The sequence below is a fragment of the Seriola dumerili genome, unplaced genomic scaffold, assembly GCF_002260705.1.
Source record: "Seriola dumerili isolate Sdu_G_001 unplaced genomic scaffold, Sdu_1.0 BDQW01000161.1, whole genome shotgun sequence".
NCBI classification, from domain to species: domain Eukaryota; kingdom Metazoa; phylum Chordata; class Actinopteri; order Carangiformes; family Carangidae; genus Seriola; species Seriola dumerili.
Genome location: NW_019174416.1, coordinates 3271410 through 3406035, shown reverse-complemented (window position 1 = coordinate 3406035; position 134626 = coordinate 3271410). Strand labels below are relative to the sequence as shown.

The 134626-nt window shown below is 40.6% G+C and overlaps 1 protein-coding gene across 2 annotated transcripts; it reads right to left on the bottom strand.

The window, feature by feature from the left end:
• Nucleotides 1-21955: 21955 nt before the first annotated feature.
• On the bottom strand, nt 21956-87972 carry LOC111226505 (glutamate receptor 1-like). 2 transcript variants are annotated; one of them, XM_022751692.1, is made up of 16 exons: nt 87885-87972; nt 87592-87726; nt 72014-72253; nt 67896-68080; nt 63903-63956; nt 60888-61046; nt 60192-60359; nt 59038-59142; nt 57865-57975; nt 53231-53437; nt 52155-52600; nt 35041-35239; nt 34571-34818; nt 30521-30635; nt 24290-24424; nt 21956-22294 (listed from the first exon to the last, which is right to left on the bottom strand). In XM_022751692.1, exons 1-16 carry the CDS (start codon nt 87970-87972, stop codon nt 22127-22129), a joined length of 2763 nt encoding a protein of 920 aa, XP_022607413.1. In that variant the 3' UTR covers nt 21956-22126. The 2 variants fall into 2 exon arrangements, with proteins under 2 accessions (XP_022607413.1, XP_022607412.1); XM_022751691.1 differs by having other exon boundaries at nt 22207-22294; nt 24135-24424.
• Nucleotides 87973-134626: the final 46654 nt, after the last annotated feature.

Sequence of the window (134626 nt, the reverse complement as noted above, 5' to 3'; positions counted from 1 at the left end):
CTGTTAAAAGGACCAAATTTCCTCATAGGGATAGAAATATTTAAAAAATTCTTTCCCTAAGAGGATATTTTGACAAGTTTTTGGGTTAGAATTTAGGTTTGGGGATTAAAATTGGAATTTATGTTAAGTGAGGGTCAAGGTGAGAAATACAACAGAGAGAATGGTGTCAATATAAGTCCTCAAAAGCATATTACAAATGAGTGTGAGCATGTGTGTGAATCTTTAATAATTATCCTCCATAATTATGAAACAACTCACTTGGGTCTCCACAAAAATAGAGCAGCCTGCTCTCTGTGCAATATAGAATAACAGCAAGGGAGTCACAGAGAACATGAGAGGATGAATGCAGCTCTGTTGTCATAGGAACAAAACCCAGCCTGGCAAACCTCAATGTCAAGAGCAATATTATCAATTAGGAAATTGTGAAACTTTGAAGTGAAAAGCATCTTGTTTACCTTATGCAGCCTGAAAGACAACACACAGGGAGCTAACTCCTGCTGATATAAGTGTGGTAAATTGAAACAGAGTGAAGGGGAGAGAAAGATAGTGGCAAAGAGCTCAAGTTGCCAAATGTGTGTGTGTGTGTGTGTGTGTGTGTGTGTGTGTGTGTGTGTGTGTGTGTGTGTGTGTGTGTGTGTGTGCGTGCGTGTTCTGCACTGCTCAATGCCCCTCTTCTGTGGAGGATTACAGTTTTCAGTGTGTGTGTGTGTGTGTGTGTGTGTGTCAGTAAGTGTGGTGTGTGTGTGTGTATGTGTGTGTGTGTTTGTGTGTGTTCTCCTTTGGGTCTGAGGCTGACAAACCTTGCTTGTTTCTGTCTTTGTATAATCCCCCTGAGTGTCAACACAATGATAAACCCATGAGTATACTCTTGTGTGTCAGTGCCTCTGAGAGCCAAGGTAAACATATTGGCCACCTGCCTCTGCAACCACCATGGGACACATCAGAAATACCTTGATATAAAGAAACACAAGAGATCAAAAAGAAAAAAAAAGACATAAAAGACAAAGACACCCAGCCCAGAAAGAGGCATTGTGTTGCAGGATTAAGCAACAAAATTCTTTCCTTTCTTCTCCCTAAAGCTCCCCCTCGAAGAAGACACTTGATGATTCAAGCCTTCAACTTAAGATTTGTGAGGCATACAAAAGAATTTGACCTTCCTTGTTCCATGATTGATAGTTTAACTTGTCACAAAAGATGGGTTAGCTCCTTTGCCCCTCTAGAAAATAAATATCGGAGGCAACCCTGGCACAGATTGAGTGGGTTAGAGAGGACAAATAATAAAACATGGGAGTCCTTTTATATTCTGGTGATTTCTTGTAGAAAAAAAACAAACAAAAACAAATGAAGCAGATCGGGATCACCTACTGGGAGATGAAAGACAGGAGAAACAGGAAGTGGAGGATTGGAGCGAGGGGCACTGCAGGAGACATGATGTCATGCAACTGGCTCACTGATTCGTAGAGTTACCGCCTACTGGGACACACACCTGGCTGTGAGGCTCCTTTCAGACGGTCCTCACAGTTGTATGAAGCAACTGTGTCCATGGTCTCCATGTCTTCCTTGTTTATATATTTACGTACCTGAAGGACAGAGAGATAGAGCCAAATTAGATAAAGGCAGGTCATGCCCAAATACAGTTTGTAACAGCAATGTGAGTGTGTGTGTATGCATGTGCATTCTTGATTCTCCATCTGTATGCTGTGTTGTGTGTGCAATAGTTTTTTGAAAGTGTGTTTTAATGTGTATCCAAGGCCAGCAGTATGCTCCAGGCTAAATTAAAGCCAGTGTGTTTGTGCAGACAAAATTTTGCAACCAAAAACAGTGCCATATTTGGCTTCACCCACAGCAAATTTAGCACTACCTTTTTCTTTTTTTACCACTTGTCAACCAGTTACTTGTCAACAGTGACATCTAACTGATGTATTTCACTTAAAAAAAAAAAAAAAGTATTTATCTCTTTCCATTGTTCCTTTAAACTCTCAAGTTTCACGATCTGCACATCAAACCTCACTGACCCACCAGTGAGTGAGTCGATACAAACTCATGCCCTGCAACCAAACAGTGTTCAAGCCCCCAGAAATGTATTTCAAATTCTAGTGGAGAACCTAAAGTTTCCAAAGATACCAAACATATCAGTCTGAATTCTGTGGAAATGTGTGCAAAATGATGCGCGAGACCGCTACAATATTTCCATTTGATGGAAATGTGCTGCAGCAACAAAACAAGCTTTTAGCTGTAAAACAATGAGTCTTTGGAAATTTCACTCAGTGTGAACATCATATACTTTCAATGGAAAGTTAGAACAAACTGTTTTTGTTTTTAAATTTTGAATATTTTTCCAACCTTGAAGCTACAGAATTATTATTCTGCTAGCTACAGCGTGTTAGCATCTTTCAGCTCATTGTTTTGGTTTTACAGCCCAAAGCCTTACTGTTCACCAAATAAACTTCAACCTTGTTTCCTGTGGTAGCAGACACCTGCTATTAGTAGAAAAATAGATTCAACCAAATGTAGCCTAGAGTATATTGCCCAGCACCATACAGCAGGCAAAGTCACTGCTAGCTGGTGAACATAGAGAAAGCAATTAGCAGCTAGCCAGATACCTTTTCTCAGAGTAAATGAGAGTAAATAAAAAGTAAAATAATGTAAGTAGGCTAGTAGTGAAGTCAGTAAGTAAAATAAAAAAGGAGAGTAAATAATGGACTTACATTCATCAGGTCACCAGAAAAAGCAAATTAATGCTACTATTGCTCTGTGTCTGCTAATTGTGTAAAATGGCAACTGTTCGCTAACACATTAGCCCTATCAACTTTAGAGGGTAATATCATCTGTCAGTGCTGTGTTTACAACTTGTTCTGCAGCCTCCAAGTGGCTAAAAAAATGTATTATTACTGCCTTCAGGGAAAAAAGGGGGAACCCCTATGACAAGGGTTTAATCCAACACAACTCATGTATCTTCACATGTGCTAGCTGTGTTATATTCAAAAGCATTTCAAATTCTTTAGTGGGACCAGCACCATGAGCGTTTGATTCCTGTGAAGTAAAGAAGCAGAGAACAAGTCAAACTAGACTCTCAAAGTTTAGCAGAAGGCAAAAGATAGATATCTGCTTTAGAAAAGGATGACATGATGCTAGGAGACATATAGCAGAGATAACTTTTGAATAATCACCATCTTAATAATGAAAAACAGTGTGACAGATCATATCTACAACAAGTTCCAAGACAGTAGAGAGGATAATAATCATGATAAAGATGATGAAAGAAGGAAATAAGTAGTTGAGGGAAAGTGAGATGATGCAGTGGAAGTGGAGGAGGAGGGATTCAGGAAGGAAAAGGAGCTGAGAGGAGTGATTCAGAGGACAGTTCCGTGTGACAAATAAGCACATTTCAATAAATACACTGATATCAGTCTATTTCATCCCTTCACCTGGTGGTCATAATTTTCCCAGCGGCAAGTCATCATGGCGTTCTCACAGGAGAGCACGCCTCCCCTTGGGTGAGTTTGGGATTTAAGTTTGTTGCAAAGCAAAGGTGTGACTGGAAGATAAGGAGACGATTGAATAGAAACAGCAGAAGCCAAAGCTGTGGAGATCATATTTACTGTGGAGCCCTCGGGTCTTATCATTACAGTAAGTCCTGTAACAAAGGAACAATATCCAGCAGCAGGGGAAAGTGAAAAGTTAGATGGGCTGTGGATGAAAGAAAGAAAGAAAGAAAGAAAGAAAGAAAGAAAGAAAGAAAGAAAGAAAGAAAGAAAGAAAGAAAGAAAGAAAGAAGAAAGAACGAAAGTTTTCCTGAAACATGAAATATGCACACCATGAGCGCAGTGACTAAGTAAAGCATCTCAGCATCCCTGAGCACAGGGACTTTCTCCGATTTTGATGCTTGGTTGTCATGGAGGCGAAGCAGTCGGCCTTGGTTACCGTTACATTGATAATCTGCTCAGTGGGCATTTCTTAATTAGATCACTGTTGGACACAGACATCCTGTGTATTCAGGGACAATATTTAAAGGTGTCTGTGTGTGTGTGTGTGTGTGTGTGTGTGTGTGTGTGCATGCATGCATCCATCCAAATAATAATGTCTGTCTCTACATCTGTATGCAGCTTATATCTTCCCTGAGCCTCCCTGAGGCTGCTGCACAAACACTTGACGTCAGCATCTGTAGAAACAAACAGTCCTCCCATGTCTTAAATAGGCACTTAGTGTGAGCAATGAGACTCATTTATTTCAACTTGTGCAGAATGTGGAAAATGTTCCAAGCAGGAGGCCAAAACCACTTGACTGAAGTTACGAGTTTATGCAAAGTTTTTAAGACTCAAAAGTCCACGTGGTCATCCCTGAAAGATGAGACACAATCCGTCCTAATACTGAGTGACAGTGGCATGGATCATTATGACGTACAACCACATCTGTTTCCATTTGAGCTGCATGGTCCAACTCAAAACACAGCAGGAGAACGGTTAGAGGGCTGGATATGCTTCATTAGATCCACACATCCCGACAGGTGACCGCAGTGTGCTCAGTGTGAATATTCATTGGAGGAAGTTTAGCTTTTAGTTTAGTGTTTGTTTGTAATATATATTAAGAGTTTTATCATGTGGCAGAGGGAACTCTGGGAGGCTATTTGAGGGAGTGCTTCAATAATACTCTCCAACTTCTAAAGAATATCTCTCTTTTATACTCCCCCATTAAGAGATGTGGAACCGCATGTGCACATTTATTTGTGAATATTCATATGCCACAGTGTGCTTTCTGTCTGTTTTGCCTAAGGGGAACACTTGAAGAGACATATGACAACAAGACGCAAAATCATTTTAAAGCTGGTGAAAAAAAAATTATACCATTATACATCATTGGTGTTCAAGAGTGGGAGCACACACTAACATGTGCGCACACACACAGACACACACACACACACACACATGTACTCTCTCACATACGCTCTCATACAAAAGCATGTGCTGGAGCTTTGTGAGTGCGGTGTGTCTCCTGTGGGGGATTTGCAGAACATAGCAGTGAACATAGCACAGGATTTCTGTCATCATTGAACACATGGGGAGAGGAGTCTGCCTAGACAGCAGCATTGACAGATTGCATGAATAATTTAGGAACAAAGTGAGAGGCCTCATAGACCTCTGAATCACTACCAATGACAGCTGCCTGCTCTGACTTTGGCTCCTCTCTCATCTTTTTTAATGCATATTATTTCCATAAATTCCTCTCCTTACATTTCTAAGCTGTGTCCAGGCGCAAAGGGCACAGTGCTGAATCTCTGACATGTGAACAGAGGCTATGACCTGAGGGATGAGGGAAGATGACTTTTGGAAAACAACAGAAGAGATGGCCTTGAGAGTTCCCTCATAGTTTTCTTGAAACCATGAAACCTAAAGTGCTTTACCTTCTTGGCTAAATTTATAGGAAGGAGGTGTGGAGGAGGCGGACTGGACATAAATATCAATTACAGTGTTACTGTAGATGATAAATGGGACATGACAAAATGATTTCTAAGGGATTCACACTTGGATCATAAGCATTCTATAAAAAGTGGCAGACAGTCTGTATTGATTAGCAATTTCCAGTCAGATATAATTGGGGATGGTGATTAGTGGAGAAAAGGGGGTCTGGAGGGGAGAAGGGAGGAGACAAAAATCAAATCTGGTGGAAAATGATTAAAATGTGGTTGCTGCATTGCAGATGTCCAGTATCAGTCAACAACAAGCTACAACATCAGTGGTGTGATTAAACTTTTAAAGAGGCAGATGTGCAAAATACAGATGTTGTAATTTACCATCTTGGTGCTCCACTCTCACAGTCATCAGTGAAGACAAAACAACAAAGCTCGTTACTGAAGCCAAATCATTATTTACATTTGCATAATCATCACTACCGAGGAACAATAGCTTTGATTGTCATTATTTGGCCAGTAGAAGAACATTACAAGGAGATGCAACTCTGAGCAAAACTTTCTACATACTTTGATATATCAAGACAAAGTTTTTGCATGTATATACCAAAGCTAGAATGATATCAGCTGATATTAGCATGTGGCACATCTACTTTCATTTATGAATTTGTCGGCCAATAAGTAACAAGAAATTGCAGCACATGTACATATACATATACAGTATGTGGACATGCATGTTATGTATACCCAAATGTTGAAGTAGACAGGCGACAAACTGGCCCACTTCACTGCACCATGTTTGAATTTAAGCCAAGCTGCAGGGGTTGATATATTCACTTGAGCTCATGATTAAAGAGGGTTTAAAGCCCTGTCTGGAGTGTGTGTTTGTGTGTGTCATAGCGAGGGAGGGTGGGATATGGTAGTCAAAAAGGATTGCAGGCTGTAGCATCAGCGCCTGCAGCCTTGCTCCAAAGTGTTTGGACTGATGTTAACTTTGGACAACTTGTCCCGAGAGCAGCGACTTCAGAAGTGTGATCCAAGTAATTTCTCCGAGGCAACCAAAAACAATCAAGGTAGATACAGCCTATATCCCACCAGGCACTCTATAATCCCCATAGCCTTTATTAAAGAGTGACCTTTTTCATCATGGATTAAAAAAAAAAAAAAAATCACCAAATCCAGTGATTTTTTAAATGGCCTCTTTGCAGAAGAAGTGATTAGAGGCAGCATTCCTGTTCCCCATGTCATGTACAGAGGGACTGGCAGACAGACCTACTGTAATCTGCATTTTTACCCCCCCCCCATCCTTTTTCAAAGAGGAAGTTGAAGGTTTATTAGAGTGGGTGGCCTGTGATTGTGTTTTAATGAGAGAATGACTGCGGAGGGGAGATAAGGCACCCAGTTCAGGCTGAGAGGTCCTTGGTGGGATTAGAATAATCATCAAAAAACGCCATGTCTTTAAAAAACACACAATGGAACAGGGTCGCTCCTGTCATCCTCCACTCTTCCATCCATTCATCCCTCCATTCTCTCCATCCCGCCACCCCAACGCCAGTCAGCCAATTGACATTCCAGGGTGATGGTCCGCTGCTTGCAGTGGAATGTGACATTTCCTCTCATCACTCTCTGTACCGAGCCAAATGTGCGGTTTTAGACAGGGACAGTGACAAAACGTGGAGAAAAAAAAGGGGGGAAGAAGATGTGATAGATGTGAGAGCGTGAGGGGGCACAGAAAGAGAGAGAGAGGGAGGGAGATGGAGCAAAATAAAGATGCATACAAGTACTAAATTAATGCAAGCTAATGATAATGAGGCATTCAGATATATGCAGCATCATTAGCCATCAAGATTTCAGTGTTTCTGTGTTCCTGTGTAAACTTCATTTACATGTTCCCTGTTTAATGTCAACAATCAACCGCTGGCTTTGAGTTGCATTATGGAAATCAGCAGCATGAGAAGGATAAATATAATAGTACTTTTCATTTAGGCTTCCTATAAATGTCATATGCTAATGCGACATTAAGACTTGTTATATACTTGCTTCTTAGTAGCACATATGCACAGACAACTGGCTGAGACACAACACTGTTGTTCACATCTTCATATTTTGTGTTCACCTTGAGCATTAAAAAGGGACAGAACAGCTTCCCATCTTGTACAAGGTAAATATAATTCACCATGGAAACACTTGTGTCAAACTTGCATTAAGTGTTTGTTTTTTTTTTGCCACTCGGGACAGTGGAAACAAGCTGTAAACACAACACGGAGATATTATCACCTTATCAAGTTGATATGGTGAAGTTGTTTGCACACAGTTGGTACAGGATAATCTCTCAGACCAAGTGATTAATGTAAGTCTCATATTCACAAATTTTAGCTCTGTTTTGTTCTCCACCAACTCCTGAGGGAAAGATAATGATATTTAATAATATAAAATCTATTTATCTGCTAAATGTTTACAAGCCGTTCGCTAACTTTGTTTCTATAACATGTGGTGGGTTTATCAGTGATTTATCACCAAAACAAGGTTGAGGAGAGTAAACCAAAGCAGTGAAGTGGCCGGCAGGCATGAGAGAGTGAGCTGAAAGGGACTAAAATGGTCTTTCGATGGGCACTGCAGAGTCTGGTGATAATTATCTGTAGTTCTGTCACTGAGCGCGTCTTCTTTCACATACATGCATTCAATCCCTTATTAATATAAAAAGTTTAACTATGGCAGCTTTAATGTCTAGATCACAGAAAAAAAAACTTCCCTACTGTGCTTAACTGCATCTTGTGGACTCTTGTTCATTTCTCAAGTTCATTTCTAACACAAATACATTGTTAAAAGCGAGTATAGTTTGAGCCTAATTCTATCTCAGACATTTAAATTAGATCTGAGCGGAGAATAAGATTAGAATAAAATAAATTCAAAGGCTGCATTGTTAAGCAGATTGGTGTGAAACTGTGATGTGTGCTGGGAAGATGATTTAACGTCTATTTCAATTTTTTTTAAATCATCTCTCAGCAGTGTTGTGGGCTTGGAGCTACAAGTACGTGGTGGAAGTAGACCTAATTTGTGCATTGAGACTTCTCTCATATGTGATTTACATACTTCAGGGGACCATAAATGATAAATGTTTCTTAGACAAAAGTTCAAATTTGGGGTGAAATAAAGGTGAAGACAAATAGAGGGAATGAAAAGGTGTTAGTTACTTTGGGTTGATGGTAAAAAACAATAGTACAAATGAAGTTGTATCTCTATGGAAACCCCACTGGAGACAAAAAAAGAGCTCCAGTTGGATCATACCTTGGTTAGCTATTGTTTGATTATTGATAAGGATGGCCTGATCACAAAGAGGAACTGAACCTGTGCTGGAGAGTCTCAAAAAACCCACCTCACCACTTTACCTGAAGAGCATGTGTGGGATGAAGTGTGTGAATATCATCATTACCTTGTGTGTGTGTGAGGGAGTGAAAGTTCAAGAGGTGTCTGAGAGCATCTGCTGTTGTCAGTAACACCTCCATCACCGTGCATGTGTTCTGTCCTTTTCCCAACCTGATCTCACTGTACACCCAATTATGGTGTGTCTTTAATATCATTTTCCTCTGTGAGTTTGGTGTTAGTCATTAAGATCTGAGCAGAAACCTGACGGCAATTTCAAGGTGGCTCTTATCAACGAGTTGTGATGTCACAGTCCAAAGGTATTTAACATTGATAGAAGCCACACAAACAGCCACAGTCACGCAGCCCGAAATGCAAAAGATGCCACAGAGGGCGCCGTGCAACTTTCATTCAAATGATCAAACAGAGAGAACCTGGGTGTGAAAAGGTCACAAAACCCTGCAGGGGACAGGGGATATGTGAACTCTGTTCAACTGGAACTCTCCCTTATTTACCACTCTTTAAATGCTGTTTAAATCAGGCCAGCTAATCTGAAAGGCTTTACCAGTGCTGATGGGTGTGCATAAACTTTGTGACAGAGAGAGAGAGAGAGAGAGAGAGGGGGCGAGAGGAGGGAGAGGGATAGAAAGAGAGAGGGAGAGTTCGTTTGCGGCCTCTCTCTACAGGGAGAGGGGGATTATGTTTCTCTGCTGTCATGTGTTCTGACATTCAGAATGTTATTAAACTTCAACAGGCTGAGCTCAGGGTTCACTGATTACTCTTACTGGGGCTGAATCCATTATTCAGGGTTTACTTCACACCATGTGTTTACCAAAGTCACAATCACACCTGCACGCTGCACCCACTGATGCATGTACACCTGCACATGTACTCCTAAATGCATACGGCACATGCATATATGCATTCTCCTTCCGGATGCACACACACACACACACACACACACACACACACACACACACACACACACTCACATCAGTGCATTAGACTAAATGCGCCATTACCGCAGTAATGCATTTGAGGTAATGTGACTGTCTTGGAAAATTTGATTTGTGTGCCTACTAAATATGCATTGGGCCAGCGGCAAGGATAAGGCTGAAATTTCAAGTTAAGGATGTTTCTACAGTGATGTGAGTGTCTTTCATGTGAACTCTGACACTGACAATGCGAACAGAAAAAACTGTGTTTAAACTGAACAGATTGCCCACTCACAGCTCCCAGCAACCACACCACTGTGCACTGACTGGTAGAATGAAAAATGTCTGCTAGTGTCAAAAACCTGTTCCTTTTCAACAAATGGCAGCGACAATGGAAGTGTTGCTTTGCAGTGAAGAGATTTTAAAAAGGGAATTTTTGGCCTATTGAGACAAATATTACATTTAAATAGAGGGTATTTCCTCTTCCTTGGATTTTGACCTTATCCACCAGAGAGATTGGCTGGGAGTCCACCTGGGTTGTGCAGGGAGGCTCCCGTACTTTGATCACTGTGGAAAGTAGCCCTGCTCCATAATCCCCTCATCTGTCATTCTGTCTCAGGCGATGTGTGCTGCCATACATCTCCCCCTCACTCGCTCCCCTGCTTTCCAGCTCTTTCTGTCGCCAGCACCGCGTTCACTACCTACATCCATCTTGCCCTCAAAGCCGCCTTCTGCCTGCGTCCACCCAGATGGACAGATGGGAAACAGAGGGAAGAGAAGCAGGGTTTAGGGCGAAAGCTTTCCCTTAACTTTGGGAGGGCTGGCAGCAGAGCAACTTTTCTGCCCCCCCCCCCCAACAATGAGGAGGCACATATCTCAAACAGGGACAGTTAATCTTGCGAGCATCGGACTAACAGGCTCTGTCTCGTGATTGACTGTCCCTTTCAGTCGGTCCCTGGGTGACCCTCAACGCCACAGAGATGTGGGAGGCCCAATAAAGCTCCAACTGGATAATAACTCACCATAACCTCATACGTTTTCATTTACAGAGCAATATAATCGCATTACCAGTTATAAATCAACAGCTAATGGGATAAGTGAAGCCTCAAACTGTGAGCCGTGATGTGTGTACTGACCACTGAGGTGCTGAAGCAATATTTAAGACACTCCTGCCTCAGGCCATGTGTAGTATCTGTGCCTGAGCGGCTGTACAGTGTGGTCAGAAGGCGACACTTTTTCACTTTGGTTTGTTTATTCTGTGCTGCAGCGCAATCACTTTGAAGTGAAACAATTGACTTTCAGCTTTAATTTGAACTGTTTGCATCCACATCAGATAATCACTGTGGCTCTTTTTTATTGTAGGGAATAGAAATTCATTTACAAATTAACACAGCTTAGAGCCACTATATGTAAGGTTGAAACATTTCAGGGCTTTGGTCAGGTCTTTAGCAAGAACCAAGACAGAGAATAAATGTATTTCTTTAAAAAAAAATCTGACATAAAAAAAGTGAAGATACTGTCATATTTTTATAAATGACTTGTTACTACTGATGCATTGACACTGTTGGCGAGTAGTGATCTGTAGTTTAATTACATTTAGCAGCAGCTTGCTGGTAGTTCAGCTTTGTTCTTAAGTGCATAGTGATTCAAGTAGTTAAATTACATTTTTATGGCCCAAACAATTTTGGGCCATAAAAATTAGGCATATCCTGGCATTGCATTTGTCAGGCAGTCCACACCACACACTTTACCTTTGTGTAGTATATGTGCAAAAGCCAAGAGCAGAGCTCTCATCTGACCTTGTAATCACTCTTTTTGGAACAAGAGTTTGGAGACATCACATAATTACCTGCATAGCCCCAACCAACTTACACCTAAAGGTATCATCAGTCAGGGAAATTGAAAACACATTTGTATCTTGCACACACACACACACACACACACCCTTAAAATCTCATGTCTTCACAATGTCTTCTGTCACTTTCTGCTTTTTCACAATTAATAATAATAATAATAATAATAATAAAAGAAGTCTGATGTGAGCTTAGCTACACCACTGTCTTTGCCCCTTAAAAACTTTACTCTGCTGTGTTTTCCTAAAACTGAAGATCTATGTGTAAATGAGGCAGCAAGTTCTTGACAGTCAGCACTTCAGCGCCTCAGTTGTTGTTTATTTCAAATCAATGCACTGCAGTACAGAGCCAAAACAATTTAAAACGTGTGTGTGTGTGTGTGTGTGTGTATAGTAAAAAGACATGCATATGTACAGTATATACTGGTATGTGTTCGAAAATCAAACAAGAACCATGAGACTGTCCTGAGGCGATGTCTGTGTATTGTCAGTGTACTGTTAGATGCTGTCTTCAGATCTCATCCTGCTGCAAGTGCCAGTCACTCAGACAGAGCAAAACGGCCCGAGGGCTGGATGGATGAGAGGCGAGAGGTGCTACATGCTATCGAACAGGGCTTCTGTCTTGCACCATCTCTGTGGGCGGAGTGTGTATGTGTGTGTATGTGTGCACTTTGGGCTTATGTGCACTAATGTCCATGTCTGTGTGTATGTCTTTGCTCATGTATATGAGCGGAACAAAACTCCCACTCAGAAATGTGTGCAGCCACAGCCTGCAGCTGCTTGTGGGTGTACGCAACACACACACACACACACACACACACACACACACACACACACACACACACACACACACGGAGGAACAAGGAGAGGACAAAGGGGGAGACAGGTGAATTTCAAGTGACTTAAAAAGATAACAGTCAACATTCATGAAGCTGTGTGTAACTCTGCCTTTTTGCCATAGACTGAGGCAGTTTACTCAAGCTGTTGGAATGAGGAGAGCGCATTTCCTCCCTGACGGCTGTGAGACTTTTACTCCATTCTTCCAACACAAGCTGGCAGCAGCGTCTTCACCACTATTGATTTCCTTTCCTCCTCTATTTGGAAATACATGGCTCACATGCCAGGAGGAGACACCGCAACAAAGTTAGACTACCTCTCTTCATAACAGTATTATTGAAATGCAAAGGAAGAGAAGGAGAGAGCTTGGGAACAGACCTGCTTTAGGAAAACAAAAAACGCCCACAGCAAAAATCAATAAGCACCACCATGACACACACAAACAAGTAAAACCACCCAAATTTATTACTTCATGACAATATTCTCACAATTACTAGCTCCTGAGCGCGCACACACACACACACACACACACACACACACACCATCTACTAAGAGTTCAAAGGTTCATGGAATAATGATTTAAATGTTGATGCCTTCACAGAAACGGGAGCTTCCAACAGCATCTGAAGTTTATTGGAGCATATCAAAACATCCTTCATGATGCACCTTAATGAACTACAGTCCCAAGTATCCACTCATGTGCCGACTGCAACCCAGAAGTAAATACTGACAAATGTTTTACAGCTGTTGTTTTATCATAAAGAGACACCACTTATTAATGTAAGTTACAAACTTTATGCCTAACTTTCATGTCAGGCTAACAACAGCAACCTAGTTTTACTTCTGAGGCCAAGGAGGATTTCATACTACATTATTTTGTGTGGTCACAGCTTATGTAAAAAATAAAGCCCTTCACAATAATACACCCACTGTGAAGCAGCATTCTTTATCAGATTTGGGCACATTTATATCAGGCTAAGCATAAACAGTCAACTCAAATGCACAACTCAAGACACAAGCTAGTAAGATCAAAACATTTCAGTTATTTAGTTCTGGGTTTTGCACACAGGTAATCAGTCCAAAAATCAGGCAGTGGTATCAAAAACACAAGGCTAAAGCGCAGTCCAAAAACAACAGAAAAACTAGTCACACACACCGGACAGCACGAGGAGGGGAGACTAGACACACACCAGTAAAAAGACATACTGGCACAGAAGGCAGGGAAAAGAGACTATATACTCTGGGGTGGGGGTGGGGGAGTAATTAGGCACAGGTGAAACACATCAGGGAGGAGCAGGTAATCACACAGGTGGGAAAAACATGAGCAGGATGTGAAGGATCTGAAACAAGATGAGATTTGAGGATTTCAAAAATAAAATGAGAAATAATGACTGAAACACTGGGAATAGATGAACATGACCTTAGACAGCAGAGTAGGATGTGACAGTTCACTCTCTTTTCCTTACCTTACCTGCAATACTCAGACTAACCAGCTGTGTACTGCAAAACAAGAACAATGTTGTTTTTTTTATTCCCAAGGGATCATCACCTGATAATGCTAACTTATGCTAACTTTTTGCCTGGGAAATGCAGCTTAACCTAATTTTTTGAACCTCCTATTACCATGTAGCCATAAAGCTCATATTAAAGACATCTTAGAGTTCTTGTTTTTAAATGACACAGAAACATTAAAAGGTCACCTGGAAAACAGCATTTTCAACCAGTTAACATTAGTTTAATTAACTAGTTAGCTACAGCTGATAAAATCTGCTCAGTGGCTAGAAACGAGAAACCTGCTTCAGTCAACCTGGGTCAATAATGTCAGAAATTACTAAGAAGTTTTACTGTTAAATCTTTCCCCCCTCACCAATATAAACCGTGTATGTGGTGAATGGAAAGCCCGACAGACAAATTGTTGCTAATTAAATGGGTGGGCTTGGTAAACAGTTAATTTAATAAAAAATAAAAAAATTAAAAAATAATGGCTTCCATTATACTCGTGTGAGTGATTCCACACCTGTTTGTTCAGGTGTCTTCAAAACTGAACTTGTTGCAAATAAACTGTCCCTAATGTGTGAATATGTTTATTTCTGTGAATATGTGTGTGTGTGTGTGTGTGTGTGTCCACTTGTGTAGGTATGATGCCACTGCTGCTCATCAACAGTTCTCTAATGTGACACACAGTGTGTGAGAAATCTGCACCTGGACACAATTAACCGCTATTCAATCTCAATGACTCCAGCCTGGAACATGGAACAAGGAACTCTCCCATGTACTTTTCTTTTCTTTCTCCTGTCTCTTTTGTTTTGGATGCTTTCTGTTTTCTCATCAAAATTTCTTCTTCACTCATACATAATATTCCTGCTGCCTTCACCACCATCAGTACACCTGCAGGTGTCTCAGAGAAACTTCATTATTTCCCTGTCGAAGACATCTTTTTTTATTGTGCTCCTAAAGACATTATAGTTTCAAAGGACATCATAATTTTAGGATGTGATTTACTGGTCCTCAAAGATCCAGGACAGGTGACGCATCCAGATTTAATTTTAGATAAGGACTAATTACCTGCACTCTTAAAACCTGGGGACATGATTTCATTCTCCTCAGATAAATTTCATCCAAGGTGTGAGCTCAGAGTCAGTGAGTGGTGACTCTGTTAGTCCAGCGGGCAGTCCAGAGCATTCAGTATCACACACCAGACTTACAGCGAGGACAGGAAGTTAGCACAGACCCGTATATCTGATGTTAAATAAATAAGTGATGCTGGAAAACACATTGAAGTTGTTTGACAAGTCTCTTCTAACACCTTGTATCAAATTCACAAATGAGAATCTTGTGATTTGCAGGGTGAGAAGAAGTGGTAAACAAAAATGCAAAAAATCCTGTGACTCTTGAAACACCTTGCTTGGAAAAGAGAAAGAGAAGAAGAGAAAGGAGAGATGTTAATTATACATTAGGCCTTTAGCTGTCAGAGTGAGAGAGAAAGTGGGGCCTCTCCAGCTGTTGATGTCACTAATCATGGGGTGTGACACAGCATGACACCCTGCTATCTCAGTGTAACACACAAGCACAATGTACACAATAAGCACCACAGCACACAATGACACATTCTATATTTGTATCTTCATCATAGCGATAATTCCTTCCTTGAGGCCGAACAATAACATAAGAGACGGCTGTTGCATGAAATGTTTGGGGGGGTAATGAAAGTTATTTTTCGTTTTCACCCCTTATGCACACAGATGGAATTTGCAATGAATTTAAATGATGCGGGCAAGAAAATGGATAGATAAAATACGAACAAATAAATGGATCATCAGGCAGAGTGTGTGCACATAGGTACACTGAGGATTTGTCTACCACCAGCAGCTTCACTGACACGTCACAGTCATTTCGTGTGTGGAGTAATAACATTTTGGTGGATCGATGTTAAAAAAAACGCCATGCTATGGATGTTTCATAATGAAAAAGGGTGAAGATTCGAGAGGAACAGCTTTGACGAAACTGAAAATGGTCGTCAATATAACTGTCTAAAATTGAAGGCTGTAGTCCTTTGGCTTCATCTGTGTTCTAAATGTGCACAAAGGTGAACTAGGGATTTCAGAGTTTGTAGTACAATTTAGAAAATTACTGAGCCAAAAAAAAAGAGCTAATTTCCTGTTGCTGCATCAATGAAGAAAAAGCCTGCGAACTAGTTCAGGCGGTCGGCTCAAGTCTGCCGCCACACCCGTATGGCAAATGCTTTTCACTGCCACATATTAGCATCCAAGAGGTCTCTCATATGAATCCACAGACAATAATCAAATAACTCTCCACTATGTATGGTGAGAGCTGTGGATTTTATGAAGGTTGTGGATGGTTTTACACTGAAACTACAGGAATGAACTATAGATTTAAGGTGCAAGCGCACACTATTACTGTGTTTAAGGCTGTTTAATGAATATTGCAAAGGCTCTATGTTTTGATCTGCATTTACAGTTTCAGTTCGAGAATAGGTGACAGTTGATAGAGGGGCAGACTGATGGAAAACACATTACATTGTTATGCTTCTAATTTTCCACAGAGAAAGATTAAACAGGTGTGGAGAATTCCTATGAGGCTGATCAGTAATACTGATTGAATCCTGTATTGACAGTTTGTGTGGCTCTGCCTGGCTACACTCCAGTCATCTCTAATATGAGTTGTTGCATTAATGTTGCACATCTGGCATATATCCAGGGGCTGGTATATTCTGAGGAAAGATTTTCATACATGCTAATGCTACGAATATAACAACAAGAATGAGTTTCATGCTAACGTTAGCTGTGTGATGGGGCTTCTGTGTTTTTAAGTTTAACTCACTGCAAGTTTGTGTTTTTGAGCAAATATTGATCACTTTTCTACCTGCTGAGCTAACTTTGTGTATAGCTTCATGTAGCATTATCGATGCTACTAGCTGACATTTCTCACTGGAAGTGTGGTTAAAAAATTGTAAGGGTGTGTCACAAATTCACCTCTAAACAGTGTTTTCACAGATCTATTTCACAAATTATTTATTTATTTAATAGGGACAATACTATTTAACATAGTTCCAATAGAAAGCATAAAACTAATGTGTTGTACTACTGTGTTTATAGCTAGTGCTAATTTTCAACTTTTGTCCATAGCTGTGCTTTACATGGTGTAATTAAAATAGTACGTTTGCATTATCATAAAACCATATGATTTCTACCCCAGTGAAGTGTGTGCATCCTCGAAACCAATCTTCGGATCAGTGTTGTGTTACAGCTCGTTGCACTGCCCCCAAGTGGCCAAAAAATAAATAATTGCAGGTTTAAGTTAAATGCCAAAAGGAACTGTATATCTTGGATGATGGTGGCATTGGAGGAATTATATTATGGTAAAAGTTGGACAACACTTGTAGAAGGAAAAAATGATGGCTGAATGAAATGGCAGAAGCGGACTGCAATGTAGAAACTGGGCTCAAAGGTCATTACTTAAAAAATGTAGAAAAAAAAAGAAAAAAAAAAGAATTTTTTGGAAAGAACTGAAGTCAAAGAGGAAGATTTGAGTAGTAAGAAGTATTAGGAACACTAAAGGGATAGCTCTATTACCAAAATGTGAATTTCTACAAATGTGTCAAAATGTGTCAAAACTGACAGCCTGTGGTGTCCTCTACCACAAACTGCAATGTTCCCAATTTGAGGACCTTGCATGTTGCATGTAATCACCATCTCTCTCTCTCTCTCTTCTCACACTTCCTGTTTACATTCTCCATCATAGAAAAATGCCAAAAACATTCACCTCTCTCTGTTCTGTACTTCTGTCTTACTGTCTATGCAGGTCCATTTACCTGCTTTTATACAAGCGAATAATTCATCCAGACATATGCAAATTAGTTTGAGTGACATGCATGTGAACATGCTGCATAATTAAATGTTGTCTGCACTCACTCAAGTTGACAAAAATTGGTTCTTTTTAATTGTTTTGCAGCTCGTGTAAGAATGGCTTTTTCTTCTTCTTCTTCTGTCACATAAAGACAGACTGCCTGAGATTATTTTTTGGATCACTGCTTTCCTTTCAGACCCAGGCAGAGCTTTATCCTTCTCTGCCTGTTATATCTAAAGTCATATCCCATTTGCCCAAGGCACAGAGGGAGATATACGACTCCCGTTGAAATAAAACTGAAACTGAACCAATATACATAGTTGATTCCTTTATTCGGTTACAAAAGCATGATGACTTCCTTCCAGGACACTTTGGTTAGAAAAAAAAGTTTATTTCTCCAAAAGTTTGATTCCTAATAGCTGTAGTCTTTTTTATTTTTTTAAACTGAGAACCCATTTATTGACCATTGTTTTCAATTTAAAACTCAGCAACACCCTTTTCAAAGTTTAAAAAAACAACAATAATGATGTTTCTGGTGAACAAACTGATTAGATTCCAATAGTAAAATACTGTGAAAAAGGAAAACGACAAAGAAATATTCAAATGGTGTTAAATTTCAAGCACTTAAAAAACACCAACAAATTAAAATGAAACTAACTAAAAACTGGCTTTAAACAACATTAGCGTCTACAGATTATTCAACATCAGTGTGTGTGTGTTTTTTTACACCCCTCCAAGTGTATAACACTTTCCTGGCACCCCAGCTGTCCTTTATAATACAAACATTGAGTGTCTTATTTTTTTTTTATTTTTTTTTTTACAAATCTTGTTATGGCATATAAAACATCTGTCTGAGGGTAAAGCCTCCACTGAAGAGTGCTGTGCTGTGTCCTAATTAATACAACATCAGCAAAAGAAGACGCAAAGATGAAGGAAGAAAGTAAAAGTACTCACGCAGTAGGTAACTAATCCAGGTACACTGAGGCATGATTTGTAGGAGAACAAACATTTTCACTGGGGGAAGAGAAAAAGCATTTTATATACATAAGAGGTGGAGATATGTATGATTTCAGTAAACTCTGACTGCCCATTTTTCTTGCCTGTATGAGGATGTACGGAAAGAGAGAGGTCATACATTAGATTTGGTACTCTTTTTTTTTTTAAAGCAGAAACTCATAGGAGAAGAAAAATAATAAGACGGCCAGTTGTGGAAGCAGAGGATGAGCGGTGCTGCCTTTGTACAGGCGCTTGGCCTCTGCTGTGAGATGAGAGGTCAGCTAGTGTGTGCGGTACATAATGTAAAGGTGACCTCTGGCATCAGACAGCAGTGAAAATCCCATTTCCAGCAACAACCTTCCAGTCACCTTGAAGTAAAATCACACTGTTAGGACTCGTAGATATCGACCATGTGCGATGATGATGATGTTCAGTGCATTTCAGGACATATTATTATGAATTGCTGTAATTTGACATTTTGATGTAGCCCCTTTTTGCTCAACCTGTGTCATACGGTAAAGGTTTCCCATATCTCAGTACAATCTCTGTGACAATCCAGGTACCTGAAATTGCTGCATTGTGGAATATTTGTGTGGGTGGAGAGAGAGCAGAAGATAGACAGGCAAGAGGGAAGAAGGGAGATTTTCATGTTTCTAAGAAGGCACATGATGTAACCTTTACACAGCTGTGATGCTATTGGTTTTGTCGCACTTTGATGGTTTTCACCTGTTGAGTTTACAGGAAAAGGCTGGCGATATTCTGTTTTTCTTATTGACAATAAATCCTATGAGAAGACCTATGAGACCAAAACCAACAATCAATTGATCTTACAGAACAAGTATTGCTGATGTAGTTGAAGCCTGTTAAACTGAATGTATTTATTTCTTTGCTTCTATTATTTATAACATTTCACTGAGCCGCAGTGTTTCACTGGCTGACATTTTCCTTCATTACTACGAAAATGAACGCTGTAGTTTGTTATTTCTTGAATAAACTCCACACCATCAGGCTGCACTATAGAGTGCAGCAAATACGTATTAATCTGCAGCTAAAAATAGTCCCTAATAAACTCACTGTTTACTCCTGTTTGAGAAACGTTTACTAAAAACTACAGTGCACAGCTGTTTGAGAAAAATACAGAGCTTATTAAAAAAAGAAAAAAAAAGAAACTTTATATTTGCTTCCTGTTTTTGAAATATGGCATGGAGAATATCTTCATATGGAATTAAGGGGCTTTGGATTGAGTATCACAAACAGGGTAAGGAAAACAGCCAACTGAAAAAAAACCCCCAGCTTTATCAGGATTGTGTGTGTGGGTGTGGTTTTGATCAGATTTGATTGACAGCGGGCCAACAACATCAGTAAACAACCCTGCAGCTGTCATCACATTTTGACTCTAATATTGCTAAATCCTAGCTGCTTCACAAAAATATGCGATATCACCTTTTCCAAACCGAGTCTCGCTCACGTCACTCGAGTGAAAAGAGCTCAGACAAGAGCAAAGATACGGAAATCTTTCATGTGAAACGACCAAAACTGTTAGAAGTTTAGGCAGAAAATCGTGAGTCCATGTTGGAACCCATTGCTAACTGTAAGAAGCTGATTCAGGGCCTTTGCAAGACGAACCAACACATTGTTGTCATGTGCTGTAATTGTTGACCATAAGAAAAAAATCTCGCCAGCCTTATTTGATATGATTGTAAACCATAGCATTAGCTTAAGTTTTGTTTTCTGCTGTTGGTCAGTAACTCATGGGAATATCCAACAGAATGAACCAAGAAATGCAAAGTACATCATCAAAAGTCCTTTTGTTTACATTATTGAAATGTTTTGGGATGAAATTTTCCTTTAAAGCCTCCGTGTCAATCCCAGGTTGTCTGCCCATTTTCATCTCTGCCCTCTACGGTCCAGGGCCTGCCACTCTGATTTCTGTTTACTTGACATGATCTAAGAGGGGGATCTCCACAGCAGGGCCGTCCAGTGATCACAGCAACCTTGACCTCCAATAAATAACAGATAATAGCGTCTGTGAAACTTCCATGTCTGTGCTAGCTAGCAACAGCGAGAGGAGGCCAACTTTCCTTTTATAGGCCACGCACAATCTGCAGGGGATATGCAACCCTCAATAAATTGAGAGTGAATAGCTGCGCTGTCCATTTCATTAAAACTGAATATGGCTGAAAATACATCACAGGAGTGAGTGAATTATGCAGCAACAGCTCTAACAATAGTTTGAGGAATATTTTCTCCAGATTATGTCTGAATTTGTCGATTTTTGTCCTTTAACATGCTGCAAATAGACTCCCTAGTATATCAATGGATATGCTATGAATGTCACAACAGTAGAATACAGTGTAAGGTCACTCAATACTGTACATAGCCACAGAGTTATGTGTCAGTGTGTTGTCTCACACAGGTCAAAGTAAGCATGTCTGACTCTGCGCTCTGTGATCATTAAATACTAAAACTCTCTACCTATATGCCGGCCAAACAAATGACCCAGCAGCAATAAGTGTATAATGTATCTGTGTTCATTTGTGAGAATGGTCATATGGCACAAAGACAAGGCATGATGTGTTAAATGAGGTGTAGCAGCAATGCATGTTTTGTTGTAGCCTGGTCAACCGCTGAGTTAAACAGCATTGACCTTCAGTCGAGGATAAGTCAAATCAAACTACTTCTGACAAAGCTCTTTATGCTATTACAACAGTGTAAACCATATACTATATCGTAAAAACTGGCTATGCTACACAGAGCATGTTGTCCTTCCAAAATGGCGTGTAAATGTGAGAGTGAAAGAGAGCGGGAATGTCCCAAAGCAATATCAAATCATCGTAGCAGTCACAAGTGTTTGTCCTCCTCTGCCACATCTGTGCAAAGACACGTTCCATCAGCCATCACAAAGCATCTAGGTAGTACAAGGTCAGCAGTGGAGGTGAAGATATTGCACACGCAGACTAACGTCAACAGCTCCATCGAAATGGCACAGCGCAGGCGTCACACTGAAGAAAAGAGAAAGAATTCTTTTTTTTTCTCCACATAAATGAACACTGTAAAAAATTCAAAAACACGCCCCCATTGACGGCTTCTTTATTGCAGCACATTTCCTTCCTTTTTTCCGGTATCTCTTTTTCAAACATCCACTTATTTAAAAAAAAATGTCGCGAGTCTCTGTTCGTAGTTTGTACGGAGCGGTTTGAGAGTGCATTTTGGCAGTAAGTAAAGTCTTAAAAGAGTTGGGCGCGTTGACAGCCAGGAGAACAGATGGGTCAAACTGGACAGCCATGATTTTTGAGGTCCTTAAGAGTCTTGTGCTCTGCTTTTGCCCCACCCTGCCTATTCCTCGCCACCAGCACAGTCATGTGATGATCACATGCCGGAGGCACCCAGTCCCATGCTGGCGGTGTGGCTCATACAGGGCAGCGTCTGAACGGTCTTGGGGAAGTCATGTGTGAGGATTCGTCCATTCTCTCCGCCGCTCCCGTTGCCACTCATCCTGGTCAGGGTGGAGCAGCGCATGGCGTCGTTGATGGATTGCTGTAGAAACAAAACAGATTACAGTTAGTCTGCGTACCAGATTTCTACGTATCTCACTCTATGTATATCCTAATGACAACAGAGAAAGCTTATGCAACACTTAGAGCTAGCAGCGCACAGAGGTACGCATTTTAAAAGGTCTATCAGCTATTGAAGGATCAAGATAAACCTGCAGAATGTTATGCAGTTTCTCTGGTGTTTGTTATATGAATATATGCACATAAGCAGCTGTTGATGTCACTATCTGAATGTGGTGCTGGCACAACAAGAAATTCAGAATGGGCTGTTAGGAGTCATAGGGTACTAGTTTTCGCCCTCTTTATCTGGGCCTAAGTGCTATTCGCGGGTGGTAAACCGTGGCGCTGGCCGATGTGCATCAGCGTCCTAATTTGCAACAGGAGGAGCAGAGCGAAGTGTAGGCAGTAAGAGAGGAGCTGAGGCTTCACTCATTGGTTTAATAGCTCCATTCTCCAGCCTGGCACAATAAAAGCCACTGGGCCCGAAAGCCGACCTAATGATGTGTGATGCATGTGTGCGTTTGTGTGTGTGTGTGTGAACACGTGCCTCTTTGGTGTCTGCCTGCCTCCCCTATTCTATAGCTGATTAAATTGGGCAAAGCGAGTGCAACCGGTGAGTGTTGCAAGGGGACTGGAGAATCACACCGCCCTCTAATTGGAACGGCGTTGTTGTTTCTTTCAAGCCAAACAGCATAAAGGCACCGCTGGACTAATAGGCTCCTCGCCAATCTCATCAGCATACTGATCAGGTGCCTCTTCGTAGGGCTGATTAAAACATAAGAGATTCTTGTCCAAGATCACTCCTTGTCTTGGCCCTGCCTTGTTTTCTTTTTCCTTCTTTTTTGCTGTTTACATGAAGAGTATATCAATACGCCACAAGGGGCTTTGATGTTGGAAGAATGAATCAAAGATTGTTTGTTGTAAATTGATCCACGAGGCAGATGACTAACAGCTACCTTATCGCAGCCTTTTGGAGGACAGACCTCACATCCCCAAACGAAGTCTAAATCAACAAGTCCTTATGCGTTGAGACCTCTGAACATACAACAGTTTGAGTTAGACCTGTCTGGGTTAAAGCAGTGATGGAAAACATGTGAGCCGCAGCAGGCCTGCCTTATGGTATACATATAAAGGATGTTCACCACAATGGGCCCTGCGTTTGCGAGACAGTCAGCAAAAAGAGAGGAAGGAGCAGGGAAGAGGTTTGCTCAGAGCGACAGAGGTAGATAGATGTACCACTGTGATTCAAATTGCCTTTATACCTGTGCTGCAAAGTGAAATTTCTTCACTTGTGGAGAGATTATTGTAATGAGTGCAGAAATAGGATTTAACCAGAGGCCTGTGATTAACATTTCTGTAAGCTGAAATAAAATGGTGAAACGTGTATTAGAAATTTTAAACTCTACTTTGTCCAACAGAAAAAGTGATATATGATGACATAATGCAGAGTAAAGAGTACTGTTCTCTTGTAGTGACGAACTAAAGGAAAATGTTATAAGCTAACAACCCTGCGACACTAACACAGGGAAACTGATTGAATTCAAAGAATATGTAGAAAGAGGCATAAGGGCAATTTAAAATCAAGTGATTCGACAACACTGCAGGAGATCAGTGACGTAAAGACTGAGCGAGGGAGCGGCAGAGGTAGAGAGAGGTACAGGAGAGCGTTTGCACTGCGGTGGAAGCCTTGAGAGGCCCTACTGTGATCACGGTTAGATGGGCGGAGGGGTGTGAGGAGGCGGATGTCATCGTCATCATCATCATCATCATCATCATCATCATCATCATCATTTTCATCATGGCTTGATCACAGCGTTTCCTACCCCGTGTCTGTGCTCTGCCCTTATATCTTAACAGTGTTGTTGGCGTACAGGCCGTAGCTCTGCAGCTCTGTGTAGGGGGCGCTAGCACCACTGTCTAAGGCTGAGCAGTGAAAGGCCTGAGCGGCTGAGGCGGCAGCGGCTCGCGCGGTGGACACCTTCATTCGGCGCGACTCGGTCCTGGACTTGTAGCAGAACTCCACCAGCGCCACCAGCATGGCCAGGCCCAGGCCACCGATCAGGATGTAGAAGACTCCTGCCACATTGCTGAGGCTCAGAGCGCTCGTCTTGTCCTGGAGGGAGGAGGGGGAGGAAGAGTGGGCAGAGCAAAGTGTTGAGGAGCAATACCAAAGACTGTGCACATACACACACATATGACACACACATACACAAGTGCAAGGACTCAAATTCACTATAGCAAAATAACAAATATACTCAAACAGACCCATACATACTTAGGAGCACACACACAGACACAGACACAGACACAGACACAGACACACACACACACACACACACACACACACACACACACACACACACACACACACACAGAGAATACAGGTGAGCCTGTACAACCATGACACAAGAGGACAAGACACACACATAACCACACAAAAACAAGACATTGACAATAAAAACATATTTCAGAGGCCTGTCTCACAGAGTAGCATTTAATATGTTAGCTGGATAACCTGGAAGAAGTTTTTGTTCCGGCAACTGTGAGGAGATCTTTGAGTAATAATCCAAGTATGGATAAAATTACTGTACTGATCATGTTAAAATAACTTTATATAAAATGGTAAAATGACTTTGTTTTATTACTACTATTAAGATAATTTATTACATCAGAAATAGATTAAAGATTTGTGATAAAGTCAGTGTTCCTCTTTGACTACAAAACAGGGCTTCCAGCAAAAACATTACAGTACTAGACAATGTTGGAAAAAGACAGTTTGACAATACATTTGGTCAGGGTTAGAGAATGCTGTCACCTGTCAGAGGGCTCAGTAAATTTATGATGACACTGCATGATACCCCCTGCCCACTCAACTTTTGGCACATTTTACAATAGGTATTGATAAAAAAAAAAAAAAAAATCATAAATAATTTGTAGTTGTTCCTTTGTGGCTATAAACCAGAGTTTCTCACAGAACAGCAAGTACAGTAGGTAGTCAGAAAAGCCTTGAATAAAGTCTACTGCTGCATATTAATTGCACTGAGGTCGAGTGTACACTGTTGGACTCATATTCCATCACTGCAGAGACAGAGAATGTGAGGCGACTTCATGATGACACTATCATATAAATAAGAAGTATTCTGACTGCGCCCTAATGACGAGAAGTAATCAGCCTTTTTAATTTAAAAAAGAAGAATGTCTGCACACTGAAAATTAGCTCCCAGTGATTTATTCAAGCCACATTTTGGTCACAGGCCTTTATCAAGTCATTTTTAATTTAACAAAGCATGCTGCCGCAGTGCTCCTCTCTACAGAAACAGAGGTTACATTAGTGAAACATTTTAATTTTCTGTTTGTTTCATATTTATTTGTGTCATTTTTTTTCTTCATAAGGGAAGAAGAGAAAGTTATTCATGTTTCTTTGAAGATCCCACATGTTGCAAGTGCACGGGTTCATAGCTTTGTTGAAACAAGCTTTCTAAAACCAGATTCACCAGTGTTAGATTAGATTAGTAAAGCTAGACACTAATTGAAGAGCCTCACTGTTTGAACTTGCTTCGTGAGACAGGCCCCAGATATTGAAAACAGATACTGATCTAACATTTTTGACTATACATTTCTAAAAATTTTACACAATGTCTCAGTCAAATTACTCAAACACACACAACTATTTTCTAGAAATAACATTTTGTGAGGGAACTGGTAGGTACAGGTAAAATGCATAAACACCCCACAACACATGCATTCATGCAGCAACAGCACAAACAAGTCATTTGACAAGTTTGACATTGCTTCATATTATAGGCCATTATTCTCTATTGCAATGGTACCTACTTACATTTATGCCTATTTATAGTCTATAATTAAATGGAATCATTAAGATTAAGACTTAAATCAGTCAACATAATTTAAGTCATGGAACAATGAGGACTAACGGGGAGGTTATTTCATGTAAATCCACTTGGGGAATACATTTGAGATCAATGCCACAGGGAAAGCTATGCTGTTACAGTTGTTATTATGCCTTGACATGCATTTGAGTTTACAATTAGCACAGGCTATTAGCCACCACAGATTTTCAGGCTTTTATTTCTCCATTAACTTAGATAAATAGATTTTAACTCCAAGGGCAAATTTGCATTTTAATACATTTGGTCTGTCTTTGGGCCGAACATCATTTAGATAAACCATGCCATATAAAGTAGTATTATGCGATGTAATTAAGGTTTTTATACTCAAGTGTGTCAATCTGTGTGCTATGGACGACTGAGAGTATGCCGATTTCAGAGACTAATTCTTTCTCTCAGGTTGAATTTATGTTTATCACCTGGAGCTGTGTTCACAAAGCTTCCTAATGTTGGTCCTAGCAGCCAAATCCTTGGATGGAGTGTATGTGAATGTGTGTGTATTCAAACTTTCTACTTAAAAAATACAAAAGCTACTAATGAAGTGTCTTCACACAGTGAATAAATGTTTAGAATAGAGAGTTAAGAGTTGTTCTAGAGAGTGTAGGTGTACTTTAAGCAGATGAGAAAATAGTTGCAAAATGAAAAGCATCACATATTGAAAGAATAGCTTGTTCAGTTTGTTGCAGAGAGTGTGATGAGAAGATTGATACCTTTCTCATCCCTGTATGGTAAATATGAAGCTAAAGCCTGCAGCCAGTTAGCTTAGGTTAGCATAAAACAGAAATATTAAAACATAAAATTACCAGGGTTTATGTGCCAGATTGTTTTATTAAATAAAACAAATTAAATGCAAATAAAACCTATGTGTTAGTGAGCTTTACAGCTGCTGCCAGGTGGATTTTAGCTAAGCTAGTCGTTCCCCTGTTTCCAGTCTTTATGCTAAGCTATTTTAAGCTAGCTGCAGCAACATGGTTAGTGCATAAATATGAGAGTGATTAAATCTTCTTATTTAACTCCCAGGAAGAAGGTGATCGAGCAACTTTTCCAAAATGTCAAATTATATCTTTCAAGTCATGTTCCCAAACACAATATTTACTACTCTACTACTCTACTCTATTCTACTACTAGAGATTGAAAATTTCACAGTAAACAACTCTTAAATATGAATTTATAACTTGTGACTTATGTCTGCAAACATTATTTGTTAATTGACCAATGACTAAATTAACAAATAATGGGAGTACCTTGCTTTGCTATGTTAAAATCTCTACATAATATAATATTATTTGTAAGATGTTCCACAGAGACAGAGCCCACCATAGCACATAGTTTGACACCCCTGCATTCAACTATGAAAATATGAGCAGGGGGAAGGAAGAGAAAAAGATCTTGTGCTGACAGATCAGAAGGTCGGTTACATCTCAACCACATTCAGAGGTAGCTGAGCTCAAGAGCAAAGCTTTTCTGACACGAAGAGCTGCTTCTTGAGACAGTGGATAACATAAACCACAAATGCATGCAAGCACAGTGGCAGACTTGGTGTGACTTGGGGGTCGATCTAGCAGATTGACAGGGTTTGCATCCGTACATGCACACTCTCCAGTGTGAAATGGGGCAGAATTATCATAAAGGTTATGGCAAAGGCTATGGCTAAACTTATTTGAAGGGTTCAGTAAAGTCCAATGGCCTAATGTCATCATCTGTCTCCCTCATGTCCTGTTTCTTTTTCTTATTTTTTTTTCCTCCTTGGGAAGGAGATCTATTCTAGCAAATTACTTTCAGAGTGATTTTTATTTAATCTAGTACAAACTCAAGGTTATCATAGGACTTGATCTGTGTGTATGCGTCTGTGTGTGTTTGGGGGGTTGGACAATCTATTTTAAGAGGATTTATTCCACCTATATGGTAACTGTAGTCCCTATGTGTATAACAGTATAAATAACAATCCTAACTAATCCACCACACAATATTTATTTACACGCTGGTAATGAACATTAAATCTCTGACAACACAAGCTCATCAGTGGGAAGAAACAGACACCGGAGTACCACCAGAATACTGGCCCAAATATAAGACGATGTTTTCCTTTGAAAGATACATTTTTAAAAGTGGGGGTCCTTTCACATAAGAGGACCAGACATTTTACATATTCACAACAGCGGATGTCTTTGATTAATGAGGGCTCGTGTGCTACAGAATTGCTACTCTACGACAGACCTGTGCTAAGCTAGCTTGTTTTAGTGTTGCTGAGCATGCTATGGTCTAATACCTGCTAGCACTGATCAACCCCAAAAATTTCCAGTAAGCTATGTCACATTTGAAAGGACAAAAGAAAACCAATTTGTCCTGTTGCCAATTAAAGTTGAATTCATAGGCAGTAAAAGACATTGATGTTCAGTTCAATACAGTTAGGGCTTTCCCTCATATAGTCTTACTTGGTTTGGTATGACCCATTGCTTTTGGTGGCTAATGTTAGCACAAATTAGTTATACTGTAGTGTAACTGATATCGCTGAGTCAGTGTGCTGACTTCACTACTGTTAAATTGTGCTATAGCATTAACTATGGTCCTTTCAATGACACTGGCTGCTCTTCAGCAAGTTATGTAGACTAAATTACATGTAAATCTTACAGCATAAATGGATTGCGTTCACTCGAGTGTTTTCATTTTTGAACATGGCTAGACTAGAAAGAGAGCTGAAAATTTAGAAAACACAAACAATTTCCTACATTTGTGGAAAAATGTGCTTACTGGTGCTACCACAAGGAGTGTGCACCAATCATTCACCAATCATCATCAGCAGTAGGGGTAGCCAAGTTTCAACAGCAGCAGCATTACACATTGTTGTAGTGATAGTAGCAGTATAGCTGTAATATTAGCATTACTGACAGAGGCAGTAGTAGAAGTAGCAGTAATAGCAGTAGTAGTGACAGTAGCAGGAGGGGGTTGATTTGATTCCATTTTATTATTGGAATTCAAAATGTTTCTTGATGAAGCGAAAGTGTCCAATCAAATTATTTGTTTTGCTAGACTGATGCACTGATTTTTCATATTTTTTTCATAATCTTGTATCCCAAACTGTAATTTCTTTACTCATGCATAACTTACTATAAACAAATGTAACTTTTTAAGTTGATTACTTTGTTTTTAGTCATTTACTGCACCTTTATTTAAATGTAACAATACATGTTAAACACAGTGTATCTACCTACTCTGTTGCATGTAGTGTTTCTCATCTTAGTATTTATCCAAAAACGTGTTCTAAATGCAGGGTCGTCTTATGTTCGGGCCAATACGGTAGTACCACCAGAGCCACATGGGAAGTATTGCTCAGTGTAATAGAGGCTGAGGGCTGGACGTGGGGCTGGTCTAGGATCAGGGCAGGGTTGTGCTGGGAGGTGCTGTGAGGTGACAGGTTTGGGTTGGAGACTAACCTTTCTTCCGGAGTCCTTGCTGCCACACTCCCCTTTATCGTACCACCATTTGTTTTTCAGTTTGTCTAAGACGGCTTGCTCATTGAGTTTCAACACCGCTAGGTTTACTGGGATTCTTCCAACCATAAGGAAATAACATAAATAACATATTATACCATGTTATTTTATGTTATTAATTCAGAAACACACAGCAGCAAATACATACACACGTTAATGCTTGAGCTGGCTTATCGGTCAAAAAAAACTTATCACTTATCACACACACCACACACACACCCACACACATATATAAAGCATAAAAATCATTAGACACATCAGAGTCAAAGTGATATGCATTAATACTCCATCTAGCTTGGCTTGCTCCCTAAGGCAGTAGATGTGTATTACTATATCACTTTGGGTAACCGGCACACTGCTTACCCTCATTTATGCAACCTGAATGTCTCAATTGTATCTTTAGTTAAAAGCAAGGATGTAAATGGCCACATTTGAAAACTAAACAGGAATATAATCCATATCTAAATGGATGCATGTGGTTTTAATGTATCATTGAGCATGAGCGACCCAGCTGGTTTAATTACAGGACATTGATCTGTTTTAAATTATTGTCGCTCATTTTGTTTAAGCAAGGCTGATGATACAAAATCCCCCCCCCCCCTCTGTGGTTTTCAGATTCAGCCACTGGTGGCAACATAATCCCCCCCCCCCTTGGCACTTTCCCTTTGCTCTTCCCCACACCACAGAGAGATAAAGTGTTGCCTGAGTAGAAGTGCAGTGTGAGCCTGCCGGTTACCCACTTCCCCACAACCCTCCCTCCACTCTCAGTGGTGGTGGGTTACCCGCAGGGTTTTTCAAACTGGCTCTGACCTTGGAGTCCCCGCCCCCGCTGCCGCACTCTCCCTTGTCGTACCACCACTTGTTTTTCAATTTGTCCAAGAGGCCCTGCTCGTTCAGTTTTAACACTGCCAGGTTTACTGGGTTTCTTGAAAATAATATAAAATGATAACCATTAGGAGACACTCTATGGGACAGATATAAGAAGATTGGTCGCATGGTGGTGGTGATTATGACAACATTGACTTTCTATTTGAGACTCTCCTGCTGATAACTACTGATATGAAGCAGGAGTTCTGGCTTTGGATGCACATGTTCAATATATGTTAGTTGGGGCTAAAATGCTGAGCACCCATACAGTAGTAAAGTCAGGTTTTACCAAGCAGGGGCCTCAGAGAGAGGCAGAGCAGACACTATAAATGGAGATGACTTGGATACAGAGGACTGTCTACAGATGGTAATTTCCTTTCAGTGGCACCAGCATACAGATTGCTATGGTAACTAACCTATCAATATTCAACCCATAACGGCATCCTGGTGGATAGAGGCCCATGTTGATTCATTTATAACTATCAGCAGAGATACAGACTGAGGCTTTGAATGTTTTAACAGTCAGGTTCACTTTCATGGAAAGTTTATGTCTTTAACAGGCTGAAAGGAAACTGTGTGACCAACTATAGAGAGTCCTGAGACCATACGAACCGTCTCGTCCAAAGCATCTCCTCAAAGGTTGCTCTCTCTCTCTGGTGAGTGTGTGTGTGTATTTCCTATAGCTGACTGGCCGTGAACAAAGACTCTCTCCATCCACAAATCACAGAAAGGCAAAATCTGACATCATAATTTGCATAAAAGAATCAGTGTAACAAGACTTTGTCAGACTGTCTTTTCTCTCGAATCAGTGTCTGTTCTTCTCTGCAGCAGCAACAATTTAGCTTGGTAACATTCTGCCTTTCTCACCAGTGGACGCAGAAGAGTCTTTATCCCCAACCTTGAGTTCACAACACAGCTGTAGGGAACACAGAGCTGGTAAAACCTCTGAATTCTTTCTCAGCCCAGTGGACTCAGACAGAAAGAAAGAAGTCAAAGTGTGTGGACATGAATGGTCTAGAGACCTGCAGGTCATTATGTTAGTTTGATCAGTTGGTTCGAGGCGAGCAGATGTCAGGGAGGCTACTGTATGTTAGGCAGGATGGGGTAAACAGTCAGGCAGACATGGGGGTGGCTGGACATCGTGCATGTAAGAAATGGAGCAGGAAGCACAGAATATATACAGAACATTAAACAGAGGGATCGGGAAGTTTTCTTTGATGACCGCCCTGTAAAACAAAGAGTTATGTCATTTGAGTAGCTTTGTTTTCAAAGAGCTACTTTCAATTAGGGGCTGCAGTGCAACAAAAATAATACAACATATATATTTTTATATATTCAATGACAAGTTCAGTGTTGTGAGATCTGTTTTGGCCATAAGTGACAATCCACATTATACATGTGCGATTTCTATTCTGCTTCATTCCTTTGCTTTACTGCTGCTAGTCTCAGTGGTGAAGGAAGTATTCAGATCTTTAAGTAAAAGTACTAATACCACTCTGTAAAAATGAAAAATACATTACAAATTAAGGTCATGCACTGAAAATGTTACTTAAGTATGTAAGTATTATCAGGAAAAAGTACTTAAGTACTCACGCAGAAAAATGTCCCATGTGACTGTTATATTATTTCATCATTAGACTATCGCTACTGTTACATTAATGTCTAGGCAGCATTTTACTGTTGTAGTTGGTTGAGATGTATTTATTAAGGGCTGTAAATAATCATTTTCCTTATGGAATAATCTGATGATTACCTGCTCAATTAATCAATTCAACTGACTGTTTTGTCAGTAAAAGTTCAGAAAATAATTGTGTTTTGCCCAAACCTCACAATTATTAAAAATAATAAAAATGACTAAAATAAGTTATAGGAAAAGCAGCAAATATTTGAGTAGGTGGAACCATGAAATGTTTGGCATTTTGGCAAAGATTATCAAAATAGGTTAAGTTTTCTGTCAATCAGCTAATCGATTAATCAACTGATCATTTCAGCTCTACTTATGTAAATTGTTAGGTATGTACTTTAATTTATCACAAAGCATCATATTTTATAAATTCTTCATATGTTTTGTATGAAAAAATCTTAATCTAAAAAGTAACTACTAACTACAGCTGTCAGATAATTGTACTGGAGTAAAAGTACACAAATTTTATACTTCAGTACAGAAACTGAGTAAATGTACTTAGTTACTTTCCAAGACTGTTACTGTCCACTTGTGAGGCACAATAAATGCATTTTAATGTGAAGGCAGTGAAACGGAAAGTGTTGTAATCACGGCTAGCTAATTTAACCAAAAACTGACACGATGTTTTTCTTTAACTACAGTTAATCTACATAAGAATTATCCCAATGAGTTCCACGCAGTGTGAACTGGTATCTGATCGGTATGAGCAGATACTCTGAGATTATGTATCTGACTAGGTATCTTGAGAGAGAAAGTCAGATCGGTGCATCCCTAATGTTCAGCAAATTGAAAATTCAGCAATACAAAGGCATGTATCAACAATGCATTACAGTTATAATTGAACTGAACTCTTTGAATTGACAGGACATTCACATATGTCTGATTCTAGGTAAGCAGCCCAATCAGGCCACTTCTCCCTGACCCATAAAAAAACATTTGAATTATTCTCATTTCCATTTCTTTAACACAAAACGTCCAATCATGAACATTTGTTATCTGTTAGTGAAACTCAGTATCAGACATCTGTGAATGGACAGAGTGGCAACCTGCGAATAACACACATCGTTGGCTAATAATTAACACAAAGAGAGGGAGATAATGGGGGCCATCCTCGGCTGTTCAACACTGCATCGCATTGCTACACTGTACGTTTAGACCAAGCTGACGACATGATTTGGGAGCAGATTCAATTCACCACTTGTCTTACTACTAATACAGCACTTACTGGCAGTATGAAATCCAATTTGTCTGGATTTTATAAGGAGCCACTGACTAAGGCTTGTCAGCGTGTTCTGACCTTTGGCTGTCAACCAAGGTGGAAGCCGAATGAATCCTCAGAGAGTTTGAATGAAATCTCCCCATATGGCTCCTTTCATTAAAATGAATGGGGCCTATTAGAGACAGATTAAAAGCTTCAGATGCCACCAGCTCCTGTTCTCTCTCTGTAGTAGCAGGAGAAATATGAATGGGAAGTTGGTTAATATGTTAATGTAATGTGAAATGACAGCTGCTGCTCTTGGACATCGATGGCATAAGTACATCAAGTATGAATTATCATTCATTGCATCAATTATCACATTGAATATGGCAAATATAAATTCAACTCTGCTGACTTTACATTCAAGGTGCGAGCCCTGGTGTAAGTGGCAAAGTAGCCATATGGGATGTGCTCCTTGTATTTGGGATCCTGCTTCAAGAGCCCTGCTGGTTTGTGAGAGGTGCAGTTACATCTTGTATGTGTGTGTGTTCCAGGGGATGCTCAAGTTTCAAAGCAGACCGCATGAAACCAGCCATCGCAAATACTCATGAAGAAGAATGTAATTAAAGGGCAGCAGGAAAACAAGTGTGGGGACATATTCCATAGTCGTACTTTACACTTCTGCCAGTGCTCACAAGTCAGCTACGAATAGGCTGGCTGCATACATACATATGCAGACACAAACAAAGATGGGCTTCAGTCATGAATATGGGCATGATGGAGTTGTAAATGTCTGTGTGACGTGCACAAACTACAAACAAAATAAAAAAAGTTTGATGAAGTATTTTAAAAGCATCAGCATGCCTTCTACATCTGATCAGAATGAATTCAAAGTATGAAAAACAAAATCCTAAAACTGATATGTTATATTATTATGATAAAAAAAAGATGTACAAATAAATCAAAATGCATGAAACCAATAAATCCAAGCTCATGTATGTGTTCATACATGAGGAAATTCTGCAAATGAAGAGGTGACATATGATGCTCATGCATGAGCTCCAATAAAAGCTCTGGAAGGCTTTTATCCAGTGCAGTGGCAGAGGTTTACCTGAGAGGGGAGCCCTTGGGTGTGGCGATGCCATAACCTTTAGAGTCCAGGTTCCCTCCCACCTTCATGGTGTCGCAGGGTTTCCTCTGCTCTATGTACTCGTTCATAGTGGACTCCAGCAGGTAGGCATACTTGCCCTTGGACTTCCTGACTCTCATTACACCCTCGTCCGTGGTCTTGACAAACACAGATGGGTCAGCCGCCTTCATGTAGGACCACATCTTCTCGAACACAGCGATCTTAGACCTCTGACAACCAGGAATGGAAATGAGAGAGATGGGAGGAAAGAGAAAGAGACAGTCAGTGTGAATACTATATTATCTCTCTTTAAACTGTAAACCTACTGCTCCTGCTTCGCATTTAAAGCGTTCAACTGGCAAAACACAGGCTGGCTTTTAATATGAAGCAGTCACTGGAAACGTATTTTGTATTTGTCACAGAGGTTAGCGTTTGAATAAATGTTTCCTCACCCTGAAGAACTCTTTGGTGGAACCGGCATCCAGCGTTCCATAGGCGATTTCAGTCTGCTTGGCCAAATCCTCAGCACTCTCTATAGGAGACACCATCCTCTCCACTGTCAGGAAGGCAGCCAAGTTGGCAGTATAGGAGGAGATGATGATAAGGGTGAAGAACCACCACACGCCTCCAACAATACGGCCAGACAGAGAGCTAAAAACGGGAGGACAGGATGTTTGGTTGGATCAAAAATAAATACATAAAAGATACACATAACTGTATTACAAGATCATGTACACTCCAATTCATAAAATGTTTTCCCATGTTATTTTTTTCATGATATCAAACAGAATAAATAATATATATTAATGCAATGACTTGGAAAATAAATAGCAACCGTCTTTTTCTTCCTGGCCAAATTTTGCGCACAATCAAGAAAATCAATCAAAAACCTTGTGATGTTCCCACCATCCAAATGACCTACATTGCATCACGCTCCCTCTGCACTCACACACTCTTCATTCCACCAGGCTTGGAGAGCTTAGTCCAATGTGCTAAGGAAAGATAACCAGTTCCACAAAGGCCCACTCAGCTTCCTGCCTGCCAAATTAATCTCACTTTAAGAAAGTTGCCAATATGTTTCATGCAACCACGCGCATTAATTGTTGGGGATTAATAAGCAGAGGAGAACACTTAGACACTGCTCTAATTGCACTTTCAAAAAAAGAAAAAAAGAAAAAAAACAGGATGATTTTTGAGCAAAATCCCCTGAGTCAAATCCCTGTCTTTCCCCTGTGCATGTCTCCTCACCTCGAGAGAAGCCAGCTAGAACAGCAACAGCAGAAATCATGTTGCGTTACATATCAGGTCCCCGACAAGCGCGGAGGCACAGAGTGGCGGGGCTTACGCAATGAAAATGACACAAATCTGAAACAAAAAAGGCTTTCATGATTCACCTTTGTGCCGTCAAGCCAAATGGAGCATGAACATGAAGGCGAGATTAAGTATGGGGAAAAAAAAAAAGAAAAAAAAAAAAGAGAAGCTAAAACATAATCATTTAAGATGCTTTTCAGATGACGGGTGGATGATGAAAGAGCAGCCAGGGAGCGAGTGCAAAGCAAACACAGAATGGATGCAGAGCCTTTGAAAATCAGGCGGGAGAATGCAGAGCTGTCTGCAGTGTGTGTGTGTGTGTGTGTGTGTGTGTGGGTGTGTGTGTGTGTGTGTGGGTGTGTGTGTGTGTGTGTGGGTGTGTGTGTGTGTGTGTGGGTGTGTGTGTGTGTGTGTGGGTGTGTGTGTGTGTGTGTGTGTGTGTGTGTGTATTTTGACATGTTCACTGATCACTGCTAAAACGGCTGTGCGTAAGGTTAAGCTTTGACTGTGAAGTGAGAAGAGCAACATGTTTTTTCCAAATACCTCAGTGAATATTTATTACTGCAGCAAAACTGTTCATGAACAAGACACTAGATTCTCCTGCGTCAGAAGTGAAAATTAGAGCTACAGTTACAGAGCCAAAAAAAATCACTTTATATACAACATCTCAGTCCTTGGACCCTCATCAGGTAAACAGTACTGGTATTATATATATTTATGTAAACATAGACCAAAAAAAAAACAATAACGGGGCACCAGCAGCATCTCCCAGGATCCATACATGATAAGGTCTATTATTGTTTTCCCTCTACTTCCCTCTTTAGATTGTGGACAAAAATAGTATGTTACGAAGTATGAAATATCAAAAGATAAAGTACATATAAATAGTACATACCATCTGATAGGATCAAGATACACAAGGAGGACTATACACATATACATATACACAGATCAGCCACAACATTAACAACAGGTAACTGGTTTTAATGTTGTGGCTGTTCATTGTGATTTAATACTTATTTTTTTATTGTCAATTATTTCCCATGGCTTCATGGCTTTTAAGGTAAAAAAAAAAAAAAACACACCACATAACAACATAAAAACCAGTCACTTTCTTTTGCTTCTGTCCGACACTGATCTATTCACATGTACTGACTCAGCGACACAGTTGTTAACTGACTGAACATGGCCGACCGTTTGTGTGGATACATGTCTCCAAAGTCACCGAAATGTTTGTGAAATGCAATATTTGCGGGACAACAAAGGCGGAGCAACAACTCACTTTCTAAATATTTAACTGTTGTCCTTCATGCAATAATAAAAACATTGTGGCACTTTTGATATCTTGAGAAGGATGAGTGCGCTGCCACAGCCTAACCCCCCAGTTTTGCCTTCTGGTAAAGTTAAGTACTGCGTGCATACAAAAAAACCTAGCAATTTATTTATCTGATATTTGCTGCCTGGTAAAGCAGAATTAATATCATTTCTACTGAGTGGTTTTTACTTTAGCATCTACAGCCTCTGTAGCTGCAGAAAAAGGAGCGAGGGCAGGGTTAATGAATGTCACAGAGCAGTGACTGAATATGTGGCGAAAGCCCTGCACACTTTCAGCACAGCAGAATCTCTTAGACAGTGAAGTGAAAACAGTACATGTTTTCAAAATGGTACCACCCCCCACCAAATACAACTAAAGATTTGATGAGTGGATTTGGATTCAGATTAGAGAAAAATCGAACCTATTGAACCCCATTATCACAAGAGAATATTTTCAAGAACATTTTGTCGGGCCTATTACCCCCCCCCAAAAAAAAGAAGCAAAGTTTTATTATATTATGAAAATAGTTACCATTAGTATATGTTATAGAGACAGGTTAATACTGTGGAAATAGGAATATTCAAAGCACATAATCAAGATTAGAGCTAAAATTAAGCTAAAAATTATTTTCACTGTATTCACTGATTAACTGATTAATAGTTTTGTCGAGGATATTTCATAAATAAATAAAGATTTCTAATTTCTCTGAGTTCCCGTGACATACTTAAATGAATTTTTTTGCCAACCAAAGCCAGTTTACTGTCATATATACAGTATATAGAACTATATATGACAAAGAACAGGAGCAAGTTCTCACGTTTCAGCTGCTACAACCAGTGAATTTTGGCATTTTTGCTAAAAAAAATGGCTGAAGTCATTATTCGATTATTAAAATAGTGGCCAATTAACTCTCTGTCAAGACGAAGATTCAACTTATCAAACAGACAAGGGTGGGCCCTCACCTACAACAACATAAGAAAAAACTATTATTCATCCTGGCTGACAGATCAGATATCAGCCCAGGATGCTTCTTGTCTCCAGGAGCAGATCGAATATGAATTTTACATAGAGGTTTGAGGACAGAAACACTGTAGATGAAGTGAGTGTAAATGTGCAGATTTCTTTAGTTCTTTCACAATAACGATTACAATACTGCGCGCATTACATTGCTGTTTGAATTTTGTCTAATTACTTCTCAGTTCTGTGAAAAAGAGAACAATGTGATAAACAAAGACCCACCCTAAGACTGGGGGAAAATAGGGAAAGTGTGGTCTGTTAGGCTGAAACAGCGATATGAGAGAGAGAGAAATGGCAGAGATGAAAAGTAAACTGGATAGTACCACCAGAGGCTGACAAACTTCTTAGCTTTGACTGCTGCTGGCCTCCAGAGATGGCAGTAAACAGCTGTCTAATCCTTCTCCTTCAGTCACCCTTTTTTTTTTCTTCTTCTTCTTTCCTCCTCTCTCGCCTCTCTTCCTCTCCTTTCTTTTTCCTTTCCCCTCCATCCACCCTGCGTCTCCGCTGTGCTCTCAGCCTGTCTGTTCATGTGCTTGAGGGCTGACAGGGGTTTGTTTTTTCAGCCAAGACAACAATGGCCTACACCTTGGCGCTGACATCGATGCATTCAAGTATGCACGCGCGCACACTAGCACGCACACATAGATACAAACTTGCATACACTTTTTTCCTAAGGACAATGCAAGTGTGTGTGTGTGTGTGTATGTGTGTGTGTATGTGAACAACCGGGTCACCATTTGCTGTGTGACTGGGATGAGGAGAAATAAAGGGGCTCTGTGTGTGTGTGTGTGTGTGTGTGTGTGGGTGGGTGGGTGTGTGTTCGTTCTTCGGCAGCAGTCTTCCTCCCCAGTTGAGGAGAGCAACTGGCAAACACAGACCTGTTTGTCTCTGTTTGTTTCCTTTTGAACTCGCTTCCTTTGAGCCTCCTTTCCGCTCCTCATACATTATTGCACAGCAGCCAACCTTGGTGCTTTGGTAAAACATTAACTAAGCTGTCTTATTATGGTAAGGGAAATCGTCCAAGTAGCACTGTAATTTCATAGTCATGTTAAGGCAATGATTAATCAATTATTCACTCTGCCTCTTTTATTGCATTACTATGAAAAGGAACGGTAATGGAGGCAGCGCAAGCGCCAGCTCAACAGCCGTGGTGCGTACAGCAATACAGTAGAACCGCATGTGCATATCATTAGTGCTGAAATCATTTTTGATTATTGGACTATTGAAATCATTTAAGAAGCAGCTATACCGAAGAATTACCTGTTGAAGCCGCTAAATCTCAGAGATCTGTCTCTTTTTCTCTTGTCAGAGTAAAATCTGAATCAGAATGAAATAAAAAGACATCACACGCTGAAGCAACATGTGATGAGAATAAACAAAGTACCAAATTTGAACCCTTTCAAATCCCCTATTTTATTCATTTAGGTTTAGTTGTTAATTTTAGGTAACGCAGCAATTAAACCTTAGCGTAACGTTAGCAATTAAAAACCCTGCACATTGTCTAACTTACAGTAAACCATTTATTTGAAATGTTTCAGTGCTAGACCTTCATCAAGCAAATGGTTATTAAGAATAAGGAGCGATCTTACATGGGAGTGGCTGTAAGCTGGCACCCAATCGCATCACCTAATGTGCAATAGAAAGTGACAATTAACAAACATGAATTCACAATATAACAGTTTCCACTATCATACAAAGGGGTAGAGGATTAGAGACTCCATAAAGTGACAGAATTTTTCACATCGAATAGGTAAATGATTATAAAGTGAATGCCAGGCAGATAAACAACATACAAAGATCCACTCCCAAATGTTACATGTTACATATGTAGAGTAACCTGTAGAGATTAATACACCTTTCGAAAAACAGCATTAATAACTATACATTTAGTGAACATAACAAATAATTAGATAAAATCTCTTTAAATGGGCAAAAATACCATGACTGTATCATAACTGCAAGTTAGAAGAAACTAAATACTTAAGATGTGGAATTGAAAGAGTCACAACTTAATGTTTTGAAAAGACCAAGATGGTCAAAATACTCAAGAAAACTTGAAAGACTCTTAACATCTCTGAGGAGCCCAGTATACGCTGTCCAAACTGCTTGTCAAATGGTCTGACAGTTTAGGAAATCCCCTCTCCCCACAACTTTCCAACATCAGATTAGGGAGGTCTGTGTCAGACCAGTTTCTGTAATTTTCCAAAGTCCACTTCACGGCATGATTGTCCAGTTGTGTCGAGGTGAGAGAGGACGCTTGGTTTGAACTCAAAACTTAAGCTCACTATGAATATGTCCTGGAGAGGAAACGTTCACCATTTTGCAACAACATCACCCCCCCCCCCCCCCCAATGCAACAAGTTCGTGGATTTCCACGGTGGCTGAACAGCACGTCATACGATATAGTTTCGATATACGAGTATAATCCGTCCTTAAAAGCTTCAACCTTACTGCATCACCTAAAGCTGATAAGGCGAGAGCGTTAGTAAACAGTTGCTTAGTTACACATCCAGCACACCAAGCAACAGAGCCACCAGTATATGTCCAGTGTTCACTCTCCTTTAAGCTCTGCTCTCCACTAATCCCTAAGGGAAATATCTGCCTCTCTAGCTGCTAGAAGCTCCACTATGTCTCTAAACTTTTATCTGTACCTTTTCTTGGTGCTGCGCAGATGCGCAGAGGCCAGAGGCCAACCTGTGTAGCATGAGCAACATGTCTCGCTATGTGGGGTGTTATCCTGTAGTGAGTCATCAAAACGAGAGCGATGAAAGAAAACAGCTGCTGTTGCATCTGGAAACGGGGTTGGCGGAAGCAGCGAGACTGAACCAAAACATTGAGCTGAAAGACACTGAAACACGCCATAGAGCTGAGTGAAACTGAAACGGCTCAGACAGGTGATTATTGTGGGCTCAGCATGATGAGTAAGTGCTTTAACATACTCACAGTCATTTGAAAAGCTATTTATACAAATATATTGATTAAACAGCTTTAATGAATACAGGTATTTTCCAATCTTCGAATGCAAATCCACCCTTAGCATAGAACGCGTAAGTATGTTCCACTGTATATGTACAACATATACAACCACTGTCAGTAGACATAACAGAGACCAATATTTTTCCAGGTGTGCGTGTTTTGTTATGATGGAGAGCAAAATGAATTGGATCGTCTGTCTGTCAGATCCAGATCTTTATCCTTTGTTATATGATCTCCACCCACAGTTCCGAGAGATTCTGCTGTAGCACTAAACTCTCATTAGAATTCCCCTGGCTGGCCTCCTCTATTCGATATGGTAATTAGCAATGACTAATGACTTTAGCAAGTGTAAAAAATGAGCCAGTAATGGCCACATTACAATGGATTAGGAATTACAGAGGTTTAAATGAGAAAGAAAATGGTCTCTAATTATGGTGTGATTCTAAGACAAATCAGGGATGGAAAAGGAGTTTTCTGCTACACTGCTTTTTTTTTCTTTTTTCTTCAAAATCAGCGAGACAGCTGTATGTTCTTAATGATTTGGCACAACCACTCAAGATATATCTGGTAAGACGAGATTTATTCTGTGCCAATCAATTGAGAAGACAAAATGAGGGTGACAAGAGGCTGGAAAAGTGGAGCCTGCAAGCAAAAAGCATGAAGCACAGAAGCAGGAAATGCTCCAGAGACAGCAGAGGTATATACACACATACACATATACGTCAGTGATATAACACAGTCTTAAGTGTGAGTGAGTGTGTGCTGACTAATTGGCAACTGCTGTGGTGAATTGCAGGAAATATCCTTAGCAACCACAGCTCACTAGAGGTGACAATTATGACAGAGTTATGGGGAGGGGGGGGGGGCATCACAGCAGGGCATTATTTATATCAACACCACATCAGGCAGCATCCACTTATCATCACAAGACCACAGAGCAGAGAATGTGACACAAAGAACTCTGTAGGTTCAGACAAACAAATACAAGTCTAAGTGAATAAATGGATCTTGTCTCCCATCCTGTATTTCTCCAAAATAAAAGTCTTTTTCTCAATTGTGATGACAACCAAGTGAAGCACTACTCCATTAGTTACCTCTGGAAGATTGTACAGCTCTATAGTCACCTGTCTAAGTTGTGTGTGTACAAAGTGTCTGTATTTGCTGACTTATATCACACTTTTGTTAATTAGTGTTGCTTTAGCTGCTTGTAAATGTTTTGAATTGATAAAAGTTTTATTAAGCCCCTCGATTCCCTATAGCCTCCTCAGTGAAAAACAGCCTGTTAAACACATGCATAATAATGTGGGCACGTCAGGGTAATTAGCCAGAATAAAGTATTTATAAATGTGATTACCTTTTTATATAATTCAGTCTCCATATAGGTCACTGTGGTTCCTGAAAGCACATGCAAAAGGGCAATTTTGGTCCTCCTCTGCGGCTCCAAAACTGAGCTAAGCTTAGAGCAGACACGCCAAATTGGTTGGATATGCAACACACGATGCTTTTAGTGCACGCCAGGCCACAGAAAACAACAGACACTTTTTGAAAATGCACTTATCTTACGCTGACAGTGTGTTTTGTAGCTTTCTACCACTTCATTGTCTCGACATTGCTAAATGAGGCTCCGGGGGATGAGAATGTGTTGTGGCCAGTTTTGTTGCAAAGTGGAAGGTTTACTTCTGATTTGATTTGCTTGTGCTTTTGTTTTGATGCTCTCATGATTGTTAGATTGCATGTTTTTCGAGCACTTTCATCTTCAAGGCCAAACTGCTATGTAAGCTTTAAGCAAGGTGCAGAAAATTATTTATTAAAGCGCCACTCCCTCACCCCCCTCTCTCCATCTAAAGGTCAATATTACCATGCCATTGAGTTGAAAAGAGAATATTATGATAATGTTGTTACCAGCCTGCAGCAACCACACCAAAAGCTGGTAATTACACTCATTCAAGTACGCTATGGAAAATCTGACAAAAGCATTACGATTCAAAATGCTATGTGATTGTTTACTGCATGTTCGTTTCATTAAGAAGCAGCTGGGTTAAGTGGCTGATTTGCAACATATACTGGAGTGGTGGGAGCATGAGCACAAAACAATGAAGCGCAAAGCTATTCAGGAATCGATATGTTTGAGATACGACTGTAATCTTCCTATCTGTGGCTGTACACGTGTTCTGCGAATGATATCATGGATGCTGTCTTAGCCTCACGTAACCTGAGATAAGTCAGTGCTGGCGAGCTGTGAGAGTGCTCGCTTCGCGCCCACACACATTTCGCGCAGCCTCTTAGTCACTCCGGCAAGAAAACAGGAATCCAAACATCACAACTGTTCACTGAAAATCAATACCATCAGAACACAGATAAAATGACTTACAGTGCATTCAATCTGGCTGCATAATAAGACAGAGATGACATTCATGTGCAGTCTCAAGTGCAGTTTCACATACCAGAGACACTTCATGTGAAGCCGCACTGCTCTGAAAGAAAAATCTATGTCTCTTTATGGTTGCCATGGCAGCACGGTCTGCACTCCAAACAGTACAGCTGAGCTGAGAGAGACTTTAGTCATCTCACTCCTCCTCCTCTCCCTCTCTCTCTGTGTTTCTCTCTATAAGGGCGACCACCCCTATAGTAGGATAGGATTGCCATTACAGAGGGAAAGCTCTCATTAGGTGTCCTTTCAACTTATGGGCTCGCAGACACAAGCCGGATATCTTTCCAGTCAAACTATTGGCAGTGTTTCCTCCGGTCCAGGTCGATTTCCCATGTGGCCTCGGACCTGGTGTATAATTCATGGTTGCATGAAAGACATTCATATACTGTCACAGCTTGATTACAGCAAAAGCCCCTCTTCTCTGCTGGAATCATATGTGCGCCTCTGTGTGACTGTGTTTTAGATGCAGATTTGACAGAGAATACGCCTCTGAGGGGATGGTGTCTTTGTCTGTGTACAACGTGTAATATCCCAGTGAAATCCTGAGGGTGTGTGTGTGTGTGTGTGTGTGTGTGTGTGTGTGTGTGGGTGTGTGTGTGTGTGTTTATGTGCGCTTGTGGATCTCTGTTTCTGTTAGTGAATGTGCATGCATGTATGATCAAAAGTTGCCTTCATGCAATTTCCAGATAAATAAAACATAAATGATGCCGTGAACTAAACTGAACCGTCTCTTTATGAATAAATCATTCTTTGCTACCAAGTCTTCCCCAACTGCTTTAACAGTAACTTACTAACTCCACAATTACTCAACTTAGTGGTGTGTAGCACGATCTAATTTCTTGTTGTTAAGATAAAAACAAGAATAAGGCAGTGTTATACCTAATTGATCCCTGTGCAGTGTTACTAATTCCTTGATCACAAGGATCCACTTAGTTCGTCCCTGCGGGCTTGATTAGCAACCAAACAGCCACTTGCATCTGATCATACAACATACCAACAACATTACATTCACGACTTCCTCAACCATATAATACAGTGTTTGGCTGCGTGGATGCGAGCATTTTCCAGAAATATGCAAAGTACAGATGGATGAAAATAATGCATTCATATTGATGAATTCATTATAGAATTAAATTAAATTAAATATAGACATAAAACGGCGAAAAAAAACACTTTATGATGCCCCTTGACACCATATGGGATGTGGACAATTCTGTGAGGGATGTTCTCTATCATCCTGTGTCCAGTCCTTAAGTGCTCTTGCGTTTGCTTGGCCCTTTGGTGACAAAGAAACAAACTGTTGATTCACTTTTCAAAAGAAGAGTTCATTCAGACCTTTCTGTACCACTACAGCCCCAATTTTCTAATGAGCACAGTTCAGACGAGGAATCATCAGGTGATCTGGTGTTGAAAACGGCAAAAACCTCCTCTTAGTGACAGGAAAGGCTCAGGCAGTCTATGCAAAGGAAGGAATGCCATGTACTGTATGTACTGCCCTCGGTCTGGCCCAGCATTTGCGGAGAAAACTATAATAAGTTTGACGAATCAAATGCTCGTAAAGCACAACAACAGCACGAAGCGACAACCGCAGGGACAGATGCACTGATGGAATTGTGGCGCCACATACCTTATGTTTCCATCTGATTTGGTGCACTATTTAACTTGCTTCTTGTGGCAAACATTGATACATGCAACTCACAAAGCATGTAATTAATTATATAATTTTTTTTAATTGCTTGACAGCCCTAATTAAAACAGCACTGACAGTAGCAGTGCCAAGTTAAGTTTTACAAGACAACATGCAGGATTTTGCACATTTTAGTCTACATGACTACATGTCATGTAAATTTGATGATAATCAGTCCACAGTTTAGACATGACAGCATGAAGCCAGCGGTTTCCACTCCCTCTAAGTATGCCTTGAACATTAAGATGAAAAGAGCTAAAAACTTCACTGAGATAAACTCTTTCCCACAGTGAACATTTTTTTTTATCTTTATTTGTCTAAATTCCATTATCAGCCAGCACTAATAGAGTTGCAAGTGGGGACCATTTTGAAAGCTCTCCGTGGTGGGGTGTTCAAGGACACTCTGACATTAAAAATATTTCACAGTTAGTTTTTAAATCAGCCTCCGTGCTGAATAGCATTACAAAAAGCCAATATTGTAACTTTGACAAAGAGGATGAAATATAAACCTTTGGAAAATATTCAGCAATAATATAGTATGTAAAATCTATGCAATATAGTTAATGGCCAAAAACACGATAAACCACCTTCATACTGTATCTTTGTTATTCACACTTATTACTGTTGCTATGCCTGGGTTGAAGTCTTAAAAGAAAGGAACTGGCTGTTCAATTTCTTGAGTAGATGTATGTATATTGAGGCTGCAGTGTTTCTGCCCCCTCCTATTTAGTGTTTCAGAGAGGAAAACAAGCATTACTGTATGACAAAAAAACTCAGTTTGAGAAATACTGAACCTATAATACACCACATACACAATCCATTATTGAATGATTCTGACCGCCAGACTGAGAAATTGCTGCTGTGGCAGGCGGGGTGTGAGTGACAGAGCTGATTTATTTCAGTCTACAATCATGTAACAGTAGCAACACAGGCACTGAGGAGAGGAGACAACTCCACGGGGCCGTGCAGTTCAGACACACACAGTCACACCTTGGTACACACACAGACATCAGACACAGACATAAACATCTCCAAACACATTCACTGGAGGAACATCATGAACCGACGCCCTTTTACTCAAGTTTTCTTCCTGCCAAGAGCTCCCACCTGGCAAGCTTCATACGGAAAATGAGAGCCAAGTCAAACTCCACAAGGTCATGTTTGATACAGGACCTGCCGAATGTACATGCTGCTGCTTTTTCTACACTTTTATTCCTGCTCTTAGCTTCAGCTCACAGATAGCTGTTAAATGTACTCCTCTTTGCTATATTTTGTTGGTGCTAAAACAATATATAAATTCAGTTCCTCTGTTGCGATGTTCAGAAGTAATGAGCTGAGAAACATTCAAATCCAGACTAACACCATGTTTTGTCCTGCAGCTGCTTCACAGTGACGGTCCATCAGCATTGGTCCCATTAGATTTTGGAATATAAAACAGAATAACCAAGCCCAAGGTGTAACAATCTGTTAGGATGCTATCAGCAATTTTGATTCTAACTAAAGCACATATTGTTATTACCGTTACTACTTGTAAGTCTCCTGTGTGTCAGGGGGAACATGATCATTTCTTAACCAAAAACAACCACTGGACAAGAGATCTATTAAGGTTGGAGAGCAGAGCAGATGAGAGGAGAAGACTGAAAAGAAGTGAACAGAGAGGAAGTAAATGGGTGGATGGATGGATGGATGGATAGACTGGTGGTGGTGGAGGGGGTTACTCTCAGAGTCCACCTGTCTGCAGAGATAAACACAGGGAGGGCGCAACAGCACGGACTAGGGCTTATGGGAGGGCCTGACTGACAGTGCTGACATTTAGAAAGAGCACAGTAAACAAGGTCTCACAGAGAATAAATAGCAGGGGGAGAGGACACACACAGACACACACACACACACAAAAATACGTACTGTACACATTAATGCATCACATCAATGTATGAATGCATGCCTACAAGCATGTATACACACACACTACACAAGCTCAAGCACTCACACACACAGAGCTGATGCAGACACCTTGACGCAGAGATACCTTTAGACTGGTCCAATCAGATACTGTTATGCAGCAGACAAAGCGAATGGCAGTAAATGCTTGCTTTTAATAGAACCCCCCCCCACACACACACACACACACCCACACACCCACACACACACACACACACACACACACACACACACACACAAATGAAATGATACACGCAGACAGGGAAATTAAACACGCCTACTGATTAATCCAGGACAGAGTGGATCGTCAGTGTTGTTCCTTGGCCTTTTGTCTCTTATTAAATGAAGAAGCGTAAAGCGTAAAAGTAATTGGAGCTGCCTACCTCAGGGCTGAATGCACCTCTAGAACATTCTGTTTTCACCTATTAGTGATAAAGGCACAATGATGAGTGCTTTATAAGAACCTGCTCAGAAACACCAGCAACACCATAAATAAAATGTCTTTTACATTCTAAATGTAAGATTCTGCAACAATAAGACAATAATAAACTACCAGTCGTTCAGCGAAAGGAGCCACAACCTGTTCAATATTACATTCAAAAATAAGAAAATATGAAATAAGTCTAGAAACTATATAAATAAACCAATACTTTGTGAAATAATTTTCAGAAATTATTAAAATGATAGCAGCGTTCTTATTTTCATAATAATTATTGGAGTTCAATTTTATTCCGTTATAGATTTATAGTTATAGTTTATTTTATAAAGACCTTTTTCAAAACTTTTACATTTTAATTTAAGTTGTTATCACCCATCAATAGTTGCTACCAAATATAGCCTGTTAGCTCCTGTTAGCTAGAGCTGCCACAATGTCAAACTAATTCTACTGAGAAGGGAGCTACTGCTGTAAATAAACATACTGCAAACACTGTAACTAACCTATGCTATTGGGCTGCCCATCCTACCTACTTAGTTTGCCAACTAACTAGGTGTCATATGGGCTTGAATCAGTAGTATCAAAATGAAGGACAGATACTCTTCCATAGAAAAGTGTCATTTATCCAAATACTGAATTTATATACAATTTTGAGGCACTTGTAGTTTATTTGAGTATTCACTTATATTCAACTTGAACTACTACATTATTACATTTTAGAGGGAAACATTTACCTTACTCCACTACTTTTATCTGAAAGCTAGTTAACTATTAGACTAAGATTTTATACACAATCAGCTGACAATAAATTACAGTTCACATGTCAATTCATCAATAATTCCAACACAATAACAATGTATCACTTTTACTTTTGATACATTTTTTGCTAAATATATCTTTACTTTTAGGTAGGTAAAATTTTAGATGCAGGATTTGTACTTTAATGGTGTATCTTTATGTTTTTATGAGTGGTATTGCTACTTTTACTGCTTCCACCTCTGTAAACTATGTGATGTTGTGCTGATTTTCTCAGACTCTATTGTTACTGTACAAATACCTAAAATCATCTGTTTGAAAACCTTGAGACATACTTTCAGTCAAATTAAATTGCAGTATGCAGAAGACAAGAAGAAAGCAGAAAAGACCTCAAGTTGCTACAGGAAAACATCTAAATGGGAAGGCATCTTAATTTAATCACGTCCAACTACCTATAATTATATGATAGATCTTGTATGATTCATCTATACAACCAAATTCTAATTACATACCTGGAAATAGGTTGGAAAAAACAAAGTACATAAATACAGGATGTAAATGAGTTTAGACCAAACAAATCTAAAGTAATGAGCAAACACAGCAAACCTGTATGCATACAAGAACAAAAAGCATGGCTGGATAAAAAAACTCTCAAGTCCCAACAGCCCAATGAAAAGGCACACTGTGTTATTGTGAAACCATGACAAAAAATATGTGAGGTTACAAGCGCTACTGCTTTCATCTGACAAACCACGAACAATAATATCACGTCTTTTTAAATCTAGCAGAGAGAAACTGATGCCGCTTTAGGAGATCAACATGCACCTCATTGTGTGAATATGCGCTGTGCTAACTAGAGCAACTAGGTCACCCAAATTTTCAAGGGGAAGATGTTTGCCTCAGGGCAGAACTCAGTGGGGTGAAACATTCACTGTGTTGGTTTTCAAGACACCAAGCAGACTCCACCATGCTGATCGCTACACCTTGGACTGCTGGATTTTATTTTGTTTTTGTGTGTGTGTGTTTTTTTGTTTTTTTTTAAGGCTGCAATACTGACTCCCAAACAGTATTTTATTAACAACACAAAAGCCACAATGAGAGTCACCTTGAAAGGACACTGTAAGTAAAGGAAGATATCTCACTCAAGTCCCTGCAGGATATGAGCCCTTGAAGCTGCCACCCTCACTGATGACACTAAGGAAATCTTCTGTTCTACCTGAAACCTATTTAAATGAGAACATGTGCATGGACCAGTACATGTCTGGGTGCACTTCAGTGTGGGTTAAGTATCCCAAAATACTTTAAATGAAAACTGTTGCTGTTACCGGGCAGAAAAAACTCGACATACTTTCATCGTTACTACTGTGTGGCACATCTCTCATTATTAGTGGGTAAATGGAACTTCAGGCCGACAGCCTGGTTACAGTTATTCTACAAGCGATGATGAAATATGCCTTACAGCTGTCTAATTTTACAGTCAGTAGCAGCATCACCAGGATTGCTGCAAGAACAGAAGTGATCTGTTTTATCCCTTTAAACAGTCAGTGAAAGGTCTTGCATCAGGAGAGATTGTTTTCCCCGCAGGCAAAACAAATGCAGATACCGTACGAATATGTGCAAATCCATGTACGGTCAAGCACACACACAGTAACCTACACGCACATGCACACACACAAAACATGTGTGTGTGTGGATACAAAGGGGGAATGTACAATTTGCAGAAGCACGGTGACATTCTGCCTCTCTCCGTACGGCGTACAAGGAAATCAATAGTTATTGGAGATGCATTTTCTGCCTGTAAGAGAAAAACACTCGGACAATAGGCTTCATCCTGCACAAAGCGCAGTGGAGTCTCCAGGCAGAACATGGTAAATATCAAGTGAGGGCCTGTGGGAGTAGGGATCCAGTACCTACATCATGTACTGCTGAGCACCTATGTGCAGGATGCAGCCCTGTAGGTGCAGAGATTTGTGTAATGTAAGAGCAAAGTGGAAATACATTCCGTAAATGTCACAAGATGGAAGCCAAGATAAATAAAATTGAGTGCTGCACAGGGCTATGATTTCTTTAACCTTCAGATACTCAGTCAGGGAAGGTTGATTCAACACCACTGCTATTTCTTGGCAACTCCCTTCTAAAACAAATACTTACATTCAGACCTATGAGCCTTACAACACAACATGTCTCCTATTGTGGGTCACTGATCAGCTTGGATGATGCAGTGATGATGCACTTACTTCACAAGGATTCTTTCTATATACTAGTTATGGGATCTTTTGGAAAACAGTTCTCAGTGTGTTCCATCAAACCGCCAGAGCAGCCATACACTGTCTCTGGGAACAGACATGGCTACTGGATTCTTTTTCTCATATCCTTTTAGATTTATGGTGGAGAAAGGAATGATTATCTGAGGAATGATTATCTCTATAAACTTGTTTTTTTGTATTGTATTTTGCATTTTGGGAGAATCAATTTTCAAACCATAGTCAAACACTGATGAGTTAGATGAGAAAATCAATACCACTCTCATATCTAACTGTCCTGTCTAGCTAATGTTTAGCAGTTTTGTTTAATCTGTATGAAAACTGACATTTATCTTTACCTTTGGACCAAGCCAGGCTAGCTGTTTGTAGCCTTTATGCTACTCTGAGCAAACCACCTCCTTATTTACCATACAGACATGAAAGTGTCTCCCACAATTTCTTTCAAGTTGTTGAGTACACATCCGTATTTATGAACGGATGGTGACATTAAAAACTTTTCAGTTTCTAATCCAAACCGAAGCAACAACTTCAGCCTCTCCATCCTCACGGTATAGTAACTACAGTTTAGATAGATTATGCATACATGCACCAGCCCACTGCACGTATATACATAATGCATTTGTAGCTTAATGTTTAAAGAGACACAATGCTTTATCTCTACCCGTGACCTAACCTGTCTCTGCTGGTTCTTACCGTGATAATACTGACATTATCATCTCATCTCCTCCTCCAAGTCCCCCTGGAAAGCTCAGAAAGTCGACCTCAGTGTCTCTAATTTCAGACACTTAATGAGATTTTTAATTGGTGACCTTTTGAGAATGGTTTCATGCCACAGCTCATGAGAGCACTCGAGGGGAGCCAACACATACCACTCAATACTCACGCCAGGATCCTTCATAACAGCCTTTCAAGGGTCTGATATTTACCTTTACCCACGGATAGACGGATGGACGGATGGACGGATGGATGGACGGATGGATGGATAGATGGATAGATGGATAGATAGATAGATAGATAGATAGATAGATAGATAGATAGATAGATAGATAGATAGATTAACAGCAGTAACAACAGTACTAGTCCGAGAACTTCATGGCATCTTAATACCACCACAGGCAGTGTCTGGAGACAGGAGAATGAAAACACAACACTCTACAACATGACCACATCCTAAACTACCTCTGCTGCTCTTCATCAAACTTTCAGCATTGCTCTGTATGACAAGTGACTGGCAAAGAACCAAATCTCAACAAACAATGCTCAGCTGAGTTGAACAACAAAGCAACACAGCATGTTGAAGCGTTGGTGTGGCAGACATAAATACATTGTATGTAGGTGGCGCTGAGTGTCTCTTTGTGTACCAACAAACAAAAGAAGCGATTCAAAGGACCGTGGATGCAGTGCAGCAAAATTTGTGGCCTCAGTTTCTTACCGTGGTGAGATATCGCATCCCTGCTGCATGAAGGCGCCCAGTGAAAACCAAAGGGAGTTGAAGATGCCGAACTCATTGGTTTGCTCAGGACTCTGTGGGTTGGTGTTCTGCTGAGTTGGTGTCTGGCCCTGCTGCATTCCGTTAGAGGCTGCAGCCTGGGTGGGAGTCTGTGGCTCACCTCCCTCCTCGTAGTCCTCAGCGTGCCACTCGTACGGGCTGAACCGACTGACAAGGAAGAGGACGACGCTGACGCCAATGTAGGCAAACACTATGCACATCCAGATCTCGTAAGCCAGTGGGTCCAGGAATGAAAACACACCAGGTTTGGATTTGGTGGGTTTCTTAATCATGATGGAGATACCAAGGGACATGAAGGGCTTGGAGAAGTCGATGACTTCTTCACGGACCAGGGTGATGGTCAGAGGAGCCACAGCCACATCTGCTTTCTGATGGAAAAAACCAAAGACAGACAGGGCCATAAACAGAAATACACTGCACCATCAATCTGTCCGTCTTTTATGTTCTGCAGTTTGTTAATGGTAAAACAACAGGATTGTGCAAACCAGAGTTCTTTACCAAACACCTACATATGGCAAGACCAGCTGTAGTAATAAACTTTAAAAAATAAGGAATCTTTTTAGACCCGTTAGCTGCATTTCTCTGCGAAAGCTAACGTCGGTCAGCCTCAGCTATACTTTGTGTTTACTACTAATCAGCACATGTACACATGCTAACACATGAAACTAAGATGGTGACCATGGTAAACATGATACCTGCTAAACGTTATTGTATTAGCATTGACATATTCAGGTGAAAGCACCACTGTGCCTGATTACTGTGTTACAGAGCTGGAAGCTAGCACGCTGTTAAGTGATTGCAGCAACCTTTAAATTATTCTCATGTTGTAAGCTTTTGGTTGCAGAAAAAAAGGCTATCCTGGTGAAAATTGTTGTAGTTAGTCCTTTTCAAGTCTTTGTCTTTTTGATTTTACCACTGGGGTATTTTAAAACTCTAGACGTTATGTGTATTTTCCACCTTTAAATGCAGAATAATCCAACACAAATCTGTCCACTCACCCCATACACCAGTTCGCCCACCATGCCGTTCCACATCTTGGTTTCAGGATCCCTGGCTCCATACTTGCCATCTGAAACAATCTTCAGTTTGTACTGGTAGCCCACATGTTTGGCTATCTCTGCAGCCAACTCGACGATGTAGCCCTCGTACTTATCGTTTCCCACGAGCTGCTCATGGTTCTTCTTCAGCATCACATACGGAGACTCCTGTTAGATGTAGGGAACCCATGTGTAACAACAGAATTTTTTTTTTTTTTTTCTCCTCTCATCAATTTTACTTCAAGTGTCAAAAATCACATACAGGAAATGAGTGACGTGTTTTTGAAGTAATTAAGAATTTCACTGATGTGAAAACAAAATCTACGCTGATATGCATTTCTTGACACAAGCCGTTGTGACAGTAAGTAACATAACATTTACAGCATGACAATTTGTTAAGCTAATTGAGCCAAAGACAGCGTTATTGCTTGTGATAAAGCTTTAGTATGTAGTTAAGTTTAATAATACTATGTGTAAATTTTGGGAAGCAATATTATTGATACATTTGGTGCTACAGTGCAATTCATAACACACACATCCCACCCTTATTCAAAGCTAAGGCTCGGGAAAAAAAAAAATCTTACTAGGCCCAAAATATAATTGCTGCTGTGAAAGGTTTGGAAGAAAAGATAATTCTATGAAATTACAAGGTATTATTTTGGCTTTGTTCCTTGAAGGTATGGTGTGTAATTCAAATACAAAACGTGCCTAAGTATGATCATTACAACAGTGTTGTCGTGTTGAAAGGAGTGTTGATAACATGCAGCAGGCTGTGAGGAAGCGGAGGAATTGGACAGGGTTATTAAAGCTGAGAAGACATTGGATCTGAGAGGGAAAAGGAAGTGTATGTGTGTGTGTGTGTGTGTGTGTGTGTGTGTGTGTGTGTGTATGTTTGAGCCATGTAGACGGCGCAGCAGCCACTGCTGACCTCTGCTCCGGGGCCAGGCTGTTCTTCTTGTTATATCACACTGACATTTGTACATCTCACACTGATTGGATGTCCTGAAAAATTACAGCTGACATGACACCTGGTGCTTCACATTACTTTCAGAAAAATGTGTTTCATATAGAATACCAGTCAGTCTGTATTGTCCACCAGCACGAGCAGGGCCTCAATTCCCACAAGTTGTTATGTGTGTCTGCTTTTAGCTAAGGCTGTGCTGAGCTGAGCAAATCCTGCCACCATATTTCATCAGGGTCTAGAGACGGTGTGGAGTGGGGGTTTCCTTTGTTTGTAACAGTTATCTGGGTTCTCCTGCTCTTTATGGTTGAGGTGAACGTAATCATTGTTACACGTGGAAACCCGAGGCCCAATGGTAGAAAAACGGCACCCCAGGGAGAGAGTGGGGAGAAAGGTCTGGCATGCAGTCCTTCTACATGCTGTGCACTTGCACTCAAAGTCACAGACAAAAACAGACACACACACAGACACACAGACACACACACACACACACAGACACATAGACACGTGAACACAGATACACGTGCGTGCACACAGAGATATGGCACGGCATACACACAGTCCTCCCGGACTCAGTCTCATCGACCTCGAACTGTTCCACTGAGATCCGCTGTCACTCAACCGTGTTAAATATAATACAGACACACACACATACACTCAAGAACATATTTCAAATACACATTATGTGTACAAATGTAAACACACACACTGCAAGTATACAGAATCAAAGAAAAGTGTAATAATCAAAGCATGTTTGATTATTTTTATCAGGGGTAAAAAAAAATTTAAGTTAGTGAAGTTAAACAGACCTTGATGGAGCTTTGAAAATCACACAATTTGCTCTTGAATGCTAAAATTTCTTGCCTATCAAAATAACTGCACTTATTTTAATAGTTGCACACAGTGAGTGCCATTAATAACCAACTTCTAAAACTAACCCTTAAAATTCCAGTCATGGCCTGGTTTTAGTGTAAAGCCATGATCCTGGAGACAACAAGCTCAGGTGCTCCATTAAACATGTCCTGCTTCACTCCTCCAGATATCCTGTTAGCCCAGGCTTGGTCTGTGTGCACAGGCTGGGAAAGCAGGGATTGCAGGGAAAGCGTGAAGTGATACCTTCACGTTGGCAAAACAACATTCTCCCTGAAGCGACGGATCAGTCGGCACAAAAGTTATAAGTTGCAAAAACTCTCCTGCTACCCTACAGCCCAATAAGTGTTCACACCTTATCTCTTCTCTTAGGTTCTGAGACAGAAAACCAATTTATCTTCTTAGAAAAGGGGACACTGATAGGAGATTATGTCAGAGAGAGTTATTTTAGGTCCGTACTCCTGGGAGACTGCAACCTTCGGGTTTAAATGAGGATTTTCATATGTTTTTTAATTAGATGCCAATAGACTACACATTTTACATAGTATACCTAATGCTCTACATCAGTGGCTGCCAACCTTTTTTGCCATTTCTCAAGTACCATTTTACTGACACCTCCTGTCATATTTTAAATATTAGTTAACACCATTCATATATAAAAGTGGATATTGTTAAAATAATAATAATAATAAAATAATTTCATACAATTGAACTGTCAATGTTAGGTTGATTTGATTGAGTCTACTTCTACCACTTGGAGTGGCAAATTTCAACAATTCATTCATTAATTTAATTCAGTGTTTCAATTTCTCTGCCATCTACACAACCTCATTTGCAACATGTAGTGTTAATTGGTTACAGCAGACCCAATGTGGATATACACTATATATTTAAATCAAATAATAATTTCTCTTAAAAGTAAATGGGCCACTCTACAGTCTTCCCTTTGGTGTAGTCACACAGGAAGTTTTTGCGTCAGGACTTATGCATGATGTCAGAATGGGAATAGTGAGAAAATGTTGGTATGGTCAGGGTGTAGCTAACCCTGTACAGTCACACAATGAATGTAAAAGTAGCCTAAATTAACTAGTTTTTTTCATGACATATTTCTAACCTTTGCAACAATGTTAAATCAGGTATAAACAAACTCTGTAAGATATGTAGCTCCTTCTTTAATTAGTTGAATTGATTATATTAGTGTTAATGCTGGAGTTTATTTAGAGCCATTGTGGCACAAATTTGTTGACACTTGACTAAATCCTTCCCCCATTTGGGAGATACAGCTGCAGTCAGAAATTCCCCATATCTTAATTAGGACTAGGAGGCTGATCAGGCTGAGCAGATATTCCAATTCAGCTGCTCATATATTTTATATGGTTTGAGTATAGCGTTATCAGATGATTCTCATCGGTAATGCCACTATATATTCTTCTGTTTTCTTGCTGCACTTACAAGGTCCCAGATTGAAAGCTTCTCTCTATAAAATAAAATAGCACAGATTGGAGTGTGCCGATGCCTCTCCCTGTTATTCTACATTGTCTCTCAGCTCCATCACCTTCACCAAGCCTGTATCTGGTGATGGGTGAATTTCTCTTAAGGAAAGCACATAGTTGAAATCCTTTACCCCCTTAACCTCTCACAGTGGAGATCAGCTGCACACACACTGCACTGCTAGACCTGACGTCTCCTGCAGAGTATCTTAAATCAGGTAGTGTGTGTGTGTTTTTCTTTTCACACATTTCATCCACTCATCGAAGAGCTACGCCTGTTCTCACTCCAACAAAATTTCATGGCGGCAGTAATGCCCACAGATAAAAGACATTCCCACTTGAAAAATACACCAGGAGAACAGAAAGAACCAGTGCTGGGCTCCAGGCGTCCACACGCATGGCGTATTCTCTGATATTAAATTTTCAACAAGCTGCAGACACTGAGAACATCCTGTACCTGCAGAGAAATGCAACCATCTTTATTACCCTCTACTGTACATCAGCCAGGTATTGCCAACTGTGTCCTTTCTTTTGTGAAAATGTCAGGATAAGCTGGCTGCCATGAGAAATGGTCAGACTGAATCTTTTCTTCTCTATTCTCAAACCCAACCTCCTTCACGGACCCTGCCAGCTCCATCTCAGTTATATAGGCCAGGACACTTAACACAGCCTGGCCAAGTCGTGTTGAACAGCCTGATGGTGACATCGGAGCCAAATAAAGATTATGGGAGGAGAGAGAAATGAGGGACACAATGACACTTCACACTGTCAGAAATAAGTGTTCTCCAGTGCTATTTAGGACTTTCTAACTACTTAAATGATGAGGAATGAACTCCTGGAGCCTTCCGCTCCACTCGGTTTTTCTTGACATGAAATGTCAAGTTGAGTTGTCCTTGTGTTGTCTTTTAAATGTAGATTGAATATGTAATGAATTAAGCCTGAAACTCATCAACATGCCAGTAGGACAGTGATCCTGAGACAAATTTCTACACCTGTATTGTGTTTGCCAAATAAAGAGATTCTGATTCAGATTCTGAGCAGGCACCTGTCAGACGGTGAAAAGTTAGCAGAACAGAGCAGAGAAAGGAAGGAGGGGAGCAAGATACAATCACAGATGTCTGCTGAATTCTTTCAGGGGCCTGAACCTTTAGGAACTCTATCATAAAAGAAAATGAAAAATGTTACCCTTACTTTCTCTGTCTGTGTGTCTCTCATTTCACCTGCCCGTTCTCCCCCAAGAATCCGTCAAACCGCTCTGTTTTACTCAGACTCACCAAGATAGTGGTGACTATGTACGTTCTGTTCTGCAGGCCGTAAGTCTCGTTGCTGCCTCTCATGAAGCTGGCGGTGGTCACATACTTCTCATCTTCGTTCCAGTAGCCGACCTAAGACAAGGAGAAATCCAGGGCATGTATTTATTAAAGTGCTAAAGATGAAATTTTAGATCGAGTGAAATCCTTTACTTTTGCTCCTACTCACATACTTGATAATAAAATCTATTTATCAAATTTCTTAGGACTACAAAATGTGCTTAAATTTAAGAGAGCTTGAGGTCTAAGATGGCCAAGAGTAGATGCTTGATGGCTGAAGTACAGAAACCCAGGGGAGTGTGCACCCTATCTACATCAATTGTACAAAATATCACTGGTCATATTTACTGTTATTGGGTATAGTTTAGAATAAGGTAATTTAACCATTTGATTTTACCATTTGACAGGAGCTTACATCACTTTTTTATTTATTGGCGCGCAAACAACAAACAAAGCTGACACTGACTGTCACTTTTCATGCATCTTCACTGTCTGCACTTGTCAATGTGACACTCAAATTTCTCTCATGTACCTTGTCTATAGCTTCTATCCTGCTCCGGTATGGTTTGCATTTCAGCTAGATTTCTCTTATTTCACCCCTGCTTATACAAATATATGGTGTATTATAAAAAATATTACATCGTTTCACATTTCACATTTTTATTGCCTTTAGATAATAAAAAAAAATTAAATCACTTTTTTTGCAATAAAACCATATCACTGAATTAATCATAAGGATATTTTTTTTAAAAGAATGAACAACAGTGCAGATGTAGCATAAGACCTTGTCTTTGCCATTCACATGAATAATCATGGATCACTTGAGAGCTGTTCTAAAAGGTTACCCTTACACTTCGCTGTAGGTAGCAGTAAATCGCTCGTTAAATGTGTCTTAATCTTCAGTCTTTTTTTTTTTTTTTTTTTACAGTCTTCATCTCTGTAGGGCATTCTTAACAGAAATTGTTAGATGTTTGATAGATACAGGCCTAGACCTTTCTTGGACTTATTGAATACTGGTGTAAGGAGCAAACAATAAATAATAATAATAATAATGAGCTTGCAGGCACAGTTTTTAAATAGGGTCCTTAAGCAAGAATAAATATTTGAAATTGGAGCCTCAGGCGACCTCAGTCTTACCTTCTTAGGTCCAGATGGGGCCAGTTCCATGACGCTCACGGTGTAGTTGGTTCTGCGGCCTTTCTCGTTGAACTGAATGTGACCAGTCAATCCATCTATACGGACCTGTAATGGAGTCACACATATTGAATAAGTAACTCACAGACTCAGACTCGCCCGGCAGATGGGTAAATAATGGCTGCCGTGAAGCATTTTCATACAAGCCATTTTCTTCACGTCTGCTCTGGCTTGAAGCATTGGCATGCCACGCTCACACGCAACGCATGTCGAGCGTAGTTTGCACATGTTTGTATATTATTCATTCGTGAAAATCCACGGTGCCTGGGTCCCTATGGAGGTGAGTGACAGACGGTGTGCGTGCATGTGTACAGTGCAGTGTGTTTGTCTTGGCTGTGTGATGGAGTTAATTGAGCGAACACGGCTTCAATCTCCAGTCTATCCGCAGGCAGATGGCTAGATTGACTCTGAGCAGGCCTCTGCACAGCCACTCTGCAGACAGAGCCTCAGGCCACACACACACACACACACACACACATACAGGCACACACACATACAGGCACACACACACAGACTCACTCCTCATTCACATGCAATTACATGTATGCCCTTGGAAACATTGGAAGCATTTATTATACACTATTCATTGTCTATGTAAATGGGGTCCCAGAGAAAATAAACATTTAACTTTTAATTGTCTTTTTAATTGAGAACTGTTTTTCTGCAAATAGTAAGAGTTTTTAATATAAAATAATTGTCCTTGTTACTCGATATACTTGGTTTTAGATGCATGAGTGTGTCTGTGTGTGCATGAGATCAAGAGGTCGCACAGCCAGTGCAGTATTTCCATTTCCACTGCCAAATATTTCATCTCTAAACTCAATTGCTGATGTCATATTCCATGATGATCACAGCCCAGTGTTATTTCCCGCAGGTTTTGTTTACTAGCCATGATGTCACATTTGATACCGGAGAGCTCTCCCACGACTTAATGTGAACTTTACACGACAGAATGAGACCTAATTTGTTCAGCCAGACCCAGCTCAGGAGCCGTTAGCCAATGTGCCACTCAAGAATTTGAGAAAGTGTGCGTACCAGTCCATGTATGAGCATGTGTGTGCGTGTATCAGTGTGTGTTTCTATGTATGTGCGCCAACCTGCTGCAAGGCTCTCTGGATATCTATGCCCTGTCCCCAGGGAGCTGGTGGGTTGGCAAGACACTCTCCGGCGTTGCCCCTGCGAGAAATGTCTATCCTCTGTCTCCTTAGATTCTGGAAGGCCGTGGACATGACTTTCACCCCGTCATATGTTAAAGCGCCTGTGTACTGCAAAGAGGGAGAAGACAATTCAAACAGAAGCGACACTAATAAGAACTCATACAGGTCTTGGCTGAAGAAAGGCAAGGCATTTTGAGTTAATTTTTTTGGCTCTATAAATACACAAATGTTTGGATTTGAAATCAATCTTCTATCTCAGCTGGTTGCACAGTTGTTATGGCTAAAAATCAATAATCATTTAATAGCAGAAGTCCCACATCTGATTCAACAAACTCAAAGGTAGATAGGATCAAGGGCTATCTGCCCACCAAATTTAATGAAAACCCTTTCATAACTTTTCCCAATATGCTGCCGACAATCACAAGCAAACCTACTGACAGGGGAAATAACAACCTGCTAGGTTGAGGTAACCCTAACCTCACACAGAAAATCAGTGATCACAACTACAAAGAACCGTGGCTGGATTTACTTTGACAACAGGACTTTCTGTATAAACTGCACAACTTCTTCTTTAAAGACAGAATAAGGAAAATAAAAGAAGAAAAAAAGAGATAGAAGAGAGTGAAGGGTAAATACTTTGAGTCCACTCTTGGGCACTTTGGAGTCCTTGTTGTCAAACTCCATCCACTGCTGGACGACGCGGCTGACGCCGGGCTCCGAGTTGTTGACGAGCTGGAAGCCGGTGATGTTCGCCCCACCTTTCCTCAAGTCTGTCAGGTCGATGTCCAGGAAACCCTGAGACAGGGAGAAGGATACGCAGGGAAAATCTGTAAGAATTCTGATTTTGTTCATCTGCACAGTCCACGATTATTGTGAGCAAAGCAGATTCCTGAACGAAAATCATCCAAAATGCCTGGCAGTGGACAATTAACCATGCTCGCCACAAAGAGTGGCCATGATCTCTGTCTTGAGGTCAGCTGGAGTGACAATCGCGCTTATTGGTTTGTGACCCCGTAAAGTAAATCAATGTCTACTTGCAAACCATGGTCACAGGTTATGCTTCAAAGTGGACCTCAACCATGAGCAGTTCAAAGAGAAAATCCAAAGTGAGAGTTTTTCTTTGGAGGTTCTTTCATTTGATGGATTTTCAAATGAAAAAGCCTTGAGGTGTCATGGTATCCAGCATTTCACCAAACAACAGCCAAAAATTGAAAAACAAATTAAATTTTTATGTGACAGAAATCTGTTTTGGTTTGTTTTTTATCCATCTAATCATCTTTTCGCCCCTCTGATTGTTCTTTGGACCCTTTAGGGGGTCCCAATCCCCAGACTGGGAACCACTGTGCTAGATGATTAACAGGATAAGAAAACAGAAATAAACACATTCCTGCTACACTGAGTAATATTTGTTTTTTGGACTTTTCTTTAATTGCTGCTTTTGTTTCGTCTTGGTAATTTTACCTCTAAAAACAGGCAACATATGAAACTGGTTGCAAGGCGATATTAAAATACACATTGCTTTGTTTCACAAGCCGAAAAGGCAGGAAACCGGTGGGTAATTTAGGAGACTGCATTGTAGTAACAGTTTTTAACTCTCCCATCAAAAGTGCAAGGGTTAATTGCATAATGAAAATGACAATTTTTTTCTTTTTCACTTAAGAGAGGTTACCCCATTGAGCAGACTGCATCCTTGTCTTTCCTGAGGGACATGAATAGTGAGAAAGGAAATAGAAAACCTCATTTCATGGCGGGAACAGTCCGCAGCTAATCTCTGATAGACTGAGTCCTCACAGGCTACTGTTAACAGGGGCAGGATCAAACCCTTATGGGCTACTGTGAACAATGCAAGGAATGCCGCAGGCGGAGTAGAATGGAGAGAGGAAGCGATTTACTGTAATGGTATCTCCTACTTGTATTTTTTCCCCTGACTATTATGTGGAGAAGACAAAAAGGCAGTTGAGGAGGAGAGGCCGTTTCAGTGTCTCTGTAGGCTGCCTGTTAGTTCGGGGAGAAGAAGAGGCAGACAAGTGGGAATGGGGTGGGAGTAGAGACGGGGCGGGAGAGGGGGCGAGAAGATTTGTCTGTGATTTGTCTAAGATTTAAGAGCAAAGTTTTGACTGATGAGAAGGAAAGGTGCCTCACTGGATTGTCTCCTGCTCGCCAGGCATCCGGCTGACAACACGCGCCTCTCTATCCTTTCTTCTTTCTTCCCTGCTATGATGTTATTTGTTTCATGCCATTTGATGTTCGGCTCTCTCCTGGCCGTATGTCTGTCTCAAACTCTCGCTTGTTTACTTTCTCTGATCTTCATATCCATACAGTAAGGACAGATGAAGGCTGGCTGTTAAGTAGCGCAACGTTTAAATTGTTTGATGCCCTTTATCTTTGGCGAAAGGTCGGACTGGAACAAAACGAAGTGTAGCTCAAGCTTCAGGAGACGAATGGAAGCAAGGGAAAAGGGGAGCAGCGTTCAATCCCCCTTCTCCTCTCACCAGCGTCTCCCTAATGTACCTGTGTGCGTTGCCAGGTGTCTATATTTCTCAGCTGAACAGACAGAGTTGTCTTTTTTTTCTGCTCCATGTGTGAGCTAATGCAGTGCAGTGAGCTGAAGAGGTTACTATAGAAACTAGCCTTTCTAACACTGGTCATGGAGGGGGTATCTCAGACAGATATTTTAACCACATTTAAGAATGTGTTCAAATTCTTTCTTCTTCTCTCTATTGCACTATGCTCTGTTTTTTTCAGATAGGCACACGCACGCACGCACACACACACACACACACACACACACACACACACACACACACACACACACACACACACACACACACACACACAGCTGCAAACGTAGACACAAGTAAATTAGTTAAATAATAAAAAGGTGCAAGGACATAGAAAAAGTAAAATTTTCTGCACACACACCTTTTAACGGGCCCATTATAAATGACGATGGCCACTTTGCGCATCAGCTGTTATTACCGTCCAAGTCTTATCATTTAAAATTAAATCTGGCAAACTGGCCAGACAAGAGAGATTGAGCCAATCTAAAAACCCCAGCAGTGAGAAATTGTTCAAGCCAGCAGCTGCATATTAATACTGTTATTACTACAGCTTCTGTTGATGTCAATTTTCTCTTCATTTGGCTGCGTTTAGTGTGTCTGCACAGTGCTGTAGGGGTCTACATACCATTTGCGCTGAGAAAATGGCAGCAGACAGAGAGAGCTAATGGATATAAGCTTGCATACATTGGCTCCATGACCTTTTTCTGTCACTGTGAGTCAGCATTGATTTCTGTCTCCGGCTGTCACAGGTTTCCCACTTGTGCCTCACTGTAAGTCTACTACTGTGCTGTTGTTCCGTCTACAGGTTTGACAGTGCGGGGAAAGAATATCTGATGTAGCTGGAGAGGAAAATGGGATGAAATAACTTGAGAGACACAAAACCAGATTGTTTAAGGCTAAATTCTTAGGCGCATACAAGTCTATTGAACTGGTTATAAAGTACTGGAAGTCTGGAATCCTGTTCAAAGCCACATTTAACAGCAATGCAAATACCGTCTGGGTATGAAAGTATGTAGAGATGCATGTGGAAAATCTCCAAAGAAATCTAGATGGATAAAAATCCAGTGCTGTGATTATGATAATTCCTTACCAGGTTAGCCAGGATGTAGTGATAGCTCTTTGCATTCTTGCCTTGTTCAACAATCTGAAAGACAAGGGTAGAGGAGAAATAAAGAATCAAATACCTGTGATGCAAAAACAGAAGGTCGGTTTGTGTGTGTTTTTGTGTGTGTGTGTGCAACTAAGACAGCACGGGGAGACTTTTGACAGCGTCTCAGCAGCGCGCCTGGTACAGTGTACGTACTTGACCTTGTGCAAGACAGAAAGGAAGGGAGGTTCATAGGAAATCAGAGCAAAGAGACTGAACATTGAAAGAACCACTTTATAAAAAGGTGGCTAACTTCGCAAATGTCAGCTTGAATCTTTGTGTAAAAAGGCAACATATTAACGGATTACCAACTCCACATAATAACAGTTATGAAAGTAGGTGAAAGAAAATGACAGTTCTGGAGTCCGTTAGGAACAACTATGACTAAAATGCCCTCCCCTCTCCTCTCCTCTCCTCTCCTCTCCTCTCCTCTCCTCTCCTCTGTGATGAAATGTATTAAAATGCTGTTTCTTACAACTTTGTTGCCTTTTGCCAGACACCCACTAACCACAACAAAATAAAACACAAACACATTATATCTACCACACACACTCCCACCATTAATACTATTCATATATTAAAATGGAAACAAAATTAATGAATTCACTTAACTATAAAAATTACAATGCATAACCACACGTAAAGGCAGTCACACCCTATAAAATCCCATGCTGAACATTAAAAAAGAAAGGACTATTCATTTTTATCACAAAATAAATAATTAAATGAAAACAGGAAATATTAATTGATTGACTGTACAGTTTTCTATCAGATTGAGAGGAATCTGATAGAACTGTCACAGGTTTAAAAAGTAGTAGAAAATGAATGAATAAATAAATTCATATTTAATGCAAGTAAACTGCCAAGTCAAACTGTCAAAATTGTAATTAGTCATCAGTTTGTAAATACTGTGCACACTACTATATTTGCTTCCCTCCCCCTCGTGCTCTTTCCTCTGTTTTCAGTATGGTTCCCCTGAGAGCTCTGATTTGATCTTTGATCTAATATTAAATAACTTACAATACTCTACTTCCCTGGAACTCCTTCATGGGCTAACAATACCATCAAATAATGCAGTCTTTCAGGGCTGAACTGTGCACAAGCCCCTCTCCTACGCCTGCTGTACACTCCATTTCTCTTCTGCCTACACTGCTGTCATTCTCTAACGGCCGGGCGACACAGGTCAGCCGAGCACCTAGGGTCAAGGCAGTTTGAACATCACAGTGAGAGTTGTGTAGTGTAGTGTAGTGCCAGAACCATTATTTTATTTTATTTTTTTTATGAATGAAACAGGCACTTCAAGGTGGTGATACACAAGTTGAATGTCTCAATCACCTGTGCCTAAATAAAGAGCCTGTTGTGCACGTCAGTGCGTATGTGTCATCACAACACACTGGGCAATCACATAACATAAGGCTGAGTGGGCAGCACTAATTTAAAACACACACCATCCAATTAATAGTCTTAGCACAGAGGAAAAAAAAATTGCACTGTCTCTGTTTAGGCACTATGCATGACCTCACACCTCTTCCTCTCTGTGAGCATTTTCCCCTATGCATACTTGGTCGAGTGTACTCATTTGTTTGTGTGTTACGTGTGTGTGTCTAATGATGCTGTAGGTCATGACAGAAGGTGGTATTTGTTATTAATGGTGACCCCAGCACAAGGCGGGCCCCGCAGCCGAGCCCCGGGCAAGGAAAATCTAGAGGGAAGGAGGAGACACACACACACACGAGCACTGACATCAATACAACCAACACCGGGGAAAAACACACATTTCTGCCACAGTGGACTGACTGTCAAATGGAAATGTTTTGGATGAGAGTAAATTTTTAATTATACATGCAGATTTGAGGAGTCATTCTGAGTTTAGGCCCAAGAGAACGGGTCAATTGTTTCTCTCTGTGTAGGAAACCAGACTCTGAGATTCCTGTACTGTCACAATATTTGTTCTCTGAGGACTCTTCATCAACATTCAGCCTACATGAGAAGCCAGCCTCAGGATACTGTCAGTGACATTATCTTAAGAGAATCTGTGTACTGTACGAGTAGAATGAGATGAACACAGTGAGTTTAAAGGGCAAAAGAGGCAGAGCTGTTGTGTGTGTTTGTGTATATGTACTGTATGTGTGCGCCATTGTTTTGGTGCACGGGCAGGGCAGCGTGGCGGCAGGGAGCAGATGTGGGTGATTGATGGTGGCCGTCTGAATGGAGAACTTCTCAGACTCAGCTCCTGTAAACTGGTGAGAACCCATGCAATAACCTTAACTGTAGACACTAGGCCATCAATAATGTTCACACAGAGTGTAGCCTACACATACAGATGGTGACTATCTGTGTGTGTGTGTGTGTGTGTTTGTGTGTGTGTGTGTGTGTGTGTGTGTGTGTGTGTACACTCTTTTTTTCTTATAAACAACAATGTATTGAAACAGAAAAAAAAAACTAAAAAAAAACTAAAAAAAAACGATTACAGCCTGCCTGAAAATCATAAATCAAGTGGCATCAACAAGCAAAACAATAGAAATAACAAATGTGTTATATTAATGTTATATTTATGTGTCAAAGCTTTACGTTATCACATGGCATATGTGTAGTTTATAACACCTTTCTCATAGCAGACATTTGACTTGTCATAGTATGAAAAGCACAGGTCCAACAAATGCCAGGTGAGCCAGCTAGCTGACCTTGCTGACCTAAGTGGCGAGCACGTTATTAAGATTACATGTGTGCTTTTTTGTTTTTGGTTATTTTTGAAGCAGTGGGTTCTTGATTTCAGACAGACAAAAGCAGGCTTCACATTTCTAGCCTGCTGAAAAGACAACTGTTCGTGGCAGAACCCTGTTAAAGGGATTTTATAGGTGCACTTGATAGTTATATGCAATATATCATGCTAAAAGACTGAGGCTAAAGCTAACAGGTACCAGGCAAAAAAGCTCAGCAGCAACCCTTTACCAGCTGATTATTCATGTAGAAGATGTGAATAACTACGTCAAGTATTGTTCTGTACTAGAGTGTAGAGTTAGTTAGTCCTAGTATTATAAGTATGAAAACGGTAAATGTAATCTTCATTTAACTACTTATTAGCCTACATACTCTTTTTATATTTTACTTTAATTTTAAGAAATATGTTTTATTTCCTAACTGGCATATAATGAGCATATAATATAGCGAGTAAGAGGTTAACTGCCACAGTTACTCAATGTAATGCTCCTTGGCCTTGGAAGTAATGCATGGTTACTACTGTTAGAAGTAAGCTAGTTAGTACATCTATTGAACGTTAGAGAGCTGTTTAATCCATTTCTGCCAATTTTTTTTGTGTTTTCGATTTTTGAAAGGCAACAAAAAATATCCAAACTATTTAAATGCTGAGTTGAACTCGTACTGCAGCTCCATGTATGCCTCTTCAACATGCAGTAAAATCCCAAGCTCGACAGATCTACCATGCCTAGTTACGGTTGCTAAGCTGTGATTGGACAATGTCTGCTCAGGGGAAGACGTCAGAATCCTTCTTCTTTGAATAGGACAGAGGTGAGTAAGTGATGATGCTATCACAGAAGAACTGTCGGCTCCAAATGCCAATGCTGTGTTATTTATTGCTCCTGTCCTTGATGCTCCAGAGACCAAACGCAACAGCAGACCGCCAACCAACCCCCACTGCCTCTCTCCTTTGTTCATTTGATTAAAACATGCACGGCCTTGATCTTAACTATGTGTTTTAAAAATGTGTTCAATATATTTTTTCTGTCTTTTAAAATTAATGTGCAGGCTAATGACTGAGTTTATAAGCTTGATATGTGTCCAAAAGGGAAAATCACTGATCATGTAAAAATTCCTACTTGTATTATCTGCAGCTTATACTGTATATACAGTATACTTTAAATTCCAATAAAATTACATAATCCCCTATCACTGCAAAAATAGAGAAAAGCTCTTTACCTTTTTGAGGATGCCAGTGAGCCTCTCAGTCTCACAGTCGATGATAATCTGGCCCTCCTTCCTCTTGTCCAAATCCTGGAACACTTTCAAGAAAGAGGCCTCTGTCATGGTCTCCACATTAACCGAGGTAACCAGCCAGTTCCTCTCTGCTGCTGTGTCCAGGACCTTCTGCAGCACTGACAGGCCTGGTGAGAGGAATGGGACAAAGTGAAACTCTCTGGGAAATGTTCAAGAACTAAAGTTCTTGTTCAACTGGAGAAGATAAACTGTGGGAGTTAAATGTGTGGGTCTTTACACCAAAAGTTCTGCAAACAAGATGAATGAACTGATGAATGATAGTTGGTGTTCATTTACTGAAAGTGATCCTGTATTTTATTAGGCAGCATGAGACATAAATTATGTGTAGGCAAATTTTATACTGCAAGTAGTTATATTATCAGCTGAAAGATAAATTAAAACAAATTGAGAACAAAACAGAAGCCGTGTGGAAAACCAAACTGCTCGTGATAAGCTTATCCATCAGAATCTCCCCTGTAGCTTCAGTGATAAAGTGTAACGAGGGACAGTCCATTAAGCACATTGACATGTACAGGTGTGCTTTTCCAGCTCGTACAGCGCCGGCCTAAATAATCACCACTTTCACACAAACAAATAATCAGCCCGTGCATCATCGCAGATGACACGCTCACAGCCAGCTTTACACCATCTAAGCCCCAATTACAGGTGGCGCTAGTCAATTACACTGTCACCGATACGCTGCTGAGACTCTTGAGCATCATGGAGAAAGAGGAAGAGCATCCAATGAGTTAGGGGCTCATGCTAAGACAGGAAATAAAAGGCGATTAGAGAACACATTGATCTTGAGCTCTGATTTACAATCTGACTCACTGTTGTACTCCTTTGCTGCTGGCAATAGACCAATCAGATTCCTCTCAAGCTGGCAGCCACTGTAGTTCCAGAGACTAAATAAAGTAATTTCACCCGCAGCAGACTGGCAGCCATTACCCAAATGAATTATAGCAATTACAAAATTTAGAAATGTAAACTAATACATGATGTAGTTGTATTTGTTTTTTTTCCCCCTACTAAGCTGGCAAACACTACTAAAGCCACCGTGGGCCTGTACATGATGTGTTTTGCCTATCCTCCATGCTTGTTTGTTCATGTTCATACAGGCATTTCATGCACATTGAGCAAATGTAAAAACAGCTTATTCAGTACAACAACAACATCAACAACAACAACAACACAGCTTGTCAAAAGAAGAATGAGAAATACAGTCACAGCCTCTGAAAGATTATTGCCCAACCTTAATAGAATGCACACCAGCTGCTCTCCAGGCAATTCATGCTGCCTATTTGACACAAGGTCATTAAGAAATGAAAAGATGGATGGTTTTTCACCTGCACATATGACCACAATACAGTACATGTAAATAAATTAGACAAGCAGGAAAATGCAGGGATGTTGAATGGAAATGATACCCAGCATTACTGGGGAGGTAGATAGAGACGTATGGCAACTTTTATGGTGTCTCTCTCTATTCACTGTTGTTCAAGAGAGAATAACTATTCCTTGGCACTGACAGGTTTAATAGTAGCTTTGAAACTGGTGATAGACATGGGAACACAGCAGGCCGTTAATCATGACCATGAATAAAGTCAGTGGGTCCTGAGGAGAATGGACAACTGTTCTTGAATGGAGTTGAGTCCTGGTGTCAGTGGAGAGTTTCAGCACCATGGACAGCACCACACTATATCATGCTTTGAAAAGGAGGCTGTGTCTAAAGCAGTTCACTTGTCTCTATCTTTTTATTCATTTGTTCCTCCCTTTGTAACTATCGTTCATCTCTCCTATCTTTATGTGTTAATTTGTTTTATGAATCTGGTTCTGCATTATGTACATTATGTTCCGGCACTTGAGCATACAGCTGGGCAGCAGTCAAGATGAGACAAAACTACTGCTTGAAACTCATTAGTGCTTAGTGTTGACAATGTTCTGTGCTGTAATGCATTACAAAGAGACCTGAAGTCAGCTTTCCTTCAGTGTTATCAAAGTGGCTGTACTATTTCCATAATTTTCCTCTGGTCCTCATTCCTCCTCTGCTTCACTCCCTTTTTTTTTGGCTCATTGTGTTTGCAATGAATATCCTCTTGCCTATTTAAATGTAGCTATGTGCCCTGATGCTCCCCTATAAATCAGAGCCAGGCTGACAGAGAGGCTCATAGGACTAGCCAAGGTAAAAATGGTCCTCCAAAAGCATCCTGAAAGAGTATAATATCATAATAGAATCTGGCTGTCATACGCACCCTTTTGGCCAGAGGCACTACATGGAGACCTGGGAACCAGGCAATTGTGAGAAGAGAAAATAACACTTTGGGAAACCATTTCCTGAATATTGTTTATGATTGGTTTAATGGGCTATCAAATTTGTTTTCCCGTTCTTGGCTTTTGATAATAAAAATGAGAGGCATTTTTATTAGCAGATGCTGACTGGTAAGACAGATGTTAATAGAAAAAGGGGAAGATGTTAAAGCTACAGAGTTGGCAGGAAAGTGATAATGCAAATAGTATATGTGTCTGTCCTTGTCCACATCTAATTATGGACTAAGAAACCTGGAAAACTAGAAATATAAATATGTATAGAAGAGAAATATATTAGACTAGAAACTAGAGAGCTTCATAGGCAATATCACCAAGAGGTGATATTGACATTGGAGGAAGCACACTCCATGCGCACACACACACACACACACACACACACACACACACACACACACACCAGACAAATTCCTCACAACTAAATATGATTTTTCTTAAGGGCTTAAAATAACCCCGTAGGAAGGGTGACTGCAGCATAGTATCCAGGCAACAGAGGACTACTGATATGGATTCCACTGGCTCCATCCCACCACTCAATCACACAGGGGTGACCCTGCACACACACACACACACACACACATACACACACACTACTAAACAGTTTGTGAGTGGCTAATGAATGGATCACAGAAGATAAAAAAAAAATCTGTGGGACATGTGTGGCGCTACGGCCGTCATACATCAATAGGACTAGAGACCACTGTGAAATCTCCCCTGTCAACGCTTCATAGTGCGCTGTGCAGAGTGACATGATGGCATCTGTCTTTTAAAGCTGGCTTAAGTTTGTTTATTTCTCTCACACGAGTCAAAAACATCAGCAGATAATAGTTGCAGTAAGCCCTGATGTTGTCACATGCAAATTTGCATCTGCAAAAAGCGCATACAAAAATAAAATGTGCATGCTTTGGGACACAAACACACAGACGCACACACACACACACACACACACACAGACACACACACACACACACACACACACACACACACACACACACACACACACACACACACACACACACACACACACACACACAAATACACAAATACACACATCATGGTCATGCTCCAAAAACCCACAACACCTGGGACAGATGGCATGGCATTATGGGAAGGGTACAGGTGATTGGCTCGAGAGGAGATGAAGAGGAGGAAGCAGGAGGTTGACAGGTGTGCTACTTTATTTCTGTCTGCCTCTGCAAGAGCACTATTAAGATGTTTAAATAGAATGCTACAGCAAGTTTTCCGTTTTTTGTTTCTTTCTTTTTTGCAACGTTGCACTGTAAAAGGGACTGTTGTGACATTGGTTATTGTGGCGGGCTGCTCAATGAAAAGCTTAATCTTTTGTTCCATTGTGAGATTTATCTGCTAGTCAGTGTAGGTCAATGTTTCTTTTCTGTGTTTGCTGTCTGTGCAGAGACGTCGGTCTAAAATAAATGTTCTGACGGCTGCTCATTTCTGCACAATGGCTACAATTGACCCCATTGCTGTCACCATGGCAATCTGAAGACGACTAATGGTAGTTGGTTTAATGACTGGTTCTGGATCTGAATGTCTTCATGTGCATGTAGTACAGCTGCACAGCTGACTTGTATTTAATAGACTGTGGTAAAACATAAAACGTTGATGCTAAAAGATAAATTTTACATTTAGTAAAAGTATAAAAATAAAAATGTTCCCTACCAAAATGACTTCAATCACACAGTTAAGATAAAGGCTAAATAAATTGTGTCTCCCACCTGAATCAGAACTGTACATGTAGACAAACTTGGTCCATCCGTAGTGGTCGATCACTCCCACCAGAGCGTCCTGCAGCTCAGGCCTCAGCTGGATGACAAACTGGTTTGCCGTCTCGATGGGGAAGGACGGCGTGACGAAGCAGACGTGCAGCGCTCCACAGAAGGACATGAGCATGTTGACTGTCTTCCTGTCATACAGACCGATGATGGCGTACACACCTTTGGAGAACTGGGAGCAAACTGTGAGTGAGAGATGAGAAAAGAGGGAGAGGGGGACAAGAGGAAAGTTAGTTTCTGGACTTTCTTAATTAGAGGATTATGGAATTTTTGTATTAAACTGAGAAATCCTGAAAGTGAAAGCCTGGGCAATTACAGTGAGCCAAAATTAAATGAATACAACCTCTTTCAATCAAGTAGGCACTTGCTAGTGTGGTGCACACCAAAATTTACGTTAGCATAACCCATAAAATGTAATATGAATTGTTGGATTTTCAACACTGGGGATTTTAAGCTTTATACCGCTGATTTAACTGCGTAAACCAATTAACATGTTGCACAATATACAATAAAAATTCAATCTGATTGTCTGTAATGTCTTGTTTTTTATTATGTGACGCATGCATTATATGTAGGTTTGTAATGATTGTAAATTACTAAATCATTTCCTATAAATTTCCACATGTAGGAGTCAAATGTGTATTGAATTAGAGCTATTCGGCAGGGTTAAGTATTTGAAGACATCACCTTCGGCTCTGGAAATGATAATGATCATTTTGATGAATGTTTTATGGACCAAACAATGAATCGATTCATTGAAAAAATAATCGTTAAATTAATTGGTAACAGAAATAGGTTGCTTGTCACCCTACAATGAATCACAATTTACTAAACTGAATTGAATTCAACAGAAATAAATAGAATCCAGACGTGTAGAAGTTTTTAAACAATTTTCATCTGAAAACAGCTTTAATAGCCTTGTCCATTCAACTACTCTGTGGCCTGTTTATGCAAAGCTGGCTTGCGGGTCCATCTGTGTACAACCAGCCTGTGTGTTTGCCTTCAGTGAGAGGTGGAGGAGAAAAAGGCAGATTAGGAGTAGAGAGGTTAATCAATGCATCCCCAGGGTTCCATTGACATTTCACTGGCAGTAGGAGGCGGCTCCCATCTCTCATTTGCTTTTCTCCCTCTGTCTGTCCATTTCTCTTTCTCTCATTGTCTGTCTGTCACTCTGGCTTCCTTCACACCCTCTAATATCTTAAAATAGCAAATTTTCATCGATGATATTCTTCTCTCTGGAAGGTACATCCTCTCCATGCCTTCAGCATGGCATGCTATCTTTGTACTCGCAGGTCTGGCCTGGGCTATTTTCTGCCGTGGTGATGGGTGGGCCTTACTTATCCCAGTATTTACCAAACAGATTGAAGTCGCTGCCTGTCCCTCGTGCGAGAGCCAGCTCGCTGCTTGGAGCTGAGGGAAAGACAGAGAGAGGATGGCCCATACCCAAAATGCCTAACCTGTCACAGACCTGCACCCTCCAGGCAGGCACGTGTGTGTGTGTCTTTGCGTATGTGTGACGGAGATAGAGGGAGAGTGAGAAAGGGACAGTGGTATCACATAAAAATACACACGCACATGCACACACACACACACACACACACACACACACACACACACACACACACACACACACACACACACACACACATGCAGCCTTTAGTGCTCCAAAAGCCTGGTGACTCACCCTACTTAAAACAAGCCCTGAAATAGACATTTTGCGCCTCGCCACACTGACTCAGTAAGAGAACTATCTTTCCTTCATGCTATGCACACGCTCTTGCTAGTAAATGGACACTCTCTCAGCTATTGCTTTCCAGCACACATTATATTTCCCCCTCACCATTTTCTAGGAACAATTTCAGTGGCGGTCCCCATGTTCTGCTTGGATAAAAGGTAATGAGAGCTTGTTTGACTTTTTGTGCAGTGTCCCATTACTCTGCCCTACAGCAGGTTACCACATTTCACTGAATATGAGTCATTTCTCATACCTGCAGTATGTCTGTCTAACAAAAAAAAAAAAAAAAAAACATGCAGCCATGTGGACCCCCTGCTCCTAGCTGGCAAGAGAAGCATGTGCTTGTCTAATTCGACATGAGCATGACACAGAACATTAGTGTAACTCAGCAGTCTCAGTTCAGATAGCAGAATAGAGGAGCGGCATATTGAGTGTGTTTGTGTGTGAGCGGCTTGTTAGCGCTGCTCCACATGTGTAACGACATTGGAGGCAGGGCTGAAACACCTAAAGTGATCTCGAAGACCCCAGCAACACCTGTCCACTCTGGCACTCCGTGTCTCCTCGCCACAGTTACAGCTGCCATGGTGGAAGGACTGAGGTTGCCTGGGAAACGGTCTGTTTCACTGGCAGGGATTACAGTAGCTCAGAGCTGCTAAAGGACTTTTGAAAGATGGAGTGGAATGGTGAGTGTTTGGACATTTTGTCATAATTAGGTTTCCCCTCAAGGAATTGGCAAATTTGCAAAATTGACTTGGCTTTGCAAAATCCTTCAATAATATCTGAAATAATGGAAAATTTGCAGCACACTTCCACGGTACCATATTTTTTATTCACACTCAAAACAAGCCATAACAATTTCCAAAAGTCAACATGTAGGAGAGCTCACTGGAACTGTGAGTTGAAATTTTCACCCAATCTAAACTTTTCCTATGAATGAACAGCAAGTTGAGTTGCATTTGGTGGCCAAAGAGTTTCGGCCAGCAGGAAAAGAGAGAAACAACTCAAATCCTAAAGGGACTGATACTAGCACAACAGGAGGAGCTGTCAGAAACAACTCACGCAGCTACTGTCTTCCCTGTTCTCTGTTTCCTGTGCCCTGCAGCTGTTCCTCTGCTTAGCATGAGCCAAATATCAAATGACAGACTTGTCTGTGCCGGCTGCACAAAGAGGGCGTGTTTGTGACAGTTGCTCCTGCATCTGAAGTTGTGGATGGGCTGCGAGGTGGTAGTAGGCAGCACTGCAACCTCCATACTAGTCATGAATGTTTAAAGCGCAGGACAAAAATCACAGAATGCTTCTGAAACATCACTGGTTTGTTCTTAAAAATACAATCAGAGTTAATCACTGCATTAATAATGAAGCTAGAAAATTCAATGCATTGTTTGATGTTCAGAATTAAAAGAAACAAAATCAGTTGATATTTTTCTTGTGGCTATCAACATGAGACTATTTGAAGGATCAATATTTGATTAAATGTCAATATTTGCCAAATATATTGGCAAATGGATGTATAAGAGAAAGGCGTCAAGGTGCCCTTGTGCTTGGTGCCTACCTCCCAGCTGCTCCACTGGAGCTGCTCACTAACCTGTGTATAGGACTGAGGTATTACAGAGCTGCTCCTTCGTGTGTATGTGTGATTCTTTTGTCAATAGCTCTGCATTGCCTGATATGTCAAAAAAAATCAATATGGCTGAATTGAATTGTACCAAGAGGAGTCGCAAAACAATTTTTCAGATGTATTTTTAGGGGACGCACAACCAGGTTTGCAAGAATCAATATAAGGAAGGTCTTGTCTTTTGAGTGTCTTGGCTCAGTAAACACATGTATTCCAGACCCATAGGTTTACTTTGACCACATGCAAACCACAAATTCTAATAAGGACATTATATACAATATGTACCTCCACAAACACACACAGGCACAGAAGGAACAGAGGGTTTCTACTATTTCTCTCCCCTGGGACTTGCATGCTATTATCCTGTGCAACATTAAGGTCAGCAGTACAGAGGGAATTTCACAGCAGCAGGGAGCTGGGTTCAGCTGGAGGGAGCGTACTGATTGGTGGGTTCTTGTTTAGCCATCTATAAAGGTTTTTTTTTTAACAGAGCCCCACTACTGTGGACTGACTGATGTCAAGTGACTCCACAAACTAGGACATCTCATTACGTTGCTCATTTAATCCACTGATCAACTACATACAATTCTCTATTCTGTGTATTTTTTTTAACCGTCAAACTCGAAAAGAATCTGTTTTCTGACAGTATGAAATCATGTTGTTTTCCTTCGGGCATCGGTGAACAAAGACTGTGTAATGGAAGAGTGAGCAGCTAAATCCAGCCTAGCTTTCCTCCACCTCAGCATAACCCTGCCAAATAAATTCCCAGAGTCACACACCACCTTCATACACTGAGCCTCAATCCCACAACTACAACAGGGTTTATGGTGCCCATCCAATGTCACCTCTACGACACAAGACCACAGCTTTCAGACTGAGGAGATCGATTCTGTTTTCTTTCTCAGTCGAGACTGGTTCAAAAACAATTCATTCATTTCTTTTTGATTATTCAATTAATCATTTAGTGAATGAAATAACAGAATTTATTGAAAATGCCTTTCACAATCTCGTACAGCCCAAGGCAACAAAAACAACATTTTTTTTTCCTACCAACGACCCAAAACCTGGAGACATTTAAATTATCATGACATAAAAGAGAGGAGAGCAGACGATCCTCACATTTGAAAAGCTAGAACCATTTTTAACCATGCAAGCAGCATGGCTCCAGGTCAGTCAGTCAGTCAGTCCACCACTTTGCTCCAGTCTGAAATATCTCACCAAGTATTGAAAGGTTTGCCATGGAATTTTATCCTGACCACACACCTGCACAGTTAATGACATTTTCCATTAAACAGCTGTACTTTGCATTCAGTGGTAATTACCAACTGCTGGCATGCTAGCATGCTCAAGGAAGATGACGAACACGGTAAATCTGTTTAGCATCAACATGTTAGCATTGCTCTTGTGAGTGTTAACATGCTGATGTTAGCATTTAGCTCAAAGTATTGTCAGTCAATGATCAAAATTGCTGCTGATTATTTGTATCTACTAATCAATTAATTCATCTCAAAAACTTTAATTAATTTCAACTCAGTTTTTGCTTCTCTTACATTGCTAATCACTGCAGTCACCAACTTTATAATGCTGTGTTTTCTCTTTTGTCACAAATCTTACAGCACAAGAGGATTTAAGCTAAAACCCACACATATGCTGCCAAACAATTCTGTATGGCTGATTAGGTGAACTACTGCAGGTATGAGCCTGGGGGTTGAGTCGCTGATCATGAACCAGAACATCCCTGGAACGTGTCTTGCCAGGAACCTTTGTTGCATGCCAGTCCCCATCTCTCTCTCTCTCCCCTTATTTCCTTTCATAAAAAAAAAAAAAAATCTAGAGCAGGTATGGCAGGCTGGCATACAAATCCTTGGTTAAGACTCAAACTCACAATGCTACTGTATCTCCTGATTCCATATTTAGTTGAAGGTTTCCTTTTGAAAGATGAGAGGGATGACAGGAGCAGGGAGGTTGCTGTCACATCAGGCAGTAATATACACCACCTTCACAAGGGTGAAGGGTCACTCAATCAACCACAGAGCACTTTGAGGGGAGATAAACACATCTGACACCAGACACTGGAAGACGCACACAATCATCCTCCACTCAGCCACCCATGGCTAATAACTGTCAGATGATGTGTGTAATAAAAACAGAGAGCATGTTGTGGTCCCTCAGGTCCCATCCATCTTACAGAGAGCTAATCAGCTATGTTAATGAGAGGACCAGCAAAAGAAGTCGACACCCGACTCACACACCCGCAGACATATATGCATTCAGGACCTGCTAAGGTTGCACAGCCGTGATGCACCCATCAAACACCCCCCCCCCAACACACCTCTCAATGAGAAAAAATGTCTCGCTGGTTTTGACAAGAGCGAGTCTCACGCACAGCTTGTGCTTGTGAAGAATCCCTCAGGTGATGGGTGGGGGGAGGCCTACTCTGTGAGCCCTCCAACACAGCATGACTCACACAGTGCAATCAATCTCCTTCTGTGCAGAGGACAGGGGCCCAAGGGACCGCAACACAGCACCGACATAGATCTGCATGAATGTCTCCAGACATGACTGAGTAGGAGGTTCTTTTGTTTTTTGGTTTTTTTTTTACTGTGAGAGCAGTTTTAATGGGATCTCCCACAAACGACTTCAGATCTGCTCTGGAGAAAATGATTCAACCAATGTATCAATGTAGTGCAATCAGGTTCTTTTCTCCAAGCATATTCTGTAAAAGATACAAAACAGGTCTTTAGGGGTATTTAGAAGCAGGCTGGGCTCCACCTCACTGCCTCCCCATCTCTCTAGGGTAGCCATATACCCCATGGAGGGTTGCACTCCGGAGAGGTGCGCTCTCTGTTCCCCGGTACAAACAGCAAGCTCAAGGAAGATTTAGTGCCTGCGCAAGAGCAATAAAACTGTGTTTATGTCACTGCTGCCACCGATGTGTGTGGCAAAATGAGAGACAACAGGGGAGGAAAAAACAGAGGAAAAGAAGTAATAGGTGAGGAAAAGATGGAAAGGAGATAAAACTGAGTGGCAGACAGGAAGACATTAAACTCTTAAGCTTCCACCACTGGCACCATCACTGATCAGCATACATGACCAGCCAAACAGTTATTAGATTAATGTCGGGGAGCGTTGGATACCCATGAGAGATTACATTAGCTGAAACTGGGGTAATGGAAGGTTAATAAGGATGAGCCAAAAAGCAAGCATGTCTTGAAAATGTAGTAGAGGGCAGACAGGAGGTGAAGCTGGTTGCTTGAGAGGAGAAGAAACAAAAGCATTAGTGTCTTTGAGAGCGGATGATAGGAAGACTGCTGCGAACAAAGAGAACAGATGCCAGCCGAGCAGTGGGAAACACAGGGACCACACGGTGGAATCTAGATTTCTCCTATTTCCTCTAAGTAATAAAACAATGGCAGCGCATCGCCTCATTAAATGGGTAATCGAGGGTGTGAGAGCACTCCCCTCAGCTCCAAACATCTCTTTCCTCTTGTGTCTCACTCTCTAACCCTCTCACGCTAGGCCATTGTCTCTCCTCCTCGCTGCTTCTCACCACGTTTCCAATCTGCTTTGCCGCGGAGCCCAACCGCCTGCTGAATAAATGCTTACCTGGGCAGCGGGTCAGAAACCCAGCCCAGAGCAACTCCTGTCAGGGGGTATGGAAGCTCCAATTATCTTCTTAACAATCATCCCTTCGCAATTATCTCCCCATCTGCGTATCAGTGTCGACAGGTGCAGAGGGACGGTCCCACTCACACACTTTCATTTCTCTGACAGAGGAAGTGATGGAGGTGGATAGGTGGTGCAAGAAGAGGCAAACGCGCAACCTGCATGCTGATTAATTGGGACCTGCTGTAGAAATTAACAATTGTCTTCAACAAATTTCAGCCGAGCCACTGGGAAATGAAGTGTTTATACTGGACCTGAGCAGAATTTATGAGAGCAGCCATGAATATTGCATTAACTTTCTGACAACAACTACATCTGATAATAACACTCATTGCTATTGCCAATTATCTTTTCATAACTTGATTATTAAGGAAAAAATGAAATCCCCCAGACCCCAGGGTGATGTCCTTAAACACCATGTTCTGTTAAATAAGAGTCCAATACTGAAAGTAACTCAATTTAAAATGATATGAAACTGAGAAAAGCAGAATATTTTCTCATTTAAGATGCTGGAACCAGCAAAAATGCATTCTTTCTAGATAAACAACCCCAGCACTGCAACTGACATCTATTCAAGAGCAGTAATACAGTTCTATGCACTCATTCTTAATACCTATGGATAAAGTCCAGTGAAGTTCATTTATATCACAGATTTATTCACATGCTGAAGTGAGGGGGCTGTAGTAAGAGTGATACCGTGTAGCCTATATAAAGAGTGGTTTCCGAAACCAAAAATACAGGAACGAAAGTGTAAAGGATTAAACTGTGTTTTTCTGCTGTAAATGTTAGAATGTGCAGCTAACTAGTTTACTACCTAGTAACGCTAATGTAGCCAAATAGCATCTCATTAAGTTAGAAAAAGCCCTGTTCAGGATTTAAGACTCTATGCTGAAATGCCGTTTAAGTATGACTAGCTGCGGGGGAAAAACCGGCCACACCAGCCTCCGACTTGTATTTCCAAGCCGGAGAGATCTGGAATTTAATATAGTGACGATATCTCCCACTTGAAAAGAACGGCAGATACAGTACGTCAACAAACTGTTGGCTGAATGGCTGCAAATGCACGACCACTAGCAGTGATACATAAAAATAATATCCAATATCAACACTAATAAAATCAATTCAGCTCAGCATTACAGGAGCTATACACAGGTTGTATCTGGTTCCACTTGGTAACAAACTACTGCAAATATGAAACACAAAAAAAAAAAAACAAAGCTAATTGAGGCTGTCTATATGATGTGACCGAAAGGTTAGCACTAGTGCTAACCACCTTAGGATAACGTGTATTTGTGTTTGCTTTCAGTTGTTGTGTTTTTTGTTTTTCCTCGTGTTGTTTGTTGTTTGCTCCTCTGACTTAAAGGAACTGTTGCAGGCCTGGTGTCATGACAAGGGAGTCATTTAGCAATGCGAGCGTCTGCACGGCTCTGTGGATGACAACCGCAGTCTTGCGCTGTCACTGTAAGAGCAGTTGCACTATGTCACACTGTTTAATATGCTTGTAGGATTTGTTCCTCATTAGAGTACACACAAGCTCCTGAGATGTACAGTGTGACAAAAGAGGGACTCCACTTCTGTCTTTGCTGTAAAAACATGACAGCTGCCATCATCCAGCGCTGGTCCCTCCACCCCGCAGCACAAATCCTGGTCCTCATCCCCAAACACATTGTTTTCTAATTGCCAGCCCCACACGTATCAGCTCAGACCGCCATGTCCCAGCTGCCATTACCTCCAGAGACGACAGATTTGTTTTAAATACTTGGTGAGCTCGTATGAATACAGAGGAGGATTCAGAGCAGGATTAGAAAGACAATGACAAGAACAAATAGAAACAGAGTGGACACAGCTATCAGTAATGTGTGTGTGTTTATGTGCTGAACTAGAAGTGTGTGTGTGATAAGGACTGGTTTCTTGTCTTTGCAGCCGATTTCTCAAACGTCAAAGCGCTTGATGGCTATTGGGCTTACTTCTATGTGGCCAGTGGCTCTTAGAAAATAGCCATATCAGAGGGAGATTAAATGACAGGTAACTTATTTTCTCCTTCCTAATCATGTTTCTCTTCCCTCTCTTCCGTCACCCTTGCTCCGTGCGCACGTTTCCTCTGCCTTTCATTTGCCACAAAAACACAAGCAAACACAACACAGAAACAATTTCTATCCCCCTTCTGCTCCACACTCTATCACTCTGCTGCTGGGGGAGCAGTTTTGGCTGATCTACATTGATTGCTATGGGCCATTCTCTATCCCTGGCGCTCCGGAGCAAAAAAAATCAGAGCCGTCTCATTCATCAAACCAGCACCTGCCAGACTGTAGCCCAAGAGAACTACCACCAGTTTCTTTTCTTTCTTTTTTTCTTCCCCATTCTCTTTGTTTCCTCCACGACAAATAACTGTCATGTCCCAAACAGTCAGGAGGGAGCGGTGATCTGCAATTCGTCCGCCTTTTTCAATAACACAATGAACACACAGTAATCCCTCCGACATGCATCCACTGTGGAAGTCAGTCACCACAGCTGTACCTCAATGACTGACACAGTAGCTACACAATAAAATACAACACCCCAGAGCATCACTGACACCAGCCACCGGGTCTGATGTTGCAGCTTAACCTCCACCCCTCCCCCTCCCTCCCTCCTTTTAACACTTACACCCCAGCTGAGACACTCATTTCTGGGGTGTTGTTTGCCCCTGAAGGGGCGAAAGAGTGGAGTAAACGGGGTGTATAGAAAAAAAAAAAAGACATAAATAAAGGTTTTCCAGGAGAAAGACATTTCTTTTTTAGTCTCTCCAGGCAGGTCCTGTGGAGAGCTGAGTACTTTTAAGCATTACAGTGCTTAACAGAGCCAGTTCAATCCTCTTTTTTTTCTGCAGGGTTATTATTACATATTTATGCTTATAACTCCATGGAGTGATAGCTTTGGATGTGCTGTACTGAATAAAACATTAAATGCATCTGCTCAAGCTCTGTCTCTTGTTAGCTATTGTGTGTGTGCAAGTGTGTGACCACAGAATTTTATGAAGCAGTTTCACATGCTTGCACACATTTCTATTTAGTAGTAAGATCATGATACTAGACTGATGAGGAAAAAAACAGGTTAACGTTGCAGTAGATGGACACAGAAAATATAACTGTTTTATTCATGCGTGTCAAATAATGGCTTCAGTTTATTACTGTTCGTGACTTGCTTTTATGGTTTTCGACATAGAAATGCTTTTGATAACGTTCTGCTCATCAAAGTAATTGCTGTGTTCTGAAAACATGGCAACACAGGGTTAGGGTAGTGTTCACACAAGACTAAAGTTCCGCCAGGTTTATATAAGATAGCAGATCCAAACCGCAGAAGGGATAGGAAAATATAGGAATAAAAAAATGTCCTACGCATAATGCATTTTTGTATATCAATACAGATAGTTTTCTAATCTTTAAGCTTTTTCACATATGAGCTTTACCTCCCTCAAAATACTTTAAAAGAAGAAGGAAAAAATAGCCCTCTCTGGCTGTACCTGGCTGTAACCCACAGTCGTATAGAAGCAGTGATGATGGATCACAAGTAGACATTGCTTGTTTTTGAGGGGTCACAAGCCAAACCATAACCTAAAATACCTTATTTTAAGGTAAAACTGAAAGTGAATACACGTGAGTGGTCCCTCATTGCAACAACACTAGGATAATGCAGAAGCTAGAAGTCAGCTTGGGTAATAATTTTACCATTTCCCCTCATTTTCTCCTTCAAACAGGTTTGGTTAACCTGGTGTTGTGTTTCCAATTATCAGCAACTAACTTGGTGAGAACAATGTTATCACCAAATAAAATAAATTCTAATAGCCTGGAATCATCTTTTTACGTTGAGTCAAACCACTCTCCCTTCTCAGTGACTGCCATGGAAGCCACTGCTAGTGAAGAGTTCGACAATGTATTTCACAAACTTTGAAAATGGAAAGAAGTCACAACAGCCACATACTGTATCTCTACTGCAAACACAACTTTCTTCTCTAATGAGGAGTCATTAATTCTAGTGGTTGCTGTCATTGTATACAACAGTAATATGTATACAATGACAAATTATCTCCCTGTGACATCACATCCTGTTGCAAAGAGCGAATTAGTTTTGTGCTCCCAGGAAAAATCTGATCCCAACCTTGCACTTCCACATGTATCAGTAACTTTATAAAAACATCCAATACTCATAAGTGTAGTGATAAATATAATGTTTTTTTCAACACTTTATCAATATCCCATTGGCATCACTGATATTATAGCTTGTATCCAACAATGCAGGATTTGATTTACCTTCAACGATCAACCACCCCCGGACTTGACCTCTACCTATACACTCTCTCTGCAACATAGACCTACATACATCCCATCATCCGACAGCAATTCATATCTGTCCTACAGGCCTGTCCGGAGGGAAGCTACCTCCACCCCCGCCACCTTCCTCTCATCTGTGCCGTATTGATCGGCTGGGCAGGACTCCACGTGGTGCTCAGTTCATTGATCATGGCTGCCTCGTAGATCGTCTTCCAGTCCTCTTTCAGTGACCCTCAGAGACCCGGGGAAATACTGCTGCCTACATCACACTGACAACACAAATCGTCTTTTCCATGAACACTAATTAGTCTTAATGAAAGGTTTATTATCGGGATGGCTGAACCATGACACAAAATCAAATGTGAGTTAGTGACGCGTGAAGCAAAATGTAAATCTGATTCTAAATTCCCTGGTCTGAAATGTTACATTTTGTTGCTAGGTGCACTATTCCGCACGGAATTTTTTTTTTCACCAAAAATAGCCAAAGCTTAGCCTAAATCTCATCACACATGTAGGATATCAAAGAGAAGAGTAGATAATATAGGCGTGAGCCTGCAGGGGATTTGACATGAAGCTAGCGATTCAGTGACGTCCTTATTATAAACCAAGTCAATAGCAGATTATGGTAATGTGATATCTAGCTGAGGAGAACAGTGACTAATATTCTCTATGTACACACAGCATCCCTGGTGGTTATTTTTAACCACTGGAAACATGTAAAATGAACCAGTCCAGCAAGCGCTTCCATTGGAGATGTGAAAACACAGGCTCATACAGCGGGGTCCAAAAGCCTGAGAATACATGGGAAAGTGGTCTCAGACTGTTGGATCCATAATAATAATTGCTGCAATAAAAATACAAACGCTCATCTACTTTATGACTTGGCTTGTGTATATTGAATCTAAGGAAGAAGACAGAGAAATGCAAATTAGCTCCAGTGCCCTGTGTCACATTATGTTGACAGTGTTGGCATCGTCATTACAACCAAGATGACTCCACAGACAGGAAATAAAATGCATCACTTCACCATTACCCATTTAATGTTTCTGTCCATTATGATTTCTTTCTCTCTCCTCTTTGTTTTCTCTTTCACCTTTGCCCTAGTCCCTCCCCCCGCCCTTATTCTCCTGCTCTTTAGGCAGGTGCCAGCGAGTGTGTGTGAGCATGACTACGTGTGTGTTTTTGTGTTGGGTGGGAGGGCTTGCTTCTGGAGGAAGTGGCTAGTCATAAGAGCCAGCTGATGAGTGTCACCCTCATCCGGAGGTCCATTCATCCCCCGTGCACAAGGGCCCATTCACCCGCTGCTTTTCACACTCGTGGACCCCAAGAGCCCCGGGCACGTTCCCACACTCGCGCGCACTTTCAGAGGTGAATTGCCACTCACTCAAGACATCTTACACAGATGCCAGAATATGCACCCAGATGCAGATACACACACACACACACACACACACACACACACACACACACACACACACACACACACACACACACACACACACACACACACACACACACACACACACACACACGCACTCTCCATAGAGGCTTGCTAAATAAAAAGCCAGGAATAGGCTGCGTTTCTCATCTGACTCATTATAAACAAGCCCTGGAGCCCTTCTTTTTTCCTCACAAACACATCGCTATAGCCTCCACATCCAAATACTCTTTTAGAACGAATGACACACAGCAGGAAGATGTGTCATTTTTCACTTTCGCCATCTCCCTCCACTGTGAATCTTTCTGACATGCTTGTACCACAGCCCACCATCACACATGTGGACTGCAGTGATATGAGTGACAGGAAGAAGAAAAGACATCCAATTTGATGGCATCATTCAGAAGACTGAGAGGGGGTGATATCCTGTAGTGATGACAGAGACTGGATCTAGTAAATCCTGAATAATGGCAGTGATACTTGACCAAATAATCAGTTTCAAGTGTTTACCTGAGCACTTTCAGATTGGGATAGTCAATGTTTGTGGATATTTAAAGAATCTCTTTTGTAAAAGATGTTCTTTTTCACATTTTCACTTAATATATCAATGGAGTTTGGAGCTGATAATATCAATCGAATCAATAAAAAAACAAAAAAACAGGAGAAAACAGTTAACAGAAGGTGCGCCATGCTGCATGTTAGACATTTGAGTCCAAATCGCCATATTGTTCTTTAACACCCTACTGTATATGCTGCTGTCTCTCCACTGGGTGCACGCTGTGACTAAGACATTAATGCCCCCCCCCCCCCCACCCCCCTCCTACTGCTATAGGTTCACATTTGGTCCACTAGCGACATCCCCTGAGACGTTCAGCAGCAGCCTGACCCTCATATTCACATCACATTCCCTTCTGAGCAGAGGACCATCTCATTAATGAGGGCATCTTGGGTGTGTTTACATTTCATTACACAGCTCGGTCTGAGTCCCTGGCCTAAATAGCTTAAAGGGGGGGTGGGGGGGTGGCTGAGGACTGTCCAGGTTTCTAAATATTTTCCACAGCTCTTATCATATTCTTAAAGTCATTTCCGCACAATAAGTCATGCCCACTGTGAACAGGATGAACTTCACAAAGTCTGGGTTTTATGGACAGGTATAGGAAGGTGATGCTAAATAATACAAAAAAATGCAGGGTTATCTACACTATACTCTGACAGAAGAGTGTAAATTTCCTTTTAGTGTAGCGTTCAACATTCGATGGCAACCAACGCTGTATGTCTATAAATCTACATTAGTGCTGTTGCACATAATGCTTTATTTCCAATTCAATTCAAAGCCCATAACTGAATCTCATAAGGATTGCTACAACTGCATTACATTAAGCCTCTGAGTCAGAATGTCATTATGCTCCTATTTTCCGTCCTTATAAAACTGCATTGTGCTTTTTCCACCTCTTTGTTTATTCTGTGAGCTACGATTGAAATCTGTGACTGCATGCAAGCCAGCAGAGATGGATCAAAGACCAGGGTTGAGTTCCAGACAGGTTTCAAAGTGGAAATGCAACAATTGATGACTAGTAGTAATCGAATCGCGATTGCTGAGGCAATGTAACGCACCTTCCAGAGAGACAGGAAGGCACGGTTGTCAGAGGGCATCTCCTGGAAGTCTACGACTTCACTAGTGAGTGTGAGTGAACCACAGGCAAACACAGAGGAGTCGAGGATGGAATGGGAAAAACACGGCTGAAGAGCCTCAAGGGCGACAAAATCTTGTCAGAATACAAAGGAGGGATAAGTGCAGGGTTAACAAAGAAGAAACAATTTAGACTGGCATTTCCTTTGTAAAGCTCAGACATGGAGTTCTTGTTTGGCTGGCATAATGGCACACATTATCACCCACAGGAGAATGGCGTCCCTGCTGCTCTGACCAGGGACTCAGAATAATGATTTTTCAAACTTCCTTATTGACCATAAATCTTGCATCCCACTGCCACCATGCCATCCTCCTCTGTTAGAATTATTCCTCACATGAATTAATTATAGATCATTTGAAACATGTCCAATAACTCCACATCTACAGAGATAGGGCCGGTAATCATGAAGTCCTGAAAGTTGAAATATATATTGTGCGTGCGTGCATGCATGTATGTGCGCGAGGTTTTTGTAGAGATTTTAAGGTGGGAGGGTTTAATAGTACGTGTTCTGCCAGAATAAGATAATCGGATTGTGATCCGTGGCTAATTAGAAATGCATTTAGAGTCGTTTTCCCTCTTTGTTCACATCGCCTGAGAGCTGTGATCTGCGCTCTGCTTCTTTTGTTTTATACCTCGATTTAAAGAAGGAAAGACGCACTAGGATCAGTGACAGCCGTTTTACAATTCATATAGCTGTAAAAAGCTGATGCTATATGACTATAGGATTTGCTGCTGCTGCTGCTGCTGCTGCTGCAGAGGTTGGTTTTAAATCACCGTGGATTGCCTGGAGCGCACAATCACGCTGCAATCATGCAGAGGGAGGCAGAGAAAAGAAGTCCATCGCGGTCCCACGCAACAGTTAATAAGATACTAACACATGCGAGTCTTTGCAGTAGGTCTGTGATATATGCGATTATAGCCTGTGCAGGTTTTATGCTACTCCCGGAGTTCCATGCGCTTTTGAACAAGTCGATCAACAGACTGAGAGGAAGGAAAACCGGCTGAACAGCCAGAAAACAGCCAAATAGCAGCGACTCTAATATGTTTCCAGTGAGATAATACTTACAGGCATATGTCATGGAGAAGCTATTCCCCATCTTGACCATATCCACCTGCGGCACCAGTTTAGGGATGTCCTGGTGGTGCGACAGGGCGAATCGAAAAACCTCATATTCGTGCGATTCGGTTGGGAACAATCCTCCTGTTGAGCAGCAAAGAATCAGGAGTTAATACTGGACAACAGTGGAGCCGAGGGCATATCATGAAAACACACACTAACACGTACACACACATAAAAAAAGAAACACACGAGGTAAACTTGAAATAGAGGTTTTAATTCTGCGTGTGCGTCATTCTCACCTATATTGATGTTACTTGGAAAACTTGAGCTTGAACCCAAGCACATCCCCAGTAAACTGGTGTAGAGGATGGTGAAGCTTCGCTGCATATTTCCTTTTGCATTGGCGAAGGGAAAAAGAGCCGAAATCCAAGCATAGGTTTGTCCGTGTGTGAAGTTAAATCCCACGCTTCTCCTCCTGTCGCCTCCCGTTAGAGCGGCTTTTACACCGACATCGATTCAACAGCGAGACAATTATAGCAATGGCGAGAGGAGGCACCTTTCTCTCTCCTCTTTTACCTCTCTCTGCTGATGCTCTCTTGTCCTTGGCTGCTGTTGTATGAGACGGAGAATGACTTCAGCATGAGCCGCGCTGCAAAAAATACGCCCGCGTCTTGAAAAGCTGTTGAGTCTCGGTGTCAATTTGAAAATCAATTTCCCATAAGGCGCCGAGATGATTTCACTTGATTGTTGCTTGCATGAAAATTTCGCCTATTTAAAGACATGTCAAGAAACAAGTGTCCCTGCAACAAGGCTGTAATAAAGCAAATGGCATATGAACGAATAACAAAAATCCCCTAAAAAAGTAAAGATTAATTATAATAATGAAACAAATCTATGTTGTCTCACCCTGCTGGGTGATACCTTCACTTCTGAAGAAGAAGGACATCTTCACGCTCGATACTTTGACTAAATGACTTACTGGATGCATATTTTTTGCAGTGTACAAACTCAGTGCGCACCCACAGGTCCTTCAGGAGTCGAAAGGGTTTGCCATTCATTTTCCAGTTTTATTTTGTAGTAAATCATTTTTTGTGATTCTATGCATTTTTGCCAAATGTGTTACCCTTATTCGCCCATATACAGCATTTGGAATGTCTTGAGAAAGTAAAGCAGCTCAGTTTACTCTCAATGAATAAACTCCAAATGCCACATCTTACCCAGAAGTCATTTCAAGGATACAGTTAAGGCACATGTGAATATGCAGTTTAGAAGATAAGATTTATATATATACAGTATCTCATATGTAAATTCCCACATTTCATCATATGATTTTGAAAGGCAGCCCAAATTTTCCTCATGTTTCCAAGGTCAAGAATGGACTTTGAACCTCAAATTTCAAGCCAATATGGATGAGAAGTACTTAAAGTGAACATGAACTGGCCAATCTCCATCTGCAGACCACGTGATATGACCAAAGGCTCCAGAGCAGCTACTAAATGGACCTTCAACTGCTATTATCTCCCACTGCAAAGAGAAACGATAATCCCTAAAGTCATTTTTCTTATAGTCTACTGATATAAAAACACAGCATCTCCACAACATTGTTCTCTGCTCCATTTTCAATAACAAAGGTTTAATTTGTCAATTCTAGGATATACTGTTTGTATTATTTACATCCAAATGGACACTAATGTTGTGTGTTTTGAACACATTGGTACAATACAGTTAACATGTCTACTTTCTCATAGTGAAAACTAAAGGAACATATGAGTTTTAAACCTTATCATCACAGTTGGATTGATATGTGATTGTACACTATTATTATGTCTATTTACTGTAGTTAAGAAAAAAAAAACTGACAAAACAGATGATGCTGTCTCCATCGTAAAGACCAATAATTCCATAATACCATATGATTTTCCTGTTTTTAAAATCTATTCTATTTTAAAAACTCATTGTTAAGAAAATGATTAGATGTCTTAAAACAAAATGAGTCAGTCTTGCCTTTGCCTGTAATACAGGATTATAAAATAAACACAATAAATGGATGGCTGGCTGGATAGAAAAATCTCCACCAGGGATTACTCTAGCTACCTGAGAAATCTGCTCTCAATCACTGGGAGCTGAAAGCACAAGGCCATTTGAATTGCAAGTAAAATTTTCAGTTTAAGGAGGTTGAGGATGGAAAAGGCACACTCTGGAAAATGGGCTTAATAATGCCAAGATTCGTTCTCTAAACTGGCTTGGTTTAATATGAAATGTGAAAATTCTGAATGTGAGAGAGGACTTTTGCTTTGCGTGCTCCCCCCTCCCTCTCACACAGCGCAGGACTGGCGAGCAGCTGATAAGGGGGGTTATGATTTAAACCATGTATTTACTGACAGCTACAGCCAATTATTTCCTGAAGAAAGAGGTGCATGCCCCCATGCTTTTGTACACACTGCAAAATTAACCAACACTGGCGATATTCACATGAGATTGATTGCAAACCACACCACGGTGTGATGCCCCCGTGCTTGTTTAGAAAATGAAGTGGTAAATCCTGCCTTTGACACAATTAGGATTAGGGATGAGCTCATTTATCAGACCAACGCAGGGTACTTTCTTTAGTTAAAAATCACTTTCCCCACTCATTGTATCCACAACACGATGGCTGGCACTAACACATTGCTCCAAGAAAATGAAATTTAGAAGATTAGAAGCTTATGTTGAATTTGACTTCCAATGTTTCCAATTGAGCAGAAACATTTCTGATAAAAAAAAAGTGTGGCCATAGCGCTTTACCCACTCGAGCAATAGAAATGCAGAAAGTAAAAGGTTATCTAATGTATGAATGATGGCTGTCCTATAAGTACTGGCAGAATGGTCAATTTTCCCCGCCTTTGTTCAAAATGATGAGGGGTTAGCTAAGACATAAATGGTTGGGCAGGCTTTCATTACAATACTTCAATTTTTTTTTTTTACATTTTATTCTCTGTGTGCAAGAACACATTTGACTTATGCATATTTTCCCAGCCCATTTCATGGTGTTTATTTCAGTGTTAGGGTGTGCTTTGTGTTGTGTGCCTGCAGTGCCCCATGTGTAATGTGCATCATGCAATCTTTTTTAAAATCCTGATTAATGCAAATAAATCTTGGAATAGCATAAGTAACAATGGAAAAATATTCTATGGTGCTAAGTAGAGGAATAACAATCACAGAGGCAACCGCTTGTTGTTCTAGGTTAAAAATATCATCACGATCAGACACACTCTATGTAACAGAAAGAAGGAAATACACCATCTTTTTGTTCCTAAAGATGTCTCCATCATAGATGATAATGTGAGTGCCTGTCTGGAGGTTTTTAATAGAAGTCTATGTGAAGAGTATAATGAGGCTAATCCGTCAAAATCTGCTCTCTCCACTCCAGTTTGAGTGTGGAGGGGGGAAAAAAAAAATCCCCAGCATGTTATTCCTATAATTGAGCCACCGCACTTGTGCTGTCAAGTACTTGTGTACGTCATACTGCTGGAGGCAAAACTATAAAAAGTATGTTGCGGTGACAAAGGAGCAAAATATGTCAAACAGGCTGAGGAGAAGATTTGGATTAGTAAAATAATGTCAACCTGACATAGCACTCCAGGGACAACATGCACTATTGACACTAAGAACAAAAACACAAGGGATGGTCTTAGATATCAATTTGCTGGAGCAGTACAACAGTTCAGTCTTATTTGATGGTTTGTATTGTCAACCTGAATTGATCAGTATTTTTGATCTTAACAGTGGATACAATCACAGTAGGTTGTGTAAATTATGAGATAATGCTGAAAAAAGAGATTTAATTTAGGATAACAAACAACCTCTAAAGCTCTACAGAACTTTTTTGCCTTTTTAGCACATTGATGTGATTTTTTCTTTATTGTTAAGTGTCACTACTTTCATCAATCCCCACCTATTTCCAACAAGCAAGCTCTGATGAACCAATCAAAGGCTACCCACCAGCACCAAACCAGAGACAAAACATTAGTGGCTAACTAGCTGGTGAACACTCAGGAATTTAGCAGCTAAAGAGCCAGATATTTTTCTCAAGAATTAGTAGAGACCAGAATGAGCGTAAAGGTCAGTAAGTAATGAAATTCCATTTGTCAGGTGACTACAAACATGATTCCGAATGAATGCCAATGTTATCCGATGCCTGCAGGGTGTAAAAGTAGGCATCTGTTTGCTTACATATTAGCCAAAACCTGTCTGTCAACTTATTTTATGCCCCCTGATGGTCATTTATATCCACAGTATTTACTTTTTTTTTTTTTTTTTATGTTTATCATTTAAAAACCCTTGTCTGTCCCAGAGTTTCCCTATTAAATATTTCTTAATTTTTCTTGGCCTGAAAATTGTCAAAAAAGTCTGAAAGTTATAAGCACATAATCTCAATATTGGTACTAGCCTTTTAAAAATCTACAGCGCTGATATTGAGTCACTAGCACGTTTTCGTGACATTGTGTGACTAGTGATAGTAGTTTACAATATATACTGTAAACTTCTCAATGGTGAAAGTATAGTATATTCTCTTTGATAAACACAATATGTTTTTTTTAAACTCTCATGGATTGGTCTGATCTCTGAGTTAAATTATGTAGGTAACAAAGATAAACTGAGAGCATCCCATATATTTATTTTAAAAATCATCATGACTTTCAGTCCATTTGGCTTTGAGAACTGTAAAAAAAAAAAAAAAAAGGCAGACTAGACCAACTGAGCGTGCTATTGTTTGACAAAAGAAGCACAGCAAACCACAATTCATAAAGCAATAGTGTGAAAATTGTCCCCATCCCTCTCAATGTGATCTAGTAGTTGCGTTGAAATGATCAATTTTCGTGTAACACTCAGAAATCAGAAATGGGTTCTGACGGTTTTGGCTTGTTACTCGCTTTATCTGCAGACTTGATTACAGCGTTTGTTGACGGACTGAGAGACACTGTGGAAGTACACAAGCAGCCTTGGACAAATGCCTGGCATTAGCACGGAATCGATAGGCAGCAGAGCGGCCTGGACTCAGTGTATGCCTGATTTCTGCTCTGTGCCTTAATTGGGATGAGTTATTGACATGTGGCTTAATTAGTCACCCCCATAATTGATTTAGCATGTCTGCCCAGAGAGGAAGCATTCCTTTAAGAAGTCAGAGAAGATTGGGGCTTTCGAAAACACTGAGAGTCCGAAAGTTATTTGAGAGTTCACTTGCCATGTTTTAGAAGAAGAGAGGTATTCTTAGTCCTCTAAAGATAAACTCTATTCTCATTAGTGGTTTGAACACTTTTTACTAAAAGGTAAGGCTGATGGTATTCTGTTTTACTGTTAACAAGTTCCATGAAAAGATCAAAACCGACAATGTGTTAGACCATTTCTTAATGCTGTCTGACTTCCCCAGTCTGCTTGTGGCTCTCATTCCCAAGTCCATAGTTTCCTACTGAGGAAATTAATCATTCATTAAAACAAAAGGCTATAATTTCTTAAAAAATCTGGGCATTGTAGTTTTTACAAAGTTACTCTACAATAGCAAATTAATTTGTTCTGAACTATTTTCGGCTGTGGATGAAAACATCCTGTGCACTACTGAGTATTTACGGCAGCAGGATGATGTATGTGAGATTGACTCAAAATAAATGACTGTGCCCATGAAGGAGGATATCATCCAGTGCATGGCTCTCTGATGCATTTCTAATAGTTTTTGGACAACAATGGAGCTCTGTGGCACAGGGTAATAAGCTATCAGCTATCAAGCTATCAAACTATGACTACACAAACAATACTTTCAGGCTAGTTAGTTAGGCTAGGTTAGGTAATTAGGTTCATATAGGTACTCATCACAGTGCATATATTATGTCAGCTCTTATTATTTCCAAAGCTACATTATTGTTATACGGCTATTCGGTTCATATTTTTCAAATCAATCAGCAATTTGAGCTGCATCACAACACAATAATTTAACTGAAAAAAGGTGTTAATTGTGATTCAGGGCGATTTTCAAGTAACATCAGTATATTTTAGTATATTTATAATATTGAATTGAGTGGAAATTGACTCCTGTTTGTAAAAGGGGGAAAACACAGAAAAATGCATAGCATCAGTTCTGTATCTTGTAGTCAATGAGCACCATAGAAAAACACTGGCATAGTCCTTTAAAGTACACTCTGCCTAAGGGCAATTTTCACTTACCAAATTAGGGAAAGGCATTGCAGATGGTCACACTTAACATTTGTATCATTCAGCCTCAGATACCCATGGAGGCTGTTTATACACAAAGCATAGTCAATCAGATAATGTCAATTATCAAACAGGAATTCATTAGAAAGAGAAAAACATTAAGTGATGTGGGGAATAAACATGCTCTCTTCCTGTCTATCCTTTTAATGCTATTCAGGTGTTCTCTCTCTTTTTCTCTCTGGCTCTGTCTCTAGCTCCCTCTCCCTCATATGCTACCTGCATAATTGCCTTTCCCCTCCACTGGACGCAGAGGAAGTGGAGCTCTCACAACGTTACTGTGGTAATACTGATTGATGGAGTCGATACTTGTGCGGTTCCAGAACATCGAGCATCGCCGCACACAAACATGACAAATTTCAGGGAACAAATTATAATGGCCTGCATCATGATTAATCCCCTCGGGGGAGATGGAAATATTGTGAATACCTATGAACTCATGGAGGACGCAGAGTTGTACAATAGGACCAGACTCAGGGGGCTTTTGTATCCATTGTCTAGCTGTGCAGACACAAGGGAAGGTTGATGAAGAGGAAAGTCATAGCTATGGCTGCTTAACGATGCATGAAAGGGAAGTAAATGATAAATCAGCCACATTTCAAAAGGTAGATTTTTTGTGACATGATTAGTTATTAGTCAGACTCTCTCCAAATCCTTAGAAATTATCTTCATAGATTTCTTCCTGATTAACAGGAACTCACTGTGAGCTCTGAGGAAATGGTGGAGTAGTCACATGGTCGACAGTGATGACAGTAATTCAGTGTAAAGACGGTGTATCACTGTTAAAACCCAAGTATCTGTAATGTATGTAGTTTACAACCTGCTAATTTACTGTTGCTATACCTCAGTGACCTGATGTTTATCATTGACTGTGCAATAAGAACACAGCATTGCGTAATAAGTTAAGTTATAGAAACCCACATAGGGTGGAACTTGTTCATTTACTAGTAGTCAATGATTTGCTCACTTGTGTAGAAAAATAAATGAGAAATAGAGTGATTGAAAGGTTGCTTTTTGTTGACAGGTCGTTATATGCATTTATATTTTATATCCTAAAACACTCAAAACGCTTACTTTCACTTATTACATTAGGTTAAATTATTGGACAAACAGAGACAGTGGTACACCTGCAAGCACAGTGGCAGGTAGGCATCTTTAATTGGGGGTATGCAGTGCTAATTGCTATACTATTGACCCGGGGAAAGTAAAAGTTTTGGTAACTTTTAGTACTGATTAGGTATGAGTACCAGATTGGTTGCTTTAACATCTCAAACTGTGAATGCTCCCATTGTTGCTGCATTGGTATTAACCTACTGACAAAACATAGGGAATCTTCTCACTGATGGTCCCATTTACTTATGTCAGCAGCGTCATATAGCAACAACTTTAGACCAATAAACACTAAAAACATCCGTCTGCAGCTGCTTTAAGGAAATACTGGAACAGTGGGGGAAATGCACAGGTATAGGTGTTACTAATAACATTAACAATGGCTCTGTTATATTCAAGCGCACCAGTAAGTAATGACAGGCTGACGGTGAGCATGAAAAATTCCAGGACCCTGAAACTGAAGCTGCTAAATGGAACTGAGCCGTCATTAATTTTATTGTTTACACATGCGCTGTTCATTCTGTGACATGTCAAAATGTCCTGTGGGAAAACGACTTACAGTATTAACCACTCAGCAAAGACCACATTCTGTCACTCTCTGAGGTGTGAGCTGGTGAAATGACACCTATGGTTTATCAAACCACCTATGACAACTACTGCAAGTCCTGTGTGTAGCAATTCAAAGCATTCACTCAACATACAGTGTAATGGTCAATTAATTGTGACACTTTGGTTTAATTACAATGAAAAAATGAGATTGCTTATTTTTTTCTTAATTGCTTTACTGAGGAGGATAAACGTGTCTTGTATTTACATAAAACCTTTTAGTCTCTCCACCATCTGCTACTACAAGAAACATACAATAAACAATTGGGGGATGTTATCGTCATGTCAAATCTGTTTCTTTAGATTTGTTTGCATATCCACTAATAATTTCAGGTGAATGTGGCAACAGTAAATTTGTGGGGTGTAAATTGATATGTTACCTAACTGTCTTCCTATCTCATAATTTTGAATATCAAGCCTACTGTCTCTCTGTATGAATGTTCTGCCTCCGCTAACAAGCATTTAGGATCAATCAAAACAAATTAACGTTCTGTGCAGCTAACAGGGTCAGTCCAAATGAGATCAGACATGCTTACAGGGACAGTCAAAGGAAAATAAATGATTAACGGGACCTCGAGCTGTCAATCTTACGGGCCAGTGTTTACTCATGAACTGCTTTCATAAGAACCATTTCAGTCTAAAAGTGGAAGTGGCTGCATATGATAGTAGTCGTCTTGGCTATTTAGCCAGAGGCAGGGAGAATAAAATATATTGTTGAAATTGTTGCGACAGTGGAAAAGCCTCCAATCAGGCCTTGAAAATCTTCATTAAAAATGTAATGCAATGTAATGTAAAAAAAAAAAAAATGCAAATGCAATGTAATTAATTTTCTAATCATGAAATCCCTCTGAAACCTTTGAGGCTGGTTTGACTGTCTGCCTCTTTGTTCCTCTTTCTCGCTCCCTTTTACACACACACACACACACACACACACACAAGGTTCAATATCATGGCTGATGTGTTGCAGTATACATTGAAGGCGATGGAGCTGACAGCTCTTTCCCATGAAAGCAACCACGCATCATATATTTGCCCAGGGAAATCAGTGCTGGGCCAATCAATTTGGAAGTTTGAGTGTGTGTGTGTGTGTGTGTGTGTATGTTTATGTCAGCAGTACAAACCTTTACTGCCACAGCTGGGAGGGGTGCTATGAGCTCGTTAAATCAGCAGCTCTAATGATCTCAATCGCTGCCTGATGCAGTCTGACTGACTTTTTACTTGCGGTGGAAAGTGGGAGAAAAGAACAGAGGTGGAAAAGTCAGCTGAGAGGTAATGGAAGAGAAACAAAAGGGAAGTGAGCGCAGTCAATAAAAACAGCAGACCTACAGACATTTTAACAAGTAGGACATCTAACGTCTTTCACGCACTCTCAGCACTCTAGTACATTCACATTTCATCATTCCCCAGAACATGACTCAGAGTCAAATCATACAGAAAAAATCACAGTTGCTGGTTGCCTGCGGCACATATGTCTCTTCTTTGATCACATGGCAGACATCAACACTCAATCCAGTATGGGAATGGTGGACTCTGGCACTAGAAATGAAAACTACGATATAGAGAGCCAAAATGAAACTGTAATCTCCAGGTTCCAGATGTGACGTCATGACTTCAATCCATTAAATGGCTATTGCTGAAATAATGGTCGACCATATATAGAATCAAATACAAGGTTTCATTTCATGAAAGTTTTAAGGAATATAACTTTAACGGACAGATATGACAGTGGTATTGATCTTCTCATAAAACTCACTTGAAATAGCACATTATCTACATATAAAAACACGAGAACAAAGTATTTCAATATATAAATGAATTTACTGGTATATTTCTTAGTAATTCGGTCGTTCCTGTTGTGAAATGGTTTGAATGGTTTAAACTACAATGAAATCAATTGCGCTCTTCCATGAGGTGAAGAGTCCAGACTACTGACTACAGTGAAGTGCTGAGGGGCCACGGCATCAGCTGTGGGACTTGTTTGGAACAAACAAGGAACAAAATGCAGCTCAATTCTCATAAAGTCACGAGAAGAGCGCCTGCCAAGGTTTGTGAAGGTCACAGCACATTCTGGCCGCTGAGAATCAATTTCCTTTCGAGCTAACACGTCCCTTGTGTTTTATTGACCCATATCTTTCAAGTCGCCAACCCCATTCTCCGGTCACCCCAAGTGTCTTAGTGCCAAAAATGGAGAGCAGCAATGGGCCATTGAGTGAGCTAGAGCAGTGTGTTGCCTATACATCCATACTTGTTCACATGTGTGATGGAACTGGATTACCTTCTATTGCCATTAGTGGCGGTGTAAATCTTTGCATATGCACATTCACAGTATGGAATGCATGCTCGAGTCTTCACCATGTAGATTTTTTTTTTTTCTTTTTTGTGTGGATTCCCATGAGTTTATGTGTGTGTGTGCATGTGTGTCTCAGAGTGCTGAATTTGTGCTTTGCTTTTAAGGACATGGAAGGAGGGATGCGGAGCCAATCTGTTCCTGTGCAGATTAACTCTCTCATTCCAGACCCCTCTTTTCTCCAAAACACCCACTATCTCCAGTGTCCGTCTTCCTTCCCCTCCTCTTTCTCCTCCTCCTCCTCCTTCTTCATCACTCCCTCCAGTTCCTCCTCCTATTGCTTCTGTATACTCTCTGTCTCTCTCTTGCTCTCTGTCAATCAGGCTACCTGCATGGGCTCCTGTCTATTTGTGTGGGAGAGCAATTAATCTGTAGCCGCGGAGGCGGTGTAGAGATCCAACCCCGTTTTGAGTGCGTAGCCTCTGCTTCAAAGGCTTCTATCTCTTCAGGAAGGGGCAGTGTGAGAGAGACACTGGGGGGGACAGACTGAAACTGAGGCCACAGCCTGAGAAAAGAGGAGGACGTGCACTGCATTTGGCCCAGGTTGCTGTGAGAAAAGGAGCCCACTTTTCACACCATTCACTGAGTGGAAGTGAACAGGAGAGGGGAATTGTTTCCTGTCCAATTAGCTGAGCATCCAGCCGCTTCCAGTCTACATGTATGTGTGTAGGAAGAGGCTAAGAGAGAGTGATTACAGACAGACACACAGAGAATGAGGGTATGTGAAGGAATGAACAACACACCTTCAAGACCACTGGGAACTCCTCTTCCTTCCCAGTCAGGCTACAACAAGGAGAGAGGGAGAAATGGGAGGAGGGTGAAACATGAATAGAACAACACTCGGTGGAAGTGACGGTGGTGGTAGCGGATGAAGAGAGAAAGCAAACCCTGTGGGGTTCTGCTCCCTCTCCCACACATTTCTCTCTTTTAACTTTTAAGTCTGTCCTTTTGTAGCTGAACAGGTTGGGGGGAGAGAGGTGCTGTAGATAGTGCACTGTGGCGTGGGGTTGGATGAGGGGAGTCGAGAGGAGGTGTAGGGAAACAGCGAGGGTGCTAGCACTCTGTGTGCTTTCATTAGCACTCTAAATGCTAATGAATAAGTTCATAGCTTTGAAGATGCAGCTATGTTAAATATGCATGGGTTATCCAACACAGTACATAGAGCGGGGGAAAAAGGGGGTGACAGAGGAAGGCAGAGGAGAGATACAGTAAAGATGGAAGAGTGGGAAAGAAGGTGGAGAGAAAAGTGGAGAGGAAAAGAAGCTGTGAACGATCTGTTTCTTCTCCTCGCCTTTTCTTTCTTTATGTTTTACTTCCTATCCTTCCCTTTTGCTTTCTCTCCTCTCCTCTCAACTTCTTTCCTCTCCTAATTTTTTTGTTAACATCATCATATTAAAACCCAAAACATCCTTGTGGAAATACTTTAAGAAAACTGATGAAATGAGAATCACCGCCTTAATTGTTGCAAGTAAGAGTTAGTGTGACTTTTCATAGTGCTCTCGTCCGCTCTCCTCCCCACAGGGACAGATGCAGAGTCTGTCATTAGTGTTAAGTCAAAAGATATTAAGCCAAGCCGCTTGTGGTGCAGTAATGACCCGGCAGTTTGAAGCGATGACAACAGCAACTAGGGACAAATCTCAGTGGAGAACGGCATCAATTTCTTCCTATCCTGAGGAAAGAGTAGTGAAGTGTTTGGTTTAGGGAAGCACTAGAAACATACATCATACACACTTGTGTACAAACACTGATAATAAAATATAATATATTTACCATTAACATTATCTGCATTTTTTGCACGTTGGAGACCTCTCATTTAATGTTTTGATGTGATATTTGAACTCTGCAGCACAAATTGAATAAATGCATGTGTAATGCCAGTTAATTGACCATTACGGCATGCTGGTCATTAATAGGTTAATGACTTTCCATGAATACCTCTGCTAAAGTGATGGGGGGACGGGGGAGCTTCTTCAATTTGATTTCCAATGAATATGTATGAGTAGACCTGTGTGAGAGAGATGATATGAAGACACATTATCGGAGCTGAGTGGAGGTGACAAAGCTATCTGATGACTTGGCTTAAAGAGGAAGTGACCATACTGTTAATGTTCTCACCACAGACACAGAAGTTTAAGGACAAGGTAAGGTAAGGCAAGTTTATCTGTGTTGCTCTGTTCAAAAACAAGGGAATTCAAAGTGCTTTATGTAAGACATTAAGAAAACACTGTAAAGAAAAATAAGACAATCTAAAAAGACACATATGAATATGATTTAAAATGAGTAACACAACGTAGATGACAGAAATTAGCTTAAATGGAATAAAAGAGGGGAATAAAAAATCCAGTTCTGTGACATTGCAGTGCGCGATATGAATAAATAGTCCCAAATTTAATTTAATTAAAGGCAGTGGAAAACCCAAAAGTGTTAAGCCCTGATTTAAACTACTGAAAGTTGGAGTTTTCTGGTAGTTTCTTTAAATATGCTGTGCATAAAAACTGAATGCTGCTTTCTTGCTCTGAGGTCTGGATAATGTAGCAGGAGATCAGGAGGCATATCCAATCACTGATTTGTTCAATCCTAAAACCTGATAATACCATTATGTAAATCTGTGTGTTGTATGCAGAAGTATATTAACATGTTTTCCATAATAGTGGAAACATATAGAACAGAAGAGGCCCAAGAATGGAGCTTTGGGGTACTCCACTGCATGTGCCATTTTGTATACTCAGATGTGTAATTACCAGTCGACACACAGTAGTCCCTCTCATTCAAATAGTATTCAAACAAACTCAGCATTGCGCCAGAAAGTCTCACCCAGTTTTCTAGTCTCTCTTTTAGTGTACTGGAATGCAGAAAGAGGAGAAGAAAGGATGGAAGAGAAGGGCAGATTTAGTCTAAAACAGGTATGCAGATTTCAGGGCATATGGTACCACAAAGCTGGTTAGGTGACTGCTGAAATGTGATGATGGCAAGCATGAGTGCCAGAGAATCCAGGGAAGTTTGATAAAAGGTTTAAAAGTTGAGCAAAATTTGCATACGTAGGCAGTGTGTCGCAAAATAAGACCCCACATTTCAGCATAAATCCCATGGAATGTGTCGTTTTGCTGGGGGAATACTTTGATGTCAAAAATGCAACGCTTACTGTAACATATTCTATGTAAATGATAACAACAGTGGAGCATCTACTTTTTTTCCACATGCATTGATATGGATGTTAATGACCAGCTATTTGTCTACTCACAGTTGACAGCATTAAAGCACATTACTCCTCCATATGTACCGCTGCTCTCTGTGTTATGAATTATGCTGTTTAAATGGGTTCCTCCTTTAGAAGAGCTCTGGGCAGGGTCTGTGGAGAGGCATCTAATGGCAGCTAAATGAATTCATGCCCAGATAAGGCGTAGGCTGCAAACACAGAGAAGCAACAACAGCTGTCAGAGACAGAGAGAGAGAGAGAGAGAGAGAGAGAGAGAGAGAGAGAGAGAGAGAGAAGCAACATAAAAGGAGAGCGAAAAGGGACCAGAACTGGAGAGAAGTACAAAGATGTAAAAACAAATGGAGTGTGTGAGCGGAAAATGAGAACAAATCTGTGCGGTGCTATCTCTCAACAAGTGAGGAGGTGTGTGGGAGAGAGCAGAACAGAGAGTGACATTAGTTGTGAGGGAAATCTATTGATTGCCACAGCAGGCATTATTCTCCAAGTCAAGAGACTAGCAAAAATGAAGGAGGGGGACAAGATGGATGAGATCTAATGTGATTTTGAATTTCTCCTCTTGCGAGCCATTGATTTGTATTGGTTGGTGATCAGATTTTGTGGGTAATGTTCAGTTTTACGTGGGAAAAATATAAATTTTTCCACACGCTATTCATTCATCAACACTGGCGCCAGAACTGTTGTCACTCTTCATTCACTCTAACACGAAGAGTGAGGAAAGCAAGACAAAAATAGAGACAAAATCCATTCATTTCTTCCTGGAAATATGTGTACTTAGCTAAACTGCTGCTAACGTGCATTCACGCTTTAGCCCAGAACAAGCAGAGATATGCCAGAAGGGAGAAAAAGGGAGGCAGTACATGTACCAACAAATGAGTAGGGGGGCGGCAGCTCAGCAGTGAAGGGTTAGGGTTAGGGGAGGGGAGGGAAGGATTTATGTATGATGGATGAGAGGTGGAGAGGGTTGCAGACTGTCAGATGTTCCCTTTATCTCTCTTATGCGTTTTTGATACGCAGAGTGAGGGAAGGTCGGAGAGGAGGAGGGTGGGAGGACTGAAGAGTGAAGACGGGAAGACAGTGATGGAAATAAGGGGAGGGGGGAAATGAGGGAAAAGAGGAGGAGATGCTATCACATGTGTTACCTGGCAGAATGTTTCCAGCATCTCTGCTCATCTTTAATGAGGCCAGGAACATTATGCAGATGAGCCTTAATGGAGCATGGACGAGAGCCCCAAAGCAGGGTCACTGATCACTACATTTCCCTCTTCCCCCTCTTCGTCTCCCTTCTCTGTCCTCATCATTGTCCAATTTGTCTGTGTCCTTACCTTCCCCTTCTTCTTTTTAATTTTCTTCTTAATGTCTTCCCTTACCTCCTAATCTCCCCCTAAACTCATCCTTGTGTTTGCTTCTCTAGCCCATCCTCATCATCTCATTCTCCTTTTCAGAAAGCGACACTGTGTCACCATGCTGGCTGATCAGAAGATGAATAGGGCCCTCATGATGTAGAGATGAGATTCATTGCAGAAAGTGTGCTTTAAACTAGCATCTGGTGAGGAGCGGGAAGGAGAAACAGAGGAAACACAAGCAATGAAGAGAGGGAAATGAAAGAAAGGAAGTCGTGTGGAGGAGTCGGTGCATCACAGATGAAATTTTCGAGGGCCATTCCTGAATGATGGCTCATCAAGCTTCATTCTGCGCTTCATATCTAATTGCCTTTAGACTTGTTCCTATGGAAACTGCAGTTCTCTTTTAAGCTGCTGAGTGGGGATGTTTCATCAACTTTTCTCTGGGGGGTTGGTGCCACTGCTACATGTGTGGTTTTGGATGAACATGCTACACTAGAGATGGATAAGCTCACTGGGCCACAGAGGACAAGCATCACACATCACCAGGAAGAGATATGAGACCAGAGAGTGGGGTAAAGGCACCACATTTCATACACATGGAAATATTGAATGCATAACTTGCTGTCACATGAGACAATAGAAAACAGAAAAGGGAATGAATATGCATAGGTTAGTGTGTGCATGAACTTCATGTGTGTGTGTATAATATGAACACACGCATGCACAAAACGAAAAAATGACTTCTTTATTCAGCTGCTGGTATACAGCACAATAATAGACATTCAGCTGTGTGTGTGTCTGGGAATCTTTCATTGGTCATATCTTGAAGCTGTAACAACACAACTGCTGCAATAAAGCTCTTTGCCTCATTGTATGTTACGTGATAACAGTCAGGAGGTGTTATTATAGTGGGTTTGTAAGAGCAGGTGTTATAGATTCTTGTGCTATTGCCTCTCTGCAAACTCATTCTTTTATGTGTTTTTTTTCATTCTTCTACCACAAGCATTCTGTTGTTATGCATCCACCCCCTAAAGTGATGGATGAATGTTTACTGGTAATTTGGGCATGATTGATAAAAAACATGTTTCCTTTCAGGGGAAGAAAACAGAAGAAGAAGCATTTATTCTCCACTAGGGTTTTATTTCACAGCGCCTTGGAGTTTTGTTTCTTGCTTTGCTGCAAGAATGTAAAATATTCCCCATATTTGTTCAAGCTGCGTACAGTACACTCTTACCCTTGTTCATCTTCAGATGTGACAAATTCATATTGAGTAATGCTTGTTTAATTACAATATTCTCTCCAAAGCCCTGAAGCAATTTTTTTTCAAATTAATATGCGTAGTGTGGTGTAAAATGTCAGAGTGGTAGGCAAATTGCAGTAATGTACAGTATTGGAGACTCATTAGCAAATGTATTCAGTTTGTTTTATATAAAATAGTTTGACATTGTGCAAATGGTAATGTAATGGCCATAGCGTTTCCATTTATCTCATTCTGTAATGTGTTCTCCTACAAGAGTTTAAGGTCTTGCAATTGAATATGGTCTCAGCATAGGTAAAGAGGATCCTTGGTGGTTTTTTGGTAAACGGTGATCGTATCTTTATCCTTTCTTTGCAGCTCTCCTGGCTTAAGATTTCCTCCCTATGAATTATACATGGCTCTCTAAATCATTTGTTGGATAACAGAAAGTAATGAAGTTGATAGTTAGCAGGATTATGAATTTCTTAATGGGAATCTTGTCACTATTTTTTGCTGCCGTAGTATTTCTAATTCAATTGTGTTGACCACCATTGAGTGCCAGTCAAATGCAGGAATTTTTCAGTGAAAGTAGTGTCTGAAGATCGTTAAGCATTTGGTGTCTGCAACCAGATCCCAAACAGTGCATGTTGGGAACTGGGGAAAAAAAAAGCCATAGGGGCATCCTCACTCGCTTATAGAGCTCAGTTCCTCTGTTGATGGCCTTTCATCTATGCCCTCATGGGCAGCATCACAGTGGTAATCCCTCTTTCATGCAGCCTTGCCCCTCTTGGCCACTCTGGCTTGAGAGGGTCATTGGTCGCTGTACAGGAGCGCTTCAATTAATTTGCATCCCCTTGTGCTTATCTAAGCCACTGGGACTGATGAGGGAGGAAACATGAGGGATTTCCAGCCTCAACACCACAGTGGACTGCTTGTGTGCCTCCTTGTATTCTGTTCAGGGATTGCAAAAGTTTTCTCCCTTGGTCCCTTGTGTCCTTTCATGAGGATGTTGGTTCTGACTCTTTAGAAAATTAGAAACTGCTACAAAGAGATGCTGGTTACTGCCCTTCAATAAGAAGAAGTGTCACTATTCTGCTCATGTTCTGGGAACCAAGAAAATAGGACACAAGAGGCATACCTGCATTTGACCCTGAGATTGCTTCCCTTGCACATTCCACCTCTGGCTGACTGGCTTACCAAGATACACTTGAAAACCATTTTTATCATGTATCAGTGGTTCTCAGGCAAAGCCAGTTTCGTCCTCTTTACCTTTCAGGGAGTAAAGCAATTTACCGTTTGGCTACTTTCCAGTGCCTTGCACTCAAAATATATGAACATGCTCAAGCCACTGTAGCACCAGGTAGGTAACGACTGTTTGCTTTCACCTGGATGCCCTCTATATTGTGGCTGGGTTAAAAGGATGAGTCAAGTTCTATTGATTTGGGACTGACACTGTTGGGGTTTGAGTGCTACTAAGTGACTCCCCTGATGGCCATGTACTTCTTTGATCACATATTGTGGTTGCACATTACAAGCGTGAAGGGATGGTATTCATAGGCTGTGATTGGACTTATTAAGTCAGAATCCTCAAGTCCAGTTGGGAGTAAAGCCTACATGGACCTTCATGGACACCTACATGACCCTGCTGTGGCATCCCCTCATTCATGAGGTCAGTAGCTGGATGGCCCTGGAGAGGCCTTACAAAGATACTACACCAATGTTGTAATGAGGTATTAGTGTTGCAGCATATAGAGCCCATGATAAGTGAAGGGATATGTTATGTTTGCTACTGTATGCACTGTTTGATTAAAAAGGCAAATCCGCCTTGAACTGATGATTATGATTGTTTATGAACATTGTGACACTGAATGCCGTTTGAGATTGCAGAATGATGCACAGGGACAGACAAGAAAGTACAAGTATGACATGTTTAGATAACAGGTTCAGGTCAGAGTGGTGTGAAGAGAGAAGAGGCGGAGTGACCCTGTTATACAGAGAATGTGTGTATAAGAATAAATGACTGAAACAAGGAAGTACTGCACTCTGTTTAGACAGGAGAGAGGAGAGCAGTGTGAGTCCAGAGCTCTGTAAGCAATCTCAAACTTCTATGCTTGGCTATACTTTTAATAAATTAGACGTGTTGAACTTTAAATCTGTGTCCTGCATACTTCATCAAGCGAACACGCGAGTCCGGTTTGGCTGCGAAATAATAGTGGACTCAACAATTTGGTGACCCCGACGTGATGAAGGCAGGACGATAGATCGTATGATTAGTTGTTAGACGGAACATTTTTGTTACAGACGATACAGACAAGTGGAATACGGAAGACAACGAGAGGCCTCTAACTGAACTGAGCAAAATAATAGTGGACTCAACATAAGTGACAACAATGTAACTGCATCATTGACGACAAAATCAACAGGCAGGGCAGAATTGAAAGGGTCTTGGCCAGCGGTCCCCAAACTTTTTTCAGTGGGGGCCACATCAACTTTCCTTTCTGAGATGGGGGGCCGAGGTTAGTCTATAACAGGAAATGATATGGGCCAGGGTGACAACCAGTATTATTGTGGAGATTACAATGATAATTTGTTGTAGCTGCCCTTCGTTTGGCTTTGGCACCACCTGTTGTTTTGCAAAAAAAAGTAATAAAAAGTCTTCACATGTGTTTATTTGAAGTACCACAGATACTCCATTTATTTTATAGAAAATAACAACACAAACTGATGGTAATGCCGGGGGGGGGCGCCGGCGGGCCGGCGGGCAGCTAGCTCTGCTTGCTGGGCACAATGCCTGTGCCTGGGGGGGGCGCCGGGGGGGCCGCCGGGCGGCTAGCTCTGCTTGCTGGGGTGCCACACCATTAAGACTAGTGTGAATGTCACAACGGAAAAGTTTGTCCCTCATATGCTGCCGGGGGACACGGTTAAATTCTGTGTTTTAATAATTTCTAAAAAATTTTCTCGAAAGTCCACAAATTTGGTGTCTCTACGGACTCGGCTCATTCAGCTGAATAACATATGTCAGCCCCAGGCTTCTAAGTCGCTCCCTTCGGAAGGGATGCCTCGTTAAACGTCTCCGAGGGGGCGCCGGCGGGCCGCCGGGCGGCTAGCTCTGCTTGCTGGGCGCAATGCCTGTGCTGGGGGGGGGGGGCGCCGGCGGGGCTGCCGGGCGCTAGCTCTGCTTGCTGGGCGGCAAATGCCTGTGCCGGGTGCGGGGGGGGCGCCCCAGCCTTCTGAGCGCTCTCCTTCGGAAGGGATGCCTCAGTTAAACGTCTCCGAGGTGGGGCGCCGGCGGGCCGGCGGGCGGCTAGCTCTGCTTGCTGGGCGCAATGCCTGTGCCGGGGCGGGGGGGGCGCACCCAGCCTTCTGAGGTCGCTCCCTTCGGAAGGGATGCCTCGTTAAACGTTCTCCGAGGTGGGGCGGCCGGCGGGCGTATAGCTCTGCTTGCTGGCGCAATGCCTGTGCCGGGGGGGGGGGGGGGGGGGGGGTGGGGGGGGGGGGGGGGCCCGCCGGGGCGGGTCATCTCTCATATGCTGAGGTGCCACACCATTAAGACTAGTGTGAATGTCACAACGGAAAAGTTTGTCCAAAGTCCACAAGTTTGGTGTCTACGGACTCGGCTCGTCACGCTGAGTAACATATGTCAGCCCCAGCCTTCTGAGTCGCTCCCTTCGGAAGGGATGCCTCGTTAAACGTCTCTGAGGCGGGGCGCCGGCGGGCCGCCGGGCGGCTAGCTCCGTTTGCTCTGATGAAGTTTATGCAGGACACAACCACCTTCATGACAGATTCCCACCTCAGAACTTTGCAGCTTGACGCTGGCTCGGTCACGATCAAAGTCACGTCAGAATATACCATTGTGTGAGGAGGTGAAGATGAGCCACTATTAACTATAAATAGCTCATAACTATGGTCAATTTTAATTAGAATGCCAACCTTTAAGTACGGATATATTATGATGTTATGATAGGAAAATGCAATTTAATAAAAATTGGTTGATGTTTAGAGGGATTGTCTGGGATCATTAAGTGGGCCACTCCAATTGCTTTGGCGGGCCGGATGTGGCCCGCGGGCCGTAGTTTGGGGACCCCTGGTCTTGGCCATAACCTATGTCTGAATTCCTGGGGAGAGTCTCATAGGAGAAACCAAGTCATGCTGATAAACAATGGTAGCCTTGTGTGCAATTGTTCACAACAATGCTGTAGTGCACATGGCAACTACTGGTCCATGGTTCTGGTCAATCTTCCAGTACGAGAGAGTGTAGTCACAGAGCAATGGCGGATTACCCAGCTCTGAGCAACCATTCAAGGTATGGATCGTGAAAGGACAGGTTTTTATTTTATGACTGTCACCTGGAGTGGTACAACCTATTCAAGATGAGTGGGTGGGGTCTACAATTTGAATGATAAACTGATTGGGCTTCCAGATGTGGTGCAAGGAGGGAAGAGATGTTCCAGTAAGCTACTCTGTGTTCTGTGGGAAAGGCCAGCTGCAGACCCCATTTATTCTTCAAATGATCAATGTCTGTGGTGTGATTGTTTTCACAAGACTGATAATGCCCTTTAAATTTTTTCCACTTGAGTAAATGAAAATGCTTTCATTCCTCTGAGGCAGTTATTTGTTGTGTGTTCTCATCCCGCAAACAGAAATACAGTATTTTCTGAGGAGTGGAGAATCTCTTTCAAAGATATAGGTTTAATTAGCATTCCTTCCAACACACACACACACACACACACACACACACACACACACACACACAAGCTTTCTCACTTCAGTCTTCCTTTTTTATGTCACTCTCTTTCTTTCTTACTCATTTTTTCTATTTTGTGTCTCCATTGTTTGTCTTTCGTTCTCTTCTTTCCTTCTCTCTGTGTGAACTGTCAGCAGTCAGCTGTTTAGATAAGCTCATGTATAAATTCCCCCAAGCCCCTCATCATGGCTGGCTGCCTTATCAAGGTCAAGAGAGTGCTTTGCAACACTTACAGTACTTTATCGGCATATTATCCGAGTGCAATGGAAGACGAGGAAAGAGGCCTGTGGGCTAGAATTCACTGGTGAAGCTTATTAAGCCCTGCACTGTTTTTGATGACAGGCTGTGAGTGTTTAATGTTGCTTGTGCTGAAGCTCTTACCACACAGACCTGAGGATCATTAGAGTCTAATCTTTAGCTCCTAATCCCCCCCGTTCTAGAGCGGACTAGCCTCGGTGGCTAACCTTGTCGCTATGCCTGCTCCCAAGCAAATCCTCAACCTTGACTCGGCTTCGTCTGTTTTTACAAGAGCCGATCCAAAGGCTTAGCCTTGCCCTAGACTTAAAACATCAAAAGCAACAGTCTTCCTCACTCCATGTTGAAGCGAAAAATCAATTCAAATATACACAAACACACAATGTCTGGTGTAACACTCAAATTTTTGATTTTACTTGCCAGCTGTTACCACTACTACTACTTACCCACTCCCTGAGGCGGAGCTGAGCATGAAACAGTTAATGCTATTTGAATCTGTGGCTGTAATTTCTGGTTTTACAGAGCCAATCAACAGGGTGGTTGATGTAATGTAAATTAAAAACAAAACTGTTTCTTTGATGTCAGTCTTCTAAGCCCAACAACAGGGAGTTAAGGTTAAAACCCAATGAGTGTCATCTTTTAACAAGCGGCTCTTTAAAAATCAAGCGCAACATTACTCAAGGAAATAAAACACCAACCAGGACAGAAATGATAAATACTTCATTACATTTTAAAAAGCAGCCCAGGCTTTGAAGAAATAGAAGCCAAAAAGTATTTGTTCAGTTGGAGGTCAAAGTCTGAAGGCCATGTTGTCAATAGGGTTTATCCTGTCTAAAGCGGCTATTTTTTGCACATCATTGAGGATTTCAGTTTGTTACACTCACCTCTATGCTGATCAGTCTAAGCCAGCCAGTGGATTCCAAACTGGGGAGAAGCCCCCCCTGCATGCAGGAGTGCAAAGCTATTGCAGGAGTTTCATCCACAGCTGTGAGGCAGCTTACTCTATTTCAACAGACAGTCAAGTCTATCATGAGCACTACAAAGTAATCATTGATTACTTTCAAGGAGTTTAGTAATAATGACTCAAATATCACAGGAATGATGGTTTACAGGTATGTGTTATAAATTAATTGTACAGGTGCTAGAAATAGCCTCAGCTGCGTAACGGTCATACATAATGACAGCTGCTCTGGTGCTGTTGGAGAACCTTGCCAATGTGACACAATCAGTAAAACTGTCTGTTCTTGTCACTGGTAGAAACGCCCTTAAACCTCAATTTAAATATAATGTACGCACACTTAAACTTATCTGTAAAATGATCTCATAAATCAAGTTTATCAACAATAGAATGACTCAAGCATCAGTGCATTTGAAACTGCTTCTCTCGCATTGGTATTCTTTAGGGGAGGGCTCAGTGTTTCATCGTATGCATCACCCCAATAGCAGAATAATTCAGTCTTACTTTAAATCAAATTCTGCCAATGCACTCAGCTCAGCTAAAGTATTTTCGTGCGTTAATATGAGGCAACAGGGCTGAAGGTGCATACATCAATTAACGTGGCGAGGACAGGTTCCAAGAGATGCTGGTAAGTTCACAGGTTCAGCCAAACAGCGCTTATCTCCAGCTGGCAGCTGGACGTGGCAGAAATAACTCAATTTAATACCCATGGCTGTTGTGTGATAATGGCCGCACTCCTGTCACGATGGGAGACTTCTCACCCCTTTAACCCTGCAGCTTCACTTCTCGTATGCAAGCTGCTGGCGTTTAGCTGGAGGAGTTAAAATTTATGTTGTCTTCCCTCACCCGTCCTTCATCCTTCACCACATCAATCATATCTGACATAACATTTCCGATGTTTTCCTCTCTATTATTCTCCTGGTTTGCCTAAAGACAATATTAATTATTTAGACAATACTGAATTATTTCCAGTTGAAGCCTGATGTTATTAGTCTCCTGTACTCTATTGCACACCTCACTGAAGTGTCACACACCCATGACTCAAAGTCATGCTAGCACTCAAACCACTGGCGTTCTGGAGAAGCTTTCATTAAGCCACCACAATACAACCTCTGAGGAAGAAAGACAGCTTGGTGACTCACAGCCAATCTTAGTCTGTCATACAGTATTTGGCCAGTCGAAAGGATTTCAGTCCAGTCACTCCCAGACTTGAGGGCTCACCCACAGTACAGCAGAGAGTACAGCAGAGAACTTTGAAAAGTTACAATTGCCAAGTCTGTCAACTCTTTGTGACCAAGCTTCTCATAAGTTTTCTGTGACAAGGCCATGATCTACCCTGCTATCCACCTGGTGCAGAGCAACATATCCCAATAGAAAGTGGCCAAGAGGATCCTGACGATTTCCACGTCCATTCCTTGTGCATGAATCGTTTGATCTAAGAATATTACAGTCTCTAAAGCCTAAGAGTGGAGCTTTTAGTCTTATTAGAAACAAATTTAACCACAAGCATGAGTCAAATTTATAAATCAAGTGTCTCCTATCATTGTCTCTGGTGAAAAAGAAATTGTGCAATTTTAGAAAGAGTTCCGTGGTTAATCGACCCACCAACAAATGTTCCACAGTAGCAAACCACAGTAGTTAAAGAATCCTCCTCTTTATTCTGCTGCTGCTTTAGGCCGTTTATTACTGAATACACAGGGCTGGTAACATGTCAGTGAGATAATGCAATTGACTTGCAACCATTCCTCAAGCTGAGTGTGAATCAATGATCTAATGTACCAGTCAAAGTCGCCAGTGATGCATCCTCTGCTTTTTATCTTGAGGGTAGCTTTGAATGTACAGTATGTTTTCATGCTCATTTATCATCTGTGGACAACAGAGCCATCTCCCCGTGATATCCATGGCCAGTTGTCGTCAGAATTAATCTCTTCTTATTACTGTTGATGCTGAAGTAAGAAATATGTTACAAATAGCGATTTAGTTTACCGTTTTTTATGTAACCCAAAGAAATACTGTTTCACTCTGTTGTCCTGTTTAGTGACTAGTAACAATGTGATATTTATGGGATAGTGTACTTGGACAACTTCCTCTGCTCTGCCTCCATAAGCGCTTCGTTGACCTCTACACACACAAACACACATACACACACACACAAACACACACACACAATGCTGATAATGACTGTGGCTGGTGATCCAATTGAATGACTATTAGGTGGCATAATGTTTTGCCAACTGTGCTCGCTAATACCTAGCAGTGGGAGGACTGATTCTTTTAAGTAACTCAGTTTTTTCAAGCTGTCCTGTGGAAGTAAATCAATACGGAGACTGTTCACTTTACTCATTTGACGCCTCTGCCTGAGAATCACATTTAATTAGATTGCCAAAGGAGCAACAAAGTCACAATTGTACCGTATCTTTTGACCAAAACTTTGTGTCTCCAATGCCAAGACCACATTAGTGTGTTTTGAATTCATACATTAGCAACTGAACCAACTCGAATCACTTAATTAAATATCTGTATTCTTTATTTCTCTCAAGCAATGCTTATATTCTCACTCAAAGTTGAGAATTGAGGTCTTTTGCAGAGACTTATATGCTACAATGCTAGTACTGATAGCAGTAGCTAGATCACTAAAGCAGCATTGACAGACAGCATCATGACAAACAACATTTTAACCTGCAGAGGACTGACTACCTGAAAGACCAACATTGCCATCCCTAGAACCATGCTGCTACATGACTAACACAAAATCCCACATTTCTTCTTTCCCATGATGCAGAATGGTGTTAAACGGAGAGACAACAATAAATGGGTGTAAGCAGGTTTGAGAATTTGTTGTAAGATTGCACCAATTTTGGAGTGTGGCCAGCAAACACTCATTGTCAATGTAAACAAGCAACAATTATCTTTCTCCTTAATCCATGTGATTACAAGCAGATGATTTGGCTTAGGAGTGTGTGTATTCAATCAGGGACATCAAACTGAAGTACAGTTATTTATTTTATCTCTGTTAAAATTCTACCATTCAATCTGTACATTTGACTGCCCTTGTGCTTTCTTTAGCATTTATATGATCATCAACCTGATGCTTGTCTTCTGCCTGGTTAAACCCTGACTAACATGCATACAACCCAGCCTGAGTAAACTTAATGCTGATGGAAACTGGATGACACCTGGGCAGTGGCATGTGCCGACTCTCCCCTGAGAGAGGGGCTTCAACCAACAGTCAATCCCACAGACCCTGTGACCTGAACCGGCCGTCTGAAAGTTACCCTGCCTAAAAGCCTCCATTAGACGTTTCTGAAGCGTGGCTGCAGCCAGGAAGCCAAAGCTATGACTAATGCAATTTCATGCATGACAGTGGTCTCTGCAGCTGAATTTATACTGTCCCACATGTTAAAAAAAAAAAAAAAAGGCAGGAAAAAGACAGACAGGAGCAGCAACGGAGCAGAGACAGACTGAGAGCAGCGATGGCTGAGCAGACAAAGATGTTTTACCACGCCAGATCAAATTATTGAACTCCATTTGCAGTATTATCATTGTAGATTAACATTTTTATGAGTGTGTGAAATTACCCATGAACGTCTATTGCCATGCAATACAATGAGGCACACACCACCCATTCCGTGAGTAGAGAAGCTGAGAATAAAGAAGCAGCTTCTCAACATTATACAGTTTTGAGGAGAGAGGTCTCATGAGTCTGTTGCAGGTTGAGGCTGTAAAAACTTTTGTAGCCCTTTAAAAGACGCTGGCCACAGTACTGAAACATCATTCTTACATGAAGGTCACCTCTAGAAATTCATAACAAGCTCCAGAAGTTGCTAGTCACACCACAAAAATTTACTGCATTTTTTATACCTTTGCCAATAAATGCTCTGTAACTTAGTGCTCTTCTATCCTGTTCTTTAGTTGCGTGTAAAAGTACAAAAGTCCAACACACTTGAAATTGCTTATACCAGCACTCCTGCTAATGAATGGCAAGTTTTTTCAGACGACTCTTCGTTCACTGATGTCTTCAGCTCTCAGTCCTTGGAGAGCATTGGCTGGACAACATTTTAAAATATATCTCCCCTGCAGCTCTAACGGAGTGTTCCACTGTAAAATTGCCCGACTTATCTTGATCATTGTTCCAGAGCCCAGCTTTACAGGGGATGAGATGTTCGTGAGCCAGAATGGAGTTTGTGAGGGTTTTTTATCTTAAAACACATGTGAGAAGGGATAGACTGCATCGGCAGGCTGAGCCTTGAGTACGCTACAGTGCTCCTTGATAATCGTGTTTCCACATTAAGAACAAGGATAAAAGTGTATCCTTCTCCCACACAAGAGACCCTACACAGAGAGAGAGAGAAATATATCTCCCAACCATCTGAGGCTTGTAGACATAAACAACAAGGACAAATATATGCTTTCTTAAAATTGCCAACCACTTTACCAGAGAGACAAGCAGAACATGGTGGAGATACTTATATCACATTGGTTCACAGATCATGGAATTATGGTACAGATCCATTTGTATTATGGAGAACCATGAAATTAAGTCTGACATGCTCTTTCCAGTTTCACCTTCACCTTCATGAAAGTCACCTCTTTAAATTAGTGTTGTATTAACATGAATTCAAAAGTCTGTTTAAAGTTTGGGTTGGACTTTTTCACTCAAATACTCAAATCACATAAAGTATCTATGATGAAAGAAAGAGTTTTCGGTGCCTGGAATAATTCCTCCTCTCCTCTGAAGCACCGGGACAAAATGAGGGACACAGTCCACAGTTCTTTTGTGCAAAAACACACTCTAAAGGTCAATTTAAGCTAATATGAGGCTTCAGCAGCCAAGTGGGTAACTTTGTTTCAGTAGGTCAGTAGTTAGTAGTAGAACGTTTTAAAGTCTGTTCCAATCTGTTTCCCCATAAATTTGTGTTCCCCTTACCTAAACCTAAATCTAACCTTAATGTCTCCACCAACCAGTCCCTCCTCCAATGCTCATCTTTAAGACAAATGTACCCTAATCCCAACCATAGGGCAATGCTACGAAAAGCACACTTTGAAACAGTATCTGAAAAGGAAACAGACTTCAACACAAGACTGACAACAAGTCTGCATGTCGTTATCAACACAATGAGGAAATTTTGTAACAAAAAAGGCTGTAACCTTGGAAGATTCCCACTCAGTTTGGTTAGATTTTGCCATGTTCCAGCTTAGAAGAACTCTAGAAAGTATTTTTGCACAACTTTTTTGTGTAGTATACAAAGACAGATATGAAAAACTACATACCAATCCTTCAACTTCATTCCTCAACCAGTTCATGAAGCAGAACCATGGCATAAAACTCCAGCTGAATGGTGCCATAAAGCTTCAGTGGGTCACAGGATCAATTTTTAAAAAAAAAACAGAGCGTTAGCCAACAACAAAATCTCAAGTTGTAAGATGCCTTCATGCGTGCGTGTTTTCTAGCCACGCTCCATGACTGCTGTCATATGTGATTTATGATCCTTTTTGCCTCAACACATCACTATCAATCACTGTCAACTAAATTACTGGCCATCGGTTTGCATGGCATGTGGCTTTTCCCCTTCAGGTCAAATCTATGTTTGCTTTTTCTTTAAAACCGCTGGTATACAGTTCATGGCAAATCGACATGAACAACTCCCACTATGTGTTTCAAAAGCAGCAGCATCCATCCAAAAAAAAGTGATATATTTAAATTGCCTAGTGAGCCAGCGGTGTGTTCAGAAAGACTAGATACTATCCTGTTGTTTCTCCTGCTGTCAGGAGGAGGCAAGGCTCCTTTGTTAAATGCCTCAGTGTTGACAAGTATTATGACCGTGAGCAGAACTGAAAAGCCAAGTAGACAGATTTCATTCAGCGCACACTGATGACTCACAGCCTCAGTGATGTGAATTCTGATGCCACACACCCGAAAGAGTTCAAAGCTGCTGCAAATATAACTACAGCACTGCCTCCACGTATTCAGTATCTTCAAAGGACCTTGGCATGGTACTAGACAAAACAGAAAAGGGCTTTAGATAATGGTAAACAGTGAGAGATATATCAATAAGAGCTGGAATTACCGCCTCACAGTTGTATGCTTCCGCCAAGTTGCAGTTAAATCCATGTCTGTCCAAACTCATATGTGGCGAAGACTTTGAATTTAATAAAAGGTATGAAGTGTAGACTATTTTTTCATTTACGATAAAGGGATATATAAACAAAATTGAATTGACTTGTTTTTGTTGTGCTTTGCTGTTCTTGTTCTGCTGTATGTCACTACATTAGTGTGCAAGTTCACTGACAGAAACAAAAGTCATATTCCTTGTATGTGTTCACATGAATAAATCTGATTCTGATCGAACTCAAGTTGTAGCCAGGATAGTAGACAATGCTGCAAATACGGATATTGCTGCAAAGAAGCTACAAAATTCACACACATCTTCAACCCGGCAGCACAGGTCTATACAATCACCACAGTTTCACGGTGAGCACCCAAGATCTGTGTCACTAATTCAGTATCTGACCAAAGGTGAAATATGGTCACAATCTCGCCTTCTGTTCCTGAGCTACAGCATTGAATACTGTTTTTGTAGAACATTATGACCTTACAGTCAAGTTTCCCATTGACCTTTTGGAAGAAAAATTGAATCACTTCAATCATTTTATCCTATTAGACATCTTGTGTTAAATTGTGTCATAATTAGCAAATAAATTCTTGAGTTGGGGCCAAAAACATGTCACAGTGACCTTGGCCATTGACCTTTAGGCATTAAATCTAATCAGTTCATCCTTGAGTCCAAGTGAATGTTTGGGCCAAATTTGAAGACATTCCCTGGAGGCATTACTGAGATATTGCATTCACAAGAAAAAGATAGACAGACGGACATTAATGCCTCTGGGCATGGCTGTCACCAGCACGAAGGCATAAAAAGAGCCAGAGGCCAATAAATGACAGTGAATCTGGACATAAAAGTAAAACTTGAAGCCATTGCAGGATATTAATTGCCTTGCTGGTGGGCATAAGAAAATAATAATAATAAAAAACACTAAATAAACTATTTATAAAAGACTTATGGAGTGGGAGCTTTAACTCCACCTCCTCCTTTTTTTTGATTTGCAGGTCAATATTTGATTAAAAGAAGCCAGCCAAATTGGTAGACACACACACACACAGTGTGTGCGGAAGTGCCGAGCAAACAATGGAAGAACCAGGAAGAGAGAATGAGCTGGCAGAGCAGGACTACACTTGAGGTCAGGGCTGTAGATAAATCCACGTCTTTCATTATCTGGCTTTTTTGGATTTCTCTCCTTCTAAGTTACACCTTACATATCGCCTTTGTGCTTTGAGTATTTTCTCCAGGATCAAGCACCTCATGTACACACATTTAACATTTAAGGGGTATTGAACCAACTAATGTATGGGTATAATTACTTTGATATATTACACCTAACCAGCTATGCTAATAAGGTCATTCATGAAGCATACATTAATTAACAAATACTTTAATGACTTCATGCAACAGGTGGTTTGTATTAATTTAAACTCTGTACTGTAAAGCACTGAAAATCATTTAAGGAAATAATTTTATACTCATTAAGATGCATAATTATTCATCAAAGAGCTACAAAATGAGATCATGCAGTCAGTAGTGGGACTTTCTCTACTCTTAAGTATAAAGTAAGCTTGAGTGTACATCCACAAAAATGTGGCTACAAGCACACAAACAGAAACACAACTCTGTTAACATCATGCCTAAAGCACATGTAACTAAGTGACAGAACAGAACAAGACTGACAGTCTTCTCAGGCTCAGTGGCACTTTGAGCTAAATGCTAACATCAGTATGCTAACATGCCCACAACGTCAACTTCAACATGCTAATAATGTGTTTTCATTTAAAGTTAACATATTTAACGTATCTCTATAGAAATGTACGGTCCACAACAGCCACATTTTAGCCACACACACACACACACAAACACACACACAAGCCGTGACACCATGTCTAAGTGATTCTCCACAAGATGCCAGCCTGAGATGAGTCCTCCCTGCTAATGCATCACATGCTCTCTTCAACACCACTGATCACAGCTGACTGGATGGGTTGGCTTACTGCTCTGCCCAAAACCCCATGTTGAAATTGAACACACCGGCTGGTATCAAGACATGGCCCTGCATCAATATGGCCAGCAGTTGTGTACCATCCCTCACTTCTTCCTCCCAAGTTCAAAAAGAGATGGAGCTGAAGGGGGAGGAGGTCGGGGTTTGAGAGAAACAGTGTGGGCTGACGTAGTGAGGATAAAGGTTGGATGGATAGATGCTGCTGCCAAGACCTGTCAGCGGTGACAAATGGATGTTGCAAAGATGAAGCAAGTAAGACATTAGAGAACAGTGATGTGGTGAATCACTGGTATGAGTGTGTGTGTGTGTGCACTTGTGTGTGTGTGGTTTTTATGTGCCTGTCTGTGTGCTTTAGTGACTGTGTGGGTGAATGAAAGGGAAAGTGTGTGTGTGTTTGCGCATAGGTGTGTCCCAAGTTGCAAGGTGCCAACCCTGACAGCGGCCCTCCAAGATGGGAGAGTGCTGGGAAATTGATTTAGGTGGTGTCTGAGGGCGACAGAGATGAATCTGTGCGTCTGATTACAGGAGAAAAATAGCAAACACCATGAGATAGAAATGGCAGATCAAAGAATACCAGGAGGGAAGGACAGCGAAAAGCAAAGACATAAAGGTTGAGAGAAAAACACACAATTTTCGAGTTGTAGATAGATGAACATATCGGGAAAAAGTAAAAAACAATGAGTGTTGGTCAGGAACACATTAGTGTCTAACATGTACAAGAATATGATTACTTTTTTCAATAACAAATAGTGTGTACAGCCCGATTTATTCTTGACGCAAGGGGTTAACGTGGTCCCATAATAGATATGTACAGCATAGGTTTTAATTAATAGTTCAGCATCAGATTTCACCCACTGTTTGTACCTCCACAACAATAGATGGATGCATCTGTTCAACTTCTTTAATGATGTCTTCATTAGCAACAATCTCTACTGGCATCAGTGAAGGCATCATACCTCAGGGTATCTCCATGGCCATGGCCATGCGTACAGCATTAACACTGCAATGCACAAATATAAATGAAGCTTAAAGTGAGACTAAACAAAAAGTTAATTCTTCCTCATAAAAAACAAAAGTTAGATTTCCAAGCAATAAAAATAATCTTGCAAATTCGCAGTTATTTTAGTTTTGGCTGTGAAATCCTACTTTAAAAAAAAATAAAAAATGTCAGGTGAGACCACTTTCCAGATGTGCCTGTTGAGATGTAACAGTCATATGTGTTTCTCTAAGCAACAAGGTGTGAACAAAGCTTCCAACTTAAATGCAAGGACACCACACACTGTATATAAGAGCATCATGGTGGTGAGTCACTTCATAGTTTGCCAGCTGCTATAAAACATAAAGAAGTGAAAAAGGAGGGTGACTACAGCAAACATTTCAGGTGAAATCAAAGAGCCACAACCAAGCAGACCAATACAGAAGAGTAATAAGTAATAAGTTTAAAATCCCAATCTGTAAATTAAATTACGAGGAGCCACAGGGAATATTTTACCCCCTCACCTCAAAGTAAAGTTTGAAATTCAGATTACAGTTACATTACACATTATATTACATTACATTACATTACATTACAGCAACCCAGTAAAGCTCTGTTATGTCGACAATTCTCTTTCTGGTATTTTGAAGGATGGTTGATATCAGTTTGATCTCTCTGTGCTCATTTGACAGAACTATGTTAGCTTGGTGTATAGGGACACAGCTAACTGTACGAAAAGATTAGAAATGCAACTCCTGTTAAATCCAAAGTTCTTGTATTTATAAGTTTTATGTTTTTAGCTAGCTTGCTAATGTCACCCACAGGTGAAGTTAAAATAGTTGGTTTAATTGGCTATTGTGAAAAGCCCTCAGCTTCACTGTGAGGACAGGTAAGTGTTGCTACATGTAGTAACTGGGGCGCATTAGCGTTATGCTAGGCTCACTGCTTGTTAAAATATATGGTTTTCTGTTCTTACACTTGTTAAAAACAGCACATGTGACCAGGGTGTGGAGGCTTTGAAGTTTGATATGAGCTTAAAGTCTGACTTTGACAGAGATGTGCTGAGTAATGAGAGTAATGTAATGTAACTTATAGGCCTTGGTTTTGCCAGTGATTTCCCAAATTGATTCAATTCCGACTCACAAGGTCACAATTCAATACAATTTCCAATTTGATTAGATTCAATTCAGTTCAAATAATGTTTACACTGAGAGTGGACCCCAAAGCAGTTTATTAATGCCTGTTTTGTTTAACATGACCAACAGTCTTGACACGGATCTCAAGAAATAATAAGTAGGTAAACAATGTGTGTTGCTAACGTATCCTGGTGAACCAGTTACAATGTGTATCAAAAGGTACAAACAGCTTCATCTTGCACATCTCGCATATGGCTTTTCTTTTGTCCAGCTCTTCGCTGTCTTCATAATTTTTCAATCCAAAATGAGACAACACATCTGCCTTTAAACTTGCTGGTGCCTTCAGTGCAGCCACGTCAACAATCTAATGTCATACATGTGCTACTGCTTCACTTTTTATTTCTTCACCTACTTTTCCTCAGTTTGAAACTTCACAGATTATTTAACAAAAGCTCATTTTCCGTCTAGCATCTTATCTGGCGAGCCAGAGTGTCAGCAGATGCTCTGTGCTTCTCCCCACACATACAAACAAATGGCTCTTTCCAGAGAAGTGCACTTGTATGAATATTAATACAATTCTACCATGGAATAAGCCTCCTCACAAGAGGTCTGTTTGTGTGAATACTGATGGCATGCATTAAAATGATTTATCCCACAAGTTAGGGTGCTAAGGCAGTGAAATGAAAGATGCCTCCTTCTTAATGTTATCACACTGTTGCCTTTGACAGGCAATTTCAGCCATCTGAGTATGCCTTTATTGTGATGTCCTGTTGGTTAGTCAATATTCTCTCCATCCTCTTTCATCCTATACCCCTCATCATCATTTACACTCGCTCTCTTTCAGTCACTGTCTTTCTCTCTATAGTCTCATCCCTTTTAAAGTGAATCTGGACTAATTATCTCTTATGAAATTCATAACTTGCAATAAGCCATATCTGGATTGCAATTGATTTCTGGCATTGTATTTCTGCTTTTTTCATATCTCCTTCATCTGCTTTGCAACTGTTTCCTCTAACATTTGCAATCTATTTTTTGAACACACACTTAAATGGCATTAATTATATCATAAGGTTAAGTTTCTGTTTCCATTTACTGAAATAAAATAAAACCTAAGTGTTGTACCTGAATTGCATTAAAGACCAATATGACTTCCATTTTCCATTCCTATTGAATACAGTGCCCAATATAAATTACTTGATGTACTTCATTTATCATTGATCAAATTTAGATTTCCTTCCTGACAAGCCACCAATTGCTAATAACACAAGAATTTGTTATCAAAATCATAAAGGATTTTTCTGTCTTTCTTTCTTTCTTTTTTTCTTTCTTTCTTTCTCTCTTTTTTTTAAGGAGGCGGGTGTCACTTTGCCACACTTATCATGTTGATCACATATGCTTGATGAATCTCCTTGCTGGGTTCTGCAGTCAGCCTAGCCAAGGTTACATCTCTTTCCTTCCTCAGCCTCAGGCAACCCATCTGGGGACACTTCTGTTGGCCCCAGGGTCTATTTGGACCAGCCAGGCTTCCCCCACCACACAGATACAATCAGAGTTGGCCCAGGTGAGCGCATCACATGTCCTCAAACCATCTCCACCACATGTTCCTTACACATGTACATACCAAGTTGGAACTATGATCCCAGATTTAGCTAGTTTTGACTTCTTTTGCTTAAGATAATTCCTGAAAATGGTCCGTTTATATTTTAATATAAATTAATGTCCATTTCAGGACATTTTGGTACCTGATACAGTGCAATGGCAGTTTGAGCTTATACCTTTACTGATGTTGGTCAGGTTGCAGTTTTCACTTTTTTTACTTATGAAATGTAGAAACATCTAGAAAATGGGGACAAGGCTTGGGAGTGTGACATAATTTGTTTTCAGTACAGAATGGCTCCTCACGGCCATGACCTTTATTGACCTTTAAATCTATTTGCAGTAAGGGATCAAAGCTGTAGGCTGATCTGAGCAAAGCCAGCTGTTTAATGCCAGAAACACATCCACACTTTGACAAAGTCACATTCACCTCCCAAGATGAGCAAAAGGAGTGGACAACATAAGTTATCATGTAAACTCAGCTACACCAACCATAAGAAGGCTTCATAATTATATGTAATGCCTGTCTCCATTACACTAATAATACAGCTTTGACAGCTATGAAAAATATATTAAGAAAAATATATTAACATTTACCACAGAATACTAAATCCATGGATGTGGCCCTAAGGCATTAGTTCATATCAGGAACCCTAAGTGTCAGCAACTTGTGTAACGCCCTACACATCGCAGCAAAGGTCATAGCTTCCCTGAATACACATATAATAAAATGACCGAAAAAATGAAACAAGAAATTGTTAATCCTAGCTGAAGACTAGAGAAATAATATGAGGATCATGGCTGCTCGAGGGCTACATTTTTGTATTAATAAGAAAATGAAGACCGATCAGTACATTTGTGCTTGTTCAACTCAACAAATTAGAGTTCTCTGCGATTCAAAGAGGGTACATCTGATTATTTTTAAAAATCAAAGATGTCACCTAAATTGGAAAAAGAGGAGGAAAGAAAATAGATAGAAATGACTTAGAGTGAGGCCACAGGTCTGGCTTTCATTGAAATACACATTTGAATTAAGACCCATGCAGCCTGTCCAGACTGCTATATAGAGGACATGTATGGAAACGTGTGATTGTGCTCACTCTGGCGATGCTTACATGAAGCTCAGGGAAAAGTAAAGGAAGAGAGCCAATTACAGATGGTGAGTAACAGTGAGTTTGGTGACATAGCTGAGCTATAAATACAGCGTTCCAAAGGCCATATTGACATTTAGGAGCTGATTTATCTGAGAGTTTGACTGTGGTCTATGAGGTCTTCTCCACTATTCAAAGGCAGATGTGATGTTATCGAACCCTTCCTCCTCTAGCATTGTGAGGAACTGCTATATAATGGGCACAAATTGTTTCTTTTTTTGTTCCCACAATGAAACAGTCCAGGAGGGGTTGATATGATAATAGGCTATGCAATAATTCCAACAATAATGATGATAGCAGTCCTCATGGCTATAAACTTGCAAAAGGTACCCTGCTAGTCACATTCATTTTCAAACATAGACAACAGCAGGTGACTAACAGTTGGAATGGATGGACACAAATAGCTCCTGGTTGAATCATCAGTGCAAAAGATGAGCAACTGCAAACAGAAAATATCTGGTTCTTTGATAAAAATCAAAGGTACAAGCCTCCATACAGAAAAAAAGATACCGGAAAAAGTCAACTATGACTCCCAAGGTGAATTCAAGTGAAAGACATCAAGACAACAAGCTAAAATTCTGTTACAAACTGCCAACAAGTTAAAGCTAGAGTACGCTCTTCAGGAAACAGATTCAGATTCTGGGTCTATTTGGGGTAAATATGGCAACTAAGGCGCAGTGTTTTAGGCCCAATTGCATCAGCTAGCATTTTGAATTCACTCTAGCTCTGATTCATGTCTCTAACTGGCTTGTTGGCCATAGAAAAGGTGGCTAAGATTCAATGTGTATCACAGCACTTAGATCCACAGTGACAAACTGAAAAATGCAATTTCTTAGAAAAAAAAGTTGAAATCATTCAATTTAGTGCGTAGTGAGAAACACTGAGGATATGATTATGAGAAAAATCTGAAAAGGATAAAAGAAAAATTCATATGCACTGGTTAGGTAATGTTACAATAAAGGTCACAGAGGCTTTCACTTAGAGATGTTGGTGAACAAAGATTTTAGTTATTTTTAGTTTTACCTGCATGATGGAAGAGATGAGCTGTAAGGATGAGCTAAATACGGATATTGTAGTTTACTATTGTGCTCACAATTGGCAATAATAGCACGCTGAGGTTCAGCAGGTAATGTTTACCATTTAATTTGCTAATTAGCACTTAACAGAAAATACAGCTGAGGCTGATGGGAATGTCATTGGTTTTCAAGGTATTTGGTCAAAAGAAAAAGTGTTGGACAAATTAAGATTTTGACCTGATGATGGCACCAGATGAAAAGTGAAGGGGTCATCAGAGATCATGAGTGTCTGTAGCAAATTTCAAGACAATCCATCCCTAAAGCCATGCCGCTATCATGGCTAAAAAGAAATTAGCACATGTAAGTTCATCCTCGTCTATTTTTCCTACATCACTTCAGTATTAATCCAGCTAGCCTTGCTTTTCCAGAGTGTTGTAACTGAAAGAAAATTATATCACTAAAACATTATATAACTCAGTAATTCATTTTTGAAGCTCCTTCTCTCGGGTATCGTAACCAAATTTTCATAAGGGATTTCTACAATGGCTATATTTGCATTATGATTTTGACATCTTGACTTCTTTACTCACATATCTGTGTGGCTGGCGGCACTGCCTCTAGCCACAACTGCTGTGGCTCACACAGTCTCTGTCTTGCCTCGCTCTCTCTGGCTTGTCTTCATTATGCTGCCAAGAAGCATATGGCTATGTGCTGACATAGTAATTATATAAATTTCCACCCCCATCTTTTATTTTCACTCTCAGCTTTTTTCTATGATGTCTTGTATGTAATACACCATGAAGAGTATTCATGTTGCAAGAAAACGTCAAAAACATTTACACAATTTTCTAATTTTACAGACACATGGCTTTAGTAATTTTTGCAGTCCTTCAAGTCTGCTACACACTGATTTCAATGAGCCTATTATTCACCTTTTGCTAATTAAAAGAAAGCAGGAGAAACGGGTTATTTTGAAATGTCAATATAGATGTTTTGTTTTCTTGTAACCAATATCCATGGAGGAAAATGTGATAAAATTCAAATCATTAGGGTTAACAGTGATATAAGATGCACATAGGGATGATGTGGTTAAAACTGCATATGGGAAATCTTCAAACAATGATATAGTTTTGCTCATACAGTCTTCTGAGGAGATTTTTCCTTTTTGTGAAGGAATAAAAAAATATGGACTTCTTGTGTTATATGTTGACATCAGTGCATCGAATAAGTAGAGACTTTGTTACAGCTGATCCATCCAGAAGGTGGTGAATTATTCACTGTTTTGTTGGCAGGAGGCCTGGGTGGGGATGAAAGGCCTGGCTTCCGCCCCAGGAGGGCTGAGGGGTGGGAGGGGAAAACAGCTTGCGGTGCCTGCCCTCCACCACTTCCAAACGCTGAGCTAGCTTAGCATAGTTAGTGGTCTAACAGCAGTTTGTTCATTAACGGTCCCTTGCTGGGTGACAACATCCAGTCAGTGTCAATTAGACAGTAGCGGTTGAACAGGTGGGACTGTGACTACTGGGAGGAGAAGAATCATTAGGGTGAAAGATGAATGCCAGAAAGTACAGCAACAACATCTGAGGTTAGCGACTGTGATGAGCCTCAGTTTTAATTATTTCAACTTTCTTTCTGTGAGATCATATGGGTTTTTTTTTTTATTTTCTATTGTTGTTGGATTTTTTTCGCCATTCTGGTATGGCTAGGGGCTCTACAGACTATAAGCTTAAATAAGCCGCAGTTGCTATGTAGAAAAGGAAAAGTGACTTGATAAGAAAATTCATTTGGTTTGTTCAATTTTCTAAAAAGTGTAATGTTTAGGTTCCACTCTTCGTTAGTGGTCGACTGGATGATTCTTATCGAAATGCACCTTGGGAGTTCAAGTTAATTTATCCCAGTATGTTTTTATATTCACAAGGCTTCAACTGCCAGTGGCATAACGTTTTTTATGCAGAAACTGAATTGGACCTTCTTTTAGAAGTTAAAGTCACCACCTCTTTTGAAGTAGCTTGTTTCAAACCCAGAGTTACATTTCCTTCTATTTTTTTCAATAAACATCAATATCATTGTGACAAGGCGTGTGGACATACCAGTAGCTGTATGTTAGCTTTATGATTACCTGCACTGTGCAGATAGCATTGTTCACTGTGTTGCTAGATTCAGATGTCCCTAAAGTCAAACTGAAGTTGCACTGCTATTTTTATAAATGTAAACACAGGATAAGTGTCACATCTATGTAATTTCCCTATCATATCATCGTATCTCTCTAGCCTATTAGCGTTAAGGGAAGACGGATAGTGGGTGGAAAAAAAAAGAAAAACAATGAGTCACCATTGTTACTTATGGAAACTGTGCACTTTTTTTTCCTTCTCTATATTCATTTAACTTGCTCAGATTAGCTTGTACAGTATGTGCATGCATCAAAAGAGCACACATTATATGTTATAGATATATACTTAATGATTTGAGGATTGCATTTGCAGGGAAACAGCAACAGATGGATGAACAAAGTGTCTGTCAGTGCTGACAGCTGTTTCTTGCTAATGACAAAAAGTGGCAAGTGCATCCAACAGTTTACCTGTTTATTTATACTTTATATACGATCCTCTCCACATCTGTGTGACTTCATGTGGAGTGATGCTCCAGTGAAGTGTGAGCAAGTAAAGATCATTTCTGATTAAGAAATGCTTTTTAATTTAGCTTTTTATTTTTTTTCTCCTATTCTCAAGATACCTCACCCAAAAGCTGTCTTTTGAGTAAGGCTTACATCCTATGTGCTTGAAAAGCAGCAACGATTGTTGTAACCCTAACCCTTCCCCTTAGAGGGAGAATGTGGTTCGTTTGGATTCAGTTATTAATAATTATTATAAAGTTATCACCAAACAGTTATAATCATACTGCTGTAGCATAATACACTTTTGCTTTTTTAAAAATCATAATGTTGCTAAAATGTGGCAAAAAAAAAAAAACACTACTTCCGTGTCATGCTATTGTAATCCTAAAAGCTGTGAAGTACAGTATTTAGCTGAGTTTTGGTGAAAATGTTTGGAACATATAGAGATGGATGGCAGAAAAGTGGATTACATTGCAAATATAAGTTTCAGTGCATGTTTTTTGATACATTTTTCCAATGTGAGACCCGTCAACAAGTACATTCACGTAAGAAGGGATTCATTTTAGAAGCACTACTTGCAGTTCTTTTTTTCTCAGGGAGTCTGGTGCATAATCAACAGCTCATTTCATTTCATTCACATCCTTTTAAACTGTGTTGAGTGTGGTAGTGTGAAAATCTGTAAAAAATGAAATTGTACCTTCAGCGGACAATCTTAAATATACATGCGAAGGTAAACACGTGTATCCGACAACACCCCGGTCACACACGCATGCACTCACACTTGCACATTTACACTTGCACACACATCCACACACTCAAGGCTTTAACCCCCACAGAGAATCTAATCATCGCCAGTCGAAACATGTAGTTCACCTCCTTTGGGTAAGAGACAACCACCCTAAATAAGAATGTCTCTATAATGAGATTTTTCTGATGGGTCTTCAACGTTGATACTGACCTTGTTCAGCACCTTACCCTCATTTAAACCACAAATTCATCTGCACGATCAAAATGGAAGACTTTTAATTAAATGTGTGATCGCAAAATTGGAATACTTATCTTAGTATTTTTTCATTTTCCCCTTTGAGCTGAAATTCCATTATCTTTGTCTCAAGAACTGTCAACGCATCAAGATTTCACCTCATGCGACAGCACTTTAATACTCTCTTTAGAGAGGCTGACTGCTGCTAAGATGAGGAAATTAAATGCTCAAAGCATCCGCTGTGATCCCGAAAGTGTAGCTAGAGTCAAATAAACTGCACCTTTCTGCCCTCACAGAGGCATTGTTTTTTTTTATCATTTAAACAGAAACGAGAACGAGTATGACATTTTCTACATTGTTAACAAGCTCGGCTACATGTCATTGCCTTTGGCAAGAAATGTCCTTTGTGTCTACTGAAGGCAGTCCAAGGCCTATGCACTGTACATCAGCTCATAATATGACCCTTAATTCAGAGCTAGAGGGGGATAATGTTACTGATGTTTGCATGATGATCAGCATTTCAGTCAGATAAAGGAGGACTGTTGTAGTGTTGTTGTGGGAAATGAAAATTATATTTAAATTAAGTAGCACGTTCCAAGTTAAATATGTCAAATGTAATCACATCATCCAACAGCTGTTTGTTTTTTCCACTTTCCATCTGCATTCCTTCTTGTCCCACCACTCTGCATGTATAGATGTATATACATGGAGATGTATATACACCGATCAGCCACAATATTAAAATCGGTGACTGGTTTTAATGTTGTGGCTGATCAGCGTATTTCTTTGTTATATATTTTCATTATTCAATAGTGTATGAGAGATGATGAACAGCAGTGGGCCTCCTCCTGGACCACCCTCTCATTCCCGTTTTCCCCTTCTCCACCACTTCTCCTTATGCCCGTTGCCCTCCGGAGCATGTAAATCTCACTAGTAAATATTTCATCGGGATCGTACAGAGTACCCCCCCTCTACGGTGAGGTTAATAGAATTCGGAGCATGTCTTTGCCATCAGGTTCCATCTAATTAAAAAAGGGGAGGGGTGCTTACGGTATACACTCATGCTTGCCCGTTTACCTACTGCCACACTTTCCAAAGATGCTGGAGGAAAAGACAAAGAGGAGCTGCTGTGATAATTGATGGGGGAGAGGATTCAAAACTGCTCTGAAAATAGATTTAAGGCTGTTTTGTCCGCGAGCAGATCATTAAATTAAAGTACCTCAACTAATGGCTTAAAGTAGTCATTTGGACAAAAGTGTCCATTCTTTTGTCAATGTGTCTGAACCTATTAAACAGCTAGGTCTAGGTAAAACTGATGATCTAAAAGCTGCTCATCACTTTCACTGAGGCATTGATAGAGAACACTGAATTGCATGTGACAGTGATTTACGGAGTGCGATTAAAAGGTTTTAATCCTGTTTTGGCTTTGTATTACATGTTCTACAAACTATCTCATAGCTCTAGAGCACAAGTACGCATTTATGAGTATTACATCAACAAATAAGACGTTTATAGTGTTTTTTTTTTTTACTTCAACCCCTTTCCGTGCCAATAATTTTCATACAGCCCCTAAAGGTATGGCAGAGTCTGACATAGAAAACAAAACAGACAGAGGTACTCTAACTCTTCCTGTGAAGAGAGGACTGTCCCCCCAAAATGATCAAAGAGTTGGTCATCCATTATCAAGGCTTCTAGAGGTCAGGGAAATAAGTAAAGTAAGAAAAAAAGTCTTAGGGGAATAATCGAGCTGCTTTATTTTAGAAGGAATAATCCATGAGACGGTTTTAATTTCCAAATTCCCCACAGCAGTGACCCAAAATTAATTGTTCCTTTTGCTACAGAGGGAGACCCCTTGAGACAGACAGTGGAACATAGAGAAAAAAAAATCCTAGGTAATTACACAAGTGTAGAGCACCTTCCCATGGAGTGGGAATCTCGGTGGCCATGGATTATGTGAGTTTAATGGAAGAGAGAGTTGACCGGAGGCTGAGCAGGAGAAAGTCAGAGTGTTGACATACAAGACTGCTAAGATTGAGTAGGCTCTCACAAATGAGGGGTGGCAGCAGCCCAGAGAAACTGAGCGAGCATCTCACAATGAAACACCACTCATGGATGGACGATACGTGTTGTTAAGGTGTTGAAACTTTTTTTTCCAAACTTGACACTTGTTTCAAATGCCAGCACATACAGAATTAAATGCAGAACATTAGGTCAGGAAAAACTCAAGTGGGCTCATTATTTAAATAAAAATATCTATTAAAAAAAATCTAATACTGTTTTACATATTTCCTTAAGTTAGGGAGTCAGAAGCACAACAACAGGATTCAGTTCAATAACAAGGCTCAGATGCAGCACTATGTTTATAGCTCAACCACAGTGCAACTATGTAAAACTGAATTTTTTATGCAGGTGCCTGGCAGCGATATCTACCAAAACAACACAATTAGCTCACTGCAGGAACTTTTCCAGGAGCCCAGGAAGCATTTTAGGATCTCAGGATCCTTACCCGAGTTTTAAGCAGTTGAAGTGGCGTTTAAATTTAGACTTTCAAACTCAGTTCCTGCTGCCAGAATAGTACAGACATACTGTAAGCAGGAGCAGAAACAACCAGAAAACACTCAGGGGATCATCACTACTTTAGAGCCATGTGTTCGGGAGTTTTCAGCCTCCATTTCCACCTCTGTATGTCTCCTTTGCATCTGCTCATTACATGCATTCAAACATCAGAGCTGTAACACAGTGAACAACAAAGAACAACTCACATGACTCTGTTGTTTCAATGTTTGTGAAAATTGCACCTCAAACAATGCAGTTGTTTTTTGTTTTTTTTTTTAATCTGGTGTGCCTAATTTTCACAGTTTCTCAGATGTGGTGGAAATAAAAACAAGAATTTAATGGGACTTTAATCCCCTGAGTTCAGTTCCTGGAACTGAACGCTGGAACTATTTGGTCAAAAAGAAGAACATGTTTAATTTCAAGGACACACAAAACTCGAACAACCAAGGAGTTCTTCTTGCCATTTTGGGACCCTTTGATCGAATCACATTCTTTCAGACATGCAGTTACCAGGTATTCCAGTTGTATGTTACTGATAATGTCTGTATTGTGTTATACACTTTCATTACATTTTTAAAAACATCGATCCTGGATGATTTTGCAGCGTCTTCCAGCATTGACGTTCCTGTCTTGTCCCGGATGGAGCAGGCTGACATCAGAACATCACAGACAACAAGACAATCACGTAAGACACAGAGTCGTTTATCCTCATACAGGTGAGGACAAACAGCTCATTACTACAGCATCGTTCATTAGTCAAGTTAGTAAGGCTAATGAACTGTTTGTCCTCGTCTGTATGGGGATCACTGGCTTTTTCTCGTGTGGGAATGCTTCTGTTGATGTTCTGATGGCCTAGCTTAAAGTATTATCAACAGCATATGCTTGAAGTCTGATTCCATAGCAAACACACCGCTAACAATGAAAGAGTGACTGCTAAATCTAATGTAAATACACAAATGTAAGTCGTGAAATCTGGATAAAATGGTCCAAACAAATCCTTCCTTTACCACTTATTTGATCAGAGGTTGATTATTTACCTTTTTGTTTAAACGCATTATTGAATTGATAAATTCATGCAGCATTTAAAAGAAGATAAAAAGCAGATAAAAGATAAAAAGTACAGTTAAGACCTTGTAGTTCTGAGAAATAATATACATTCTAGACCATCAGTCATATGTGATTAGCAATCAGAGAGTCTTTGCTTTATTTCACACACAGTTGTTGCTGTTCCTCCTCACTGTATTGCAAAGACCCTATGTGGAAACTGAACTAGTACATAGTAGTCATCTTCTCTTCCTCTTATTGCCTCAGTAATAAAATTTCCTATCACTGGAATAACAGATCACCTCCATTTCACATACGCACACACCCTACTTCATCTGATTTACCGTGCCAGTAGCTTCCACAGTCAGCTACTGTGGGACCATCAAGGAATGATTTTCTGTGTGTTTGTGTGTGTGTGCTTGTGCATGCATGACTGTTTGTGTGAGCCGTTTAGAGTCGGCTTGGGACTCTATGCTTACTGCCTCTGAGTATTACTCTTTTTTAGGATGCCTCCTGGAGGCTGTAATGCACTATTGATTTGTTTAGCTAATATATTTCTTCTCTTTTCTCATCTTTCTTATGTCAAGATGCTGCCATGTGCCAGCCCGTCTCCACATGGAGCCACACCTGGGAGCAACCGAAACCACTCTGAAATAGACATGAAACATTGGTGAAAATTAAAAAATCAGGGTGCAATCTGATGAGCAGTTTTGCACACTTGGTGAATTTTGGCAGCACAGCATAAAAATAATAATAATAAAAAATAGAAAATAAAAAATCGACACCTTCTGACGCTGTAAAATCAGCTCTCAAAAAATAACATGTCATATTCCCTGAGTCTCCAGTGAGCTACAGTTGCTGTTGAAAAGGAGGAGATGGTGCTACAAGCTCACCTATCATGCCTTAGCTTGAGGCTTTTGGAGACTTCCTGTTGTCTTTTAAAACTTTACAGAGAACATTTCTCCAGAGCTGTCATCACAGCTAAATCAAACACACCCTATTCAACCCCTCTCCGCGAGGTGACGTGATGTACGGAAAAGGTCGAGCCTGTGTTAATAGCTTACAAATCTCTGTCTCAAAACCTTAAAGTGAAATAAAGTCGATTAGTAGGTGTAAGAGGGACGTGCAGAGTTTCTCAGGATTTCCTCTGTGAGCTCTTTTTATTTTATCAGGTTAGAATAAAACAGAGTTGGAGGGAACACAGTGGACATCCCCTGCTTTAACAATAATCCTCAAACAATAAGTTAGCAGTAGTGACACACCATTAATCCAATGAGGACTCATTACTACCCATATCTCCATTTGTATCTGCATTATACCAATTAGGGGAACAAAGCGATTCTGCCACATCCAAACCATTGCAAATGAATTAAGATCATCTGATTACACTGAAGCGTGTGGAAATGTATACTGTCAGGGTTCCAATGAAATGAATACCAAGCATTAGCAATGCTGTATCAGCAATGGCTCCATAATCCTGCAGTCACTATTAGAGAGATGGTGCTCCACCACTGCACAATATGATAGACAGCATGAGAAAAGACTGTGGAGGCAGCTACCATCCACCAATAAGAATTAACTATATTTCATTATTTATTATTTCTATTATTACATTTTATTTTATTTTTTTTTATTTAATTTATAATCAAAGACATTAGTTTACTCTGCTATAATTGTTACAAGCTTGTCAATATAACCAAGTACTTTAGTACCTCTAATTGATTCACTCATATAAAAGCTGGGACTTGGCAATTTAATGTAGTATTTAGTATTTTATTTCAAATGTAATGTGCTGAAGGACAGAACCTGAAAAAAAATGCAAAAAAGAACTGTCCAAATACTTATGACCTGGACTGCATTAAAATAGTGATCTAACAATTTATGTTATGCAACAATATGTTTCTTTTGTTGTTTGTTTGTTTTGTGACTTTAGATCCAGCAGTAACTTCATTTCACAAATACATGTGCATATATCTAAGCAATGTCAGTGCTGGAATTTAAGGCTTTGCTAAGCTGTGGAACAAGGGCACACACCATTATGTAAATTCACATGAAATGGCAAAAGCCAAAAATTTAGTTGAATCAAGGCAGTAAATGACTGACAAGGAGGCGTTCAAGAGGAACTAACTGTCATGAAGACAAAAACTTGCCATGGGTCTAAATGCTGAGATGATGTACATACCTGAACCTGCTGCAGCTTAGTGTTTTAGAATCATACACTACTCATTTTATCAATTGGAGAAATATTTTTCTGTAATGTGCATTGTTTAAAATTGAAATGATGACACTGTATTGTTAAACAACAGTCTTAAATCCTAATGTTGATATCACTTTATTTTATTTTACCACTTTTGAATAAGAGGGCATTTTATTGTATGCATGGTTCTTGTGTGCAGCTCATTGCTCTTCTCTGTTAACTTTTACCCTGAATACATTTTAAAGCACGTTACTTTTTACTTAAAGTAAATTTTTATACTAATGTTTCTATCTTGAAAAGTTCAATAAAATAACACAGCACTTCTTCGGATAATTTTGTACTTTTCCTTTCCTTTTCCTGCCATTGTGTGATATATACAGATGGGTGCATCTCCCACTTTTAGACAATTCTCCATTTTTAATTTTTAACTAATCTTCAAAAATCCATTTAAAATTTTTTTTTTTTTTTTTTTTTTTTTTAAACAGTCAAACTTGGGGCTGCACTACAGAACATCTCTGCTCTCAACAATTCCACCCAGAGAAATTGAAAGTGAAAGCTAAAATAAAAACTTCTCATTCATTTCATAGTGTCTTAGCTTATTAGCATCAAGTTGAAGACATCCTCAGTGGCTGCGGCTGAAATTAACCTGATAGGATAATGTGAGGCAGGGAGTCGTCACAGAGCCTTCAAGGAGGCCTGTCTGAGGGGTACAGGAGGAGTGAAGAGGGTATCAGGTGGGTGAGAGCCCAGTGGAAGCAGCCACGAGTCTAGAGTGGCCTGCTGACCTTCATTAACGTCTCAGCGAGCCATGCCGAGCAGTGTGCTGTGTGATAGTGCCTGTTTGCCCACACAGGGAGGGAGGGGGGGTGACAAATTGCATCGAAGAAAGGAGATAAGGCTGTTATTAGAGCTGTTAGGATCAAAAGTGGGAAAAGAGAAGAAGAACAAGAGAAGAGAGAAGAAGATTAAACACCAACCAAGGAAAACATTTCACAGAAAGAAAAAGCGCCTGTGACATGTCTGCTATTTGCCTCATTAACAGGTGATGTGAAGTAAGATGATTTCTCATGCTAAATTTTTATGATTTATCATATACGGAAAAGATATAAGTGAGAAAACAGCCTTTATTCTCTGTACTGTCAAACATGGCAGTGACAAAAAGGAAAGGTGCATGTGTGACTGTAGGTGTGTGTGTGTGTGTGTGTGTGTGTGTGTGTGTGTGTGTGTCTGAGCCTTCGACCCTGGAGACTCCCCTGAAGCAATGAGGTGTGGGCAGAAATCAAACTTCATTAGATCCACAGGCAGTGAGCTCTATGGCGAGCCGAACAGGTAGTAGAATAGAATTAAAAACAGAAAATGTGATTCTTACCCAAAATCATTTACTGTTGTGAAACCTGTGAAACTTTATCTTGGTGATAATTGCATCTTAACTTACATCTTCTGCATTTACATGTTTGATGAACAACACGTCATCAGCTGTTTTATCTGCTGAAATGCAACTTGTAACCTGTCACTGTCACTCCTCTTAAGTTCACTGATTAGTGTCTTCATATGCTTCAGTGCTTGTGATCTTCTATTTAAATTCTGTCAATCGTTGCTTCGTGTTA

Bases quoted from the DNA above. Each gene is read 5' to 3' on its own strand.
- LOC111226505 (XM_022751692.1), bottom strand. From the start codon at position 87,972: ATGCAGCGAAGCTTCACCATCCTCTACACCAGTTTACTGGGGATGTGC. The intron at 60,360-60,887 runs GTATTTACCCTT...CCCTCTTTGCAG, and splicing joins TGCCCAAGAGTGGACTCAAA to TACACAGGCGCTTTAACATA. The intron at 30,636-34,570 runs GTAAACCTCTGC...ATTATTTTCAAG, and splicing joins CCCAAGGGCTCCCCTCTCAG to AAACCCAGTAAACCTGGCAG.